The sequence below is a fragment of the Conger conger genome, chromosome 17 (assembly GCF_963514075.1).
Source record: "Conger conger chromosome 17, fConCon1.1, whole genome shotgun sequence".
NCBI lineage: Eukaryota > Metazoa > Chordata > Actinopteri > Anguilliformes > Congridae > Conger > Conger conger.
In genome coordinates, this window is record NC_083776.1 from 24,352,595 (window position 1) to 24,496,773 (window position 144,179).

General features: G+C 43.2%; 4 protein-coding genes across 13 annotated transcripts; 2 read left to right on the top strand and 2 right to left on the bottom strand.

Annotated features, from left to right (window-relative positions):
- Positions 1-55,752: 55,752 nt before the first annotated feature.
- LOC133116809 (uncharacterized) lies at positions 55,753-63,508 on the bottom strand. The gene is made up of 6 exons (XM_061226779.1): positions 63,440-63,508; positions 63,044-63,159; positions 62,312-62,367; positions 58,723-59,028; positions 58,467-58,603; positions 55,753-57,873 (listed from the first exon to the last, which is right to left on the bottom strand). Exons 2-6 carry the CDS (start codon positions 63,154-63,156, stop codon positions 57,811-57,813), a joined length of 675 nt encoding a protein of 224 aa, XP_061082763.1. The 5' UTR covers positions 63,157-63,159; positions 63,440-63,508; the 3' UTR covers positions 55,753-57,810.
- A 13,118-nt stretch (positions 63,509-76,626) lies between these two features.
- LOC133116917 (uncharacterized) lies at positions 76,627-80,956 on the top strand. Of its 3 annotated transcripts, none has more exons than XM_061226932.1 (5): positions 76,627-76,832; positions 77,197-77,467; positions 77,780-78,046; positions 79,566-79,718; positions 80,397-80,956. In XM_061226932.1, the coding sequence occupies exons 2-5, from the start codon at positions 77,221-77,223 to the stop codon at positions 80,564-80,566; spliced, it is 837 nt and encodes a 278-aa protein (XP_061082916.1). In that variant the 5' UTR covers positions 76,627-76,832; positions 77,197-77,220; the 3' UTR covers positions 80,567-80,956. The 3 variants fall into 3 exon arrangements, with proteins under 3 accessions (XP_061082916.1, XP_061082914.1, XP_061082915.1); XM_061226930.1 differs by having other exon boundaries at positions 76,628-76,820; XM_061226931.1 differs by having other exon boundaries at positions 76,806-76,907.
- Positions 80,957-81,114: 158 nt separating this feature from the next.
- Positions 81,115-98,913, top strand: gart (phosphoribosylglycinamide formyltransferase). Of its 4 annotated transcripts, XM_061225981.1 has the most exons (23): positions 81,115-81,457; positions 82,649-82,739; positions 83,164-83,313; positions 83,629-83,724; positions 84,127-84,301; positions 84,696-84,807; positions 85,118-85,186; positions 86,096-86,221; positions 86,782-86,869; positions 87,592-87,677; positions 88,436-88,604; positions 88,986-89,217; positions 90,046-90,140; positions 91,338-91,447; positions 92,395-92,593; positions 93,979-94,230; positions 94,668-94,820; positions 95,383-95,586; positions 95,681-95,833; positions 96,150-96,280; positions 97,021-97,162; positions 97,461-97,576; positions 97,949-98,913. In XM_061225981.1, the coding sequence occupies exons 3-23, from the start codon at positions 83,169-83,171 to the stop codon at positions 98,144-98,146; spliced, it is 3,051 nt and encodes a 1,016-aa protein (XP_061081965.1). In that variant the 5' UTR covers positions 81,115-81,457; positions 82,649-82,739; positions 83,164-83,168; the 3' UTR covers positions 98,147-98,913. The 4 variants fall into 4 exon arrangements, with proteins under 4 accessions (XP_061081965.1, XP_061081964.1, XP_061081966.1 ...); XM_061225980.1 differs by lacking the exon at positions 82,649-82,739; XM_061225982.1 differs by lacking the exons at positions 82,649-82,739; positions 92,395-92,593; positions 93,979-94,230; ... (5 more) ...; positions 97,461-97,576; positions 97,949-98,913 and adding an exon at positions 91,086-91,254 and having other exon boundaries at positions 91,338-91,441.
- Positions 98,914-99,033: 120 nt separating this feature from the next.
- Positions 99,034-103,897, bottom strand: n6amt1 (N-6 adenine-specific DNA methyltransferase 1). Of its 5 annotated transcripts, none has more exons than XM_061225985.1 (8): positions 103,828-103,893; positions 102,868-102,912; positions 102,551-102,761; positions 102,154-102,240; positions 101,768-101,858; positions 100,254-100,337; positions 99,818-99,959; positions 99,034-99,721 (listed from the first exon to the last, which is right to left on the bottom strand). In XM_061225985.1, exons 3-8 carry the CDS (start codon positions 102,676-102,678, stop codon positions 99,615-99,617), a joined length of 639 nt encoding a protein of 212 aa, XP_061081969.1. In that variant the 5' UTR covers positions 102,679-102,761; positions 102,868-102,912; positions 103,828-103,893; the 3' UTR covers positions 99,034-99,614. The 5 variants fall into 5 exon arrangements, with proteins under 5 accessions (XP_061081969.1, XP_061081972.1, XP_061081971.1 ...); XM_061225988.1 differs by having other exon boundaries at positions 103,776-103,861; XM_061225987.1 differs by lacking the exon at positions 102,868-102,912 and having other exon boundaries at positions 103,828-103,897.
- Between the last annotated feature and the right edge of the window lie 40,282 nt (positions 103,898-144,179).

Below are 144,179 nucleotides of genomic sequence, written 5' to 3' on the forward strand. Positions count from 1 at the left end.
TCAAAATCTATTCATCATTAAATGCATTCAACCAGTTTCCTGGTAATGTTCACAGAAAGGATATGTGCAATTTTGACGTCATTGCACGTTCCAGTAAGAAGAACATCCTAGGTATTTATACCTAGGATTGGAACCAGTCAACCCTCCTTTGCTAAATGTTTGCGTCTTCAAAATGAGCTGTTGATGATTCATTTATTGGAGGGAAGAGAATAAAGTAACTTCAAAATAAAACGGCAGGGAACAATTCTGTTAGAGGAAAGAAATGCCATCAGAGTTACCCATTAAAATCTGTCTTGTCATACATCATATCTGTGGAATGCCCAGCTTTATAAAGTGATATGGGTCTAATAACACCGCCTATCTAATATTCATGACAGTCTACCTTCATAAGCCTACATCAGCTGAATCCCTAAGCACCCTGCCCACTATAGTGAATCTGTTGCAGTACCTGCTCAAACATTCAGTGACACTTTGAATTGAACTGAATCCCTGAATTCCCAGCCAAAAGCACAGTTGATTGACAGCTATCTGTCAACAGTGGCATGGGCTGTTATGCTTTCCATCCCTATGCATACATTATAGATTTATAACTGCATGAATATACAATCCATGTCCACCTAACCTAAGAAGTATAGCCTGTCTACCAACCTATAAATCAAAATTTAGCTTGCTGGTCAGACAGTTGGTCCATATCACTGTTCCAATCATCACCAAAGTGTGTTACTTTGCCAGACAGGCATGAAATGTACTGTATTCAGTTATTGTGTGCCATCCGTGAGTGACTGAAAATTGCTCACAGTTATTAACCCAAGAATAAAAAAAGAAAATACATTTTACTAAATACATACTTTTCTCCCAAGACTTCAGCCTTTGTGGCTCTGCAGCACATTTCTCTGTGTTGAATTGTGGAATTCAACACAGGGAAAGACCCCCTAGACTAAGCAAAGTCCTTGCCAATTTCTAGAAACTTACAATATAAATTATGTACCTGTATATAAAATATATAAATCTCTTTGACAGAAAAAGAGATACATAAGTAATTTTTGCTTTGCAAATAAATCATTTAGGACTAACACAACAGAGCAGCCAGTTAGGTGCTGAACGGAACATTCTTTTTAATTGTGTTTCAGAGAAAATCTGACTAAGCACCATTGTTTTCTGAATTTTGCTCCGGAAGGATGAAAAACACAGGTCCCATTACAACCCTCAGATGGTCAAACTCTGTTTATGTGAGCACTTTCAATCTCAAAATAAAACTAAAGCTAAAAATATAACATGAAGTCCAATGTGTTTAATTCCTTTAGGGGGCCCTGAAGGCCAAAAAAAAAACTGAATACAAATGTTTTTTTTCTATTTTAAATGCTATTGCAAGACTACCTTCCAAGTTTCGACATTTGATGATTTGAGAGTGGAGTTCTAGAACGCTAACTATACTTACTTTTTATGATTAAATACACAAATGTCTCTGTAAAATTAAATCTTTTAGAAAATGAATATTTGGAAATCTCAAATGTTCTTTTATACTAACACACAAAAAAAAAACATGTACAGTACTGTGCAGAAGTCTTAGGCACCCTAGACTTTACTCTATATATAGATACTGTATGTTTATTTTTGTGTGTGTGTTAGTATAAAATAATACATTTGAGATTTCCAAATATTAATTTTCCAAAAGATTTAATTTTACAGAGACATTTGTGTATTTAATTTTAAAAAGTAACATGTTACTGTAAGCAATTGACTACTTTTTACATAAAAACTTGATCAAAGCAAGGAGCTAACCAAAGTCTGCAGAAGAACTGTGGCAAGTTCTCCAAAATGCTTGGAACAACCTCCCTGCTGATTGTCTTATAGAACTGCAGGACAGCGTTGGCTATCTCAGAGAAGTGATGCAATTTTAACGCCGAAGGGTGGTCACAAAAAATATTGATTTGATTCAGTTTTTAATTATTCAGCCAAATTATTAAAATGTAGAGTACAATGTAAAGTACATTTATTTATGACCTTTCATTGAATTATTTTTGAATAAGTACAGAATGTTATACAGGTGCCTAAGACTTTTGCACAGTACTGTATATCCTCGTATATTTTCAGGCTTTGCTCGGGTCTTGTTATCATATCTGCATGTGAAACTAAACTATGTTCATCCTCTCTTAGTTTCATTCATTTTCATTGTGAAAATTAGCTTTAATGGTGCGCAAAACAAAAAACATCCAGTGAGTAGCAGTTCTGCAGGCAGAAACTCATTGTTACTTAGAGAGGTCAGAGGAGAAAGGCCAGATGAGTCAAAGCTGACAGGACTGTGACACAAATAACCACATATTACGAGCATTTCTGAACAAACAACACGTCAAACCTCTAAGTGGATAGGCTACAGCAGCAGAAGACTTAAGTCTAAAAAATAAGTATAATAATAAGTATAATAAAGTATAATAAATACCTAATAAAGTGCTCACTGAATCTATATCCTCTCCTGTAATAACACAAGGAAGATGAACTGCGGATATGTCACTGGACAAACAAACTGAATTATTCTGTAATGCCAATTGGGGCAGCAGAATTGCATATTGCTTAGGGAACAGGGGAGGTTGTAGGGTTGTGTCCACATTGGTGCTCTTGTACCTTTGAGTGAAGTGAAGCACATTGACAAATGTATCTGCATACAGTATGTGGTTCGCATAAAAGAGTCTGTTAGGTGCCTAAAAATTAAAATGTTAAATTCTCTCTGAGTGACCGTGGTTTCCAGTTATAGGCTGTTAAAATCAACACCTCAGCATTACTGTGTTTAGCTTCCCATGGTAACTGCTGGGAGCAACAGCTTTTCTGGCTGAAAGGGAGAAGTAAGCAACACGGGCATTGTGGTGGATGTCTGAAGAATGGATGGATTATCTCTCTCTATCTGCTCTCTCTATACCTCTCTCTTTCTACCTTGTTCTCTCTCTCTACCTCTCTCTCATCCAGAGGGAGGCCTGCTAAACACATTAGTGACAATGTTAGATTTCTGAGAGCCTCGGGGATAAATATGCACCAAACATTCACAAGCCAATTTAAATGTCAACAGGCTCTTTCACATAATATTATATAAATATATAAATATGAAATAATGCAGCACAGTGCTGCCATCAGTTTATGAGTACATAACATTGTTGCCAAGCTCTCAACACCTTGAAAGATTTAGCTGTTAAAATATTGATGTGTAAAACTATTACCACAAGGGGAAATCGTGCCTCGAGAAGAGACGTTAAGAACGAGTAACAATATTTGCTTCGCAATGCTGTTGTAGTTTGATTAACTAATGAGGGAGGAACATAATTTTCGGTGTATTTTCCAAGAAACCAAAATGTTTTGGCAGGGGCCCTTGTAAGCTTGCTTTACAAATGTGATCAACACAATTAAAGGCTGCTTCTCTCTGTTCCTACTGGTTTATTTTCAGCTTCATTACCTGGAGCATTTGGAAACGTACTAAGTGTCCCTCACTTCCAATAAAGACATCTCTTGTACTGAATACGGGTCAGTTCTGTAGATCCCTTCCATTACTTAACGAATATCAGTACTGTAGTTACCCATATCCACATTACTCTCCCAGTTGAATTAGTCCTTCCTCTAGTTTAATGTGTAGGTCTGTTGGATGATAGGAGCATGCAGTGCTGCCATGCCTGCATGTAAACAATCTGGTTTGTTCTTCTGTGCCGTTTTGGTGTACTGACAATCCAGGATCACAATGTTCTGTAGATAGGCTTCCATAACATACTATTGTACTCCAGGGCTTTTCCATATTCCACTTAGCACTCTACAGGCGCAATGTTGAACAGTATAATTATCAGGTTCCTGACCTATTTGTATTTCTGTTATTTTCCCTGGGGGAACCTGCGCCTCTTCTCCACCCTGAGTTCACAGACCGATCCCTTGGACCCTCTCTGGTTCAATCCCACACCATAACACAACCTGCCGACCTAGATGCATCACCTTGGCCCTCTTGACCCACATTAATATGCATACATTTGCCTGGACATTTTATTTTACCAGCTAGATTTATACCTCCTATATACAATCCATTGAAGTACTCTGTCTATTGTGTTATCCAAATCCCAAATCCAAATTGAGGAATCTACATAGAACTCGGGTCCAGTGAGGAAATGGTGTCAAAAACAAACAAATGAGTCTGCAAACAGAAAGGCACACACATTAAGTTTAAAATGAGATATGGCAAACAATAGCTGACCGTGTGATAAATCACGGGCTCTTGATGAGAGAACCTGGACAGAGGACACAACCTAATATTATCAGATCCACAGAGACATCAATCACTTGAATCTTCGAGAATGGGAATGGCTAAGTGACCATATATCTAACTTCTGCACTCTATTGCAGTATTTCTGCAAACACACTTTTCAGTCTTATCTGAATGTACGGAAAACAGGGCCCCCATCACCGCTTCCCTCTGGCTGTGGAAGACAAATCTTTACTGCTCAACAGGGGGATTGGGATTCGTAGTGCGTATTGGTGGTTGCCACATATATTGTATGATTCAGAGATCAATCATGTAAGGCAATGGAATATTTCAGAGAGTAAACAATGTTAGTCTAGAAATAACTGACTCCATTGATGCAAAACCAGTTGAGGCACGGTCGACACGGTCGGTGTGTAAATTATGAACAAAATAATGAATGATTAAATGCCTTGTGTCTTCACAAGTGTATAAGTTATTTAAAGTGTGTGTGGGCTGTGTGTGTGGGCTGTGTGTATGTATTTGCTGTACTCTCTCCTGTTAGCTTTCCTTTCTCTCATACACACACACACACAGACACAATTTAACTTTGCTTTATTTTTACAGCAGGGTACCTCATTACATTTATTATTGTCCTAATGCACTGTTTCTCACATGTTGAAAAATACCAATTCCAACTTTTGATTTGAAAGATGTGCATTCGACATAGACATGAGATTTTTCGGGGAGCGTGAAAATACTAGTGAAATATTTTTTCATTTCATTTAATAGATGAATGGAATTTTACTTATAACAGTACATTAATGGTGTTTGGCACTACATACTAACGGTGGGTTTCCTCCCACAGTCCAAAGACATGCAGGTTAGGCTGATTGGAGAGTCTAAATTGCCTGTAGGTATGAGTGTGTGAGTGAATGGTGTGTGTGCCCTGCGATGGACTGGCGACCTGTCCAGGGTGTATTCCTGCCTTTCGCTCAATGCATGCTGGGATAGGCTCCAGCCCCCCTGCGACCCTGTTCAGGTTAAGCGGGTTAAGATAACGGATGGATGGATGGATACTAACGGTATAACAACTTTGTAGTTGAACTGTGTTCTCTCCTCTCACTGCAGGTTTAAGCCCAGTGTTTATCAAAGCTCCCCTTCTCGAGGACAGACGAGAAGAGCCACAGCTGATTGGTATTCTTCCCTCTCCCTCCCTGTTGTTCATATCCCGTTTCTATGATCAAGTGCAGGGGCAGGAGTCTCCCACACAAAGGCTGATTGATACCCCCTTTCCACTATTGTTTTTCCATGTAGAATATAAATAGGAATATGAATAGAATGATTAAATATTTCTATTCAACTTCCATGCTGTTTATATGGTTTGAGAAGTCAGGTGAGAAATTTGGGAGTTTTACAAGAGACATGAGTAATCCTGGGCATGAGACAGGATGGCGTGAGCACTGCAGTATGAGAGGAATATTTCAGCGTTATATGTGGGGAGTACAGCGGCAGTTTAACATAAGCGCGGCATGCCGTAAAAACCTCCATTAGCCGTCCAGTTTCTAACAAGTGGCAGCCCCTGCGAATAGGATAAAATCATAGGTAAACATGCAAGTGAAAGCTGGTCTCTGGTAATAGATGGTTGCAAAAGCGCATTACCCTCGTAACAGGGGAGCTGTTTGTCAATGTCCTACTGGACTGCAGTTAACATGCGGCAGCAAGTTTACAGAGGTTACCATTGTATTACCGGAAACAATTTAATATAAAATTTTAAGTAGTTTCCATCAGAATAACATATTATTTGGTAAATTAGAATGAAGTGTGGCACTTTGGAAGAAGCCCTGATGCAAGAGGGTGAATAGAAAAGGGGAAAAAAGACAAATGCTATTATGCATCGCAAACAAAAACATGTTTGTGCAAGTGAAAAGCTGCTTCACAATTATGCCACCAGTGCCTGTCCGTGAATACGCTACCCAAAGGCTGGCAGTGTAATGTGATAAATCCATTTGTAGGTCTCCCAGTCTTTCATCATGTCAATCATCAAATGTAAATGGTTGTCTTGCAAAACTGTGAAAACATGCTGGTATCCTTTTTAGAATGAGGTGCAGCCTGCTTGTATACAGATGGAACATCAATACACCAGACCTGGGTTCAAATAATATTTGTTTTGGATTTAAATACTTTTCTGTGCTCGACTGATGTTGCCTGATGCATTTGAATCTGCTATGAGGAGCAGATAAGCAGGGGCCGCATTCCAATTCCTTATTATTATTATTTTTTCTTTTTTAAATTCTTTTCGACTTTTCTTCCCCGGAGCTCCACCTATGGGATGAGGCCAGGAAAAGATGAAAGATAAGGTAAAGATGGGAAACATCTAATGGAATTAGACTAATGGAATGTTCTTGCTCTGCCAAACGTCAGTTCGAAGCCTTGTCAGTTACAGACGTCGCAGATGGGGAGAGGTGGACCCACAGGTCAATCGTTTATATGTCACGCTTTCCGGAAAAATATTTCTTCAAAGGGTACACTGATGTTTTCTTGCTCAGAGGAAAGACTGGGAGATAATAACTTCTACTTCTAGCTCCAAGTAGGAACATTTAACAGGTTGGAATGTTCTTAAAGATTGTGGACCACGGTTCAGGAGCAAGGAAGAAAAATAAGCGATTGGAATGAGCCCAGGGTAAACACTTGTAGGATGATTTGATTTGTTCCAAGACACCAGGAAGGCTTGGTCCAGGTCTGCTATACACACCCGTCTCAACCAGCAGCCAGTCTCCAACTGACATGGGGGCTTAATAATTAACTTAATGTTGATTAGACCAAGCTGGGGACAGTCCCCCCTGGAGCAATGCAGGGTTAAAGGCCTTGCATAATTGCCCAACAGCTGTGTCGATCTTATTCCGGCTATTCCAAGGCTTGAACCACCAACCTTCCAGATGCCAGTCATCTATCTTAGCTACTAGGCTACAGGCCTGCTTAGGTTACTGTATAAACAATTAAATGCCCAAGCTATTAAGCTTTAGTGTTTAATGAGAAGGAGAGTTTCGCACAATTAAGCCACGCATGTTTAAAGAGTATGTGAATTTTACATTAAGTTAATGTCAGTGATGAGCGTCGGAGAACTTGTAAATCACACCTGTGAATTATTCCTACCAGATTCTTAATGGGTTTCCTGGAGTCATATTTCCCAGGAAAACATCAGGTTCTTCAGTGATATCAGGTTCATTGACTGGGACACACACAAAGTGCCTAACCCCCACCCGACTCTAATCCTCCATGTAGTTCCCGGCTCTTTCAGTGAGTAGTTTAAATGTGTAAATGTGAGAATAGCACCAGGCTTCCCCCTCTTGCTCAGGTAGAAAGCAGAGCCGGTTATCACTGAACGGTGCAGCTCATTATGCCATCATCCTTGAGCGTCTGACCGGGGTCACCGAGGGTGCGCCACGCAATCAATCCCCATCATGCCGTTATCCTTGAGACCCACCTTGTCCTGATCCTGTGTAAAATAATAATAATAATATAATGCACTGAAAAAAAAAAGAACAAGACAGGCATGTTATCAAAGAGCTAGACAGTCCGTCATATAATTTCCTATAGATGTCATAATAGTGTATATGGCATTGTGTGTGTGTGTGTGTGTGTGTGTGTGTGTGTGTGCGTGTGCGTGTGCCTGTGGGCGTGTGTATGTGTGTCCACGTGCATTACCTTTTGTTATGTCCAGGAATTGAAACCAACAGAAACACTGCGGAAATTAATATATGAGGAAACAAGAAACACCTGGCGTAGTACTCCGCAACAAACACACCAAACACGACAGCCGCCATGTAGAGAAAGTGTCTTCCTTAGGTCTGGGTGCAGTGTTCCTGAGCAAGACACCTAACCCCCAATCGCACCCGACAACCTGATTGGTACCTTGCATGGCAGCCAATCACTGTCGGCGGAATGGGAGAATGAGAGGCATGAGTTGTAAAGTGCTTTGGATAAAAGCACTGTATAAATGGAGTCCATTTACCATTTGCCAAGGCCTTTTTTGAAACCCAATAATTGAGCGATGGTCAGCAGCGGTGATGATTACAGTGGGCTGACACCCTACCCTGTCTGTAAAAGACAGCTCTGTCTGTGAAGGACAGTGCTGTCTGTGCTGTCCAGCTAGCCGGGATAGCTTCTGTGCTGAAGGGCTCAGTGCACCCTGCTCACACGTGCATTCACACATGCATGAGAGAGAGAGAGAGAGAGAGAGAGAGAGACACACACACACACACACACAAAATGAAAGCCCAAACCTAGTGGTTCCCAACCCTGTTCCTGCAGATCTACCCTCCTGCAAGTTTTCATTTCAACCATAATTTGGCACACCTGATTCTACCAATAAGCAGCTCAATGCCATCTCTAGCTGTTGAATGAGGTGTGCTTTGTTTGTGAGAGAAAAGCTACAGGACAGTAGATCTCCAGGAGTAGGGTTGGGAACCACACCCAGATTGTCAACGTCTGAGAGAGGAGAACGTGATAGATTTAGAGACTAGAGAATTCAAAACGTTCCTGTGATGCTGAAGAACTACTGTGTGAAATATTCCCCATCTTCTCCAATCACGGGTACCTCTTGTATTTGGAACGAGTCCAAAAACAGCATTCAGTGATTTATTCGCTCACCGCCAGAGAATGTTCTGGTTTGAATCATCACCACCAACCGGAGACAGTGGTGATTCATCTGAAGTAACCAGCTCATATCAGAAAAGCACATGCCAAGTAAGAAAATGAGGAATACAGCAAATGCACATGAAGAGAATTTCTAATATTTTTATCATATTGTGTGTAAGGACAGGTCATGCAGAGCTGGATGTTTAAAGAGTAATTATTTGAGTTGAAATGCAAAGCAATATAATCAGGGTCAAGAGGCGCAGACTGCTGGGATAGCTTAGAGGGATGTGTCAAGGGCTGTGCCAGAGTGGTACTCTTCCTTATGTAACTAAGAGTTCTATTTTGAATTGTCTTGCCATTTGATGGCATTCTGAATGGGAGCCAATGCTGTGAGTTTAAATAAGAGATGCTCCCATCAGTGCAGGGAGTCAGTACAGGGCACTTCAACATTTTTCCTCAAAGCTTTCTGCTCACTCTGGATTGCTGTTGTACTCAGTTCAGGCCACCCACTGTAAGCAAGCTGAGATAAGCTAGAATTCTGTGTGGTTTAGTTTATAAATTAGACATGTTTATTATTGTTCAGTGCTGTTTCGTATTGCTTCACCAAGTGTGTGTGTGGGGGGGTTCCATGCATCCATCTATTCCCTCTCCTGCTTATTCCTGGGCCTGGAACCTATCCCAGCATGCATCAGCCAATGGGCAGGAACACACCCTGGACAGGCTGCCAATCCTCTGTAGGACACACACATCACCTGGGGCAAATTTAGACTCTGCAATTAACCAACCAAAGCACCCAGAGGAAACCCACGTCGACACGAGGACAGCATGTAAACTCCACACAGAAAGGCCCCGGCCAGGATTCAGGCCCAGTGAGGCTACAGTGCTCCTTTTTTAATAAGGAACAGCAGATTGTGTTTGACCAATTACATGAACCATTCTGTTACGGTGTCTGCACAGACACCTCCAAGCAGCAACGAAAAACATGAAGAAATAAAAGCTTATAAAAACGTTCCTTTCCAGATCCTGAACATTGATCTTTCACATTTCTCCATAAATACAATTTCCACATAATTTGTTTGTGAAATCATGCTTAGCATGCCATATTCCATTAGAGTCTGAAATAGTTTATTTGGCACAGAAGCTAAGACACTAGATTCAGCTTTACTGAGCCTTTTTACAGTTTTCCTACATCTAAGTAACTCAAGAGGCCTTTAAACCACTTATAAAGATGTATCTTGGGATAAATAATCCAATAGCAAAAGCATAAAGCTTAATAGTACAGAAACATTTTGGTCAAAAAAGCTACAGGAACAATGTAAGTCAAAGAAAATACTTTCAAACTCTTTATACACTATTGACAAAATAGCTATAGCTGAAAACATATCTATGCTGAACTGTGACAGGAAAGTTATCACCAGCTTGCAATACCATAACAAAGTATTTTTTTCATACTACTTAATTTACAGTCTGTGCCATACAACTCTGAGCAGATCCAACCGGGCATCTTTCCTCAAAGCTCTCTGACCAATGAATGTGCAGCTGTGTGTTTTTGTCTCTTGACTGCCCTGAGAAAGTGAAACATGTCAAACAGAGCCATGGATTGCTAGACTCTGAATTCATGAATGCTAAATATTAAAGAAAGCTAATCAGCATTTGCAAAAATGTATGAATATGCTTGTGTGTGTGTGTGTGTGTGTGTGTGTGTGTGTGTGTGTGTGAGAGCGAGAGAGAGAGAGAGAGAGAGAGAGAGCAAGACAAAGTAAGGTGGGACCATGCAGATTTACTTTATTATTAGTCATTACATAGTGTAGGGTGGAAGCTTATATTGTGTAATTGACCGTGCAAGTGAAGGATTAAAAAGTAAAATCTGAATATATGCATTTATCTGTCTTTAAGCAAAGGGAAATAGCTTTTATGAAATGAGTCATGGTTTAATTGTTCCATTTGACACCATCTGAAGAAAATACCTGTCTTTGTTTCATTGACACGTCTTTGTGGAAATGTTTCATTTTTTTAGGCTGCATAAGGACTCAATTAGGTATGCTTTCATCATGCAGCTTACTTTTTGTGTGTGTGTGGGGGGGGGGGGGGGGGGGGGGGTGAAATCACTAATGAGTTTGAACAGTAACCTCCCCCCAAGTGTCTTACATTTACCAGATACAATAATGACAGTGAGCACTTGGGCTATCATTAGGAGGGGGTGGGTGCTGCACGAGAACCCAGTAGAAAGCGCCGGAAGGACAAAGTCAACTGCCAATCTGCAGATCCTTAGCAGAATGAGGTGACACATAAACAAGGCTGTCGTGAATAAGCCTGGGCCAGGCTACTGAGCCAACTGAAATGATGAGGAAAGGCAAAAATGAATGGGAATCAATGAGCACGCAGATACTGAATTAATGCTAATATTATCTACAGTATGTATAATCACACCTTCTCAAAAAGAGACTTGCTACCAATACCACACCGCCAAGTTCTGTTTATCATCTTTCAGACACATATTGTTTTGCATCTTTCAGCCAAACCGTGTACACAAACCTCTGAAACTGAATCAAAACTAAGGGTTTTTTTGTTTTTTGTTTGAAATCAACTGGTAATTTTGACACATGAGTTTTAAATTGTCTGTGGCACATCGACGGGGCATACACATTTTCAGACCATTTGACCCCCAACACAGTAGAGAAAAAAGTATTTGTATATTTGAATCTACAAACAATGTGCAACTCACTGTACTGTATTTTCCTTGTAGCTCCCACTTTTCAAATATCACTTTAGCACATTTTTAGAATGAGCATATGTTAGTCTCTCAGGAGTTCTCGTTCTCTGGGCTGTGAATAAAAATGTTGCCGGCTCCACTCTCGGTGTGCGTGGTGCGTTTGGAGTAGAAAACTGAGGTAAACGGCCATGGCAGCTCAGGTACAGAGTTCATAATGAGCAGTAATGAGTCGCCATCTGTTTCTGCCATTGTCTCCGATTATCCCTTGGATCTCCAAACTCCTGGATTATGAGAATTACAAAAAAAAAAAAAAAAAGTTTCCTGAAAAAATAAAAAAATAATCGTAAAGGTCAATTTTTGCATTTTAAATGCAATTAGAAATTTTAATGTAAAAGTTTGTAAGCATGGGGGTAAGATTTTTTTAGTGTTTAATTTATTTGTATTCATATCTTTGTGTGCACATTTCAGCGTGCTTTTGTATCGACTGTAACTTTTACAGATGAGTCTGAAAGTCTCTGAGGCACAGAAAGGGCATATGCATTTCAACCCATCTCACCTCTGCACCACCAAGAAAACTTACTTTCATCTACAAACAATATTCAACTCGCAGCACAGCTACACGAATACATTATCCTTGTAACCCCCACCTGACAAATGGCACTTTCGAGCATATGCTTTTGTCTCTCAGGAGAAAATACTTTGGAAATAGTTTTGACTTTGGCTCTGTTTGCTAACGACTCTTACAAATGAGATTCTATAATGGACTCTGGCACTGGGATCGAGAGAAGGTGTTGTTGTGGACACATTACTGGGGGCATCACGCACTTGCTTGCTAATAGTAGTCACATACTGTGAGGTCCATAAATATTTGGATAGCGACACTATTTTAAAGGGCTGTAATTCTGATACGGTCACTCCGTATTGGTGCAAATACCCTTACATTAAAGTGTGGACAGTCAGCTTCATGTTGTGTGTAGTCTATTCACATCCATATGGAGGGAACAGTGGAGGGATTATAGCCCTTTACCATATACGTACCTCACTGCACAGTGTGTGAGGGTCACAAGCTTGAAGTGGCAGAGAAATAGCCGGCCATTAATCTGCAGATTTCCTCATGGACCTGAGGGGTGGTAATATTACAAATGTTCACATGAGCAGAATGTGCAGAGGTTACATGCAACAAAGTACAAATAAACATTGTGTAATACAATAACAACAGTACAATCAAACAAAGTGCTACTCAGAACCCTTAAGACGGATGATTATAGTTCCAATCTACAGCAAATGTACGTCCTCTCATTCATCATCCACGCTGCCCTGATCCAGTAGTGTACCACAAGATGGATGACTCCACTTTAAACACCCCCCCCCCAACATCCAACATCCAAGTTGAAAGAATGGATAACTCCGCTTTAACTGGCCTATCCCACACCCCTCGGAGTGGATTCTTCACTGAGATGTATTGTAAACACAAACATACTTATACTTAGGCATCTAACTAATTAATTTTAATGGTGTCTGCGTTTGTGTGTGTGTGTGTGTGTGTGTGTGTGTGCAAATGGTGTCATGGTGGCAGGTGTCAATGTGTCTGCTAATACTCCAGATGTTGTTGTTGTTGATGAGGAAAGCAGAGGTATCCAAAATGGTGTCCATTTTGATTTCAGCCTAGAAGAGGCCTTCCTTTCTAAGGCACTGAAGTACCAACCCTTGGTGTCCGCCTTGGAACAGCCTGGCTACAGAGGCAAACTTTTAGCATTTATATTTAGTAGCCTTGTTAATGTCCACAGACTAGTGGTAAAAGGTCTGCAACTAGCACGAATGCCAAAATTGGAGCAAAGCAGATATTGCTCCATGTTAGCAATAATAGGTAGCCACCATATTTGGAGGCTGTGCTACTACCCCTAATGTACCCCTAATGAGTTGTTGTTTTAGCAATTGCTTTATATAAAAAGTAATTATATATTTGGGAATTATACTTTATGTATAAAATGACTGTAATTCCTACATGGTTCACCCAATATGGATGTAAATATCCTAAGGATTAAAGCTGATGGTATGCACAATCCAATGTGCTGGAGTACAGCACCAAAACAACAAAGCTGTGTCTGTTAAAACCCTTATAGACTGCGTTGAATATGCAGTAAAGTATATGCAGAACAGGAATAGAAATGAGCCATTGGGTATGCAGTGGCCTGTTTTATACTGCTTGTCCTCAGGTGACCATTTGCCATTTCGTTTCGCCATGTTGTTTCAAAGCTGAGTTTACCAGACAGTCAAAGAAATTCTGCCATGTGCAAGCATAAATTTCATGCCATGTTGCTGTCAACTTGTGCTGACAGTGTGTGTAGACGTGCATGGGCATGAGTGATCGAGTGTGTGAGCAAGATATCTTTAGAAATCAGACAAAAGCACGAGTTAGTGTTTACCGAACGCTGGAAATAAATTGCATCTAAAATTGATTGATTGGGACTGCATGACTCTCGTGGGCTGTCACTAAGAATCGAGGTTCTGTTTGATTTTAGTGTCAGTTCTTGCTGTGAGACAGCAGAGCGAATCTTGTCCTGCAAAGTTTTATTTTGTTAAATAAGTTTGATATGCATTTCCATAGCTGATATTATTCCGTGTACATCGCTGCGTTCCCTGCCTCTTACTTCATTCCACCTATGCCGTTTGAGCATGCTGACATGTCCAATTAGCGTTCAGGCAGATGTGCAAATGATATTAATGCTAACTAATTTATTCATGAGCTGAGTATTCTTCTCCTCCAGGGCAGGCTCTGCAGACATCTCTCTCTCTCCCTCTCCCTCTCTCTCTCTCTCTCTCTCTCTCTCCCCCCCTCTCTCTCTCGCAGCATAGCAGAGGGAGCCACACACTTCACCTCCAATAGCATGGAGACCCGCAGAGATCCACGCTAACACCAGCAGGCAGGCAGAATGGAGGAATCCCCCCATCACCCACCCACCTCTCCCCCAGTCTGAGATCTGAGGAGTCTCGATACGCTTCATTTGCTGGGGTGAACGCATGTAGAAATTGGAAATCGAGTCACGCCAGCATGGTTTGAATTAGAAGAATTAGATTAATTAATTAAGTAAATAACTATTTTGCATGGGCAAATAAATAGCCGGCTATCCCACCATATTCAATATCTCACCAGATACACCAGAACTGACATGAATTATGCACCTTTATTCCACACTGCTGACAATATGTACACATTATGTACATCAAATACAGTATGTATCCATATATTACATGAGGTACAAAAATAAAAACTCTAAGACTTTGCTTGTACCAAGGCACTGTACCCCCCCCCCCCCCCCACCCCCCACCCCTCTGGAGCAATGGGCACTGAAAAAAAATACAATAAAAATACGGATTCTGGCTTGTACACAAAACAGGCAACTAGTTATTTCCTACTACTGCCTGAGTCGAGCACGCATGACTGCTCAAAGAAATGTGTTAATATGGTTTCCAAAAACTGTAAAACTGCCTATACTAAGCCACTGCATCTACTTTTCCCCCACGCACAGCAAACACTCACGTGGTGTGAATTCACCCTTAGTTCAATAATTACAGTATCAACACCTACACAGAATCTACACACACTTCACAACTACGACACTTAGCAACTGTTTCAGCATTTATTTTGCAATATCAGTCTTAATCTTGCCGCACCGCCTATGGCAGTGCTAGAACTCTAGAAGTAATTCTACATGCATAAGAGGCATTAAAAATGTGATGACATCATAGCTTAAAGGGATTTCCTCACATTAAATGTTTACTACAATCAATTAAGATACATCCGTTTTTTTAACTGACAATCTTACTTTACTGCATTTCTCCCTCCATTTTTAAACGGTGAAACGGCACATACAATTAACATTTTACAGTGCGGGGTTAAGGGCCTTGCTCAAGGGCCCAACAGCTGCACTGGCCTAAATGTGGGCTTGAGCCACCATAGCCACAATATGTACAAACACATTTCACTCTTTCTTTACCTCTGATTTGCTTTATTTGCACAATAAGGTTCAGAAATTGTTTACACAACAGTGTTTTGTTCCTTTTCAAAGAGCACCGTGCCCTCTCTAGCTGTGCTGAATAGAACATTCACCTTCTTCTGTCTTCTACAGTCTTGATTAAATTGAATTTAAAAATCACCTTCTACTTTCCTGATTAAATCACATATAAAAATTGCTTTCCCCCTTGGATGTATTAAAGTGCAAATATAATTCACCTTCAACAAAAATTGTCTATAAAAAAATGACCTTGACATTTCTTATTATGTAGTTATTAAGCGACTATTAAGTTAACTATTCAAAAACCTAACATCACCCTATATCTTGATAAGAGATATATTATATCTCGATAAAACCATATATCATGATCACGCTGAAGTGGACAGGAACTGTGACTTTGTGTATTGAGTCTTGAATGCTGGCTGACCTTGAAGACTCAGAGGTATGTCTGATCAAACTGCAGGCTTGCCCACCCATATCTGTAGCATAACGCAATAATGCAGAACAATATTTTCTTTCAACAGAAAAGAGAACATATGTAAATTCAGACCTTCAAGGCTAAACGTGGCTCGCATCCGACCGAACGGTGTGGTTCCGGTCGCTTTGACGCTGATGGGATTTGCAGGGAGTGTCAATTACAGGGGAGGTGTGCATCTCCGTTTCCCAGCTCCATGCAGGTGATACAAACACATTTCATCAAACTGTCAATTTACAAGCAATAAAAACTCAAATCCACAGGTAAAACTTCATTCATTTCGCAATGTCATGAATAAAACTCCAAAATGAATGCTATTCAGGCATAAATGATGACGGGCTTTTGAAATATGTATCTGATTGCCCTGGGACAGGGCAAAGTCATTCATGCCTGGCTGTACTGCCAAACGCTCACAGTCCCACATGTACATTTTATTGGGAGGCTACATGTGTATGATAGGGCTGCTAAGAAAATGATTTGTCCCTGGGTGTACAGGTAGGGCCAGCAGTGTGGAAATAGAGTAGCGGATTTGTGTGTGTGTGTGCGTGCATGCACATACAGATCTTTCCGTGTCTGCATGTGTACTCAGTGCCCTCCATAAAGTTATATGCTTTTAAATCAGGATAAATGCTTTTATTTTATTTTTTTGGCTCTGTACTCTGTACTCTGTAATTTTAGATTTGCATTCAAACAATTCATATATGGTTGACATGCATATTACCTTTTATTAAAGGGTATTTTTACAAATTTAGCTTTCTCCATGTACAAATGACAACAAATCCTTGGTGCAGTTATGCAAGCCTTCAGTAATTAGTTTTGATTTTAAGCTTGATTCTAAGAGTCCAAGGGCCTGGGAGGCCAAGGAAGACCTCTGATGACCAAATAATTTTTTAGATCAAGCTTTTTATCCACAGCGACTAACATTTGATTCAACTAAGCAGGGATAATCCTTCCTGGAGCATATTGCTCAAGGGCCCAACGGCCTCATGGATCTTATCCTGGCTACACCAGGACTTGAATCACCAACCTTCCGGGTCCCACTCGGCTACATGCTGCCTCACCCATTCGTACCATAATGAAGAAAATGCACCCAAACACCCATCCAACATATCAGAAACACGCTTCAGGGGCAGGCGGATGTGCCAGCAATGACTGTCTGCATTGTTTGATGAATTGTTCCCAAATTACGCACTGTACGTGTCAGTACCGTATGTGTGTGGGTGTGTGTGTACTAGCGTCTGCATTTCCCAAGATGCACAGAGAAATCACTGTGATTATTACATGTAGGGTTAAAGCAGCGCTGTGCCCTATTCAGATAAACATCAGATGGTATTTATTTCCCATTACAATAAAAAGATCTCATCATTTTATCATTTTCAAAATGGCCTCTTGCAGGCTATTCAGAGGTGGACAGGGAATAGAGGAAAGGCTTGAAGCTGCCCTGTAGAGAGCGGAATGAAATTGTCTTCATCCCAGTATGAGGGGAGAGTCCTTTGGCACGGCAATGTCACGCAGGCTATTGTAGATGGAGATACGTTAAAAGGTTGACATATTGAATTATTTCCTGACAGCCGGCTGACCTTTGATCATCCTGGGCTTTTTTGGAGAAGTGACAGAGACAAATTCAGCCATTCAGCCGCGGTCCTGTCGGAGCCCCAGGTTGGATTAAAGAGAAAAAGAGCCGTCGTGTCGCTGGAGAGGGATGAGTCGCGCTGACGCAGCCAGCGCTACGCACTGCCAAAGACCGTTCTGACCACCTCTGACCAACACTGTTCAACCACAGAGTTACACACTGCCAAAGACCGTTCTGACCACCTCTGACCAACACTGTTCAACCACAGAGTTACACACTGCCAAAGACCGTTCTGACCACCTCTGACCAACACTGTTCAACCACAGAGTTACACACTGCCAAAGACCGTTCTGACCACCTCTGACCAACACTGTTCAACCACAGAGTTACACACTGCCAAAGACCGTTCTGACCACCTCTGACCAACACTGTTCAACCACAGAGTTACACACTGCCAAAGACTGTTCTGACCACCTCTGACCAACACTGTTCAACCACAGAGTTACACACTGCCAAAGACCGTTCTGACCACCTCTGACCAACACTGTTCAACCACAGAGTTACACACTGCCAAAGACTGTTCTGACCACCTCTGACCAACACTGTTCAACCACAGAGTTACACACTGCCAAAGACCGTTCTGACCACCTCTGACCAACACTGCAAGCTCAAGAACACCCTTGAACAGCCTTGAAAAGTGCCTTTTTAGCTATCTCAGAATGTAAGGCCATTTCATAAATTACTGGCATTCATAATAAATAGAAAAGGCTGTTCTCTGTCAGTAACATAGTAGAATTCTTCATACCTATATTTGATATTTACGTGATGCTGAAGAGAAATTTTAATAAAATGTGGACATTATTATTATTAATATTATTATTATTATTATTATTATTATTAAATACATATACATCAAAAACTATACTGTAGGTACAGTATATGCATCATATTTATAGTACAGTTGTAATTAACTGACCACCAGGGGGCATATCTTAAAGTTGCCATACAAAATGATGCTGGTATTGCTGTAGGTTATTGATTTGACAAAAACCTTAGAGAATGTGCACGCAAGCACACATGCACACACTCTGAGATTGTAGCTGCCTTTCTTTTCCTGCAGGGAAGCATTAAAGCACTGTTCAGTCTCACACATTGAAAAATATCAATTGTGGCTTTTGCTTTGCAATATGTACATTCATAGATATGAGATTGTGCTGGCAGGGTAAAAGACAGATGTAAAAAAGTTTTATTTTGCTCAATATATTAGTGCTTTACCCATAACAGTAAATACTAACAGCGGGTTATTAAAAAGAGGAGTTACAGCAAATATTGTCAGTACAGCTGCTGAAATCTTTTCACAATTCTTGGGAGCATATTCAGCCAAGAACAAATACAAGTTTTCAAAAATATATATATTAAAAATGAATAAACAAAGAAATAAAGAAATACATTTCAAAGCCATTAAAACAAAACAAAAAAAAGGTTTCCAGCTACTTCGGGAAATCCCGGTATTTACCTCTCTAGGCCTCTAGAGGGCGTGCCGGACATGTTCAGCAGGAGAAATTATCTCCCGCATGTGGAATGCGGGTGTAATCATGGCCGATTGCAGTCAGCTGCATGGAGAGCTATTTAAGTCTCTTCCTGGCACTGCTCTGAGCTTTGGTGTTTCAGTTTGACATGTGCACAGAGCCGGTATAGCGGTATAGCAGTATAGCGGTATAGCGGTATAGCGGTATAGCGGTATAGCGGTATAGCGGTGTAGAGGTGTAGAGGTGTAGAGGTGTAGTGGTGTAGAGGTGTAGAGGTGTAGAGGTATAGAGGTGTAGAGGTGTGTTAAAGTTTAGCCCGTTCGAGCCCTGCTGGTAAAAAATCTTGTTTTGTTTTTCCTGACCATTATAGCTCAGGTCAGATTTTCGGTTGGCATATCGCCGGGGAGTTTGGTTCCCTTTTTCCGTTCTTTTCTAACAAAAACTCGCCCACTTCTTTAGAGATTTCTTGCTTGTTTGCACTTTCACGGTTTTGTTTCAGTAGGTAGTTCGCCAGGGAGTCTCATTTTCTGTTATTCCTCGCCTATTTTAGTGGTTATCCAACTTATCGTTGGTAACTTTGTGATCCCTTCCCGGTCGCTCTTGGTCTCCCACCCCTGCTCCCTTACACTAGAGTGGTTATGGGACATTATGGGACATTGTTTACATTGTTCTTATAACTCACCTGCATGGGAAATCTGATCCAACACTATTACTGATTCCATTGATTTGGGTGCCATCAATGTGCAGGCCTGGTGTTGTTTTCAGTGTAGTTCTCCCTGCACTGCTGCCTAGCTCACTAAATGCCTGTGAGTGCCTTTGGTGGGCTGTCTAGAAATGTTCAGAAATATTTTACTTCATACGAAGTACATTTCCCCTTTTATTCATTTTCTCTATTGCTGTAATGAGTACTTTAAAAGTTAAAAAAAAAAAGAAAAAAAGATTGCAGAATGTCTTTAATACCACTAAGCTAAAAGAAAAGGCAAATTGTAATCTTCCACATCCACAGCTAAATATCTAAAATGCTGAAAAACCTAAACCGTGAAAGTGCAATTTTGCACAGGTTATAATTTTTCTTCTCAAAAAAATTCTTCCCAGCCCAGGCCTTTATTTTGGTAAGACTTCTAGGCCATCTTCCCCCATCAGGCCACTACAATGCCATTCACCAGAAAAGTGAGGCTTAAACATGCACTTGGATCCAAAACTCCAAATGTAAATGAGTGGAAATGGACAACAGAAATGCACAGGAAGTGAAAAGATCAGATTAAATTAGTCTTAACTGTTCTGACATTTCCCAGCAAAGGCTTTTTTTCAATACACAAATTGGGCTTTTTCACAGCTACCTTGCCTAGCCTTTAAATATAAGCTGAAGAATAGCCCATCTGTGAACATGCAGTCTATCACAAGTAAACATTTGTCTGCTCAGCTGTGGGGTTCACCTCTGCGACAAGGCTACTTGATCACTTCAGTGGAACTTGTGATGGAAGGCAGAGAGAGAAAGTGTGTGTGTGTGTTCCCTTGTGAGTGGAAATCATAACCCAACAGGCTGTGATGAAGGCTAGTCAGCGAGTCTTCAGTTACCCTCAGTGTCAGTGCACAGATGAGAGGCTTTAGCGTTTTCTGACAGGTCTTGCAGACTGCTGGTCTTTAAAAAAATCATCCAGGCAGACTCTGTATTACAACTGTTACAACTTGAGACCTTAAAATGAGACTTGTGTTAGCTCATATTTTCAGGACAGGTTGTCCACCACTATTTTATTTTATATAAATATTGCATGTTTTCTGTTCTCTTAATGTGCAATAAGTTTGACTTGATTAATTGAAATGAAATGATAAGTGGAGCTCAATGCTGCACCTGATTATTTTGGCTATCATATTTCCTTATGTTTTTTTCTTTATGGTCCAGCATCAGCAATGTTTAGGTGTGTCAGTATATTATTAAGTACAGAGAGTATGCAATCTTCATTGTATGTGGTATTTTTCCCTTACCTGTTTTGAGATACTATTTGAAGTATTCTTCGTGTTAACCTTATTGTTAGATTTTGTACAGCCAACCAAAATCTCTGTTCAGCTGAAATGGGAGGGTGTGGAGTGTCATAAAACAGTTCTCAATTACAGAACATTAGGCAGAAAACATCAATATTGGAGGGTTATTGGTTTAGTATATTTAGTATCAGAGGAGAAAATGTTTATGTAATACAAATCAATGTGGTTCTCCATTATTTAAGGTTCGGCCCAGCTCCCTGTTGTTTTGGTATGCACCTTCTGTATGTGATATTTCACCATCCTCAGTTTCCTCTTTCTGATAAACAACACCTCCTTCCTCAGAAGTGATATCACTGTAGATCTGTGATTGGCAACGGGTGGTCTCCGAGGGCCGAACACTGCTGTGGTTTCCCACCCTACCTTCACCTGGGAGCCGGGTGTGTTGACAGTCTGGCGAATGAGAAGCACTTATTACACGGGAAAAAATAAAACCTGGGCTGGACTTGGATTTCAGGACCAGAGTCAATGATCCCTGCAGTAGTGTATGAGCAGGTAGCATGCAGGCAGAACTGGTTAACCACACATTGGCTGTGTTGGCATGGCATACACATTCTGCATCAGGCTGAGCAGGGCAGCAGTTTATTCCTCAGCAGGGGGTCTGGCCGGCCCTGGCTGTGTGGGCATGGGATTAATCGTACCCATTCCCCATTTTGGGTGCATGTGCTTCCGTTATACTTTCCAGTGGTTTTTCCTGTCTGTTTTCTCGTGTATCGACCCGTTTTGTTTTCGACTTTCCTGGATCACCCTTCTGTTCCTCATCGACTCGCTGTGTTTGATTTACCGGTTTGTGTTTTCGGATTTAGATTCTGTTTATCTGACAGTTTGGACTGTCTTATTGTTTTAAACTCTCTGCCTGTGACCTCAACGATTCTTTGGATTTTCTTTGTTGTATCTGTTTGCTTGGCTACCAGACACATACAGTATACACCTACACAGTGGGACTAGAAGACAATTATACATTCCACCCAGGTCTGACCCTGATAACAAATGAGTGCATTTTTGTTTATGTTCTACTTTAAGTTTCAAAGTTTTTCCATTAAAAAAATATACTACTGGCTTTCCCCAGATTTGTAAATGGTAAATGGTTGGCATTTATATAGCGCCTTTATCCAAAACGCTGTACAATTGATGCTTCTCATTCACCCATTCATACACACACTCACGATTGGCTGCCATGCAAGGTGCCGACCAGCTCGTCAGGAGCATTTGGGGGTTAGGTGTCTTGCTCAGGGGCAGGGGATCGAACCAGCAACCCTGCCAGACAACTGCCAGACGACTGCTCTTACTGCCTAAGCCATGTCGCCCCTTATGTATAGTCAGACATGACACACGCTCTAATTTCCTTTCCGCAATCCTAATCATATATGTGCAGTGAAAGCACTTCCAGGGATACAGATCCAATGAGATTTGGTTTCACTAGCAACTCCAGTACCTGATAGAGTTTGCAGCTACTTTGCGAACCAATTAATTTAATCTCTATATACAGGAAAATAAGATTGCCACTTTGATCTAATTCTGGTAAGTAATGCAAGTAATTTTGCAAGTGTCTACGACCTTTTCCTGCTAATTATAAAAAAAACGTTACGGGTTGATTTAGTGTTGTTTTAAAGTGGAGCTGCAGCTTGCTTTAATTTGACCCTCACAACTCATAGGGCAATTAACATTCAAGGAGTACAGCAGTCTCAGACACCATCCCAGGAACCTGGTATCATTGCACGGGGTATGTAACAATTTAATCAAAGGCTTGTGTGCAATGTTGGGGAACCGCATTTAAACTAGTGTAATGTTGCGTTTGCACATGACCCTGAAAGGTCCCGTATTTTAATATTCTGTAGTCCTCGGTGGAAAGATTCACTTCCTCTTCCGGAAAAATTATTATGGCTTCTAAGAAATTCTCAGTATCTAGTATAGTTTCTTCCGTCTTCATTGGGACTTTATGGGGAGTATTGGTTGTATGTTATTGAATATTATTTCAATGAATCAAATATTAGCCCTCTAGGTCACTCATTTAAATTGATCCATTTTAATGAGGTCCAGAGGCACTCTGTACACCTGTGGCCCAAATGCATAAGTAATTATTTTATTTCTTACTTCTAATAATTTTGCATTTTACATAATGCCCCATGGGTGAATTTACAAATTAAAATCAATGGGCTTTTTGAAGGTGACTTTCCTCTTCTATTTTCTGTGAAGTTGTTTTCATTACCTGTTGTTCCATCATTGAGATTATAATCAAATATAATTTCAATTAAACTCAAAAAGATACAGATCCTTCAGTTACTTTTAAGTGAGAAAATAAAGTGTATATGAATGTCTGCACCTGTAATGTTCGTGTTGAATCCATAACAGAATAATTTCTGAATGTAAGAAGTGAATTTCTCTCACGCTGTAAATTGGCTAATGCATAATCCTTCAAGATTTGTGTAGATAGTCAAATCTTGGCATAGCTCCTCTATTTTTTTTTAAATCCTGAAGTAGCACTTTATGTACCACCATCTTAGAATGTGGCTGTTATTGATAAAAGCTGTACCATGTTATTTTCTTGATTGATTGTCTGGGCTGACACAGAACAGAACTTTATTCTGGCGCATGTATAATCATCAATTGTTCCTACAGAGCTGTTTTTGGCTGTTTCACCCCTCTTAGCCCAGTTCTGCTGTCTGTTGTATTGAAGGATTCTGCAGCTGAATCAGACGCACAGTCTTGTTTTCAGCACAGCACGCTCCTCACATTCAGCTTCTCTCCAGGCTTATGTTTTGCCTTGCTGTTGTGTCCTGTCATTATTTTATCTTTTTTCCCCTCCTAACTTCTTCCAAACAATGGCTGCTGGCACACTACAGTGCCAAATGATCGTGGTTCGGCAGGACGGAGCTTGTACCTGCCTGTGACGAGACCAGCATGCTCTGATGTTATGTGATTTCACTACGCGTGTTCCCAATTCCTGCAGTTCACAGCAAACCTACGATGTGCGTATTATCTGGACGAAAAATGTAACATTAGCCTACTGCATGTCCCCAGTGTTAGATTGGCAGGTTAAGGTGATATTTATACTCCATTATACTGGCCTCAACAGTCCTGATGCTCAGCCATTCCACACAGCCCAATATGTGAACAAAATGGAGGGACAGGAGCTCAAGGGTCGTCTGCAGGATGGACTGTCCTCTCCAGGGGTCAATAAACTATTCTCTCAGTGATGTTGGATAATGTATGCAAGACTGGTAAACTGTGACATGTCGCTCTGCGTAGTGAGAGAGTCACCTTCAGTTTTTAAACCACTATTAACTGAATATCTCCACAGAACTAACTGACTTTACTCGGAATGCATTTGCACCCCTGGTTACATACGATATTTAAGCACAGCTGTTGCTGGCATCTCTAGGTGTATCCCGATACCCCAAAAAAAATGTGTCATCCTTTCCTCCACTCATCTTCTCCCCCTGACCCTCAGTATGGGCTAGGAAGGGATGTGTTAGCATTGGGACGAGCACTCTTCCTCCACTACCAGTTCCTCCCTCCTCCACCCCTGGTGGGAAACTCACCCACTCACACCTGCTCCACCAGCCCAACACCTCTCCAGCAGAGCTGTGGTTCTCCCTCCTCACCACTCACCCATGCTTGTTGAAGCAAGTGAAGAAGCAAGTGAAACTCTGTTCCTCCCCGATGAGCTGGTTGATCAGTGGAAAGCCTGCTTCCTACTGGAAAACAAGGCCAAGTGTCCAATTTCATATACAGGAGGACAGAGGGGGATTGATTTAGTCCACAATTGCTGTCAGGGCTGATCAGGCTCTAGCAGGCTGAGACAGCCACAATTGTTGCCAGGACACCGAGGCGTCTGTTCTGTGTGAGGCCGTAGTGAAAAAGCAGTTATACTGTATAAACTCAGAGATCCCCCTAGATTTAACATTTAACTTTAGGTATTACAGTTCAGTACGCACGCTGTTTTAAATAACATGCAAAATTGAGTGAGAAACACTTCATTTTAAGCCAAAAGGATATACACATATTAATGCATTCCAATAGTATGTGCAATAGCAGGTTAATGTAAAAATATATATATTATATATATACATATATATATTATATATAATTATATTGAAATGTCCATATAACTTTAATGCTGCAGTCATAGTTCATATTCAATTTGCAACTTATTGAGCAGGACTGCATTACCAATAAAACTGTCCTCCAATTGGACTATGGTCTGCTGTCAGAAGCTAAATTGGTTTAACTGCCGCAACGGTCAATGACCATGGAGTGTTTGGCTTGGAAGTTTCTCTGGCTGACCCTTCCCCCAGAGGACCAATCTTGCCAAAAAAAAAGCGTTTTGTAAGCATTGTGTCTTTCAGATGTCTCATAGCCTTATGTTATGCATTTTCATGAACATAAGGTGAAGAATGAACATTATGATATTGTTTAGTCCCTCTAGAGTAACACAAAATCTCAATATAATTTATTTTTGGCTGTTGTTCTCAGATTGATGATTGATGTTCTCTGGGTTCCATGCACTCACCTTTATGGAAAGCATATACTGTCCCAAAACATCAGCCATTACCTTCCCTTCTGCAAGCCATTTTCTTAAGACCACCCTGCAAACTCCCCCTCCCATTTAAATGAATGCATTTAACACATTTGGACATTGAAAAACAAAAGGGTACAAAACCCATCAACCATGTTTGACAAGGCTAATTACTCAAGTGCATTTGTGTTGATGTGGCTAAAAGGGCTTTTTCAAAGGCCGCACACTGCAGTGGAACACAGCATGAGGACTCCCGCAGGACTTCGCCTTTGTGCGTGAGCTCCTGGTACTTTTACACCTCTCCCATCATTATGGGGGGGGGAGGGGGAGCTTTGAGAGGCCATCACAGGAGAAGTAATTACTCATCTCTTTGAGAGGGGTGAAGTTCAGCCATTTTGATCATCAAACAGCCACAAAAAATATATATATGCGGCACACTACTGCGCACTGCTCTTCTTTTAAATGTCAGGCGCTCAAACGAGGAGCTGTATTGAAAAAGGGATGTAATGAAAAAGGGATGTAATGGACCAGAGGATGGCTGTGAAAGCACTGATGTATCTGCACGGCTGCTCCCAACAATTTGTAAAACTATCACGCTGTGAAAACACGATCCTCTGGGATTCTTTAGCAGTAAACAGCTTTGATGTTCACAGCGGGGTCCTGCAGGCTCCGGAGAAGGTAAACGATAGGTTTCCACCTGCACTGTGTGATGTCCCCTTTCATCCCGCTCGCTCTCACCTGCCTTCCCCAAATTTACCTGAGGGCCAGGGGAACCGCTTGTCCTGCGTAATAGCTTTAAGTGCCATCTAAGCGCTCGCAAATATCATGATATTAATAACGAGGTGTGTTTGTTTGTTCTTGTCAGGGAACGTAGGATTTCATAAGACTTTGAAAAGCATGTGACTTCAAGGGAATACGTCATATTACGAAACTATAAGATAACCAGTTTGAATACTATAGCTAACATATCGTATGGGGCAGGCTTAAACACAGATTTTGATATACTCCAGTGGTAGCAGACTAATTTCTGGTTAAAAATGAAATCATATTGAAGTCATCTCATATAGTAAAACGTACAAGAAATTAGGAAATTCGCTGCAAAAACCATACTAATAAATTATTCCAAATGAAAATTGGTTACAAAACTAAATTTGACAAGGCAAAGAAATGTACAAAAACTTTAAAAAGTTGTTCATTAAATCAGTGAAACAAAGAAGACATAATGAAACAATGTATTCTTTTAATAGAACTATTGTCTGGTGTCTGAGACATGTGAATAAGCACACCTCAAATATACATTTCTGTAGCCTAAAGCACAAGCTGTAGGGTTCGTGTAAGTGCTCTAATTAAATACAGACTGGCAGTGATCTTCAGATATCTGCAATTTAACAACTAGTGAAGCGTATAATTAAATGAAACACTTTTATAATAATTATCACTGCATTCCACTAAAATAGCATACTTCACTGAAACATAGCGGTGTAACCACTGTACGCAGTCGATCTCCTGCAGCTACGGTAATGAGAGACGCCATTAACTACATATAATGGGAGCAGCAAATAAACTGCTGTTGATTTTTGGCTACGTACATCACAAGGAGCGGAAATTGCCATGGCAACTTCTCTGTGCATCTCCCTCAAAACCCACAGGTACTGCGAAATAAGAAGTAATGCGTTGAAATCAATGCAGATCCCATACTGTATGTTAGGGTTGCCACCTCAGTCCTGTAAAAATCCTGGACACATACGAAGCTGGCAAACTGAGTAAGCCAGACTGTCAATCGCTCTCAAAGGTGCGTGAACCTGAAGGAATGTGGTGGGCAACTACATTACATTTACATTTACATTTTAGTCATTTGGCAGACGCTTTTAATCCAAAGCGACTTACAAGTGCATAGGTTCTTCCACAAGTTTTTTTTTTTTGGGGTTAGACAAGAGGGATAGGGATATCAGAAAGGGGGGCGGGGGAAATCAGGAGGGAGGATTAAGAAGACTAAGAGGACTAACTACCTTGTGCTTGGTGCCAATTCCTCTTTCATTACAAAAATAAAGACTGTAATTCGTGAAGGTTAACAACATCTCTATCATTTGTTACATTACATTTAGGAACGAACACTGGATACGCTGTCTACATTTCATTAAGCAATACTAATGTATGCAACACTTGAAAGTACTTGGATTCCGGGACATTTCGTTTCATTATTTGTTCCAGGACAGACAACAAAAATCCGGGACAGTCCCAGAGAATCCAGGACGGGTGGCAATCCTACTGTATGGTGGGGTTCAAATTGCAATGTCATAATATGACTGAAACCAACTTTTAATTAAAACACGGTACATAACCATGGAGCTACACTGCCCCAACCAATTATGAACTTTTTAAGGAGTGAGATCACTTATCTGAACCTTGTCAAGCAGATCTAACAATCACTAATGGTAATGGGAAGTTCTAGAACACTGACTAGAAGGGTTAAAAACAGGAAAGATTCTGTCAAATATGTTCATCTCTAAACAATGGTCAAGTAAGTTACATTATATTATCTGCGCCTTTGAAGACTTGGCTAATTAAAAGTGCCTGGGCTTCTGGCTTAGCCATGCTACTAGCGACATTGGGAAGGGTTTATTTGTGACTGCCCCCCAGAGCAGACAATAAGAATGTAGCTTCAGCCATGACTTGTTTATAGGCACAATTATTTCTTGGTTACCATTTCTGGCACTGATGAGCAGATAACATGTAATTGTGTACAAGCTGCCTGTCTAATTTAGAAGTGAATATTTTGGCTTGAGGAAGGACTGAAAAAGAAACTGAAGAACAGAAAATGGAGGCTGGTCCACTTCTCTGTGCCCACCCCCGCCCCAGGAGTGTGATTGACAGTCACAGACTCTGAAAAGCAATACGTTCAAATTTACATCTCAATACGTGAAGCAAAATGCAATACACAATCATCAAAAAGCAATATTCTCAAAGCAAAAAGCAATACACAAAGAGAAATGCTATACAGCTGACTAGCAGCAAGAGGGAAATCAGGTTAGTGGTATATTAATTTCCACATGTGCATTATATTTCATGCGTGTGCAGGCTCTGCGTAATAGATTTTCCATCGTGTGTACGTGCACGTGCATCCACATTTGCATGTTTTACAGCACAATCCTCATCCTGCGTTACAGAGGGGGGCAGCACCATACCTTGCTATAGCTTTTGTTTCACTTTTTGAACAAAGTACCATATCTAACCTTATTGACATATTATACTGCCACATTAAAAATATACGGTACATAGTCCAATAGAAATATAATGGAGAAAAAAATGCTCAAAGCAAGATTTTCATCCTGCCACGAGTCAGACTCTTTTTCCCAGTGAAAGGACAAATGAATTGGCATGCGGCAGTGGCTGTACCTATTGATTGCGAGGTCTAGACTTTCTGACTTTAGCCTTTTCCTTGTTGGTGTTAGGGAAACTGGGACACAGGCCACAGAGAAAAATACCTCACGTAAAAAACCCACACAAGGCTCAATGACCGTCGATCCCCTGACTGCCCCAATCCTACCTGCCAAGGTTTCTGTCAGACAGATCCCCACCCAGCCTCCACCTCTGCCCTGCCTTGCCCGTGTGTGCTGGGGGAAATTGGCAAAAAAATAACACTCTTTCAGTCAAAGCATCAAGGTCACACTGGTTGCTCACAAAAGTGTGTGCTCTAAAAACAGATGAAAGAGTTAACATCCCCCGAGTTAACATCCCACTGACAATTAAACCTTTTTGTATCGACCCTTATTGATTATATATATATGTAGTTATCAGAAATATGGTCTATCCACACAAGCTCATTTGGTTTAAAATGGTACTCTGAGCTATTGATCTTTAGGAAAAACCTACATCTGAAATATGTCTCCAATGTCTTTGTGTTTGTAATCAATATTCCATTCTGCAAATTTACAAGCATTGATAAAGAGTGATAATATTTCAAGTGTCCCAGGTTTTCAGAGCAACACCAAGTGTGGGCAAAAACATTGAGATTTTAGATGTGTATGCAATGGGGTAAATTGCATGGTTTTGTGTCCAGGTAAGTAGGGATTTTTCAACGTATACCTCTAATAAGGAGACAAAGAATTCCAGTTAGAATGCTTTCAAACATTTTGCTGCAGTCTTGTGGTAAAATCATTTTTATTGATTTTTGCATTTTTGCCCAGAACCTCACACACCACCGTTTCTTTGTAAATCCAACATACTTGCACCTCTCAAAATTCCATTTGTCAATCATTAAATGATGCTTCATACTTTAATGATTGCAAAGGAGGTGTCTGACTCCCAAAGTGTTTCCAATTTCTACCCATATTTTTGAGCTTTACAGCGGAGTTTTGGACAGTTAGGAGAAATAATCATAATGCCTATCAGAAGATATAGGACGCATCCCTACATAGAACACACGCAAAAATCATTAAAGGTTTACACCTTTTATATCATTGTTTTGCAAAAACGATTTCGCAGAATAATTGGAAGTAAACTTATCCTCCAAATCTAATACCTTATCGGATACCACTTGGACATTGAGTGGAGTATGGAAAAGAATGTTACGTTCCTGTGTTCTGTGTGTTAGTTTATCATTGTTTATTATCTTTAGTCTTGTAATTAATTATTTTTCATATTCATGTCTGGTGTTTTGTTTATATTCATTAGTCTTTGCATTCGTCTTCCCCTGTGATGTCTGAGTCTGAATGTTTACTAGTCCAGTCACTCCCTTGTCTGCGTGCCCCACTATTCGGGTGTTTATGGTAGTTCCGGGTTCAATCTTCCTTCCAATCTTGCATTCCTTACTTCCTGCTTTCTCTCCATTTCATGTTTGTACATAGCACTAATATACTAATCCCAACTAACATAGAATTTGTACAGTACTAATTATACTAACACACTAATATGTTTGTCAAACTAACATTCACTAGTTTTGGGTATTTGTAATTTAAATCACTTAACTAACTTATTAACGCATCTCCAGTTTCAATTCTGTTCTGTAACTCTCCCTCCCTATTCTATCACTGATTACTTGCTTAGTTTCAGCGAAGTATTCGCACCTGTCTCTCTGTATCTCTGCATCTCCTGATTCTCTGCAATTGTCTACTCTCCAGAGTCCAGAGCCGTTTGTATTACATGTGTGTCTTTGTGAATCCTGTCCGCGTTTTCGTTTCCCCCTCGTTATTGTCCTATTACCCTTTCATGTGTCTCACCTGATGTTTATTTGTTAGACCGCCCTCACTCCCATGCCCCGCCTAGTTTGTCTCATTCCCCTGTGTATTTATACCTGTCTTTTTCAGTTGCACGCTGCTAGTTTGTCTTGTCCTGTTTTCTTGTCCTGAGCCCTAGATTCCTTCCCCTAGTTCTAGCCTCCTTGTTTCCTTGCCCTTGCCCTTGCCCTTGCCCATGCCCTTGCCCTTGCCCTTGAGTCCTTGCCCTTGCCCTTGCCCTTGCCCTTGTTTATCTGGTTTTCTGGTTTTGACCCCTGCCTGCTTCCCTGGACTCTTCTTTGCTTTTTGGATATTTCAACCTCTGCCTTTTTGGATTGACCCCCTGGCCTTGGCTTGTTTTTTGACTCCGCTCTGTCTGCCCCTGCTTTTGCATTAAACCTGCTATTTTTTCCACACCCCTGTGTCTGCTTCTGGTTCCTCTGTCCTCCCCGCCGTGACAAAGAAAGGTAATAATGAAATTATGAAGATCAATTTTAAATTGCATAAGGAAAACTAATATTAGCTCTTTCAGAATGAATTAATGAAGAGTGATAAATCAAGAGAACCCATTTAAAAAAATAATTATCCTATGTTTCAGATACCTATACTGTCATGAAGTTTTATTACTGTGTACTGAGAACGTCATAGTTGAAATGTTCACTTTATGAGCACTTTATTAGGAACAACTACTTATTCATGCAATTATCTTATCTAATCATGAGGCAGCAGTGCAATGCATAAAACCATGGGTCAGGAGCTTCAGTTAAAGTTCACATCAACCATCAGAATGGAGAAAAAATGTGATCTAAGTGACTTTGACAGTGGAATGATTGTGGGTACCCGGGATTATCACGCACACAACAGTCTCTAGAGTTTGCAGAGAATGGTGCAAAAAATGAAAACCATCCAGTGAGCCGCAGTTCTACGGGAAGAAACGACTTGTTAATGAGAGAGGTCAGAGGAGAACGGCCAGATATGACTGTTCAATATCTTGCATATATTACGCATATTACCTCACCATGAAGAAAACACCCTGTTCCTTCCTTCACTATTGCAAATTTTTATTGGTAAATGGTTGGCATTTATATAGCACCTTTATCGAAAGCGCTGTACAATTGATGCATCTCATTCACCCATTCACACACACACACACACTCACACACAGTTTGGTGTTTTGCTCAGGGACACTTTGACACACCCAGGGCGGGATCAAAGGGGTAACCCTCCGGCTGCCAGATGACTGCTCTTACTGCCTCAGCCAGTGATGCCCCAGTATTAGTTACCTGTGTAAAAACTGACATTGCAAGGTATTCATGTGTTGTTATTGTCTGATCAGGAACATGCATGCCCTACAAGAAGGGAATGACATTAATCTCTGCTTGAGTGAGAGAATGTCTGCTCCAGTCAACTCCATTGCACTTTTCACCGAACAAGTACAACATATTACCCATAATCCTTTACAGGCACTTTACAGACATTACCCTTGTCTGTACTAGACAATGTAGTTATCCGTTCCTTTATGGGTGTTTCCCGCCGGCCCCCGCCCCCCCCCCCCCCCCCCCCCCCCAAAGTAAATATATCAAGGATTCAATTCGGCAATAAAACTCATTTTTGCTTAGCATCTGTTGTTGCCAGTACGATGAGCTGGCAGTATTTTACAGAGATAAAATTAAAGCACAGGTAGCCACATAAACAGACGAAGGGGCTGTTGTAAATACACGTATAAATAAATACAGGTCTCGTTGTAGCAAGCGGTCACATGGGACGCTGTTTTATGGTCATCACTCAGACTACATAAACTGACCGGGGCCCTGTTCCCAAGCAAACCACCGCTGCCTGAATATGATCTGTCACCTGGGCACTCCAGGGAAAGTTCTGTCATTGTGTGGCACGGTTATGTGCAGCACTCCTGAATATTTAAATACGCTAGCTTTCTCATGCTTTTGAATTAAGCTTTAATCTGTGCTACATATTGCCTGGCATGATTTATGCAATGAAACCGTGATATAACGGTTCAGTTTAACGGCCCAATTCTACACAATTTAACATTTCTATTTGTACCATTTGCTTATTAATTATATAGCTAATATGCGCCCCACATTACGCATATGCTCTTATTTCTAACTGTCTTTTGCATTTGATAGCATTTCTAATAAAGATTATTCCCTCCTGGTTCCATCCATGGATATCTCATTCCCTTTTATCTGATGTGATATGAGTCATTGGGTGTTAGATCTACTGTGTGTATGTTCTGAATTAATAAGTAGTTACATAGGAATGTCTATGATCTTCTGCCCTACATGAAGAATGACATTTCTGGGGTTTTCATCAATGCGACATGCACCAAAAAATATTTTTAAACAGTCTCTTATCAAAATAAAGAATGATTTTATATAAATTATATATTTGCAGTCATGAAGTTCCAGTTTTTTTTATACAAATTAACATACACCAAATATATTTTTTCTTTTTTCTTTTTAGAGGGAATATTACTTCTGTTATAATGGAATTGCTTCTCTGTGTAAATATATTCCTTTTTATTAACCGGACATACTTTGTCAAATTATATTAAATAGCAGCCTTATCCGATATACTTTAAGTGAAAGGGAAAATAAGCTCTGTTCTTTCACTGCAGTTTTCTGTTAACCAAGTTGAGACAGCACACGGCATTAATGTGGAATATAGCTTATTACGTGCAGGATGAGAAGAAATGAAAAGAAATTGAGCCAGAATTAAAGTGTTCAGCAAGGTATCTGAATTACGGTTATCATTGGTTATATTATTTTTTGCCCATTTGTGGGGCATTAACGAGGAAAGGGAGAAGTAATTTGTCATTGGAGGGAATTCTGTGATGAATATGTAATTCACAACACACTGGCAAAGCATTGGCTAGAATGTCCACTTTTATATTCCTTTACCAAGAGGTCAGCCTCCACCTGAATCTTTCTAAGGCCATGGAGACTACATTCTCTCCTTTAAGGAGAGGAAACCCGTACAACAGATATATTATGTGTACAGCAAACAGCTTCAGACCATAAACATCAGTGGAAGCTTGGATCCTTTACCTTAGTATATATTGTTACCTAAAAAATAAGCATCTGGATATATTACAGGGACAGTGAGGTAGTATCCATCCTCTTGATCAATATACGTAACAAATCAGCACACACAGATCTGTTAACAGATTTTGATGGAGCTCTTTTTTGATGAGGGTTGTGAAAGATGAACTCTCTTGGGAAAACAGGTAACATTTTTCATTTTCATTGTCAGCTGCTAGCAGAACACAGTCTTACTGAGTGAGCACCTGAAATGCTTAAAATGCTGTTCAGATGTTTGGGCTTTTTGTGGTATATATAAAAAAGATTTTTTTCTGAAGAACTGCATGTCCTTTTGAAAAGAAGAATCATCTTCTGGGAATTTAAAAATAACCAAAGGAATACCAATTTTTATATATTTTATTTATTATTACTATCTTTATTATTATCATCATTACCATTATGATTATTATAAATGGTTGGCATTTATATAGCACCTTTATCCAAAGCGCTGTACAATTGATGCTTCTCATTCGCCCATTCATACACACACCGACGGCGATTGGCTGCCATGCAAGGCGCCGACCAGCTCGTCAGGAGCATTTGGGGGTTAGGTGTCTAGCTCAGGGACACTTCGACACAGCCCGGGCGGGGGATCGAACCAGCAACCCTCCGACTGCCAGACAACTGCTCTTACTGCCTGAGCCATGTCGCCCCCATATATAACATGCTACTGTGAAACAGGATACTTAAAACTCAGTCCGGGCAAAAAAGGGCACATGAATAGCATACAGTATATATACAATTAGCTATTCTCTAGCAGAAATACTTCTGACAATTTAACACTGTACAAAGGGCATGATGGCAATTAATTCAGGAGAACTCACCGGACAGGGTGAATGGCTATGATATATGTAAGGATATTGTACATGAGGAAATTCAATTAAATGAAGAAATTGTGGGGAAAAAAATTGGGAAAATACAGATGTGACATGCAACCGGCAATTTTAAAAGGTAATGTGAAACGCATCCTGATTGGCTAGTACATGGACACATCTTCAACACCTTAGCTCATTACACTCCTACCACATACATTTGGATTGTTAAAAGACACACTTTTTTGCTGCATTCTCAGGACATGAGCAGCATGGCTGTGTGCAATGCGGAGGCAAAAGGACACAGTGAGGGCTTCAGTTAGTGAAGTGACTGCAGAATGGGAGGACTGGGAGTGCATAGGACCTCCGTCCTCTCCCTTCCAAAGTCAGTTAGGAAAAGCAAGCTACTGTGAGTCAACTATTGCCGTTTTTGTCCTCAAGATCGTAGCTACATGAATAGGGTTCCGAATACAAGTAATATTGAAGAAATTCAAAAGGAACAAGTATGCGTATAAAACATATTAGTTGTACTTTGCCGAACATCGCATTCGGATTTGGGAACATCCCTAGTGCAGAGAGAAGTTCTTCCTCTTTCACAGTCAATTATTGCATTTAAACACATTGCCAAGTTCAGCTTTGAAACATATTGCCAAATTCAGCATTTAAACATATTGCCAAGTTGTAGTAACATCTTTGGGTCAGAGAGGTTTCTGCTCTCTGCCTCAAATAAACCCTTCCTATTCCTCCATTGGGATTGCCAATATCTATACATACCATTAAACATTCCAAGCCTGCAACATTAGGTTCCTAAAACAGCAATTTTACAATAAACTGCCACATACCTCCAGCCATAGAAACAATGATAGAGATAAATCTGAAATCCTGCCATAATCCAGGCTCTATCCCCTAGCACAGGACTGGATGGTTTTTAATTTTCTGTGGCCACCCAGAGGAGTGCAACCATGAGGTCTTCATTTAGTGCCAATCTATATTCTCTGTTGCTTAAAAGCACAAAACAGCCCCTACTGAGCCACCAGAAACATCTGTGAAAGAGGATAGAAATTATTTATATCCTTCGAGGCTCGAACCTAATTAAAAGTGTGACCTCATCTCAAAGAAAATGATACGCCGACTTCCTTTTATTTTTTTTTCCCCTTAAAACATCTTGAGATGGAAATGCTGAAACAGAAATGGATTCCCAATTCAGGAAAAGGGATTAAAGTCACGCCTCTCATATCAGCCGCCAACATTTGAGCGGACTCTGAACCGAGATCTCGGTAGCAAAAAGATCATTGTGTTTCTCTTCTTTTGGAGTCACCCTACAGGGTTTCCTGTCAATCAGATGGCGGTGCACCAAGACCCAACAAAATATCTAGAGCAGGGGTTCCCAAATTGTGGCCCGTGATCCCATGTGTGGTCACCTGTTTTGAAGATGGAGTTCCCTGAACATTTTTTGGGAAAAAAAGGACATTTGTCTCTTTATGTGAATGGTCAACTGCACATCAAACATCAACAACACAACTATAATGAAGCAATTAGGAGGCAAGAGAGGTCTGGTTATATCAGCAATATAATAATGGCTAAACTGTGTTGTAAAGAGCGTGTTTTTTGTGGGGTGTTGGGGTCGTGGAAATTTAGGGTCTCATCATAAAGTTTAGGAACCCCTGATCTAGATAACCACTCTGCAGTTGGGTGGACACCGAATTAATGTTTCTGCTGCTGCAGACGAAGCACAGTGCAATGCGAAATTCTTATTAACAGAGTATAGAAAGATATTTCCCTGTAGAACTATTAGATATATTGAATAACAGAGGACAAGTAAACTGGTGGTTAAAAGAATATTGGGCCTTAGGGGATTCAAAATGAAATTGGTTACAGCCATGGACAGCACTCGTGATGGGAATGTGACAGAGGTAACTTGGTTGGTGTCCTACCACATAATATCAACCCTCTTGTGTCAGTTGCCCATGCACAATGTTTATCAGCACAAACTGCACAGGAAGTGGTCCTATGACTCTGTGACCTTAAACTGGAAAAAAAGCCTAATTCTTTAATTAAAAAAACACCTTGAGATTTTGTGCTTAGAAGAAGAGGCTATGCTTTTCTACGCTCTCCCAAATTGATGAAAGGTTTCAGCAGGGTATACAAACATAATCCAACCTGGGGGGGTCATATGACTAGCATTCACTGCACACAGGAAGGAGCAATTTCATTTCCATATTCAGTCCATCCATCCATCCATTATATAACCTGATCAGGGCCGCGGGGGGGTGCTGGAGTCTTTCCCAGCATGCACTGGGCCCGGAAAAGGCTGCCAATCCATCACAGGCAACACAAACTCACATGCATACATGTGACACATTTAGACTCTACACCTAGCCTAGCCTAACCTCCACACAGAAAGGCTCAGGCCGGGATTTGAACCCTGGACCATCTTGCTACCCACTGCACCACCATGCCACCCAGTGCTCCTTATCATAAGCTTTAAATATATGTATATATTTTTTTTAAGTTAATCTGGACCTTACATTAAATTGCTGTTTGGTAATGCACCTCATTTCAAATGAGTCCTAAAGGCATTCTAGCTGGCATTCTAGTACTGAAGTCAGGGGAACATTTCATGCATGGTATTTCAGTAACTTGTTCCAGTACTATGCAGCAGTTGAACAATTACTCACTGCATGCACTAATGAAAATAGAGACAAGAAAACAGAACTATGGCAGGTTAATAACCGGTTACTGACCTTCTTCCAAAAGCAATTACTTCAAATCCGAGTCTGACACAAAATTAGTCATTTTTCAATGAGGCCACGGGAGAGATAATATGGTCCCCTTCACCCCCATGTTATATACCGGTACATTCTCCACTCAAGGTGATCTGTAATATATCACATAAAGGGCAGCTGGCTGGTTTTGTTACCTGATGAAGGATGACATGCGGCTCAATTCTGCCCACGTTTTACAGTCCAGCTGAGCCAAATGCCTGGCAGGCTGACAGCTTTTTGGACTGAGCGCTGTTTTTGTCTCGGTTGGGCGTGGAAACTTTCCAAGACCTTTTGTGGTTGAAACTTTTGAGGACGACACTGACAAAAAACATCCCCGTTAGGAGGGACAATGCCACGATCCCAAGAAGGTCAGCATTCAGCAATTCTTCGGCGAATTACATTGCTGTCTGCGCAGCGCCCGAAACGGCCATCTTTGCGGTGGGGGAAAGACGGGAATGTACGCACACACACACGCAGCGCCTGTTAGAGCAGCCTGTGAGCAGAACCTGACACATCCTCTCTTGACGAACGTGTGAACCCAGCAGAGGTCACGTGGGTGGGAGCGGAGCCAGGGCTGGTGGAAACCGTGTCAGGGCAGCCGGGAACCCGTGGAGGATGAGGAGGACGGCTAGACGGCTGTCTGCAGCGCGCAGACATTATTATTCATCCAGCACGGACGCCTGAGTGACACCATCATCCGTTTCAATAATGGAACTTCTGAGGGCTTTTGCTGTTACTCTGTGCACGTCGGCCGCTCAAAGAAAGCATTGAGACGGTCGTGCAATCAATCCAGGTAGCGTTTAGAATGTTCCTGACGCGTCGAATTTTTGAAAAAGCCTGACAGAAACTGAAATTAAAACTATTTACCACATTTACTTGTCAGATATGAGTAATAAATAAATAAATAAACAAACAAACGAACAAAGCTAGATTCATTTTTAAGCGATTTACGTTTCTGTGTCAAACCATCCCATATCACCTGAACACTAAGTGACATTCAGAGAAACGCACACTATGCTGCTCATAGAACATTCTGGAGGCAGTGTGTGCCAGTCTCTGGAACAATTTTGCAAGAACGAAGAACAATTCATTTAGCAGTGAGATCATTAAGTGATTCCGGTGTGGGAGTGGGATTAGGCAGTGATCTGTATGGGACTGAAATTATGCCTTTTTTTAGAATGGTGGTGAGTTATATTTTATTGGGATGAGATTATGCAGCGATGTGAGTCCAGATATAGGATTAAAGAAATGTATACAGTGAGTAAGAGAACTACGGTAATTTGGCAGTGGGGTATGGTGACTTCACAACAATATGATAACAGAAGTAGAATATAAAATGATACACAACACATATAAAATGGAGGTATTCACTAACCAAAGGGAAGATACAGCCTGAGCTCTAGTTTTGCATAGCTTTGTTCATCTATCATATGAAATCCATTTCCTGGAAATGGATTGCTGTGAAGATTGACAAGTGATAAATGTTGATCTCTGCCTTTCAGAAAATACCCATAGAGAAAGGAGAAGTCATTAATCAATAAAAGAAGGCCAGTTTAATTAAGGCCAAACACTACAGGGTGTAGCAAAAGGAGTAGGTAGGAATCCAAAATTGAGTAAAATCAGCTTGTTAACATGGTTGTCTGTCCCGGGGAAACCACAGGTATACGCTGAATCTCTCCAGGATGGCAGCAATCATCTCATACTTTTAAATATGGTACACAACCTGTGCAATAAGGACCAAGAACCATCTCAGAATAATAGCGAAATGCAGGCCCAATATATTAGGAACAGTTTTATATAATTTTCTTCTCCATGTGTACACCTTGTGAATATTTGTAACTTTATACTGGATGGTAAAGTGTGTGTATGTATGCATGTGTGTTTGTGTGTGTGCGTGTGTGTGGCAGCTCTATTCTCATTAGCTATTTAATGAAATGCAAAATATATCTATTCTCACTAAATTATTAATTATGTGAGATTTCCCATTCTTATTGAATGATAAATCCCATGTTTATAATATCTGTTCTCATTGGATGATGAATCATGCATGGATCCAGAATGCATACTCTCTTCCTCGACACTGACTTCACTTTGGCATCATGAGTGTTGGACAGCCCAAACATTTTCAAGGCATCCCACAAAACACAACGTATATGGACAACAAACCAGCAAACAAAGGCATTATCATGATCATTGTTTTTATTAATCTGTCTGTTTTCTAACCAACGTCTGTAGCCTATACCAGCATGCATTAGGAAAGAGGCAGAAACATACTGTATCCTGGACAGGATGGCAATCCATCACAGGGCTATTATTGCCATCATCGTTATTACCCAAGTATTTCTGGGTAGAGTTATCACAAAATAAATAAATAAATGCACCTTTACTGTGGGCTATGACCCCCTGCCCCCACCCCTCTACAACCACACAAAAGGCTTGTACACTGACATACCTTCAGCATCTCTGAGCACAGACACCATGTAATTATTCACACTAAAACAAGAATGATCCTGTTATAAACCACAATTGATCCGACACGGTCAATTCTACTACCCCACAGTTAAAGGAGGTGTAGGTGAATCAAGGTTGTGGAAAATGCACTAAATGTCAGACGCAGACGTCTAAATTGGCACAGAGGCCTCCGCCAGGGCAGGAAATGAAGCGAAGAAAATGACATTTGAGCCAAATTGAAAGGCAGTCATCTGTGCTGACAGCCCTGCCATTAAGGATCCTGAGCGGAAGGCTTCCAACGCAGGTGAAGATACACAGCGAAGCCCCTTCCACACACGATAGCCTGCCCATTCGCTGCCATACGGACCTGATATACCCACCAACTCTCCATCACTACTTCCTGCTATAGGAACCTGATATACCCACCAACTCTCCATCACTACTTCCTGCTATAGGGACCTGATATACCCACCAACTCTCCATCACTACTTCCTGCTATAGGGACCTGATATACCCACCAACTCCCCATCACTACTTCCTGCTAAGTGGACCTGGTATACCCACCAACTCCCCATCACTACTTCCTGCTATATGGACCTGGTATACCCACCAACTCCCCATCACTACTTCCTGCTAAGTGGACCTGGTATACCCACAAACTGCCCATCACTACACTCATCAGCCCATCAGCCCATGTGAAAACAACAATGAGAGGTTTAATATGCACCCGTTTCTAACAGTGACGTTAAAGTAGAGGATGTTTTATTTGTTCACAGCATGTAATGGTGCTATTGCATCACTCACTGTTGTACTACTATTACCAACAGCCATACCAATGGGCAGGTTTGGGCTTGGCTAGTACTTGGATGGGAGATCTCCTGGGTAAAACAAAGTTGCTGCTGGAAGTGGTGTTGGTGGGCTTGTAGGAGGCAATCTTCCCTCTGGTCAAATAAACCCAAAAACCCCAGTGCAGTGATGGGAACACTACGCTTTAGAAGACGCTGTCTTTCGGATGAGATGTTAAACCAAGGTCCTGACTCATTAAAGATCCCATGGCACTCTTTGCAAAGAGTAGCGGGTTCCCCGATGTCCTGGCTCGTTCAAACTGCCACCTAATCATCCTCTGAATGAATTGCCTAAAAACAGTTCTCTCCCTCTCCACTGCAGCTGGTGTGTAAATATAGAGTAATGTAATGTGTGGTGAGCATTCTGGCGTAACATGGCTGCCGTCACATCCCCTAGGTGGGTGCTGCACAGTGGTTATGGTTGAGGCGACTTCCCCCTCATCGCTGTAAAGCTGCTGGTTTTCTCAAGGGGGTATTTTAATTGCAGGAAACATGACTATTTTCAGATCATAAACAATGTGTATGTACACTCACTGAGAACTCACTGCACACCTACCTATTCATCTAATCAGCCAATCTTGTGGCAGCAATGCAATGCATAAAATCTCTACGGGCACCTGGCGGTCGAGCTGCACGTTCACGCCTGTTTTCCGTTCTGGTTCCTCAGTGGTGGAATGACTTGCCTACCGCTGTCATATATGCTATATGTTTAGAACAGCAGTCCAGGTGTATTTTCCTAGTTCTGGATGTGATGCTTTGACTTGTGGTAGAACCTATGCACTTGTAAGTCGCTTTGGATTAAAAGCGTCTGCCAAATGACTAAAATGTAAATGAAATGTAAATGTAAATAAAATCATGCAGATACCGGTCAGGAGCTTCAGTTAATGTTGACAGTGATTTCGACCGAGGCATGATTGTTGGTGCCAGATGGGCTGGTTTGAGCATTTCTGTGACTGCTGACCTGGAATCTTCATGTACATCGTCTCTAGAGTTTACTCAGAACGGTGTGGAAAGAAAACGAAACATCCAGTGAGAGGCAGTTCAGTGGTTGTTGATGAGAGGTCAACAGAGAAGGGCCAGTCTGGTCAAAACTGACAGGACGATGACAGTAAGCAAATAACCACACATTACAACAGTGGTATGCAGAATGGATGGGCTACAGCAGCAGAAGACCAATAAGTCTAAAAAATAAAGTGCTCTGTGAGTGTATGTGTAGTCTCTGTGTGTACAGGGCAAGGCCATGCTGTGCTGTTCACTGACATTTTCAATACCATGTTAGGTAATGTCATAGGACATCAATCAGAGCATCCTGCCATCCTTTGCTCTGTGTCCCAGCGGACTGGACAGTCTGATGAAGCGGCAGACAGCCCTCTCCTCTCCTCTCCACTCCTCTCCACTCCTCTCTCCATCAGCACCTCTCTATCGCTCTCTGTGACACTGATCACAAGCCTGGGACGGACACATCATCCATCTCTGGGGCTCTGGGACAGAGAAAGATTAAAGAAAGACCCCTCTCAGGTAAATCCTTCCCCTTCTCAGCATCACATCCCCAAACAGCGCTGCTTTAGCCCTGTATGCCCTGTAACACCCTCTCCCCCCTCTCGCTCCTCTCCCTTCTCCTCTCTCCTCTCCCATCTCCCCTCTCTCCCTTCTCCTCTCTCCTCTCCCCTCCCTCCTCTCCCATCCCCTCTCTCCTCTCTCCTCTCCCCTCCCCTCTCTCCTCTCTCCCATCTCCTCTCCTCTCTAGGGGGTAATCCAAGCCTAAAGGACATATTAACACATAAATTGTGTCCATTGGCTCAAAATGTATTCCCCCTGCCATGCCTGTACATTGCTGCTCATAAACTTATCTGAATTATATTTCTGAATTTACAGTAGACAATTAGCAGCACACATGCTATAGGGCTTCAGCTCTGTTTGTACATGTTGAAATGTGTACATTTTTATCATCTTTAAAATGGCAGTCGTGTAGCCTAAATGTACATTCATCCAAATATGATTCAGTCAGCACAACTCACGTGTTTAGATTACATATTTAATGAATATTGAAGTATTTTATTTTTAGGTTTGGTGATGACTATCGTGAGGGTACTATAGTGCACACCCCTCATTCAAAACAAAGAGCACAACACATCTCCCCAAATAAACAGGAAGAATACCCCTACCCATCCTCTAGTGCCTAGCAGATCCAAACAGCAGTTGGTAGCTGGCTTGGTGGAAGATGAACAGCAGTACTGAAGTAGCAGGCATAGCATGCAGAAACAGCCAGGCCATGAGTAGCCCAGAGGATGTCTGCCTTGATTTAAGAAGGTGCTCCAATCGTGTGCCTGTGATTTGATGGCTAGGAGAAAAATGCTGTGTGTGTATATGATTGATTGATTATGGAAACATGTTCGTACAGTATGTGATTGCCCTTAGGCTGACCACTGGTCAGTTGCAGTAGACTTCCCTGACCAGAAGTTCCTCTGCGCACTGCATTCATTTTTCGAGCACATTCCCCATTTTCACGAGCCATTCTACGTAGTAAGCAGTGTATAATAATAATCGTTTTATATTCTCGCTCTCTGGGATAATTACGAACTGTGAAGTATATTTTTGTGATTGTGACACAGATCAAATTGACACCCATGTAGAACTTCTCACCCAAACCTTTCAAGGTTTCAGGGCTTTTCCCCTCAGTCTGTTTATGCTCACCGCGCATTGCAGCTTCTCACTTTATTTTCACACACCTGGACTATAAACAACACAAATATACTGTGTGTGTGTGTGTGTGTGTGTGTGTGTATGAGTGTGTGTGTTTGTGTGTGTGTGTGTGTGTGTGTGTGTTGTTCATAGCTTCAAGCTCCAAAGGGAACACAGAGGAGCTGTTTGTTTTCCCAGCAAATTTACATCTGTAAATCAGTGTGTGATAAAACATGGAATATTGCCTATGGAAACAAATGACACTAAATGGGCCACAGACTCATTGAACACTTTCAGTCATTAAATTAAGTACACTCGTCTAACAAACTGATGATTGTTCATGCCATGTAATATTTGCCTTGGCAGTGAAAAGCACTACTATATATCCCACTGACCGCTTGTAAACACAATGATTCTTTCCTTCCTCTGCTTCACATTAACTCTCCTTACTGGTCAATAGCTACTTCAACCAAAAGCACTACAATTCACCAAATAATCACAACATCTGTTCATAGCAACCAACTGCAGCAGATATACTGTAGGTTATATCACTGCCAATTAACTAGTACGTGGTAATGTCATGCCATTTCAGCCAATTAGACAGGTTCATGGAAAATAAAAAACACACTATTCAGCTAGCCAGTTTCCTGGTCCATTTCCACGCTTGAAATTAACTGAAATGACATCGGCCTTTCGGATTGTGCATTGGATAACTTATTTTAAGACGCTTATTCCACATTTTTAGGACGCCAAGGGTGGAATTTAATCTAGTCAGGCATTGCTAAATGCGCAAATTCACCACACATCCATTTAGGATTTAGTTAATCTTCAACCAAATGATTGAAATATTTCAGTTGCTTTGCATACACTGTATATGCTTAGCAAGCAGAGGAAGTCTCGTTCAGGCGACCCCTGGACCTTCATTCACCATCACTTTCACACTCCAGGTCCTCATGAATGATGTGTCAATCTAGCTTGGGCTGTTGCACCAAAAGCCTGTTTAGCAGCAGAGTCTATGAAATGTCAAATTTCCATTTTAAAAACCTCAGCTGGAGCCCAGCCAGCTCTGTGGATTAAATATTCCTAAATATTTGATACAGAGGAGATAACGAGGAACAGGCGGAGAGGAGGTTGTGGAGACGGGTCCCAACCTGATTTCAGTTAGTCCTTGAATCAACTGAGTCAAAATTACAGACTGAATCAAAGTGAGGAACATCAGGGTCCAGTGCTTTGATCACCTCTCCATACCATTATACTCAATCTTCAACTACAGAGCCAAATCATTGAAACCAGGAACAGGGAATTGGAGCCACAGTCAATCTAGAGTACCTTCCTGAGGTATATTGTACTTCTATATACATTGGCGAGCAATGATTTGGCAAGGCTTCAACTTGGGTCTCCCACGTGAGAGGCGACTGCACTAACCACAGGGCTAAACATGAATGTACCTCTAGCAAAGCAGTCAGGCAGCCACAATAGCAGATAGCTACAATGCTAATCACATTTATTCTTATGACAATTCATTGCAAAACACAATGACCTGCATTCAATCAATATTTTTCTTTAACGTTCACCTACAATTAAACAAACGTGTTCTCTATTTCCCCCCAGTACATTCATCATTTCGGCTGCCAAAATTAGTTTGCCAAAACCAGTTGTGCTTTGACTTATTTAATAAAAGTGACAGTTATGGACAAATGTTGGGCGACCGGCACTCGTTCCAGTAGGAAGAAGGAAATAAAGAGAGGACTGTTACAGTGCGTTTGTTGTCACTGAGCTCACCATTGAGACGGTATTATTTAATCCAACCTTTTTCCTGGAAAGCTGATAACAGACGGTTTACAGGGATTATAGATTTTTGTTCTCTGTTGCTCATAATGGCTGCCCATCTAGCTTACTGGGGGTTTAGTTTTACACCTCAAGAATTAAGTAATGATAACTACGGTAATGTTACTACAGACGGACACCTGTTCCACACTTTCAGATACTCTACTTTATCATTACTGACAGACTCACTGAAACAACCTCATTAACCAAAACAGTTGGCCATCAATAAATTGTATTATATTATTTGATCCACATGGAAATGTACAAACAATAGAAAAGATATTAGTCTGCAGACAGAGTGATTACGCCATGACAGTCTGACAGAGTATTCTCAGACAGACTGACTGATAGGTTGATTATTCTGCATCCAAATAGACTGGGGATAGATTATTCTGCACACAGTCTGACTGAGAGATGGATTATTCTCTGATGCAAACTGAAGGTTGAATAACAGAGTGATTGTCTTTTTAGTGACATTTTCTGTCTTCAATCAGGCAAGGCTTTCTTTTATGCTTTAGTTTGTTTTTGTCTTGGAAAAAAAAAAAAACTTTCACAAAGGCAAGGGATCTACAGTACCCCCTGAATTTAGTCTCTGCAGGACTGCCTGAATTTAGTCACTGCAGGACTGCCTGATTTTAGTCACTGCAGGACTGCCTGAATCCAGTCTGTGGTCCATTGGGAAGTAATCCCAAGGCTTACTATTAACTGTGCATCAGTCTACAGGGTTCTCCTTAACCACAGCCCTGTAGAGAATGCAAATCACAAGACAGTTCAGCTCTTTGAAATCTGTTGCAAATAATGTTTTGCACTTGTATGTACAGTCATATCAATTTTAATTATACATCACACCAGCCTTGAGTCTATTGTGCAAAAATGATTAACCAACAAAACCCAAGAAATTGATTTGATAAGATTTTACATCTTACATAAATTCTGCACAATGCTGTTATATAAACTGTATACTCTTTTACAGATGTTTCCACAGCACTGTTTGACCTCTGTCTTTGCTGTAATGTGTAAGTACAGTACTAACTGAATCTTGTCTCTCTTGCATTGTCTTTATTCTTCTTCAGTATCCCAGTACTATACTGCTGTACCATCTTAATCCTAATTGTCCACTAAAATGTAACAGCCTGCTCATTCCAGCATGCACAGATGCTTTACAAGACCAGCATGTACATTTCATTGTCACCCTTAAGGTTTATGTGAATACTCCTCATAGGGCAAACCCACAGTAGCCCATCAGCAAAAGGGATCAGATTTATCAAGTCATTCTCTGATGTTAGGGTGACATCTAGAGGTTGATTTTAATGCTGATGTAACATCCATTATGTGGTGCTTCATGCCCCTTAGTGTTTATGAAACATGAAATTACGCACAGGAGTAACATCCTACTAAATTCTTTGGTCATGATGCTGTATCACTAATATCAATAAGTGCCTTTCCAGATGCCAAGGTCATTTTACACATCAAAGGTCAAAGAGCAAACAGCATTAATGCAAACTCATGCAGGAAGGATGTCAGAGAGTACTCAACACAAGTATGTCAACACAAAATAAGATCATTAGACAAATGAGTAAGCAAGCATAATGTAGCATTTTCCAACTAGCATGCCGCCGCAATCTGGTGTGGCATCAGGCGAGGTCAGGTATGCGATGCCAAAAATCTTTTAAAAAAAGGTAAAAGTTAAATGATCTTAAATTTATTTATCCCATTCACAAAAGCCAAAATTCTAATCGCATAACTAAAGCCCAGAACGAACATTCAGACCTGTGTTTTGCACATCACATCAACGTCAATATGTCATTAGGTGCCAAAGAGATTCTGTGAATGTAAAAAGTGTTGCAGAAGAAAAAAGGTTGGGAAAGACTGACATAGTATATTAATGTAGAGTAAACCAGTAAATCAAGTGCTTAAGTAGTCATTGTACAGCTGTTACATGTTTCTTTATTAGCAGTTACACCTAACACAGTTAATGTCATAGGGGACCAGGATATAATTCAATATCAAATTAAACGGCTACAGTCTAGTTTAAAAAGATGTGCCTTTAGCCTCGGTTTGTAAACTCAGTCATTATGTAGGCTTCTCATGTATGAGCACAAGGGAGTAATTTATGCACTTTCACCTGAATACCTAGATAGCGTTTAAGTAGGTGGGACTCTGGCTCATGATACACTATGAACATAGAATTATAGGAGTGTCAGCTAAAACTTTCACTCTTCAAAGAAATGCAGCTGGGTTTTCTTATGAGTGCCTACATGACTGTTCACCACAAAAATGTTCACTGGAACGTGGGAAATACTTTGCTCATACTGTAATTTTTTGATTTGGCTGGGAGTTCCTACCAAGTGCATTACTGAGATGGACAAATACACAATGAAAATGTGCAGGGATTTTTATTCTTTTAGTAGATTCATTTCTAGGATTAAGATCTGAATGCACATAAAATAACAAAAACTTGCAATGAAACTTGTTTTCCTGCCTTTAATGTTGACAGATTTATTTATATCAAGACGAATATTTGAAACAAAATAGCAGGACTTTCACATAATGCTTGGGAGTATAAAATGCAGGGTGGCATGGCAGCTGGTAGGCTACTATTGTCAGATCATCAGTATCAAAGACCGTAGTACTAATATGGCAGTACTAAATGTGCCTAATCTGTAGCATGTACCTATACCTAGATCTAAGACATAAGTCACAGCCCAGTCTATGGCATATTGATCATTTCTGGGCTTTCACATGCAATTTGCACATGATGGTAAATGGTAAATGTTTGGCATTTATATAGCGCTTTTATCCAAAGCACTGTACAATTGATGCTTCTCATTCACCCATTCATACACACACTCACACACCAACAGCGATTGGCTGCCATGCAAGGCGCCAACCAGCTCATCAGAAGCATTTGGGGGTTAGGTGTCTTGCTCAGGGACACTTCGACACAGCCCGGGCGGGGGATTGAACCGGCAACCCTCTGACAGCCAAACGACTGCTCTTACTGCCTGAGCCACAAACTACCCTAAAGATCAACCTACTCAGAAGCCCATTATCTATCAGTCGTATGCTGTTCTGTTTCATATAAATCCCGCAAGCTGGAAAAATGCAGGATACATTGTTAGGTAGTCTAAAAAGAAAGTTAAAACATGTGGGCCATACAAAACCAAGGAGAAAGTCACAACGTGAGTGCGGTACGTTGCCTCGGTTTGCTCCCCGTTTTAAACCCGTCCCAGCCCCAATAAACCTGCGACAAACAGATTTTTTTTATTGGTTTCTTGGTTCCGCTTCTGTTTTGAGGAGCGAGTGGCCAGATTTTCAGTTGGCGTATCGGCGGGGAGTTTGGTTCCCTTTTTCAGTTCTTTTCTCACTTCTTTAGCGATTTCGTGCTAGTTTGCACTTTTTGGTTTTGTTTCAGTGGGTAGTTCGCTAGGGAGTCTCTCCCGTTTTCTGTTATATTCCTCGCCTATTTTAGTGGTTATCCAACTTATCGTTGGTAACTTTGTGATCCCTTCGCTCTTGGTCTCCCGCCCCTGCTCCCTTACACATCGACGAAAAAAGAATTGAGAAAGTGAGAAATGAAGTTAGAGCTAGCTAGTTGGCTAGCCTTCGATAACTGTATATAGCAAGCCATATTCGATCAAGTAACGTTAAAATTCAATTTTGTATTAATGTTCGAAGCCCAAATGATCGGCAACAATTCTCCGGCGCTGTTGAAGCCAAACTACTGCAAGTTACATTGTTTGATAGCAGGTGGACCGCCCCCCGCCGATTTATCAGAGTCCACGAAAACGGTCAAAGACATTCTTGGGTAGGACTCGCCGGTTCTGGCTGGTATCAGGCGGTTTATAGAGTGGACTGTTCCTATGCATTTGAACACACCACTTCACACCACACCACACCAAGTCAGGTTGCAACATTAAGAAAGTAAGCCAGAGCAAAATATTTTTTCTTCACTGCTTTGAAACATTGTAGCAAAAAACCGCAGTTGTAATATACATGGTAAGGCATGGTTCTGTTGAGTTGGGTAATCGAGTTCGCCTTCCAGGTCGTTAGCGATCTCGTAAATAGATCAACGTGCAAATCTATATTCAAGAATGAACTTTCTCTGTCATATAGTCTAGAGGATTTTCCCTTTCTCTGAGGAAAAAAAAAGACAGACAGAGGGCCATTTTCCTCCTCCAATGTCTCAAAAAACTTAGCCATTTATTGTTTACTGAGACTTGTGGTAATGTGTAGCTAATCTTAAATTCTACTTAGGGAAGTTGGCATTAAGGTGTTTTATGCAATTACTGAAGGGAAAAAGTAATGCTTAAGGGAGTTTTGGGGGTTTCTGGCATTTCACTTAAGGGTTTGTTCTGCAGCACTCTTAAATGTAAGGGAAACTTAAGGGAGACCTTAAGGGGAAATTACACTGAAGGGGTGTTATGCAACTTAAGATCGCATGTTGCATATGCTGCCTATCTGGATGACATTATTATCCACGGTAACGACTGGCAGAGGCATATGCAGCATTTGCTAGCTGTCCTGAAGACCCTACGGAGGGCAGGGCTTACTGCAAACCCAGGGAAGTGTGCTGTTGGACAGAGGGAAGGGTTCCTCTTGGGGTGGGAGCGAGTCAGTCCTTTGGTTGGATAAAATCACAGCCATTTCAGCCTGTCCCCAACCCAAGTGCAAAAGCAAGTTAGGCTAGCAAATTGCTATCCAGGATTTTTCTAGTCTCGCTGGTCCCTTGACCGACCTCACTCGAAAGGGAGCCTCAGATCCGGTCTAGTGGACAGAGAAGCTCAGCCTCAGGGAGAGTCGGTACAGTACCATCGAGAAGGAATAAAATAGTCTGACTCATCGCTACCATCTCCTGGGGAAACACCTCCTCTATTCGGATCATGCTCGCTCCAGTGGCTCCACTGGATGAAGGACACCAACGCCAGGATTACCTGGTGGCAATGATCCCAGACATACACCAGTGCTGTCCTTTCTTCTTAAAGAGGCTTCAAACTGTTTGTTTTGGTAAGCCTATTGTTGGCCCTTTGTCTCTGTTACCATGAGGATCAGAACTGTGCTGTGAGAAAAAGGTCAAAGGCAATAACACTCTAAAGGCAATCAAAAGCCTGGAATCAAGACTAGATACTTTATGATACCTGCACTAAGGAAGTGAATGAATACACCAGTCAGAAAGAGGAATGACTTTGTCTAAAAATGGATGTGAATCCTACATGGGTTGCACAATATGGACATAAATAGATTCAAATTAAAGGTGACAGTCTGCACTTTTAACACATGTTCATTGTAAATCCAATGGGCTGGAGTATAGAGCCAGAAAAACTGTACCACTGTCCGAATACTTATGGACTGCACTGCATGACTCTTGTTCATGTTCAATTTGATTTGTTATTTTGAACAAAATGAAGTTTGGTTTAAGGAAAACAAATGACTTTACCTTTTTTCTTAACATAGATCTTTTACACCATGTCTTAAAAAGTTTTAAAAATATTTTTACAGGAGTGGTATATTGGAATCTAAATGGTTTTGGGACCATAAAATAAGTGATTGTAAATAACAATAAGTGATTGTATGGTTATGAATGGATAATAAGTATGGGATATATGGGGTAAAAAAAAAGCACTGTGATAGCACACAGCTAAAGCGTTGGACCCTTTGAATTTCATGCGTGATGCTCATGGAATATGGAGATGACCAAATAGACAATTACCTGTAGGGTGATACAGGGGAAGAGCAAAGCAGGGTGGCAATTCTTGCTAAGAGCTTAAAGAGTGCCTCAAACCATCAATAATAAATTAAACTAGTGCCTGTATCGCTAATGATTAATTAAAAGCAATGGAATGAAAAGCAAATCCTCATATCACAATGATTGCTCCACAGAAAGATTTAATCCCCCGAGACAGGAAGATGAGCACAAGTTTGTAGACGGCACTGTGATGAAATCATTTGAGGGCCTGTGAGGGCCTGTGTCCAAATGTCAAACAAAACTGGTAAAATATAGGGGTTAGTCGGGAACCAGAACAGACAATAATACAGTAACAGTGTAGCCTGAATTTCAAATGGGAGTGACTGTGGACAAACATTTTGCATTCAAGCATTCTCTTATGCAAGCAATCCTTATGCAAAATAACATTGATGGCTTATTTGTTTACATACGGTATAATCCATTCCTACATCTGGATTTATTATACTATATTATACTCCAAAGGGTGCCATAAAGATCATGTGGCCCAAGAAGCTGGCAGCCTGTTGAGTTTCTTTTAGCTGTAAGATGATATGATATTGATGAGACATTTTCTCACTGTCAGGCGAGAGGTGTTGGTAGGCACACCATGTCCATATCACAGAGATTAATATGATTGCACAATGCAGGACGGGACTAGACAGTTGTAGTGGTTTTGATGTTGCACAACCTTTGTTTTAATAGCATGCATGTACAACGATACAGGAGAAACAACCTTTGGGTCTACAATCTGATCTCTGATATCCAAACGGCATGAAACTCCCATGTGGTTATTGATACACCTCCCTTGGAACAGAAATAATTTAGTTTATTCATTCATTCATTCATTCATTATCCTAACCCGCTTATCCTGAACAGGGTCGAGGGGGGCTGGAGCCTATCCCAGCATACATTGGGAGAAAGGCAGGAATACACCCTGGACAGGTTGCCAGTCCATCGCAGGGCACACACACCATTCACTCACACATTCATACCTACGGGCAATTTAGACTCTCCAATCAGCCTAACCTGCATGTCTTTGGACTGTGGGAGGAAACCGGAGTCCCCGGAGGAAACCCACGCAAACACGGGGAGAACATGCAAACTCCACACAGAGAGGCCCCGGCCGACCGAGATTCAAACCCAGGACCTCCTTGCTGTAAGGCGGCAGTGCTACCCACTGCACCATCCATGCCACCCCCAATTTAGTTTATGATGCTTTTAAAAGTAAAAATAAATAAAAGGTACCATTTTAGGAGTGGAGCCTTTCAACTGAAAAAAAGTAAGATTCTAAAATAAACTGAGGTGTTTGTTGATGTAGAGATTGGAGCAAACCTATATATAAAAAAAAACTTTAAACTTATTTTTTTCAACTTAAATATCTTGTAAGAGCTTGGTATATCTCCATCCATCCATCCATCCATCATCACCCGCTTATCCGGAGTCGGGTCGCAGTGGCAGTAGGCAAAGCCGGGTATTCAAGGCGTCCCTCTCCCCAGCAACACATTCTAGCTCCTCCTGGGGGATCCCGAGGCGTTCCCAGATATAGAATCTCTCCAGTGGGCTCTGGGTCTCCCTCGGGGTCTCCGCCCAGTTGGACGAGCCCGGAAAACCTCCAAAGGGAGGCGCCCGGGAGGCATCCTGATCAGATGCCTGAACCACTTCAATTGGGTCCTTTCGACGCGAAGGGTGCAGCGGCTCTACTCCGAGCTCCCTCCGGATGTCCAAACTCCTCACCCTATCTCTAAGGCTGAGCCCGGCCACCCTACGGAGGAAGCTCATTTCAGCCGCTTGTATACGCAATCTCGCTCTTTCGGTCACTACCCAAAGCTCGTGACCATAGGTGAGGGTTGGGACGTAGATCGACCAGTAAATCGAGAGCTTCGCCTTCCGGCTCAGCTCCCTCTTCACCACGACGGTCCGGTGCAACGCCCGCATTACTGCTGATGCTGCACCGATCCGCCTGTCGATCTCACGCTCCCTTCTACCCTCACTCGTGAACAAGACCCCGAGATACTTGAACTCCTTCACTTGGGGCAAAGACTCGTTCCCAACCCGGAGGGAGCAATCCACCGTTTTCCGGCAGAGAACCATGGCCTCGGACTGGTGCTGACTCATCCCGGCCGCTTCACACTCGGCTGCAAACCGAAGGTCACGGTCCGATGAAGCCAGCAGAACCACATCATCCGCAAAAAGCAGAGATGCGATTCTGAGGTCACCAAACCGGACACTCTCCTCACCTCGGCTGCGCCTTGAGATCCTGTCCATGAATACCACAAACAGGACCGGTGACAAGGGGCAACCTTGGCGGAGTCCAACACCCACAGGAAACGTGCTTGACTTTGTGCCGATAATGCAGACACAGCTCTCACTTTGGTTATACAGGGACCGGATGGCTCATAACAACGGCCCCGGTACCCCGTACTCCCGCAGTACACCCCACAGGGTTCCCCCGGGTCAACAAGTCCACAAAGCACATAAATATCTTGTAAGAGCTTGGTATATCTGTTCAATTTAAACTTAGACTTCACAAATTTTCCTTTAATCACATTTTATATATATTTTTTAATTATTATTTTGTTTGCCAAGTTACCAAATTACCCGGCAGAGTGTATGGCAAAGCTCTCACGTGCAACTCTCAGCCAGGCTTTTTAAGGCCTGTGGCTGATCACCCACAGGTGAGCCAAATCAAGCTAGTTTCGCCCAATCAGCTTCCACCAGTAAGTAACTGGTTCCTTCCACCAGCCTCCACCAGTCTACAGGAAAAACAGTCACCTATTTTGAAAACGACAGTCAGATTCTGGGTAGTCACAGTCACCTGTGGCATAATGAACAGACTTTTTCCCACTCCCATTTGTATAGCACATTTCATGCAGAATGTCATTCAAAGTGCTGAACATCAGGCGTTAGAATAAATGATCAGGGAAACCATAATGAAAGCATAATAAAATGGCTTAATAATAAGAAAAACATTTTTAAAAAAAAGATTAACGCAGCTTTGGTGACAAGAAACTTGGATGAGGCCTGCCACCTCTCATTCACAGAGAGATCTCACAGACACAAAAAAGTACTTATCAGTGACTGTACCAATGTTATGCAATACTTGTAATGCTTGTATGACTTGTGATATATTTGTGTGTATTTGGTTCGGACATTGAACATAGGTGTTAATGATGGTCATGGTTGTACATTTCTGTTTGAAAAAGTCAGCTCAAGATTTTTATTTATAAATTTTTCCAATAGGCAAGGGGGAAAAGGTGATAAAGAAGAGTAGGCATGTCTTGACATGTCAGCGACCCAGTTCAGTGTTTTCCCCTGCATAGCTGTGGTAGGCAGTAATGGAAAACCACTTGGCAACAACCATCTGCATGAATAGCTACCACAAGGAAAATGTGCCCATGTACCTATCACCCCACCCCTCCTGTCACCTACTTTGTATTAGTTACTTGGGTCAATATCAACATTCCTTTCCTTATCTTGCAGGTCTTTGACAGTGTACATTGACTTTTGCACTTACATACATATATGGTTGTAATTTCACTTATCTCAGTGGTTCTCTCTCTCCCTCCCTCTCTCCCTCTCTTCCTCCCTCCATAGAGTCAAACTGTATCCTGCTCATGGCATCCATTAATGACTGTAGGTTCTAATACAAGTCTCTTATTCTTGCACACACTGAAACACAGTGCTGCAGGCACACCCAACATCATGCTGGGACACAGACAGCTGCAGGCTCTGGTCTTTTCGGTTCCCACGCAGCACTGCTGTTGAGTAAAACCAACACGCTGAGGCACAGCGTGGGAGGAAGAACAAAAACCTCAACCATGCAGATACCCAGTACACTACACTCCAATCAAAAATCAGCTCTTTATCTTCATCGTTAGGGAAATGCATATCAGTAGCCAGGGACAGAAGCATGGGGGTGAAAAATTCAAAGTCATAGTTAGTAGTTTCTCTTTAAGAAAGAGAATTTCCGTAGGACATCCAGTTGTTCAAAATCCCCCTGTCTCACCAGCCAAATTCCACAGACATGACTTCCTCATTGCCGCTGCAACTTTTCCAACAATCCACGGTGATAGCAGAACATGTAAACAATGTTGAACAAGCCACGGGCTATGCTGCAACTCATTACTCTTCAGTCACTAATGGTCTAAGGATAAAATAAAAATATAAGCTCAGTGGTCACTTTATTAGGTACACCTATATAGTACTGGGTAGGACCCCCTATATAGGTGTACAGAACAAGTCTGCCCATTCTCCTCGGAGCTCTCACAAGAACAAGTGTTGAAACCGCTGCTGACAGGCTGTTTCTGAGATGTTGGGACAACCACATCTGGCACCAACAGTCATACCATGGTCAAAGTGATTCACATCATGCATCTCTGTCCATTTTAATGTTTGTTTGAACAACTAAACCTCTTCACTATGTCGAGTTTCAACAACATGACGCTTTTTGGAGGAGCAGGCTATTTGCGAAATATGTCTTAAAGTGAAATGTCTTTATGAATTTATGTAATTTTGTATTTATTTTTACAATATTTGTTACATTCCAGTTTAGATGCCTATGTCACTCATTGCAAACCTAAAGCACGGCTAATATTGACAATTCAATGTCCACATTCGCTTCAAGTTTAATAATAATGATAATAATCTTTAATAAATGGAGTGTAAAGAATATCAAAATAATACATATCCGAAATGGCATCTACAAATGTTTTACTTGCACAAAATAACCAGTCATCGATGTTCAATTTCAGGTCACAGTGAACACAGATGGACTTTGTAATCACATTCCAATCACATTTCAAGTTCCTGGCCCAGATGATACGATGACTTAACATAATAAAAAGTACAGCCCTAAAAAGAGAAACAGAGGGTGGGGAGGCACACACACTCATGCACGTTGCCTGTCCGGGACACGTCCCCAACACAAAACCTTGCCACACCCTCTGATTCAATGTCCTTGAGTGAACCAGGAAAGAGTCTAGAGTAGGCCAGACAGTCATCACCATTAAGCCATAAATAGATCAGGAGTAACAACCTGACCTATTTACTTCCGTGTCATGGCAGATACTTAGAGCATGGGGCCTCTTCTCCATTTGTAGAACCGACAGCAGTACTATGCCTTCCAAGTATACTATGCCTTAAAAGCATGTTTTTATTGCCGTTTCTTTCCAACATTTTCATCTGAAGCAACACATTGAAGATCAAGTTAAATACATGAAGTTGCATTGGTGCAGCTCACTTAAAGAAATACTGCAATGGTATTTGTGCGTGCATGCCCACACACACACACACACACAAGTACGCATTACAGTTAATGTATTTAGCGTGGGCAAAAGGTTGGAAAAGAAAACTAGCCGTGTGTGAGAGATTTGTGGAAATTCTGAGGTCTTGCAAACAACCAACATTTTACAGGCTGTTTGACTCAGTCATTTAAGCCGTTTCCTCTCCTGCAATATCACACAGATCAGCCTTTTACTTTCGGCCTTGTAGACATGGGCCGTTACTGTTTGAGCCACTTAATCTTTAGCTGTCGTGAGAAGAACAATCTTTGCATTGCATCGGGCTCCCAAGGACTGACCCTCAACAAGACCAAAAATCTCTTTAAAAAGACTGTCCATTTTAAGTTATAGACAGAATAATCCCACCCTAAGATCTGCAGCCCCACAGATGGAGCTTGTGCTGGCCACACGCCTGTCCACTCTGACGTAGGATTGCAGCGTCAAAACTGTGAATACAAATGCATACTGAGCTCACTTGCTCAGTACACATGTCTGTCAAATGGAAAGAGAACTACTTCAAGACAAAAGACATAGGAACACATTGGAAGATTTAAATGGGACCATAAAGGTACACCAACATATTCACAGTGAAATTCATTAAAAAAATAAAAAAATAAACATACAATATATTTGAAAATGTTCACATTTTTATACAGACCAAGTTGGTCTACCTTTCCCAAGTTTTTCTGGGTGAAAAGGGGTACGAAATGTCCCATGGGGACAATTATAAGAAAATATAATTACTGTTGGCCATGTGTGTGTTTTCCAATAATAGTTTTCTCACAGGATGATGAATACTGGTTAAGGGAAAGGTGTTCAATATGGCTAATAGTGTGACAATATTTGACCAATGAGTTCTTTCTTAGTCAGAGAGGTGGTTGCGAAATAACATGCTTGGACATGTTTACAAATTCACTTACAAGCCAGTCCCAAAAAATAAACATCAACCACAGGACAGTCCAAACTTGAGCTCTAAGACTTCATGAACTAAACAGCATTTGAAAGCATATTAAGTAAATATGAAGATTAGAAAAGTATTTGTATGATTTCCATTGCAGTTCCACCATTTGCTGAAGGGGACATTTGTTCACTGAAAATGTAATCTTGAACCAACTCCAGCGCCTCAAAAATCCTCATAGTGCGCAGATAGTTGGAAGTGTTTGGACGGATCCGCCAAGTTCAAGAGTTCCGCCAAGTCAAGCACAGATTACACACACAGGACGTGATGTCATGGATGCTGATTGCATGGTCCTCACAAATGCAGTAAATGCAACGTGTTGGTTCTCACAACGAGACCCTTCTCAGGCATTCAGCCATTACAGCTCAGTCAGGGTCCCTCCACTCCATGGACACACCGCGCTTGAGCCGTACTCAGTTACAGAGACAGCACTCCCGCATCACACGTATTCAGGTGACAAGGGATCCATTTGTTCAGCCTCTTGAGGGCCAGGCACATTTACCTATAAAGACAATCACAAATTAGATTAAAGCCACGGTACTAACCGAGAAAACAGCAAGCACACAAAAGGCAACTATCTGTAGAACGCCTGGCTGGATAAAACAAAATCGCAAGCAATTGTAACATGCATGATGGTGTGCATTGGCATGCAACCTGCGTATATAAAAACCCTGGGTTGCATAGGTTACGTGTGTGAGGGTTGGAGAATAATGGTGGACAACTTGTGAGGTGGTGGTGGACAGCTTGCTTTGGATAAAAGCATCAGCTAAATAACATGTAATGTAATGTGTGGCTCATAGCTACCAAGCTCCCATTAAGGTACCTATTGTCAAGCTGCCCCTAGTTTGTGGCCATCTCCGTTTATGTATACAAGACGGGGTAGTTATCCCGCAACTCCTTCTCACACCACCCCGATGGTCAAGCTCAGTGGAGCCCCTCCCACACTCCCAGCCCACGCTGTCACACAACGTCTACACGTCCCGGACTCAAATTTAACAGTAGGCCTCTCACACTCCACCCCGGATACCCAGCCCCGCTGCCGGCCCACACACAATGTCTACACGTCCCGGACTCAAATTTAACAGGAGGCCTCACCTGTGACCTCCGGCACTTTTCTCGATATCTGACCGCCAGGACGAGGGTTAAGAGCAGGACAGTGATAAGCACCCCGGCGATAGCAGGTGCTGTCTTGGATTGTGGGTCCTGTTCAGACCCCCCAGACTCAGAAAACTCTACAAAAACACTCAAATCAGAACTCCGTAGGATGCACATGCACATAAATTGAAAGTACTGAAGGGGAGAGCTAGAAAGGAGTAAATAAAATAAAAGAAAAATAGTCAGGATTACTCACCGACCACTTTCAGAATAACATGAACTCTGATGAGTTCTCTATTCTTGTAGTAACAGGTATATGTCTCCTCATCTTCTTTAGTCACATTTATGAGTTGCAAGGAGCAGTTTCCACTGTCTGTCCTCAAATGTGTCCTGCCTTGGAACTGGTGATCTATTGTCTCTGGTATTCTTTCTCCATTGACATTGTAATCCACAACACGTTCACCGATTTGCCAAACAATGTAGATCTCTTTACTCTGGCGACAGCTGCAGGGCAAGAGCACATCCTTCCCAGCAACGGAATTCACTGTGATATTTTCACACTCTGTGTCAAAGAAATATAAAATATATATATAATATATGCTTGGTTAGAAATCTGAATGGGATTCTGGGAAATGTGTTAATCCAATTTACATTTTATGTTTTGTCCCATGTGATCATTTCCTGATCTTCAACCATTACATTACATTGATGCCATTTGGCAGACACCCTTATCCACCCTTGATTAGACTGGAGCAATGCAGGGTTAAGGCCCTTGCTCAAGGGCCCAACTGAGACGGGTGTGTGGGGGTTGGACCCAAAATGCACAACTCAGACAAAAGAGATGTGTAATGTTTCTGTATTTGTTCTGTATGTTTTCATGTTTATTCTTGTTTATTATTAATTTTACACAGTTACCTGGTTTATGTTTTCCATTACAGTTCTCTATTGTCCTCCCCTGTTATGTCTGCGTCTGAATGTTTACCAGTCTAGTCACTCCCCTGTCTGCGTGTTCCACTCTTTGGGTGGTTACGGTAGTTTTCGGGTTTTCAACATTTTTTCTAAAACTCGATTCTTACCTCCTGCTTTTTCTTGGTAGTTAACTACTACTAATCTAGGTTTTGTACAGTACTAATCCGATTAATACACTTACTGTCTGTCTAACTAACTAATTAACAATCACTTTTATTGGGTAGTTTAGAAATATTCACATAACTAACTCACTCTCTTAGTATTTCTGCACTGTTCTATAACTCCGCCTTGTTTCAGCGAAGTGTTCGCACCTGGCTCTTAACTATCACTACGTCTTCAAACTATGCAAATGTCTACTCCCTAATCCCGAGCCGTATGTTTTACATGTTTTGTTTCGCACATCCAGTCCGCGTTTTCGTCTCCCTCCCGTTATTATGTTATTACCCTATTATGTTTCCCCACCTGTTGTCTATTTGTTTAGCCCACCTTTTTCTCTGCCCCGCCTAGATTGTCACCTTCCCTCTTGTATTTAAACCCCATCTCAGTATGCTTCTTTGTCAGAACGTTGATTGTAGTAAGTGCCGATTTTGTATAAGCCTTATTATTGAGATTCTTTGCCTTGACTTCTGTACCTGCTTTGCCCTCTTGTTTTGTTTGCTCATCTGATCTTCTGGTTTTTTCGACATGTTGTTTTGTATTTTTGACTACGAGTTTGTTTTTGCCCTTTTGTACCTTCGCCCTGTGATTTCCTGGATTTTGACCTCTCGCTTGTTTTTTCGACTATTCTTTTGCTTTTCGTTCTTGGCTTTGTACTGGATCTCTTGGCTTTTGACCACCGAACATTAAACTACGATTTTTGGATTATCGTGTGGTCTGCGTCTGGGTTCTCTGCACCGTACATAACAAGATGTGATAAAGTCCCGCCAGGGCTATATTAAGGGAATGTCCAATGAGCGTAGTTGAAAACAAGCAAGGTTCATACACGTGTAATCCAGCCAAAACCAAAGTCCAGTACCGAGGGAGAAAGTCGATAAACAGGCTTGGATCTTAATGGGTAGACAATAGCTTGACAAAACACTCAAAAGTGCACTGACGAACAGGAAGCAACAAATTCGCAAAAACATGACATGGAAACTAAGCTAATATGCAGGTATAGGCAGGTCAGACAATTAGCTTGAGAGCAGCATGCGAATGGAAATCAGGTGTGGAGGATTGACAAGTTAACAAGATAATTTGGAATCGTTAGTAATAAATCTATCCTGACCTAGGATAAGTAAATGATGTGCACGAGAAACGTAAGGTAAACATGAACACATGGTTAGAATGTTAATATTGCACAATCCTGATCTAACGTTAGTAGATTAGTAAGTAGACATGGGAAAATGAAACAATTAGGGAAGTGTGAGCGACAGCAAGGGAGAGAGAGAAAACACGAACGCAAGGTTTGCGGAAAGACACGAAAAAGTGTATGCTAATCAATAAACAGAACAACATAACATGAAACAAACATAAATTGTGTCATAAGTTTGCGAACTGTGACATGAATAAACTATATAACATGACATGACAAGACTAGAAAATACATCGTAACAAGAATTAAACATGAAACATAATATGACATGACAATGAAATGTAACAAGAAGTAAAACATAAAAACGTGGCGAGACTAGACTAACATAATACATGACATGACAATAAAATAACTAAGACAATAACTAAACATGGAACATGAAACGTGACACCAACAGCTGTGCGGATCTTATTATGGCTACACCGGGGATCAAACCACCGACCTTACAGGTCCCAGTCATATACCTTGACCACTACCCTCTTGTATTGTACTTTTTAATAGAGACTGGACTGTCAATAAATCACCTATTAACTTTCAGGGACACTACTCCTTTTTTGTTTTTGAGTTAGTGTTGCAGCATATCAACCCTGGATATGTTGGCAATTGCGCTTGTTGTTTCATGTTGTGTCTTCCTTGAAGAAAGGATGCATATCTACATGAATATGTTTTACACAGTAACTTCAGCTCAAATTGTTATAAATAGCACAAACCATTCCACATGCCTATTTTATAATATAAAAAAGAACTGCAGGGCTGATGGGTAGATTCAACCATGACATGCTGTGCTTTACTGTAATGCAGTACCTTCTGCTAAATGACTGCATATAACTGGCTGGGTAGAAGCAAAGGCAGCCCAATAACAGATTTGTCTTATCTATTAATATTTACCTGGAAAGACCAGGTAAGTAATAACAAACCCAATGCCAAATGCTGCCCTTTCATGACTCCCACACATGGGGTACCCACAGGGAAACAGAGTGGCAGAAGTGAAAATGTCTTTCTGGTTTCAGTTCCACGTGTGGCTTTACGCACATCAGACTATAGGAAATATCTGCATGTGCCTGCATAGTCGGACTGTGACTCTTCACATTCCCATAGAATGCTATCTGGACCGTTGAGCTGTCTCTGCGTTCAATTAATCTAACTTTACGCAGTTAAAACTGGAGCGGGCCTTATGCATTACTCAGAATCTGTTTAGAATGGGGTCGGTTAAACGAGTAAACAAAGGCAGCGCAGATTTATTTCACATTTCATGACTCTCTTTGTGTGGGACAAGGTCTATTCAATAGTTTTCCTTAACTTTGACTTGAAAATAATTCAACTGTTGCTCCCTCCTTAACAGTTTGTCGACGGGTGTTGAAGATAAATACTAAAACTTTGATTCGTCAACTGCATTGAGAAGCTGTGAGAACGCTTTCCTTTCCTTAAAGGCAAATCCACATCATTGAAGAAAATCTCCTCCGTGATATACTAACATCTGTAACAGTGACCTATTTGGAAAAAGTGTCTAAAGATCTGGACTTACCACCAAAAAGTGCAGAGGCCAACAATATCAGTACTGTCCGCATATTGACAACAAACCTGTTGGAGAACAAAAAAGAAAAATACTGCAATTATTGAGGACAGCTGAATTAAAATGTAAATCATATATTTTATATTATATGTTTTCCAATAACAAAATAGTGTAAACGTGTTTTTTTTTTTGTTTTTTTTATTATTCTGACTGATTTTCGTCACCTCGTATAATTATTCAGTTTCTGTTGTCCAACGTTTTCCAAAACTGTGTAAGACTACACTTTGTACCACCTTGATAAAATAATAAACTTATTGAGTGTTGCTTATATTGTGAACACGATGTATGCATTTAAAACATAATAAATGACCTAGCTCACGTCAGGTGTTTACAAGCTATACGACAGCGAGTGGCAGGGAATTTCCCCAAGTCAGTACAGAAAAACATTTTATTTCTGTCACCTCTTTGATGTCACCTAATAATTTTGACATTCGCTCTGTTGCAATAGGCTATAAAAAATATCATCCCTTTTGTTTGTTTCGATATTAAATGTGCTCAGCACCATTTGATACAGTAATCTGCACGTAAACAGCACGGATAATTTATATAATGCCCTCACTTGTTCTGTAGAGTCTGTAGGTATTAATAAGAAACTATGAAATAAAAGTACGCGAAGAGTACTACGCGTCCGTCTACAGCAATCAACAATTACATGTATCCAGAATATTTAAAATGCGCACATACCCGAGAGTTTTGGTGTTCATCGCTTCGAATGCACTGGATTCAAAATGGGAAGTACCGTAGCTCCCACGCTGGAACATAACTTGATGTGTGTGGGAGTTTGCGTCCGGCATCATTTCCTGATAATAATTTATGCGTATTAACTCGTAGTTTGCATACAGTTATTGATGCGAATTTGATATGCAAATCACAAAAAACAAGCTTATGATCTTTATTATCTACTTTATCAAAAAAATAGACTACTGTATTTCAAACGCAGCCAGCAGGATATAATAGCATGATGCCTTTTGATGTTATTGCATTACGATTATTTGAACAGACCGGATTACAGGCAAGGTTAACCATAGCATACAGGTGCATCTCAAAAGATTAGAATATCGTGGAAAAGTTCATTTTTACCGTAATTGCATTCTTGGATTCTGTGCCTCTCCACTCTTCAGACTCTGAGACCTTGATTTCCAAATGAAATGCAACATTTACTTTCATCTGAAAAGTGGACTTTGGACCATTGAGCAATGGTCCGGTTCTTTTTCTCCTTAGCTCAGGTAAAACGCTTCTGACGTTATCTCTGGTTCAGGAGTGGCTTGACACTAGGTGACACTTGTAGCCCATTTCCTGGACACGTCTGTGCATGGTGGCTCTTGATGCACTGACTCGAGCCTCAGTCCACTCCTTGTGAAGCTCCCCCAAGTTCTTGAATTGATTTTGCTTGACAATCTTCTCAAGGCTGCAGTCATCCCTGTTGCTTGTGCACTTTTTCCTACCACACTTTTCCTTATAGAGGGTGTCAATGAGGGTGTCAATGAGTGCCTTCAGTCTTCCCCATTTTACATTACATTACATTACTTGTCATTCGGCTGACGCTTTTATCCAAAGCGACTTACAGTTGTCTAAGTCCAGTCGCTAGGTTTAGCAGGAGACAATCCTCCCCTGGAGCAATGCAGGGTTAAGGGCCTTGCTCAAGGGCCCAACGGCTGTGTGGATCTTATTGTGGCTACACCGGGGATCGAACCACCAACCTTGTGGGTCCGAGTCATATACCTTAACCACTAAGCCCTATGATTCCCCATGATAGCCTGACCAAGTATTGAGTACATAAATGATCATACTTTTCAGAAGGTTGACATTTCTGTATTATAAATCATTTTTTTGATTGGTCTTACATAATATTCTAATATTTTGAGATACTGGATCATCCGTAATCCGTAAACCGTAATCATCCATATTAAAACAAAAAAAAAGGCTTGAAATATTTCACTTCATGTCTAATGAATCTAGAATATATGAAAGTTTCACTTTTGAATTAAATTACGGAAAAAAAAAAACTTTTCCACGATATTCCAATTTATTGAGATGCACCTGTATGCTGTAAATGAGATTCGTATTCACCATATATGCGAAGGCATTTATTTGTACATCAGCTACGTATGACCTGGTATAGACTTATTGAGGTCCCTTATGATTCAACTGCATTTTTGTAAATATATGCAACTTATTTCATAAATGCCATTCATCGGGATATTGTTATGTTCACGTGACATTAACAGCTATTTCCCACTCCTACAATGTAATATTTCAACAGGCTTCTTCCATAAGGCACAGAATTCAGTCATTGCGATGTGTTTTCTGCACAATGTCAAGGTAAAATACCGGTACTTTCCCACTGTACTTTGGTGCTGTGGCTAAGTCCCCTGAGCTGCCATTGACATTTGAGATTGTGACGGCTGAAAGGGGACGTTTGGTGACAGCAGTAGATGCTTAGTTCCGTACAGCAAATAGGAAAAATATGAGATTGCAATTATGCCATGTGTATAGTGGGGGAGAGCGGGGCATAGTGTCACTTTCCCGCTCTTACATTTATTGGGCATACATTCTTACACTGTACATCACAATGGAATAACTGTCATAACCAAATGAAAGAATGTCCCAGGAGCATATATTGTATTCATTAACCTACATCATTGTAAGGCGGAAATTATTAACATCTGGCATTATCACTCAGGGCTGGTCAGCTTGCTGGCTTCCTCTGGTATTGTGGAATATGTGGCTGTAAAGTAATTTAACCCAGGAGCATGCACCATTAACCCCCACTATCTCCGCACCCATACGGGCAGGAGCCTGTGGGGGAAGACTCAGGCCTCCAGCCGTGAAACTCATTACGACGGGGCAACATTCTTTACGGCACGGAGAGGTTGGGAGGAAATACTTCCTGCTAGGCCCAGACCTTCTCCTGAACCCCCCTTTATTGCTCTCTCCCTCTTTACTCAGTCACTAAATGATGTGTACAGCATTGGATGTTTCATGACAAAGTCAGTTTAGATAATATTCATGTTTGGTATTATTCTGATTGTTTCAGTGCGACTGGTGCAATGGTTTTATTTCTGCAACAGCAAACCCTGGACATCATAACCAACCAGGAACCAGAGAGAAACTGTGTGGAGCTCTGCCCCAGTGAAAGCCATGTGCCTCAACCCCCCTGCGTTTCCTGGGGAGGCGTGGCTCCAAATTGCAGATGGGTGACCCATTTTTAGGGTTAACATCAAAGGCCAGATTTTGGATTTAAGGACAGTAAACTAAGCAATCTGGGAGAATGCAATCAGCCTCCTGTGCACACTGTGCACATAATTTCTACGTACAGGGTGTCTGTAGCCAGACTCCCGTATGTAGCTTTTATTGCCAGTTATGACTTTTAAGACTCCGTAATTTGGTTTCCATTGTAATGCTTTTTTGATTTGGAACTAGTGTGTAATTACGTACATAACCTGCCTGGTAAAATAAATTATTAAAACTTGATCTGTGTGGTTTCGCTTACTGACACTCAAAGTTATACAGGGAATGCTTGGTTTACCCCCTCGAACTGGTCGAGGGAGGATGAATATTTACACTTTATGTATCACGGCGTATAGCACCCGTAGACCTATGATGGTAAATCCCTCACCTCCGCGTGGTAGTTCATTCATGTCGAGCACAGCCGTAGCTAGATTGGTCTGCTTGGGTCCCTAGGCTGTAAACAGATATACCCAAGAGTAGCTATTCCTGCGACCTCTGTGATGACTACAGATAGCTAGTCGGTTCGTGAGACGTGCACATAACGCGCGATGTGACATGCGGCGGTACCAGCAGAGGACTGTTCGGAGAGTAAATCTCAGTACAGGATTCCTATAGTGATCAAGTCAAAATTATCAATGAGAAATCTACCTAATGTGGATAACTAATCTAAATTACTAAAAACTAAAATGGAGTCAGATAAACGAAGGTGAATGTATTGGCCCTATTGTAGAGATTCTTGGTCAGCCCGGACCAGTAAAGAGCGGAAGGCAGAGTGGTACTACTGCCTTTGTATCGTGGTTTATTTATTGGCTGATCTAGAATCTCCGCATAGGGGCCACTCATTTTTAACCCTATTAGTATTCTTTCAGCAACACCAGAAGGACGAACATGCTGATACCTTCAGCCCTCGCTAAAGTCCGTCGTTGGGTTAACATGGGGTTTTACATCATCAATACAGAGTTACAGACAGTTAGGTAGAGGGGGCGTAAAGTTGTAAAAGCTGTCACACGTGAGCAATGTCATTGAAAAGTCATTAAAAGGTGCCATTTATTTTACTTTTGAAGGTGAACAATAAGAAAACTCTCTGCACCTCAGATTCCTGTGATTTTGACCACATTTAAACAGGCAGTTGACCTCAGAACACAAAGTTACACAAAATGGCTATTAGATTTTGAGGTAGTGCCTATTGTTTTGGAGAAATGTAGTAGTAATAGTAGCAACTATAACAGTAAAGGTATTCATTAGATAATCTATTGGGCATAGGCAGTCTTATTTATCATGGTAAAATGCAATAAATGTGCATACTTTGGGGTACGGCAGCTAAAGCTATAACACGGCAGGTATCAACCTGTTAATATAGACAGTCATGGCATGTCATCGAAACATAGACTAAGTCATCGGAATTTAGTATGACTAGTATGCTAGTATGTGGTTTTGACGCAGCCTACAGCCTGTGGGCTCAGTAAATGCCATTATTCATTTGAACTTGATTGATTCATTTGAACCCTTTAAAGTGTGAGATCACAAATATGTGATTAGAATGTTCTTAGCTGAACATTCTAATGCTGATGTAACAATCACAATACAGTTCTAGAACACAAAAAAATAACATTCCTAAAACCGAAGTCTAAATATTGTTCTGAAGATAACAATATTTTCCAAACCTAAAAAAAGCAGCGACCCAATGGACTTTGACACCGTCAGTGTACTGCACCTGTGAATACCAACTCACACCTTTTCCGGCAATAAAAGCTAGCTGCCGTGGAAAAAAAATCTTTTCAAATTGTACCTCTTCATTAGCTCTTATTTCCAACTGCTATTGTGAAGCAAGTTTGAATGTGGCTGACTGCTTTAAAAAATACTCAGCAAGTTGGTCTTCAAAATATTTCAACTTCCTCTTTCCAAACATTTATAATAGCAGGACAGGACACGTGAATGTCAGCAAAGTGGGCTTCCCCATGGGCCATTCCGATTCCTATAAGAATGTCAATCAGAGCAATAATAATATACTTACATCCTATCTTTCACAGTAGTACACATGCTATTCCATACCAGTTAATCAGGGTATTATCTAGCTTGACAGTAGTTAACATAAATACACCGCAATATTTGCTTAGACTACACCATAAGCTTTTACCTTCTTAAATGAGTCATGGATTCACTTTTACAGCTAAAATTACATGTAGCACATAGTAGGAGCTGTAAGGAATATGATCCCCGGAGTGAAAGAGAAACAAGCCTGCTTTGAAAGCAAAGCCCCCACACAACAATGCATTACTTTTTCCTGTTGTGGGGTAAGAGTTCTAATGTGTGGTAACATCAAGATGAGGCAAGATGACAACCATTGTTTCCATTCAGGGACTTCCCTATTCATTAATGGGAAGCTTTTTTCTTCAACGGTTGAAGTGGAGTGTTGCGTCATGTGGAAATATGATAGTTATGTGTGTCAGTTCCCTGTACCATTGGAGGTAAAAATGCAAATGAAGCTAATTAAATTGTCCAGTCAAATAGTTTCTGTACATTCTGAAACTACAAAAGCAGACAGTTGGTTTCCTCTTTTTTCCCCTTTGGGTTTGGGTGATTCAGTAAGTTTGACAGAAGGCAATAATTCACTACTGTGGTCAGGAGTGTTCACTGAAGATTTCAGCACTTAATATTTCATGTACGAAGCTTTGAATTCAGCATCTTGCCCTAGTCAGCATACACAGTTCTGTCAACTTCATAGTGGACTTCCAAACACTGAAATAACCTTCAACATGTTTTGTCCGGTATAAATTGCGTAAAGCCTAGTCATACAACCTTCACATTTTCCAGGAAGCTTACAATCCTTCAAATTAAATGTTCACTTCAACTTAGCATCTCAAGGCCAGTCAATGCATTAAATGCCCATTCAGGGACTTTCCGTTTAGGAAGTGTTGTTTATTCAGAGTGTGCACAGGGAAAGTTTCACTCCAGGGAAAGTTTCACTCAGGAATGTCAACAGACTGGTTGAATGGAATCTGTGAAAGTACAGGGATATTGTTCTAACAGCCAAGGGCATGTTTCATGCAAAGATGAGACTGGCAGGTTAGCTTGGTTATGTAAGGTAGGAAACAATTCTCTTGATTATATTCAAATTATTTAATACACTTAATTTGTTGTGACATTTTGAATGTGGGTTAACTGTGCTCAGCGAAGCAGCCCCCCCCCCACCACCACCCCCAACATGAAACTGCTTTATTCTCAGATGACTTGCAGTGATACCATATTCTTCAACATGTGACTGATTTCCTGTTATCAGATGTGGCATAGACACTCAGTGAGCACTTTATTAGGTATTTATCAGACTTATTGGTCTTCTGCTACTGTAGCCTATCCACTTAGAGGTTTGATGCATTGTGTGTTCAGAGTTGCTCTTCTGCATAACACTGTTGTAATGCAGTTATTTGCATTACTGTCACCTTCCTGTCAGCTTCCAACCAGCCTGGCCCTTCTCCTCTGAATTCTCTCATTAACAATGCATTTTTGCCCGCAGAATCGCTGCTCACTGGATGTTTTTTGTTTTTTACACCATTCTCTGCACAATCTAGAGACTGTTGCGCATGAAAATCATAGGAGATCAGCAGTTTCTGAGATACTCATTCCACCCTGTCTGGCAGCAACAATCATTCCACGCTCAAAGGGACTTAGATCACATTTTCCCCATTCTGACATTAGGCCTGAAAAACAGCTGCTGCTGACCATGACTGCATGCCTTTATGCATTTAGTTGCTGACACATGATAGGCTGATTATATATTTGCATTAAAAAGCTGGTGTACATCCATCCGGTCGGGTCGCGGTGGCAGTAGGCAAAGCCAGGTATTGCAGGCGTCCCTCTCCCCAGCAAAGCATTCTAGCTCCTCCTGGGGGATCCCGAGGCATTCCCAGGCCAGGAGAGATATATAATCTCTCCAGCAGGCTCTGGGTCTCCCTCGGGGTCTCCGCCCAGTTCGACGAGCCCGGAAAACCTCCAAAGGGAGGCGCCCGGGAGGCATCCTGATCAGATGCCCAAACCAATTGGCTCCTTTCGACGCAAAGGAACAGCGGCTTTACTCCGAGCTCCCTCCGGATCTCCGAGCTCCTCACCCGATCTCTGCCAGCAACCCTGCCAAGGTAAAGAGCTGGTCCACTGTTCCACGACCAGGACGGAAGCCACATTGCTCCTCCTGAATCCGAGGTTCGCTGGTGTACAGCTTTACCTAATAAATTGCCCACTGAGTGCATATTTAAATATTCTGTCAAAGCCCAGTCATAGGTGACATAGCCGATTCTCTACTGACAAGTTCACAAAGAGTCATACAGTACAGGGACAGGTTTCGGAATAACTGTGCTTAAAGGGTGACCGTGCTTTTTTGCCTGAGGCTGGCGAATACCTGGAGGAACAGCATTCCATATTCGTCAGCCAGATATATTCTCCGTTTTGAAATAGAAAACTCACCTCTATGGCCTAGTATTTTTAAATGTATAGACGTTTATTGTTTGTCCTGTGTCATATTTTGTATTTTTATGTTTCTATATTTTCACATGTATATGTTCGGTACAGACCTTTGGTACAACTATTGTTGTTTCAAACATGTGTAGGATCCTAGGGCACCAAATTACTGTAGGATCCTCGCACGGGCCGCCAAATAACATATGGATTTTACTCTCAACGAAACCAGGGCACCAATTAATGTTATGTAGCAGTATAACTGCAAAAAGTAATCAGTCTCATAAAATTACTGTTATTATCAAATATCAAATTTATCGACCGATTTACTGGTCGATCTACTGGTTGTCCCAACCCTCACCTATGGTCACAAGCTTTGGGTAGTGACCGAAAGAACGAGATTGTGTATACAAGCGGCCGAAATGAACTTCCTCCATAGGGTGGCCGGGCTCAGCCTTAGAGATAGGGTGAGGAGCTCGGACATCCGGAGGGAGCTCGGAGTAGAGCCGCTGCTCCTTCGCGTCGAAAGGAGCCAATTGAGGTGGTTCGGGCATCTGATCAGGATGCCTCCCAGGCGCCTCCCTTTGGAGGTTTTCCGGGCTCGTCCAACTGGGCGGAGACCCCGAGGGCGACCCAGAGCCCGCTGGAGAGATTATATATCTCTCCTGGCCTGGGAACGCCTCGGGATCCCCCAGGAGGAGCTAGAATGCGTTGCTGGGGAGAGGGACGCCTGGAATACCCGGCTTTGCCTACTGCCACCGCAACCCGACTCCGGATAAGCGGGTGATGATGGATGGATGGATGGATGGAGAAATATCTAACCACAAATGTAGTATTGTAATTAATAATTAAAATAACCAATATTAGTGATTAAACATACCGATAACCTGAAGGTTGGAAGTCCTTCGAAAGACTGCTTTAACTTGGCTCACATGTCTATGTGACGCCAAAACAGACACCGGGTTTAATAAAATATATTTATTAAACAAACGTACAAACACAGAACAGATAACTAACGGGAGGTTAGTAACAGCAACAGCACTGCGATCTGAGTAGACTGACGAGTCTCCATCAGAGCACGCTGTGGAACCGGGATCTGACAAACCTGAATCAATTTGTGACCCCCCTTCCCCCACCTCGTGGCATAAGGAGGAAGCGGGAGAAGCTGGAGTTGGGCAAGTCTGAGAAAGCAGGTTCACAGAAGAGAGTGGATGTGGTAGCTTGTGGGTTCCATATCTCAAGCCAAATAAAGCTAAAAGCTAAATCAGTAACTTAAGAGGGTACTCTTGAAGTCAACTATTTCATAAGGGCCGTGAGCTCCTAACAGTTGGCAATGAATTGTTTCCCAATATCACAATCCTACATACAAGTTGTGATGAAGGATAAAGAATTTAAAATGCTCTTTGAATATTCTCTAACTATAGTACAAGGTAGCTATAGCATCACACAGGGACTCGGGCAGCACTAGCGGTACTGCAATGCAACAACAGCAAAATGACCGAACATATGGCGGATATTCAGACCGTAAAATAGGAACTGTGATGCTGATCACATTAATCCTAAATACCAGAATGTGACAGGTTGAAATTACAATTAAATTTGGATTTAAAGGTAAAATTCAATTAATTATTAAAATTACTTAAAGTAATTAAAATTAATAATACAGTACGGCTAATAATACTATTATTGATAATAAGTATTATACCAGAAGGTAAATGCAAATCAACAGACTACCGTGTAAGATTACGAATGTAATGCCACAATGTTACACGAGGGGGCAGTGTATTGAGAAAGCTGCTCATGCAGGCTCAGGCAGAGCTCCAAATAATGAAGGGGAATTCGTTATGAAGTCACAAGACATGAAATTTGACTACCCAAAGCTAGTCTTCCTCACACGGGGCACCAAATTACTGTAGGGTCCTTCGCACAGGGCACCAAATTACTGTAGGGTCCTCGCACAGGCTGCCAAATAACGTAGGGATTTTACTCTCTACGAAACCGGGGCGCCAATTAATGTTATGTAGCAGCATAACTGCAAAAAGTAATCAGTCTCATAAAATTACTGTTATCAGAAATATCTAACCACGAATGTAGTATTTTAATTAATAATTAAAATAACCAATTTTAATGATTAAACATACCGATAACCTGAAGGTTGGAAGTTCGCGTGCGCGCGTGTCATTTGAACAAAGGAAAGTAAAGTGGGTGTGTTAGTTATTATTAGCTGTGAGAAGACTACTTGTGTAGTTTACTCTATATATGCGCAAAAGACGCCGAATCAATTCATGTACATACATATAGAGCTAACAAAATACATTCCAATGATAAGACGGCAAATATGGAAACACAGATTCACAAAAACAGTTAAGACTAAACTAAACACTGGCTATGCCTGAATGTTTGTTGTCTTACTGAGTCCATACCCATTGCTGGATCCAAAAGACGTGCAGTCCTTGTGGAGAAGCGGCGATGGCAATGTGAATGTACTGGAGAGATGCGCAGGGTGGGGTGTTCCCGTCTTAGCTGCGCGTTGTTGCTGGAACGATGTTCGCTGGTCCTTTTTCCGGGTGGAAAAATTATTTGCTGTTGTTCGTTGGTGAGCTTTGCAGGGGTAAACTGATGTAGCGTTCCGCGTACACCAGTTTCCACTCGCTATAGGCCCCTAAGTTACCGCAAGATAACTGGGTGTGTCCGTAGGCCTGGTAGTGCGCTGTGCAGCATTCAGCCTCTGTCCGAGTCTCGGAGCAGATGAGCTGAAGCGAATGGCCAAAAAGGGTGCGTCGAGAAGAAGGGAGAAGAAGAGATGGAAGAGAGGGATCCCGAGAACATGTCTTGCTCTTATACGGGAAAGTTTATTGCTCCCGCCATTATGAGATTGGCTGAACCAAGCTAGACGTCATGCGGGGTGGACGGCATGGAATTGTCCTGTGGGATTGTGGGAGTTGTACTTCCTACAGATGCTTTATGAATAACATGTCGTTCCTTACTTATGTGTGGATGTGGTGATTATTTACTGGGCAGGAGGTAACACAAACTCATTTTAAAATAGAAGGGGGGTCAGAAAAAGTGAGGAATATCTGAACTACACGGAAGGTGTTTTACCAGCAGATCAACTGCTGTGTCAACCTGGGACGTAAATCAACCTGACTAATGTTAAAGAAATCTCTGGCTGATGGAAGACTGGTCTTGGAGAATACACAACACCCATCTGCTATCAATCTTTAGCATTCCTTCATTCAATCATTATCTGAGTGTTGGTAACTTTTATTATTCCCAACAAATAAAAACCTTTGGGCAGTTTGCCTAATGCGTCAATTTAAAAAAATAAAATGACCACGGTACAACTACAGTGCCATGTCTCACTGAGGAATGTACCACTTTAACATTTGTAATCCTTGTTCCTTCTGGAGTTACACACCTCTGCCCCTAGTGGCACTTCACTGTTCAACAGCTTCTGCATCTATCTATGCAACTTCCTCAAGTAAAGGTTAGGACTTCCTTATAGAGGTCATTGCGTGCTGGGCTAAAGGTCAACTGAGACAAATGAAGAGATCCCACTGTAAAACTATGTTTTTGTTTGCTTATGGAATCATAAACATTGTTTCTCGATACTGCTTTCGGTTATGGCAGAATATCAAATAGCAAGGTCAATAGAATGTGGTTTTGCTTCCCGAATAATACATTACAAAGTAACCTAATACAAACAACCTGTTGTTTTTGAAAATTATTCATACACATTGTACTCAAGGATTCTGCCTTTTCTGTACATCATGCCAAACTGTACGTCATGTTATGGATTAATAACACTCTTCCTCCAAAAATGATTGTGTTATATTTATGAAGTAAATTCTCTCAAAGTACTGTACTTTTGCATACAACCAAATTCCAATTATCTGTCCTTTGAAATGTGTAGACAAAGATGCATCCTTAAAGTGTAAACCCTCTTCTGCTTCTAATGTAGCCTAGGTGAAACTGAAGAAAGCTCAACCTGAACCCACAATCTTGAATATATTTTTCTTGGGCCTAAATTTGGCCTAACATTCGTGAAACTGTCAAAAGTCACAACTCAAGACACATAATTTGCTATGATAATGAGCTGTATAAATGAACAGTAATTTGTATATCAGAGTAAAAGAGTGTCTGTTCAGCATACAGAGCTGTGGAAAGGTTTTAGGCAGGTGTGAAAAAATGCTGTAAAGTAAGAATACTTTGGAAAAATAGAAATATGAATTGTTTATTTTTATCAATTAACAAAATGCAAAGTGACTGAACAGAAGATAAATCTAAATCAAATCAATATTTGGTGTGGCCACCCTTTGCCTTCAAAACAGGTATACTTGCACAAAGTAAGGGATTTTGTAGGCATATAGTCAGGTGTGTGATTAACCAACTATACCAAACAGGAGCCAATGATCATCAATTTAATATGTAGGTTGAAACACAATCATTAACTGAAACAGAAACAGCTGTGTAGGAGGGTTAAAACTGGGTGAGACACAGCCAAACTCTGCTTCCAAGGTCAGGTTGCTGAAGACAGTTTAGTGTCAGAAGTCATACACCATGGCAAGACTGAGCACAGCAACAAGACACAAGATAGTTATACTGCATCAGCAACGTCTCTCCCACGCAGAAATTTCAAGGCAGACAGGGGTTTCCAGATGTGCTGTCCAAGCTCTATTGAAGAAGCACAATGAAACGGGCAACGTTGTGGATCACAGACACAGTGGTCAGCCAAGGAAACTTAGGGCAGCAGATGAGACTCATTGTGCTTACTTCCCTTCGCAATCGGAAGATGTCCAGCAGTGCCATCAGCTCAGCATTGGCAGAAACCAGTGGGACCCAGGTACACCCATCTACTGTGCGGAGAAGTCTGGTCAGAAGCGGTCTTCATGGAACAATTGCGGCCAAAAAGCCATACCTACGATGTGGAAACAAAGCGACTCAACTATGCACGAAAACACAAAAACTGGGGTGCAGAAAAATGGCAGCTGGTTCTCTGGACTCCCATCCATCATCTTAACCCGCTTATCCTGAACAGGGTCGCAGGGGGGCTGGAGCCTATCCCAGCATACATTGGGCGAAAGGCAGGAATACACCCTGGACAGGTCGCCAGTCCATCGCAGGGCACACACACCATTCACTCACACACTCATACCTACGGGCAATTTAGACTCTCCAATCAGCCTAACCTGCATGTCTTTGGACTGTGGGAGGAAACCGGAGTACCCGGAGGAAACCCACGCAGACACGGGGAGAACATGCAAACTCCGCACAGAGAGGTCCCGGCCGATGGCGATTCGAACCCAGGACGTCCTTGCTGTGAGGCGGCAGTGCTACCCACTGCACCATCCATGCCGCCTGGTTCTCTGGACTGATGAGTCAAAATGTGAAAAATTTGGCAGGAGCAGAAGGCAGTTTGTTCGCTGAAGGGCTGGAGAGCGGTACAAGAATGAGTGTCTGCAGGCAACAGTGAAGCATGGTGGAGGTTCCTTGCAAGTTTGGGACTGCATTTCTGCAAATGGAGTTGGGGATTTGGTCAGAATGAATGGTCTTCTCAATGCTGAGAAGTACAGTCAGATACTTATCCATCATGCAATACCATCAGGGAGGCATCTGATTGGCCCCAAATTTATTATACAGCAGGACAACAACCCCAAACATACAGCCATTGAGAACTATCTTCAGCGTAAAGAAGAACAAGGAATCCTGGAAGTGATGGTATGGCCCCCACAAAGCCCTGCTCTCAACATCATTGAGTCTTTCTGGGATTATATGAAGAGACCGAAGCATTTGAGGCTGCCTAAATCCAGAACTGTGGCTAGTTCTCCAAGATGTTTGGAACAACCTACCCGCCGAGTTCCTTCAAAAACTGTGTGCAAGTATACCTAGAAGAATTGATGCTGTTTTTAAGGCAAAGGGTGGTCACACCAAATATTGATTTGATTTAGATTTTTCTTCTGTTCATTCACTTATTCTGTTCATGCATTTTGTTAATTGATAAATAAACTATTAACATTTCTATTTTTGAAAGCATTCTTATTTTACAGCATTTTTTCCACACCTGCCTAAAACTTTTGCACAGTACTGTATAGTTCAGTAAGAGCTGATCAGGACCATAATATTAAGTTTAATCATTACTGTTTAATTGCATAGTGAGAGCTGTTTGAGAGTCCTGTATTTCATTCCACAAATGTCTAAAACTCGGCTTTTCAGACAACAACTTCACATTAATTACAGAAATAAAAACAGGCATCATTCACTTCGATTGCCGCACACATGATTGTAATCGCTCTATTGCCGTAAAATCGCTTTGGCTAAAGAGTCTTACAAATGGTTAAATTGCAGGCTATGTGGTGGGAATAAACAATCAGTGAAAGTCGTTTAACAAAACTGCATTCTTAGACTTGTTCTATGAGGGCTCTTGCGAAATCGAACCACCCAGTGCTTCTGGCGAGACATAAACGCAAGGAACCACGTCAGCTGGCTTTACAAGGCACTGCCTACTTTATGCAAATACCATGCTTTCCGTTACAGATTGTTTGTGACTGCCACGTTTGTGTCCAATCACAAGATGTTATGTCCAATGGGTTTCTGACCAAAACGATTCTGTACATACAGGAAGCAAGCACAAGTTCAAAAATAGTCTGGACACTAATTCACATTTCTGGCTCTTCAATAAGTCATACTAGAATAAATATCGTTAGATGCGGTGGCATGTTGGAAGGATGGTGCTGTCCAGAATTGCATCTGCGTGAACACATTTTGACACCATAACATTAAGGTAGCTAGCAAGGTTGGTTGCTGAGACACTGGTGAATAAATCGCAAGTCACGGATCGATGTTATTTACAATACGTTTTGATCGCGAGGTAGATTGGCATCTTGTTCACGCATGGAACCTCAAACTAAACGAGTCGTTCGTGGTTTATTGCAGAAAAGTATTTCGTTGAAATAAAGCATGCTTTAAAATCTAGCCACGTTTTACCGTTTTCCTGCTTAGCTGGGCAGTTCCATTGTTTCACCTTTTGTAGTTTCATAGAGAATATACGTCATTAATACTGGCAATTATAACGTTGTGTTAAAAATCGTATTAACACTGCAAGTGAAGACTATCCGAATCAAGCAAACCCACTGTCAACTCCCCCTATCGTATTTCAGACTGGCTGAAATAGGCTGAACATAATGGAAACAGCGCACCCTGTCGATGAGAAGAGAGGTTGCAGCGCCATGTTGTGGTCGGTCGAGGAAGCCGTGGAGAGACAGACTCTTCAGATCGGGGTATCTGCTTGCGGAGCAACTGCGGTTGTGGACGTCTTGCAGGCCCTGGGAATCGCTGTAACGCCTGAAACCGCCGACTTCTGTGTGCGGACTCGGTTAAGAAAGAATGAAGCGCCTCTCCCCGACTACCTTGTCTCTCGTAGCGAGGCAGGTACTGTATTATGCTGCAACAGGTTCTACTCCTTAGGACCTAATTACCTGCTTCATGACATCCTGGAGAGTGGGGGTGTGTGGCATCACCGGGGTTTGACATAGAGTTCAGGAAGAAATATAGAAGAGTAACTTAAACTTAATGGGGATCAGCAGCTAGTGCTTGACACAGGCACAGGCACACAGATACAGCTGATGGCACCTTTTCTTTCATGTGTGCACACGTGTGCATGTGTGTGTGTGTGTATGTGTAATGTATAATGCATTTGTATCCATGTGTCTGTTCATCACTCTCTACACCCCTACTGCCCAGGTGCCACCCACCAACAGCTCCTGGACGGAGCAGAGCAGGCCAGCGGTGGGAAAGTAGTGGGGCGGTTCTTTGCCTTCCACCCTCCCCGGCAGGTGAAGCTGGTCCCCTGGCTCGCCCACTGGATCCAGAGGGGGGCTGTACCAGTAGCCACCATGAACATGCAGCTGGCTGTCCCTGAGGGAGAGGAGGTGCCTGACGCCTGGCATCACCAGCTGATATTTGGGGTGGGGCCTAACGCTGTCTTCATGACAAACCCTCTGGATGTGGGTGAGTAGAACAGCCCATGGCTGTATTCATATGGGGAAGCCTGCAGTAGGCCTATAGACCTGCAACTAAGATGCTTGACTGGGACCTGGGAGGTTGAAGTTCAGTCGTTTGGCCCTCGAGCTAGGCTCTTAACCCCACATGGTTCCAGGGGGAATTGGCTTTGCTTTGTCCAATCAATGGTAATGTAATATAATGTCTGGTCATCTGTGAAGAGACTGGAAACTATGGGTCACACAAGTCCAATGATCAGCCTTGAATAATATTTACACCTTAACTGTAGTGTTTTCAGTTTCCATAGTGTGCTTTTTGTGTATCAGTGTAGGCTTACTATATTCAGTGCGTCTTTAAAAAAAAAAAAAAAAACAACAATTCTCATGTGCATGAGAACTTTTTTTGAGGCGGCACGGATGGTGCAGTGGGTAGCACAGGCGCCTCACAGCAAGGAGGTCCTGGGTTCGAATCCCCGTCGGCCGGGGCCTCTCTGTGCGGAGTTTGCATGTTCTCCCTGTGTCTGCGTGGGTTTCCTCCGGGTACTCCGGTTTCCTCCCACAGTCCAAAGACATGCAGGTTAAGCTGATTGGAGAGTCTAAATTGCCTGTAGGTATGAGTGTGCGAGTGAATGGTGTGTGTGTGCCCTGCGATGGACTGGCGACCTGTCCAGGGTGTATTCCTGCCTTTCGCCCAATGTATGCTGGGATAGGCTCCAGCCCCCCTGCGACCCTGATCAGGATAAGCGGGTTCAGATAATGGATGGATGGATGAGAACTTTTTTTTGTTTGTGAATATGATCATTACAGTTTCAATGCAAATTAATAATGACTAACCTAAAGACTCTGCAAATATAATACTGCTAGCTAATTTGCTTGTAAGCTTTTTTGTAAGTTTGAAGCAAACTATACTGAATAAATTGTGTATGTAGGATTTTAAATAGTATGTGTTTGTTTTTTATTTGAATTTTATGTGCATACAGTACTGTGCAAAAGTCTTAGGCACCTGTATAACATTCTGTGTAGATAAGATTATTTTAAAAATAATTGAATGAAAGGTCCTAAATAAATGTACATTACATTTCAGTAATTTGGAAGAATAGTTAAAAACTGAATCAAATCAATATTTTTTGTGACCACCCTTCAGCGTTAAAACTGCATCACTTCTCTGAGATGGCCAAAGCTGTCCTGCAGTTCTAGAAGACAATCAGCAGGGAGGTTGTTCCAAGCATGTTGGAGAACTTGCCACAGTTCTTCTACAGACTTTGGTTGGCTCCTTGCTTCTGATCTCAGACAGCCTTGATCAAGTTTTTATGTAAAAAGTAGTCAAATGCTTACAGTAATATGTTACTTTTTAAAATTAAATACAAAAATTAAATCTTTTGGAAAATGAATATTTGGAAATCTCTGTGTTATTTTATACTAAGACACACAAAAAAATAAACATATATAATAAAGTCTAGGGTGCCTAAGACTTCTGCACAGTACTGTACATTCAGACACAGTTCTCAGTGAAGGTTATGTGTTCACAGTGAGTGAAGGGGTGGTGCTCCAGCGTCTGAGCAGCGAGTCTGTGCTTCTGATTCGTCGAGAGGATGTGTTGCAAAGACTGATAGGTGACACCCAGCTGTCAATGCAGGCACAGGGTAAATCTGACCCCCGCTGGATCATCTTCGATGTGGAAGGTCAGTAAAGTGGTCTCCTTATATATTGATCACGTTTCTGCTATCAGCAAAAAATCACTTCCATCTATTATCTTACACCCTCATTCCTGGTCAGGGTCAGAGTAGATAGCACTGTCGCCTCACGGCAAGAAGGGCCTGGGTTTGAATCCCGACTGGGTCCTTTCTGTGTGGAGTTTGCATGCCCTCTCCGTGCCTGTCTGAGTTTCCTCCGGGTACTCTGTTTTAAGCTAGATCTGAATTTAGTTCATTTTGATTGAAATACTTTTGCCATACATTGAAATAATTCATTTACAGAGCCAACGGACTTCAAATAGGAGAGAAAACTGCTTATTTTGCTTCTTAGCTTCATTGAATTTGTACGAGCATTTTCATGAAAAGATGCTACCGTTGAGTGAAAATAACAGTCATACGCTTGCAAAGGTTTGCCTAAAAACAAAGCACAGTTACTGCAGTTGCATCACTAAGTGATGTTACATCATCAGTATCTGTATGTAATCAGCTGTGTATTAAATTGTTAGTATCCATTTTCAGTAGGTGTATTACGTGAACGTTACACCACCAGAATATGTGCAGATTTACACTGGCAAAACTGCATATGTAAAGTATTATGCATTTTCACAGTATGGCTGATCTGTGAATATTCCATAAAGTACCTGTCTGTTTCTGCACCTCTTATAGGCCAGGTGAGGCAGGTGTGCTGTGAGGAAGAGTGTGGTAACGAAGAGCTGCCGAAGATGAGCCACATCGTGATTCCAGCAGCATACCAGTCGGGTGTTTCTCTCTTTGCACTTAGAGACTCTGGCCTTGGGCAAATGCTCCTCCAAGCCCCTGATCTACCCCTGCTGTAATGTGACTTAAATGTTAATTACTCCATCTGTCTACTGATTATGGCCCTTGCCTACATGTACTGTGGCAGGATTGTACCTGCTGGTGCTTGGACTGGTCATGCTCACGTGACCTGAATGTATTTTGAGAGGGCAGTCGCATTTGGTGTTGTGGATGAGCTTCTGATTCCAGCTGAAGATACTCTGGCACTCTTCACAAACATGGGAATTGATATCTATGTTGAACCCACAACCACATCTCACTGTTACAATATCCAGAAATAGTGTGCATTTGTGAAATACCTCAAAATGAATGTTTTTCCTTAGTCTTAGACTAAATTCCTCCACTTGTCCCTATTCTGTCTAATTTCCATAATGTAAACAAACTTGCTAAATAAACATTCAAGACGATGACTTTGTGAACTACATTTCCCATCATGCTATCAAACTGTTTTAGAGAGACATCCTGCTCAGGAACCTGCAGATTCCCTGATTTATACATCATGTGATCGGCAAATTCAATTCATTGCGCCAACTTAAGTCGATCTGTACTATATAACTATCAGTGAATACGCACCGATTTCTGTGCCGCATGACGCAACTTAATACCTTATGAAAAGTTTTACCGTATTAAAAATATCTACTTTTTAAAAACAGACACCGCATTTCTCGGAGTGCATATTGGCAATCATTGCAATAGATCCACGAACTCCACTTAATTTGCATTAACCTTGTAACGATTGTTTAAGCGCGTGAAAGAAGACCCACGTGGTGAACAACCCGTTCTTCCTTAGCCTCTCGTGCATCGTACTTTACGGTGCACTTACCAGCTGCTGGTGGAGGTAGCACATCTGCACGTAAAGCTCCATTCGCTAAGCCCCCACGGATCAACTCGGGTCATTCAGCTCAACAAAGGTAAGAAGAATGTATGATGTCCGTATCAAACTTCTATATCAGATAAAAACGAGTTTATTTTGATGGATTTATTGTTTGTTCGTAAATGACTCATTGAAGTTGTATACTGGTCTGCACATGCAAGCCGACTAAATGCAGCTATGGGGCGAGAAGTGCTTTAGAAACTTGCACTAACACACTAACTCTAAAACATATTAGTTGTAAGCTAGTTGGTTAGTTTTCTTGCCAACCATTGTTTTGTTAATCTGCATAATTATTTTTTATTGTATAAATACTTCTAGAAGCTTAGCAATGCAATATTAGGAAAATGTGTATAGACAGTAGGTTACCAATCCAACCACCTACAATCGGAGCATTCGGGAAATGCATGATGTACGAATTCTGCGACCCTGAAAGTGTCAGATTCTTAGAGCAATAGTTAGTCTCTGGACGTCAGATGTGTCCTTGCGTGTGCAAAGTCGCTACTCCTAGCAAGTTGACTACTTGTACTTCGTCAGTCTATAGCTACTTAGAATCACGTTCAGTACCTTGTATAACCTCGAATCACATGTGCGAGATAATTGAGAACCGTACGCATCTTGCTACAAATGAGTTTTTCTGCAATGCGCGCTGTCTGTTTCGCATAACGATTGGTCTGATTATCTGCAAGCCAGTGTTAAGATGACCCTGGAGGACAGACATATTTCGCAACTACTGATTTACATCTGGGTGAATCCGTAAGAAATCTATATAGTTAATGGGCGAAAGGTCACGTGAATCCGTCTCGAAGTTAATTTGCTTTATGGGATAATTAGAGTGTAGGGGATTGCTAATGTTTGAATTTGCTGACCTCAACATTTTACTTAAGTAAAATGTAATTACAAAGTTTTTTTAAAGCAAACATTAGAAGATGTGTATGCTGAATGAATACTATCCAACTACTCTGTCGTCTTGGGACTAAACCAAGCAAACCATGAGTGAAAGGAGTTAATAATGGAGGTAGTGTCACCATTCATAGCCATAGCAAAATGTTCTTATGAGTGATCACTTGAGTTCATGCTGCATGAACCATTAGTGTAGGTGCATAGTTACATCAGGGAAAGCATAGTGAGTTGAGCATGGCCTTTGTGCAGATGTGACAGCTAATTGGGAAAGGGTGCTTTGTTTGTGGGTGCAGAGGTCCTGAAGTAAAGTGACACATTTATTGTCCAGGGATGTGAGCGCACGTCTTCATCAAAGGTCAAGTCTTATTCACTGCTGCAACTGTAATGGATCTTCAATCTCCATGCACTCCTATCCATAGGTCAGTGTTGCATGTAATTAAACAAGTTGTCTGAGAGAGATTAATGAAGAGAGCGTGACGAGTCAGTGTTTGTCACTCAGGCTGTTCATTAATGAAAACCCACATTCTTTGAGGTTTGATGGCGGTGCCCTAAGAGCGTGTTCATCTGTTTGATGATGCAGCTGTAGCTCAGCTAGTTAATTAGTGACAGTGAGGTGCTGTAAAGTGAGGGCCTCGTAGCAGGTTACCCTGACAACTTGCAACCGTCAAAAATGCATTAAAATTAATTCCTAAAATAAAGTTGTTGTCCTTAGCTAGGGGCGATTTTGAGTGAGCTGACTGGTAATGCGTTTGCCTATGGAATCTTTGGACGAGCGAGAGGCTGAGGTTCAAACCCAGCCTCTCTCAGTGCATTGGCTCTGTGTTTGGTATGCTCCTCCCTCAGTTGCCATGGCAGAGCGTGTGCTGGTCATTGGCTCCGGCGGACGGGAGCATGCCCTGGCCTGGAAGCTCGCCCAGTCCCCTCTCATACAGCAGGTCCTAGTCGCCCCAGGGAATGCTGGGACTGCTGACTGTGGAAAAATCTCTAACTCAGGTAAGCCGAGTCCCCGGGGTGGGGGCTGCACATGTGAGAGACATACCGATAGTCCGTATGCATCTGTTCATGTGACACAATTGACTCTGTGACGGTCATAGAGTGCGTCCCAGTACTCAAAAACATGTATCCTCCTTTCCTGAATGCATTTTTTGTGCACTGGGATAAATTTCCCTTGGGATGAATAAAGTATCTATCTGTCTACCCAGGATGTATTTGTTTTATGTCGAGAGTAGATGGGTGCTTCTGACTGTGGTGTATTTTACAGACCAGTACTTGATATCACTGCTGTGTCTCTCTCCCACCTCTTTGCAGGGGTGTCTGTGAGCAATCACTCCATCTTGGCTCAATACTGCAAGGATCACAATGTGGGGCTGGTCGTTGTGGGGCCTGAGGTCCCCCTGGCTGCAGGTGAGACCTGTACCCATACCCTGTGACATCCTTTTAATAATCCTGCTATTGGCGCTGGTACTATGGAAAGCCATTGATGCCAAAATCTCTTGACTTTTTATTTATATTTTTTTATATATTATATATATTATATTTATATTTATTATTTAACTTGCTTAAAAGAACTTCAGCCAATGGTAAGCTCTCTGTGTGTAGATCACCATATTGCATCAAAGCATGTGTCACCATAACAACGTTTTCTCTTGATGGTTTTCTGTGTCAATTGGCGAAAAATAACCATGATGTGACAGCCCTAAGAGGTATTGGCATTGGCTTTCCGTATAGTGCTGAAAATCTGAGGGGACCCTTCTCCTGTCCTCTTCCCCCTCTTCCCCTCTCTCCCTCCGTCTTTCTCCGCCCCAGGGATGGTGGACGACCTGACTGCTGCAGGGGTGCCCTGTTTCGGGCCTTCAGCTCAGGCCGCCCAGCTGGAGGCCAGCAAGAGCTTCTCCAAAAGCTTCATGGACCGCCACGGCATCCCCACAGCCCGCTGGAGGTCCTTCACCGACCCCCAAGAGGCCTGCTGCTTCATCCAAGGGTCAGTCAGGCGAGAGGGATGGGTTATCTAGGGGACCTCGGATGGGTTGCTCAGAGCACAAGAGTTTTCTGTTAGAAAAACGGTTAAGGCCCTGTTCCTGAGACCATGGTTCTCAAGGGGTAGAGTTGCTACCCTCCCTGTAGGAGTCACGTATAAAGACTGTCAGGCCAACTGGTAGCACTAATTGCTTAGTTTACCTGGACGGAAAGGAAACCAGGGCCAGATTTGGAATCAATAGCCAGATTTGAGTCTCCCTGGGTTATGGGGGCAGGGTTCACTCATTCACTCATTCAGTCAGAGAATTTGGTGCGGGGAGGGGTGGAGGTTTTTGTCGAAGGGCTCAGTCAGGGCACTACTTGTCACTGTAACCTTTGGCCCCTCTGTGCTTGTCCAGGGCGGATTTCCCTGCACTGGTGGTGAAGGCCAGTGGCCTGGCCGCAGGAAAGGGGGTCATCGTAGCGCGAGATAAGGACGAGGCCTGCCAAGCTGTGCAGGACATCATGAAGGTCAGCCTGCCTCAGACTGAAACTGTCCTCTGTTTCAGCTCCTAATCCTCTTACACTTTAGAGTTTTTGCTCATTCTGTTCCCTTACAGAAGCATCAGTTGTACAGCACTTTGGATAAAGGCGCTATATAAATGCCAACTATTTCTGAAAGCAAACCGAATTTGCATCATTCTTCATTCAGGAGGTAGGACTAATGAATGAAATCAGCTGGCTGAGTTCATGGGTGGAAGAAAGACACAGCAGGACTTTTAGGTTCTGATCCCTGGACCTTCCACCTCCAGGGAGCTGAGGTCTCTATTCTCTCTCTTAGGACAAGGCGTTTGGCTCTGCAGGCGAGACGGTCGTGGTGGAGGAGCTTCTGGAAGGAGAGGAAGTATCTGTGAGTTTTTTTTATTTAATTTTTTTATTTATTATTTTCTCATGATTTATTAATTTAGTAATTGCTTCTTTTCAGTTATCTACAAGCGAGACAGAATGCTTGGGGCTGTTGAGTAGATAATAACATATTATAATATTTATTTGTATTGCACCTTATCATGCAGAAGGCAGCCTGAAGTGCTTCACATTTAAATTAAAAAAGCAAACAGGAATAACAATTGCAAAAAGAATTAATTAAAGAAATAAAGAAATGTAAAAAATAAGACTAATTAGCAGTAATTCAGCCCAGGGCTTGGATGAAATCATGGATACAGTAATTCCCTGCCTAATGGACCAGTAGAGGCATGCCTGGTTGATTGGGCATCTGCAGATTTGACCCTGATTATTATTTATTGTCAGCTATCATAGACGCTCCCACAACTCAGTGTTTTGTCTCATCTCAGTGTCTCTGCTAGTGAATGATCTGTGTGTCTCTCTGTTAATGACTGATCTCAGTGTCTCTCTCTGTTAATGAATGATCTCAGTGCATCTCTCTCTGTTAATGTCTGATCTCAGTGTGTCTCTGTTAGTATCTGATCTCAGTGTGTCTATTAGTATCTGATCTCAGTGTGTCTCTGTTAGTGTCTGATCTCAGTGTGTCACTGTTAGTGTCTGATCTCAGTGTGTCTCTGTTAGTGTCTGATCTCAGTGTCTCTGTTAGTGTCTGATCTCAGTGTCTCTGTTAATGTCTGATCTCAGTGTGTCTCTGTTAGTATCTGATCTCAGTGTCTCTGTTAGTGTCTGATCTCAGTGTCTCTGTTAGTGTCTGATCTCAGTGTGTCTCTGTTAGTGTCTGATCTCAGTGTGTCTCTGTTAGTGTCTGATCTCAGTGTGTCTCTGTTAGTGTCTGATCTCAGTGTGTCTCTGTTAGTGTCTGTGCTTCAGCGATGGCTGCACTGTTGCCCCGATGCCCCCAGCGCAGGATCACAAGAGGCTGCTGGACGGCGACCAGGGGCCCAACACGGGAGGCATGGGGGCCTACTGCCCCACCCCACAGGTATACTTTCACTTTTTTATTATTAAATCATATTATAAAAGGAGAACGACATTACACAGAGAAACCGATCACCCCCCACCCTTTACACAATACACTGGTCCAGTTGCTTCCAAGGACCGCAGCCAGAATAACCGAAGGTGGTCATGAGAGCAGCCCCAATTCCAGACCAGTAGCACTGCTACACCTGGGAACACCAGTAGTATTTACAGTAGCACCTTTATGCTTTCAGTAGCATTAACTAGAAGGTTTACATTATTTTGTTTTGTGCCATGCAGTGGACTGTTCCATGTGAAGAATGTCCTAAAAGGTGAGTGACCACTGATGCTTCTGCCAATGAGAAGCAAGCGATAATCTTTTTGCTCCTGTTGGGCCAGCCAGCCAGGTGGATGTAGTTTAAGAAAAAAATACTATAACACCAATGGAGAGCAAGTTCCAAATCATTTCAAAATTCTGGGACTACCGCCCCACACGTACAGGTACACCGGCCCAGCCCAGTACGCATGGAATGCTGGGAATGAATCGTCGTCTGTTCGTCTCTCTCTCTCTCTCTCTCCGTCCAGGTGTCAGAGGACATGCTCCAGCAGATCAAAGAGAGCGTGCTGCAGAAGACTGTGGATGGGATGAGGGAGGAGGGCGCCCCCTATGTGGGTGAGTGAGGGTTGCGCAGCTGCTGACATGGGAGGAGTATAAAGTGAACTGAGGCTGAAAGGGCTTCTGGGATGTTGAGGCCATTTTATTTTGCATCACTGATTATCTTTTAAAGACCTCATGTAGCCTATTGTATTGCATTTATCAGTCATTGAATTTGATGGAACGGTAACTTTGAAACCCTTGAAAGGTTATTGTATTGGTGGCATAGGTAAGTGTATTGTTGGAGCCAAAATAGCTTTGTTATTATTTGTGAAAAACTTCCTATTTTTGAGTTGTAGTTTGGCCTATCTGAGATATAAAAAATACAAGCTTTTTATTGGCCATTGAAAGTGGGTCCCGCCCAACTTAAGGACACAAGATGGAATTTAGAGAAGGGTTTAGTTTTTTTCCTGACAGGTGTGGGCGACAGTTTTTCAACCACACACAAGGCGGCACGCGTCAAGATTGTTTTTTGATACAGACAGTAGGCCTACATATAGGATAATGATTTGACTACACAGATACCGACCATAACTTTACATTTTTAAGAGCACTTTCAGTCATTGGATATTGGATACGGATTACAGACAACAAGCAGGTGCGTTGAAATTACACCCATTAATGTGGTGGCTAATTGACTTGCATGATAGCCATCACATGTAGGAACCCTGCTCTCTCTGCCCCATACTGTCTCCTTTCCAAACAGTAAAAGACTGTGACTACTGCCTCTCCCCCTGTAGGTGTGCTGTACGCTGGGCTGATGTTGACCAAGCAGGGGCCAAAAGTGCTGGAGTTCAACTGCCGTTTCGGTGACCCTGAGTGCCAGGTGAGGGAGTGGGGCTGGGGACGCAGGCCGCCCTTCTGTTAGGCAGTGCATGATGCCCTGGAAGCGTGGCTCAGTGCCCTTCCATACTATCCAGTATGCTTGTTGAGTACACTGGATGAGAAAGTAGGCTAAAATGTCTTAATATAGTGTACTTCAAATCCCTGGAAAATTTACTTATTTTGGGGTTTTCCGAGTATGTTTGGGAGCATGCTTTTCAGGATGTAAAGAAACATTTTGGTCACATAATTATAATGTGCAGCTTCCCTTTAAAAATCAGCTGTAGCTTTGGGGACATTTTCCTTTGACAACGTCAACAAGGACACTGCCCTTATGACACTTCCACAGTACCCTTGTAGATGTTTGGAGGATACTTCTGTGCATGTCACATACTAGGCAGCATGCAGTAAACGGTACACAGTATGCTATTACACAGAACACAGGATGCAGTAGATTACATTACATTACATTACATTATTGGCATTTGGCAGACGCTCTTATCCAGAGCGATGTACAGTTGATTAGACTAAGCAGGAGACAATCCTCCCCTGGAGCAATGCAGGGTTAAGGGCCTTGCTCAAGGGCCCAGCGGCTGTGCGGATCTTATTGTGGCTACACCGGGCTTAGAACCACCGACCTTGCATGTCCCAGTCATTTACCTTAACCACTACGCTACAGGCCGCCCCTAGATGTGACTGATTGGGACACAGCCGAACGCACTGTGGGTTCTGAGTGTTTGACACAGGTCCATTACTGCTCAGGTTCTGTTGCCCCTGCTGAAGAGCGACCTTTACGAGGTCCTGCAGGACACCATGCAGGGCAAGCTGGCCTCCAGCGCCCCCACCTGGCTGGACAACAGCGCTGCGGTCACTGTGGTCATGGCCAGCGGCGGGTACCCAGGAGACTACAAGAAAGGCGTGGAAATCGCCGGTAATGATCTCGCTCCTGCCCGTTATCACTGGTGCACTCTGCACATTATACATGAAAGGACATTACCACAGAGATAAAGACGGGACCGCTTCATTTTATGAGATGCAGAATGCCAAATTGCACTGGCCACAGCCAAATTACCTCCAGTAACCATTTTGCTGTGATTCCAATTAGGAAAACTTTATAGCAGATCGTTACAAAAGTGTTTTTACACTCTTCTCATGGTAGAAAGGGGAGCTATTTTTAATTCCACTTCCCTGTCACATGGGCTAACTCCAATCAGTTCAAACGTCACTGTTTTTTGTTCTTTTGTTCGGCTGGTTGATGTGGGAGATGCAGCGCAGTGTTGCGCAGATGAAGCTGATCCTGGCTCCTGTGCAGGTCTGTCTCAGGCCCGGGAGCAGGGGCTGCTGGTCTTCCACGCCGGCACGGTGCTGAAGGAGGGGAGGGTGCTGACCAGCGGGGGCAGGGTGCTGACCGTCACGGCGGTAGGCCCGAGTCTGGAGACCGCCCTGCACTCTGCCAACCAGGGCGTGGCCGCGGTGGGCTTCACCGGGGCAGTGTTCCGCAGGGACATCGGCCACCGTGCCATCGCCTACCTCACCCGATCCAGGTGTGTGTGAGGGGCCCGGTCTGCAGGTGTTGCGGAACCAGAACAAGTTTTGCATGTTAGTAGTAGTTTTGTCATCCATTTTGTTGTATTTTTTACACTTTGTTTTTGTATTAACCTTTTAATGTGCAAGAACACATCTGTGATTAGAATGTTCTTAACTGAACATTGTAAGGCTGATCACAATCACTATTCGTACCTGAAAGTAATTACGTTCTAGAAGATTGAGAAAATAACATTCCAAAAACCTCCTCTTCAAAAGCTCCTTCCTGTTCTTTAGTGAGGGGGTCTAGCCCAGGGAGATGGTGGTGGCTCATGGATTGTGGGGTAGGCATTAGCAAAGAAAGGCTGTATTGTCCATTCCTCTGCCTGTACTTTGATCACGTGATTCATTTCTTACAAAGGAATGCTCAATAAAACACTGGCATCCATACATTCTGATTTGTTTCTTGGTTTTTATTTTTTGTAACTGGTCATCACTTTTCTCAGTAATGGAAATGTAAGAGTGAAAGTGCTGAGAGTTATTTGTATTCGGCCGTAGGGGTTTCCCTGAAAAAGTGTTTGATGCAATCGGTTTCACTGACATCAGACTTCAGACGCCACTTCCCCCATGTAATGGCTGATTTCCAGTCTTGTGCAATAGCCAGGTCACTCTCGGGCCACACCGCAGAGACTCATTGAAATGTACTTACAGTTACACTGGACTAAGCCTAAAATGTGATTGGACCGTAGTGCCCAGAGAGGCTGAGATGTGTGAAGAAGCGTGTGAGCCCAGCAGCGTGGTCTAAAGGACCTTCACCCTGACTGACCTCCCGTTTCTGCTCTGTGCAGGGGTCTGACCTATAAAGACAGCGGAGTGGACATTGCGGCAGGAAACAGGCTGGTGGATGCCATCAAACCGCTGGCCAAAGCCACTTCCCGCTCAGGTACCCCTCAGAGGATGAAGGGCCCTCAGCTCCAGTCTCAGGGGTCTGCATCACCAAGCAGGATTACAGAGCTGGGTAACTGCGCTGAGTAAACCCCGGAACAGCGCTTTACTTCAGTCCATGTTCCAGTTTTAACTCCGTCCAGTGATCCAGCTACCTCTGTAATCCTGGTTCATGAAACGGGACCCTGATCCTTGATTCTGGACAAAGACTCCAGTGAGGTTGTACAATATGGTAGTATGATGCACAAAAATGCACTCATGTATGCACTAGTGTACTAAAACACTCTGTAAAATCTGTGGTGATGCACTATAACCTCCGATACATTCCCTGCTTCAGACACAAGGTGCAAAAGATGTGATCCTACTGGATATACAGTATATAGTCATACTGTAAATGCATTTCCTCTGTTGCACTTTCACTTATTCATTTAGTATTAATCATTTGGGTTTGTTGTTATTCACCACCTCTTTATGGTGCTCCTGCATCTTACTGAACACCCTTGTTAATGTAATTTTACATTTGGAATTCATTTTCTCTAGTATGTACAAATATGGGAGTACCAGTAATAGGAAGTTTTTTTGCCGTATTGAGAATAATAGTCTTAGCCCCTCCGAAACACCTAAACTGCATATTAACCCCCTTTCATCCTTGGTCTGTTTAAAATGATTTTATTTATATTTACACGCCAGTGTCCAATTTAAACATCGATTGGGGTTACCCAAACCTAATGAACTTATCTAGTAGAGAATTAGACATAACAAAAAAATTCCATTCATTCACCACAAGCTGAAATTGCTGTCCACACTACAATTATAAGTCGTTCAAGTCATAATTTTCAACACCATTATTAAAGGCTACATTTTCTGCAGATCTGCTAATAGCCCCATTCATTTAATCATCTAAGCAGTACATGTAAACAGTACTTTTATTCATTGGCAACAGAGCAAGAAGGACATCTACAATTTCTCGACATATGTGCTCACAGCTTGAGACCATCCCCAATCGACACAGTCTACTGCGGAGTCAATGTTGACAGAATTGAGCCAACAAGGCACGCAAACCAGGAGGGCTTCGCATAGCGTGACAAAGGAAAAATGCACATCTGGCCGTGGTGAGGCAGTGGCAGCAGCGGTGGTATTAGTTAGCCGAGAGTCCTACGTGGTAATGTAAACCTGTTGTCTGTGTCTTATGCAGGATGCAGCGCCGAGCTCGGTGGATTCGCTGGGTTATTTGACCTGAAAGCAGCAGGATTCAAAGACCCCATCCTGGTCTCTGGGACCGATGGAGTTGGTACCAAGCTCAAGGTACATTCACAAAGAGCCTTCAACTCAGATGGCAGCGGGAAATTAATTGTCATAATTTGGCCATGTTACTGAACACAGATAAATTGAATCAGACTAAACGGTCCCTTAAGAAACCAATCAGTGGAGCTTCAGTGTTCCAGTGAGGCAGTGTTGCGTAGTGGTTAAGGTACGTGACTGGGACCTGAAAGTAAGTGGTTAGATCTCCGGTGTAGCCACAATAAGATCCGCACAACTCTTGGGCCTTTGAGCAAGGCCCTTAATCCTGCATTGTTCCAAGACTCCTGCATAGTCCTTACTCCTGCTTTGGATAAAAGTGTCAGCCAAATAACATGTAATTGGTTCTTCCATGGGTGGCACGGATGGTGCAGTGGGTAGCACTGCCACCTCACAGCAAGGAGGTCCTGGGTTTGAATCCCTGGGGCCTCTCTGTGCAGAGTTTGCATGTTCTCCCCGTGTCTGCGTGGGTTTCCTCCGGGTATTCCGGTTTCCTCCCACATTCCAAAGACATGCAGGTTAGGCTGATTGGAGAGTCTAAATTGCCCGTTGGTATGAGTGCGTGAATGGTGTGTGTGCCCTGCGATGGACTGGCGACCTGGGATAGGCTCCAGCCCCCCTGCGACCCTGTTCAGGATAAGCGGGTTCAGATAATGGATGGATGGATGGATGGGTTCTTCCATGACTTGGGCTGTCTACAGTCAGACCTGGGTCAAATACATAATTGTTTTGGATTTTCTGTGCATGATTCATCTTTGTGCAACTGAGCCAACTAGGACCAGAAGAGCATTTCATAGGTTCCGGTAAACCCAAAGAAGAACCAGACAAGCTCAGTAATGTGTAGAAAAATATTTGAATCCAAAACAATGATGTATTGACCCAGCTCTGTCTACAATGTTTATGCTCCACTTTCCTAAATCTGCAGGTCATTCTTGTGTGGCATGTCTCTGCAGATCGCTCAGGCGTGCGAACAGCACGGCACTCTGGGACAGGACCTGGTCGCCATGTGTGTCAATGATGTGCTAGCGCAGGGGGCGGAGCCTCTCTTCTTCCTGGACTACTTTTCTTGCGGACGATTGGATGTGGGGGTGGCATCCTCTGTGATTGGTGGAATAGCAGAAGCCTGCAGTATGGCTGGCTGTGCTTTGCTGGGTGAGAGAGGTCCTCTTCAAGTTAACTTGAAGCAGAACTGAGCAAATTCAGTGAAACACATTTCATTTCTTATATCAGTCGGCAGGAACAGAACTGAATAAAAGCCTAGTATTAGGGGTTACTGGTGAGATAGTTTCAGCTTTACTTTATATTTGGGTTTAGTTTTATTTTTGGGACCCTTTTCATAGAAAAAGTTTTTACTGAGCTGGGGTGCTTTTGTTTGGTCATGTTTACTTTTGCTTGCAATGATCTCTCCATTACTGGCTGTGGGCATCTCGCTTTTTTGTGGATATATTTATTTAAACATTTGCATTTTGATTGGATTTGCTTGTCACACAAAGCTTTATTTTTTTCATTTACCAGCACAATATTATATTTAGTCGCGTGGTATTTTGACCCAATTTATTGACATTTTATGACTTATTTGCAGTAAATGGTTCTGGATAATTTAGAAAGTGTATAAATAACTGAAATATAAGAAAAACATGGGAGGTTTGTGCATGATGATAGGTATTTACTTATTTGCATTTTGATTAGAATTGCTTGTCACACAAAGCTTTATTTTTCAATTTACCAGCACAGTATTATGGTTTAGTCAAATGGCATTTTCAACCAAATTATCTTTTTATGAGACATTTGCAGTAACCTACATGGAGCTGGGTAATTCTCAATGTGTGTAAAATAAACTGAAATGGAGAGGTGTCTGGATGACCACTGTCCACATGCTACTGTACAATAAAGCTGAAAAATCCCTAAAACATCAAAAATAAACTGGAATGGGTGGAGGGTTTGCCTCTGTCCCAGAGTGTAAAACATCTGGAAATACTGGAAATGGACTGGAGGTTTGTGTGTGTAAATCAGTGAAATTGACTGGGGGTTTGATGTGTGTAAATAAGTGAAATTGGCAGGGGGATTGATGTATGTCAATAGCTGAAATTGGCAGGGGGATTGATGTATGTCAATAGCTGAAATTGACTGGGGGTTTGTGTAAATAAGTGAAATTGACTGGGGGTTTGTGTGTGTAAATAAGTGAAATTGACTGGGGGATTGTGTGTGTAAATAAGTGAAATTGAGAGGGGGATTGATGTATGTCAATAGCTGAAATTAACTGGGGGTTTGTGTGTGTAAATAGCTGAAATTGACTGGGGGTTTGTGTGTGTAAATAGCTGAAATTGACTGGGGGTTTGTTTGTGTAAATAGCTGAAATTGACTGGGGGTTTGTGTGTGTAAATAGCTGAAATTGACTGGGGGTTTGTTTGTGTAAATAGCTGAAATTGACTGGGGGATTGTGTGTGTAAATAGCTGAAATTGACTGGGGGTTTGTGTGTATAAATAAGTGAAATTGACTGGGGGTTTGACTGAGGGTTTGACGTGTGTGCACTCAGGGGGGGAGACTGCGGAGATGCCCGGGGTCTACGGCCCTGGGGAGTACGACCTGGCGGGGTTCTGCGTGGGGGCGGTGGAGCGGGACAGGCTGCTCCCCAGGCTGGGGGACGTCGTGGAGGCAGACCTGCTCATCGGAGTGGCCTCCTCCGGGGTGCACAGCAACGGCTTCAGCCTGGTGAGGAAGGTCCTGGAGAGGGCAGGGCTGCAGTACAGCTCTCCCGCCCCCTTCGGGAAACCTGGACAGACCGTGGGTACGTCGCTCTTTAGCCAGGCCTGCACTGGAGATGGCCTCTCTCTCTGAGACGGCCCATTGGGCGAGCAGGGTGTCCCTTCAAACATCAGACATTATAGGGCCCTGGAGAGAGAGGATGTCCTATGTAACCATGCTGTAGCAACATGTTGAAATCGCCACTACCCCTCCTTATATTTTAATCATACCAAATGATCATGGTATAAACAGAATAATCCATCCCGACGTGTGCTTCATGTGAGGTGGTTCTTCACCTTGGCGTTATGCTTTAAAACCCTTTATCCTCATCTTGGATTACTCCCAAAATAACCTCTCGAAAGGACAGACCATGCAGCTCCATTTTTGCAGATTTATGTTGAAAACGATACGTTATATAATGTTGAACTTTGACCTCCCACCTCAGTCTGATCTGAGCTCATCTCCTGTTCTCTCTGACAGGCGAGGTGCTGCTCACTCCCACAAAGATCTACAGCCGGCTCCTGCAGCCAATCCTGCGCAGCGGGGCGGTGAAAGCCTACGCCCACATCACGGGCGGGGGTCTGCTGGAGAACATCCCCCGGGTCCTGCCTCCACAGCTGGCCGTCGACCTGGGTAACCCTCCGCCCTCCGTAACTTCAGTCCAGAGCCAAGGCTGTCATTCTCAACAAATCACTCAAGGAGCCTTCTGCACTTCTCTTTAGCTATACTGGAGTTTCATTCATCAGTCACGAAAGTACAGAATTTTAATTCAGCTCTTTCCTAATAATTCATTGTTGTAATAGACCTGGCTCTAGTTAGCAGTAGCAGTGAGTGATATGGTAGGTAGATGTGACCTGTATCAGGGGTTTTGAGTGAAGCGGGCTTGTCGCTGTAGTTGTATTAGTGGTTATGAGTGAATGGGCTTGTTGTGGTAGATGTGACCTGTCCCAGGGGTTATGAGTGAAGCGGGCTCGTCGCTGTAGATGTGAGTATTAGTGGTTATGAGTGAATGGGCTTGTCGCTGTAGATGTGAGTATTAGTGGTTATGAGTGAATGGGCTTGTTGTGGTAGTGTGACCTGTACCAGGGGTTCTGAGTGAAGCGGGCTTGTCGCTGTAGATGTGAGTATTAGTGGTTATGAGTGAATGGGCTTGTTGTGGTAGATGTGACCTGGCTTTTTGTCTCGGCCCTTCCAGACGCCTCTCGCTGGAGCATCCCGGCGGTGTTCTCCTGGCTGCAGCGGGAAGGGGGGCTCTCGGAGGAGGAGATGGGGCGCACGTTTAACTGCGGGCTGGGCGCGGTTCTGGTGGTGAGCCGACAGGAGGCCCAGCGGGTTCTCAGACAGGTGCTGGCCCAGGAGGAGGCCTGGATCGTGGGCTCGCTTTCACACAAACAACCAGGTGAGGAACTCTCGCCCAGCACACACAAACTATACCCGGGCTGCCAGGGGAGTAACGTAAAGAAATGTGAAGATTGACGGGTGTTTCTGTGAAGGGGCGGAGCCGGTTGTAATCCGGAACCTGCAGCACAGCCTGAGGATGGGTCCGAACACCACGCCCAACACCAGCGCCCCACGGAACGGAGCCGAGCACGGGGACCGGGCGTCCCGCAGGAAGACCAAGGTGGCCGTGCTCATCTCTGGGACAGGTAGGTACTCCTCAATCACCAGGAAGGTTTGCACTAGCTGATCTCTGATGATGCCTGAATACACCATTTACAATTCACATGTTCTTACAAACACATGTATTGTTTAACCATTTAAGGTGTGAGATCACAAATAAGTGTTTCAAATGTTCTGAAATTTCTAATGGCGATCTAGCAATCACTAATGGAGTTTTAGAAAACTTTAGAAAAGGATTCCAAAAGAATCTACTCTTCAGGCTACTCATTGATAATGCAGGCAAGGGGAGATGGGGTTACTTCACTCGCTAGATGATGTGTGTGTTCCTTGCCCATGTCCCAGGGACAAACCTGCAGGCCCTGATTGAGCAGGTGAAGAAGCCCTCCAGTTCGGCCGAGATCGTGGTGGTCATTTCCAACAGGCCTGGGGTGCTGGGGCTGAAGAGGGCCTCGCTGGCTGGCATTCAGACCCGGGTGAGTGACACTTCACCCCTGCTGCTGAGCTCTCCATCTCTGCCCCAGTCCTCCCGTCTGTCCGTCCCCACGTCTCCCTGCCCTTCCTTTACTGCCATCTACGGTGGGGTTTTGCTTTATTTAACATTAACATCAGTTTTTATGCTTTGCTTAGATCTAAAATCTGGCTTATCGAGAAGAGAAGATTCGATAAAGGGTGCTGGAAACAGATTTTTGGAATAAGTGGTGACGTGAAGAGGACCTAAGTGACATGCCTCTGCTCCAGGAAGCCCAGAAAATGGCGACTGGCACTCTTTTGATTACGCAATCTTGTTGTGTCCTCTTCAGAATATTCGCATAGCAGTAGTTTTTTGCTGACCTTTTGGAAATGAATTTCAAAATTTGGATGGAACCTCAACTATTGCCAGTGTCACTGTTGTAGCAGAGCTGATAGGACAGCAACAGCAATTCATTTATCTCTCTCTGTGTATCGAGGTCTTCAGCGTACACCATACATTCAGTGAGTTTTTATTTTGATATTATTCTGTCATTTTCACTGCTGAAATGGAAGCGCCGGGCCCAGCGGAATCAGCCGTGGGGCTAATATGGATGATATCTCCCCTCCTCCCGCATTGTTGTTTTTCTGTTGTCAGATAGCATCTGAAGCCAGCGACAGCACCGCTGTGCTCAGTGGGCTGCTGGGTAATGTTCAGCTAAATTGCCAGGCCCCTTGCTCGACGCGTGCCTTAATGTCTCCTCAGGTGGTGGACCACAAACTGTACGGCAGTCGGTCGGAGTTTGACAGCACCATCGACCGCGTGCTGGAGGAGTTCGGCGTGGAGATCGTCTGTCTCGCCGGCTTCATGAGGATCCTCACCGGCGCCTTCGTGAGGAAGTGGAACGGTACTACACCTCAGTCTAGCCACCATTAACGCCGAATCGCTAACACGGGCAGACCTGGGTCGATTACGTAATTGTTTTGGATTCAAATGGTTTTCTACACTTTAGTGCAAACCCCACCTTCTGGTCCTCTTGGTTGGCTCAATTGTGTCAGGCAAAATCAATTGACCACAGATAAGTATTTGAGTCAAAAACATGATTGCCCCAGGTCTGAACACAAGAGTAAAATGGCTTTGACATGTCGTGACGTGTTACAGGGTGAGCGGAGCCAAGATATCGACATTCTCGTTTGGTTTTTCAGGAAAGCTGGTGAACATCCACCCCTCCCTGCTGCCCTCCTTTAAGGGTGTCCACGCCCAGCGACAGGCCCTGCAGGCTGGGGCTCGCATATCCGGCTGCACCGTGCACTTTGTGGCTGTGAGTCCATCTGCACTGTGCTCTCTCTCTGGGTCCATATTCTCCATTATCACACAGCATTCAGCTTGCGTTAAATAGCAGGACAGTGTCGATTGTCTTTTTCATGATTCACAATTTGTATGCAAGTTGAAGTTCCACATAGCCGTTTAATAATTTAGAGACTCTGCTAAACCCCACAGAACCATTGGATATTCCAAGCAATCATTAACAAGACTATAAAGGCTGTTATTTCATACTGCCAATAATTCAGTACTAATGTCTACAGGGGTTTTGTTTCTGTGTAATGCTGGTGTTGATGATGTAATGATTAATCAGTTAAATGGTATGCATGCGTGGGTTTTAATTTAAGCGCATGAACTACACTCTTTACAGGAGGAAGTCGACGCCGGTGCGATCATTGCGCAGGAGGCGGTGCCAGTGCTGGTGAGTGACACAGAGGACATCCTATCAGAGCGCATAAAGGAGGCGGAGCACCGCGCCTTCCCAGCAGCCTTAGAGCTGGTGGCCAGTGGGGCCGTGAGGTTGGGAGAGGACGGGCGGAGCATCTGGAAGCTGGCAGAGCGGGAGTAACCCCCCTCCATGAGACACACACGCACTCAACCGCCACACCAGGACCACGTTTAGACTCTAGACCTGACCAAACTCAAAACCACACCTGGTTCCTATGTGACAATAGAGAAAATAATCATCTAACTTCCGGTTTTGGCTTAATGAAATTGGGTTAAGGCAGTTGTATTTCTATTTGTTTACATAAATATTTACAATATGTAAATATTTTCCTATAATAAGTCTATATGAGTCTGTCCTAACCCTTTTAACTGAAATGATAAATCCACTGAGCCTACAAATCACATTCCTCATGCAGAGCCTCACTGCTCTCAGCCCTCTCTGCACTTCTCTTATGACTACTAGCTATGGCAGTGCTACCTGGAGTCTACCTGTCTGGAGTCAAAGTAGCAGCAACAGCTATACTTTCGCATTTTTAACAATATAATTGCATCCATTTAAGACCACCTACCAAGCAGCCTTGTCCATCTAGATCAGCCTATCAAAGACATTCCAATGAAACGTTTCTGAAAGTATTCGCATTGTGCGAGATGAAGAATGTTCTGTTAGTACTTGAAATGAGTTTTATGATGAGATGTCGCTGTAGTTGTATTAGTGGTTATGAGTGAATGGGCTTGAGATGCATGAAAATACTTTACTGCAAGCGCTGAAGGGTTCAATCTAGTTGTAGTCAGAAAAATATGTATCAATTTTCCAGGGACTGTGTTTACAGCATGTAACTGGAAAAATGTCTTTTTGGCTGTGAATTGCATTAAATATGATAAATGTTAGTTTTTTTGTGAGTAATCCTTTACACACTGATATTGTCCATTTCTCTAGTCACATTAAGGATTAATTTCACTTTATTCAGTACAAAGCACAGGATCTAGCTCATGTACAAAGCAACACCATATTGTGGCTATGCATATTGTCACTGCGTAGCCCGGTCACGGCGTAGTCCGGTCACTGTGTAGTCCGGTCACTGCGTAGTCCGGTCATAGTCCAGTATGGAGAAGTGCTTTCACAGCTGGAACTCCTGTCCGTACGTCTCCTTCTCTGCACTGCAGACCCACAGACGATGGCCGCAGTAAGCAGTTGTACTGACTGTTCTACTACACATCTTTAGGCACGTGGCGTAGCGCGCTCTTCCTCAAATCACGGTCCTCAAGGGCCGATAACCGCTGCTTTTCCACCTTCCCTTTACTTGGGAGTCAGGTGTGAAGACAGTCTGGCCAATCAGTAGCACTATCTGTTGAGTTAATTGCCTTGGAATGAAGAAAGCCGTGGCCAGGATCTCTGGTGTAGCATAATGTCCTCTGCTACAGTCTCCTGTGGAACTGTGAGATGCTCAGCATCGCCCCCTACAGGTCAGACTGCATTCCACCCCTGGCCCGCAGGGTAGGTCAGTACTGTGTGGCTGAAGAGCTCCGTTTGCCCGGTGACTGGGACGGCCCTGGAGGGAGGTCGATGATACGGCGGTTTGGGTTCAGGTTCAGGTTCTGCAGAAGCGCAGTATGGACAGGCTCTCCCTCCCGGCACGTCGAGACAGACACACCGCTCCCTGTAGGCCAGACTGACCCAGCAGCCCAATGATCTCCTCTGGGGATGAGAGGCAGGAGTCACTACGCATTCAAACAAAATAATTAAAATTAAATGATTTTTAACACACAATGAATAAAGTCAAAAAAAGGTCACCTGGGTCATTCTCTGCAATGGTCACCAAATAGAATAGCCCCTGATTGGACAGCAGCTGAGTGACCAGGGGGAAAAACTTGTCCATCACCTCCCGGCCCCGCCTCCCTCCAGCCCAAGCCGCCTCGATGCCACAGCTGCCAATCTGGAGACAGAATCCACCGGAATCAAAACTCAACCCCAACAGAGCCAATCCCCAACGTTTCACACTAACACATCTCTATTTCTGTCATTAGATTTCATATCAATAGACTTGTATGAGCAGTTTTGGAGACATACTGTAAATTATGTCACGTGAGTCAGGGAGATCCTAGTGATGCTGGGAATGTTTTTACAATTCTTAAGTGAAAAATGGTGAATACTACACAGTAGCTGGAATATCACATAGTAAGTCTGGCACACCCTTTCCTTGAAGAGGGAGTGGGGGGGGGGGTGTTACCTCTTCTGATGGAGTAACTACATATGGAGGGTTGAACAGCATTACATCCACCTTTCCACACAGCCTTGGCAGGAGACCCTCCACCTGATACCAGAACAAAAGTCTCACTGAAATTACACAGGAAAAACACATTTCCCTTTTAACCAAAGGTTTTTCTAACGAGTAAAATAACAGATGAATGCAAGTCACTTCAGTCAGAACTGCAGGGGCCTGTACCACAATGCAGGATGGCTGGATAACCGCATTGAGTAAACCCGAGGAACTTGGACTGAAGGAAAAAAAAAAAAAAAAATAGTTTTTCAGGTTTTACTCAGGGCAGTTTTCCAGCCAACTCACTCGTCCCTGTGTGTAAGAGGGACTGTAGGCATCACTGCAGGAGAGAAGGAGACAGTGAGAAAGCGTATGTACTAGAGAATGTGCACATGTGAGATAAAGAGAAGTCCGTTCCTCGAGGAAGGGAGACCATGTAGGGTCGCTGTGGGGGAAGAGAACGAGGGGAAGACAATGGGTAAGGGAGATTGACGGCTCAAAGGGCAGTAGGGGTGCTTTCACGTGTCAGTCCAATTTGTGCTAGACAGACTAACGGACTGTGAAGCTCGCACTATCTGGCACGTTGAACCAGAGCGGCGTCCAGGATTGAAGAATCCTGAAGCACTTTGGACAGGGCTGCGAAGCCCAGACAGCTGGCTCCTGCAAGTTTTCCGACTGCACGCCCTGCTCTCACAAAGGACGGTGGATTCCACAGTAAACAACAACCAAACCGTCTGTACAGGTTCCAAGGCAAACAGAGACACTGGACTTGCCTCTGGTAATAATCATTTTCTCTCGCCCTACTTCCCATTACAAACAATCAATGTCAAATCTGAAACCTGGATATTCTGAGAATTACATCATCTGAACTTGCTGAACCGCATTTGGCATTATCCTTCTGTGGACGAACGTTAAGGGAAATATGTTTTATACATGTTCCAAATGCATGGAACAGAGAGAACAATGACCTTGCAGACATTTCAGCACTAAATTATCTTCATCATATGACTTGAAACCCAAAGAGGAATACAGGAAATATTTCCCTCCACAGGGACACAGAGGAGCTAGAATAAGACAGAGCCACACAATAACAAAATATGTCAATCATGTCAAAAAACAAAACCTGTGAATTAACAATATGTGGTGCCCATTCCATGAGATTTGACACAGAGCAGATGCAGCTAAAGAAGCGAATGAGGACGGCCCTCTTCAGAACTTCATTAGCTTCAGAACTGTGCCTACTGCACTACACTGCTTCAGCCTCCCGTCAGACACTTCTACATACTTCCTCTGAAAGCAGAGCATTATGGGGCTAGATCAGGGCCAAAACTTCACATAACTGAAAAAAATACACTTTGAAATTAAAAATAGATAAACCAAATCCAGGGGAGAACCAGAGTAGACAGGAAGTGATGAAAGCAGACACGGGAAGGGCCAGAGGGTGAGTGCGGGGCTCAGGGAGGGGACGGACGCCCGTTCCTCACCAGGTCTGTGACGACAGGCTGCAGGCTGGTGTTATTACAACGAGCCGTCTCCAGAGTGCACTGGGCTGCTGCAGGGTTTACATCCGTACAGCTGTGAGAGACAGAGCACACACACACTGCAACACAACCTGACAGCTCAGAGGCACCAGCACCACACCAGGCCCCAGGACTCACAGATGCACAGCAACATCCCATCAATTACAGTACCCAGACACAAGACTTCACCTCCTCCAACACAATACTAAAGCCCACAGATCCTCCATTATAATTCCACAGTAAAGGAATTATTTCAGTTCCGTTTATTACTTCATTGTTCCTACTAAGAAAACTTGTCCTGCAGATTCTCAGACACACACATATTCACCTGCTCCTATCACAATACTCACAGACACACAGCTCCAGGGCCAATTATAGAGGCCAGGAAGGCAGAGACCACACCAGAACCGCTGCCCACCTCCAGACAAACGGACGGCCTGCAGATGAAGACAGTGTGGTTTACTGCGGAGGAGAAACAGGCTGACAGCAGTCCAAGGAGGAGCGAATCAGCTGCCTCAACTTCAGGTCAACATTGACTGTAAATTCTAAAGGAAACCGGTTGTCAGATCAGTGACTGTAAGGGTCCCGTTCACACTGATATTAGGCCAAATGGTTCTCAATCTAGATCATTTAAATCAGTATGTGAACTTTAATGTGAATGTGCCCTCTGCTACAGATGCATTTGTGCGAAACCCACACTGTTGTTATGCCCACATGAAGATGACACTGAAGCATTAATCCACCCACTTCATCTGCTGCAGCCTATCAGCATCCTGCTCCAGAGCGTCAATCAGCAGGAAGGAATCCTCACTGGGCTCATAGACTTCAGAGAAGGGGCCACGGCCAGCATGCGAGTATAGAGGGGTGGGGATCATCCTGGTCTGATGTGGGGGGCAGCTAACCAGGCAGAGGACGGTCACAGGCAACAGCCCTGTGAAGGCCCGTTTCCTCTCAATTCCTAAAATGGAAGCAAGTGAGCCAAATGAAGATTGGGCATTTTAAAAAAATGTATCTGAAATTCTGGCCTAGAATAGGACATGGAGTTTACACTGAATTCTGGTTACCTTATTTGGTTCCATATTGGATATTATCGAACTAGTGCTGAGGTTCTGTTTTGGTCAAGGCCAATAATTAATAGGATGTAATCAGCACATGGTGGTCAAAAACAAAAGAAAAATGCTTAGCTTTGCATCTCGATGGAATCGAAAGATAACCTGTGCCTGTGTTTATGATCACATGAACAGATTAAGAACGGCAAAGCATCCGAAACATAAAACCAAGCAAAGCGTGGGTGGTCCCACTTCAAACAAAATTGACCACGGCTTGCTGCGGTTTTGGACCTGCTGGAGTGACCACCAGCAAACCAGTAATTTAAAATACCAACGATTACATATGTAGCCATACGAGTCTTAGCTTAACATGCACGTATTGCTTTATCGTAACCATTTCGCTTTAACTTTTTCTGCTCATAAATTATGACGCCTTTAGCGTGTTAAATTTTGTTCTGAAGAGAAATTCAATAGGCAACTGCATTCTAATGATTCTGACTGCCGTGGGACGAAAGAAATCACATAGCTCAGTCAAACTTAAAAGTTCAGCGGCTTAATGTAGACAACAAAAATAAAATAAAACATTTCGCGTACCCAGTCACTAATACATCATTAGGCACAACAGAAGCCCCACTACTAAGCTATACTGTTTGTGTTTCACAAAGTGCATATATAGATGCCTTATACAGATAGTTATGTTTTAGAAATAATCGTTGTATAAATGGTTATTGTGAACAACCTAGCTATTTACAAGAAAATCATTCATATATGATGGCAGTCATCTTATCTATAGCAAGTTGTCACTGGTGGTGTTAATTGAGCTACTTAGCTAGCAGTCTACCCAGCAAGCTTCAGTTGATGCAAGCGCATTCAATAATACATTTCTACGTATTCAGTGCTAAATTATCCTGACCTTCCCTTACCCAGTTTAGACAACAATTATTTAATTTCAAAAAGAAAAACCAAAACAAGTACCACGATTGAAAGATTTGTAGCCGAATGCACGTGAAACGCTGGGTAACTTCCGCTTCCTGTGTTGTCTAAGTGCATTATGGTAGTTGAAGTTTATGCGCTTCCATTTATGCATGGCTTGTAAAAAAAATCTAAGCGCAATCTGTTTGAGCCGATAAAAAATATGGTGCACGTGCGTCAGTTGTAAATTATGTAATAGAATGCATCTCTAAAGTTTATCCTGATGCATTGCTTTGTCAGAAGATGCTCACATATACTTTCATCTGAATATAGTTTTCCATTGTTTAAGGATAAAACACAACAGTAATCTGCCTGCTAATGCACATTGGGACATTTTGTATTTATAACAGATATAACAATGGCTATGCCTTTTCTGTGTCTGTGTGTTTGAGTCTGTGCGTGTTATTGCCTGATTATGGAATTATATGTGTGGAGTGAGAGCAGTTATACTACAGACCCGAGGGTTTTCTGTCTACAACACATGCCAGACATGATGGCACTACCCACATAGACCACTTCCAGCAGCGCCTGGATTCTGCCTTAACCCTTTCAACGGTGGCTTTTTTGAAAGTCTTTTCAAGATTAGTGTTCTAGAACTTCATTGCTTTTAACTACGAGCAGTGATTATTACATCAACAAGAAAATATGCAGTAAGAATATTATAATCACATTGTATTGTCTTGCACCTTAACTGGTTAATTTCTTCTTCATAACATAACACAAAGTGATTTCTAGTAGTATGCACCCAGAAGACACTTGTCTGAGGATAGTGAGGGCATACTAGCGTAGTTTAATTGCTTGCTCCTGTATGAGAAAATAATCCCCCCGATAGCAGATAACAACACTCACGTGCAAGGTTTTCTTCTCAGATGGATCTAGTAATAATATTCAGCATTACTCATTAAAGTACTATTCATTAACAGTCCCGTTCCTCTAGGATTATAGACACGAAAGGGACCCATAAAGACATAGCTGTAAAAAACAATTATGCTGGTTAGCCCCAAGCCATGAGGCAAACAAGCATGTTTTTAATTTAGACATTGTGTGAGTCTCAAGGAAGGCCTGGGTTTATTGGACCACACACACCCAGCTAAAACCAGGTTTGGACATGCCCGCTTGATATTGTGGTGCAATTTCTGATAGCATTCATAAATCTGTTATGTGAACTGATGAACTCTATCAGAAAACCTTCTGATGTAACTGACATCACAGACACATTCAAGTTTCTTACTATGGGTTTTGCAGTGTGAGTAATGGGTGGTGGGGTACGCCAACAACAAGGTATTTGGCGGTGAATTCACAGGGATACGGAGAGTATCTACATGCTGTTGAGAGTTCCAGTGAGGACAGTAGTCTACAAGATCTCTAACCTTCTCTGATGATAGGTGCCATGTGGCTAGAGGCACCAGGGAAGGAGAGGCTTCAGGTGATGGGTCGTTTGTGTCCCATCATGCACCAGTGACCTCCTTTGGTTCACTGGGCACCCATAGCTTTAACTACATATGAAGGGTCCTCAATATGTGAGCTTGGCTGGTAGACTGTTCTACAAGTGTTCTTAGGTAGTGTACTTAATCAAATCATATTTTGGGTTTGGATCATTTGATTGGATAGGGTTTGAAGATGGAATATAGAGCTCAGTGTTGGTTTCATAGGTCTCACAGACTAAAGTCATGGGCTAATAGTGCTGTGATAAGATCAGATGCCACAGGCTTTGTTCATGGAGCCTGCAGCCCAGTATTTGTTTGTTAAGGTTAAATCCCATAGGCTGTGATCCTGGGTTTGGTGATGAATGTTCATTTGCTAAGGTCACATACAGTCTACAATCATGGGGTTAGATACTACAAGGTATGGTTATAGGTTTAGAGCCCAGTGCTAGATTGATAAGGTCAGATCCTACAAGGTCTAGTTATGGGTTTAGAGCTCAGTGGTAGACTGCTAAGGTCAGATCCCCAGCATTCATTCACGCTCAGACAAAGAGCCATGTTGTCCCAGGCAGGCCGGTCCACTGGGAGGCAACATTATACAGCTGTTGGCCCTGGTACACACTGTAGGCCATGGCACCTCTTTAAGCACCTTGATAGCTTTACATGGGCAGCTGAAAGGCCTGTGGCAGATTCCATTATATTTTTACAGCTGAGAGGTCTTGGCGTGTTGCAATTAGGTGTGTATACTCAGTGAGGACTTTATTAGGCATTTATTAGACTTATTTTTTAGATTTAAGTTTTCCGCGGCTGTAGCTTATCCACTTAGAGTTATGATGCATTGTGCGTTCAGAGATGCTCTTCTGCATACCACTGGTATAGTGGTACAGGTATGTTGTGCGTGGAAATCCCAGGAGATCAGCAGTTTCTGAGATACTCAAACCACCCTGTCTGGCACCACCAATTATTCCACAGTCAAAGTCACTTATATCACATTTCTTCACCATTCTGACATTTGGTCTGAAAAACAGGTGAACCTTTTGACCAGTTCTGCATGCTTTTATGCATTTAGTTGCTGCCACATGATTGCTTAAATGTTTGCTTTAACAAGTTTGTGCACAGGTCTACCGAATAAAGTGATCACTGAGTGTATGTGTGTGCATTCGTGGTTGTGAGTTTGCATATGTGCACATAGTTCTGCATGTGTGTGTGTCTGTATTTATGCTTATGTGAGTGTTTTTGCATGTATGTGCATTTGTGTGTGTTTTTCCACATTTATGCATGTGTGTTTGTCTGTGCATGTGCATACATGTGAATATACAGTGTATGTAAAGCTGTATGTGTTTGTGTGTGTATCTGTATGTATGTGTGTATGTGTGCATGTGTGTGTGTGTGTGTGTTTGTGTATGGGTGTTGTTAATAGCTTCAAGAGCCAAAGGGCACACAGTGGAGCTGTTTCTTGTCCCGGCCAATTCTTACACTCTGAGCACAGAGCAGCACAGAGCAGCACAGAGCAGCACTCAGAACACTGAGCTCCCCCGTGTCACTTTGTATTATTGGGTTTGGGACTTCACTGGGCCAGAACGCACGGCAGGGGCTCACAGGCCCAGGCAGAGGAGGCCAGCCTTCTTTACGGCACAGTATTTACATACATTATCAGCTCCAGGAGACCGGCAGAAGACCCGGTGTGTTTTTCTGCTGTCAGGAACGCTGCTTTGAGAATTTACAGACAGCCTGCCTCACTGCTCTGATTTTACCATATCAGGATCCAACTTGGAGCACATTGCTGCAATCACACTTGAAGGAATTTTTTTATTGTCACTGTAACACCCAAGTCATGACCTAAAAAAACATTGAAAGGCCTCAAAGGTGTATTTGAGGTAGCGCATACTGACTCTGGCACCACACACATCAGTGATATGACCCTGCACTGTCTTCATTGGAGTCAAGCCAAGCTTTTCGGTTTAGTGTACGTGCACATTACTGTGTCTCGCAGGCATTTCAATATTTAATCTACAACTAGAAAGTCACATCTACACCTTGTGTGATTATACATAAGGCTTGTGTATACTAGATCCATGAAATAGCACTACACAATTTGTTAATACTGTAACTTTCTCTAAAATGCTACTTAATGGTGGTTCATATCAAACTTATGGCTTATGGTTTTTTTTTAATGTGCAGTTTCCTTTTTTAAACTGATACAGCAAATGCACTGCACTGCAAAAAGAAAATATATATAATTTAACAAAGCACAACACAGTTTATTGGGGGTCAGATTAGACCATTTATTTTCTGGGGATTTCTAAGGGAATCTGATTGTGGATCTAGTTTGGAGATGGTCTGTGTTTTTGTTCCATTTCTAAAAAACTAAAACTAAAAATAATTTTTCATTAGTGGAAAAAAACTAAAAAACATATTACATGAAAACGGATGAGTAATGACTGTGCATTGGGCCATTAATCAAACCCAGCCCATTGTTTCTTCCTTAACCCTTTATCATAAACATCTTCATGGAACCTAAACCAAACGGAAATACTCTGTGACCACAACCAACTTCTTTCTGACAGACACAAGAGGGCAGTATAGATCTGTGAAATGTGTGTTGACAGACCACTATAAAATTAACCAGTTGATTTGGTGCTCACATTTCTTGCTGTTATGTGTGGGCACGCACGCATGCATGTGTGAGGGTTATATATTGTCATATGTATATCAGTCATATTTTTTCACAATGCTGAAGCATAGTGAAAACTGCAAGATCATAATTTGAAAAAAAACTTAACCCAGGTTAAACTGAATGCCAAGACTGTGCGAATTAGACTCCCTTTATGGGAATCGAGCACTATGAGCAATATTTCTTTAAGTGACTTATTTATTTTTAAATTGCAGATTTTTGTTGTTCCTCACAATATAGCAGTGGACAGAAGAGAAACTTATCACCACCATGTGAGACCAGGTCATCCTGCCCCTAAAACACAGTGGAGGGCTGCATTCGCTCAACCAGCATGCTGCAAACACCAGAAGAACAAAAAAAATGTTGATACGTAGGTCATTCTGGAAAAAGATAAATATTTAGAAACGGAGAAAGGTGCAGATGGAAGTTGTCACTCTAGCAGCCATGAAGGTGAATTGCGCATGGCAAAAAATTCCCAAAGAGGAGTCATGGAGATTTATTGCAAAATTTGACCATCGTTCAGAAGGGCTCTGAAAGACTTTGAGATACTGAGGATGCTGTTGATGAAACACCAGCTTGAGTTGCTGTTAGATTTATGTCTTGCTGGACATGCCCGTTTGGTTATGGAGGAGAGGACAGATGGGTTTCTGGGCTGGAATCATCTGATAACGGGCTCGACTGCACTTCCTGTGCAGTGGCCTGCTGGGAGATGCAGTTTGTTAAACTTTTACGGTGTGAGTTCATGTTATTAGAATGTTCTTAAGTGAACATTACTCATGTAACAATCGCTACTGGTAACTGAAAGTAAATAATCAAGTTCAAGAACACTGACTTGGAAATTTGAAAAAAAAAAAAAAGAAATCCAAAAAACCTCCTCTTCAAAGTCAGTGCGGCATTATACCAAGGGGAAGATAAAAGTGGCACAGGTTGTTAAAGAGAAAAGCAGGCAGTATAGGCTGAACAGGCCCAAGGCTCATACATAAATATGAACTTTGGGATATGCTCAGCTGAGGACTAATACGTAAAGGATAATGTTCTGTGTATAATGATACAAATTAATTTATAAGTTGCTATATAGAAACTATTAGCTCCCCCCCACCCCCGCAACACATCCTTTGTTCTTGAATCAGAAATATTACAGAACTCTAACTGAAGCATTGCTCCACACACACACAAATATGTGCATGTACACAGAAATGCAAACATACAAAGGTACAAGCCACAAAAAACAGGTACTGACAGTTCAACTTGAACTTCACTCGTTTCACATAATTTGCTGCACATGTTAAAGCCCCTCTCTCCTTTCATTAAGGATATTGCGGAGTAATTGAGCCGATCTGTCACTACAGTGATAGCTTGCCGTGCGAGTAAAGCTGAGACTACGTGTATGTGCTGAGTTCATGCTCCTGCGAAGCAACAACAAAGTGGAAGGAACATTGTGTTAGCCAGAGAGGCTTATCTTGGACAAACATTCATGGACCTAATAAAAGTCGGACCTGTTTTGTCAGAAAGGCAGCAAACCCCACATAAGTTTTTACCATATTCATCACTCAACAGCTATGTACCCCTATGTACACTGGCAATGGGCCTGGCACACAACATATGAGACAAGTGTTTCTTTTATGTTTGTGTTATTTGTGCTGAAAAATAATTTTGACACGGTGGTATGCCTCGTCCATCTGCAGTGAATCACGTAACGGCATTCCTTCTCCAAAGATAATAACGAGAAGTTTGCAATTAAAAGCACAGACGAGTGTCTGCACAGGGAGAGTATTCAATAGCATGGCTGCATGCTCACATTGGGAGGATGTAAAAGGTACAGAGTGTGTATTGGAGGGCTGCAGACTGTAGGGCTGTGGACAGACTGAACATTCAGTAGTGCCGGATGGTCACACAGTGACTGGGGAGATGCACAGTGTGTGTATTTGCGAGAGTTTAAGGCTGATTACTGTCATGATGGGGAATGTTGGTACAAGCAGGGGAAAATAAATGAGTTGTGATGCTCTGGTATCAGTTGAGCTCATGCTCTTCCTCCAGTCATTATAACCTCTTAACAATGCTAAAGAACTGATTTCATGTTTCATCTTATCCCTAGTGTTTTAAGGTTTAGGGTGTAAGGGGGGAAGCTAACCTCCTGGCACCTGTGTGCAACACCAACCTGAGAACACTTGACAGAGAGAAAGCAAGAGAGTGAGAGGGAGAGAGTGAGAGGAACTGGGGGCATTCATGTGAATACAGGACAGCCTGCTCCTGAAGCAGTGGGTGTCCTGGACATATTAAATTTACTGAGGCCGAGAAAATGATGAGAAGGTGTTTTCATTGGTGGGAGAGTTAGACTATTCACACTCTGCACAGCCAGCAATGCATACTCATACAGACTGTACTAGACATGGAGTCAGCACCTATCACCCATACGGTGTTCAGTCAGGGAGTCAGCACCTATCACCCATACAGTGTTCAGTCAGGGAGTCAGCACCTATCACCCATACAGTGTTCAGTCATGGATTCAGCACCTATCACCCATACAGTGTTCAGTCAGGGAGTCAGCACCTATCACCCATACAGTGTTCAGTCATGGAGTCAGCACCTATCACCCATACGGTGTTCAGTCAGGGAGTCAGCACCTATCACCCATATGGTGTTCAGTCAGGGAGTCAGCACCTATCACCCATACGGTGTTCAGTCAGGGAGTCAGCACCTATCACCCATACGGTGTTCAGTCACAAGTCAATATGAGGAGCAGACTCAGTCAGGGAGTCAGTACTTAATTTTTTATATAAATGTTTTGCAAATGCAATGAATTTCTTTAAAAGTCATTGTTATGCAAAATATTCTAAAGGGAGCGCAACAAGATATACAGTGTTGTGCTTTCCTCCCCCATCATGTCTTGGGGTTTCTGGAGCAGAAGCATGTGACTTAGATCCCCATCACATGATCATTTTGTTGAAAGATCAGTTTCCATCACACTTTACTGCATCTTCTCTGTCATGAGTCAATTATGTGGAATGTTGCATAAATGGCAACTTGCTGTATGAAGAAGTTTATACAGCAAGTATAGGTTAGTATTTATGAACTGTTGTGATGAATTCACAAGCTAAACAAGCAGATCCAATCCCATCGTACATTTAGGGCCTGAGAGACTAAAATCTTTGGCACAAACCATGACCAATCATTCGTTATGTTATTGGTTTTGCGTGTGCTAAAGGTCTTAGTAAACCAGGGCCTTTATGTATTTCATCCTACAGCAGTGTGTGCTGTGTGCTGTTTAAGGATGGAGGCCTCTTCATGGAAATGAGCGCAATGTGGAGGAGGAAGGGCTGCAGGGCAGGAAGTGAGAACGCAGGTGCAGGGATTTCCTGCGTTCGGCAGGGCAAGAGTCAGACAAATGGTCCTGGATATCTACTGCCCTGCTGGTTTCCTCAGCACTACAGAGCACACTTCATTCTACAGCTAGAGATCTTGTGGAGCTGCTAATTAGTAGAGTCAGGAGTGCCAAATGAGGGTTGAAATAGATCTGGTAGATCTCCAAGAACAGGATTGGGAACCACTGCTTTAAATGAAGAGAAGCAAAGCTGGTCTAAACTTGATGGATTTAACGATCTTATCCAGCACTTATGCAGTCTGCCCCAAGCACTCAGTATTCTCCTATCAATTTCATGATGCCATGACATCATGAAAGGCCTAGCTTGGTGTAGCCAAAATCTGAAGTATGCACACATGTACAACATATTTAATTGTTTGAAATACTGACTAATACTGACTGTGTGATAAAAGGCATGTTGTGACATTGAACTAAATCACTGGAACGCATCATCAGACAACTAAATCAACAAACAAAGTGAATGTGAGTTATTAACAGAGTCTGTGGTTCAAAATTAAGCAGCCATGTTTTGACTGTAAAAGTCCCGGGCATGACAGAGTTGGAGTCAGTACTGTACTGGCTAGGGTACTGTAGCTAGGCGAGTGGGGTGGGAGGGGGTCAATGCTAAATAAAACTGCCCTGAGTGGCCCCACGTGCACACGGAACAGACGACAGCAGGTAGCTTTTCTCATTTTGGACTGAATGAAAGTGACTTTTCCACCCAAAAGTGTTCCGTCAGCAACGGGCAGCCCCCATGCCGGCTCTTCTGGCGAGTGTCAACTGACTGAAAGTAAACAAAAGAGTTATTTTAGTGAAAGGGAAGGAGAGGGGAAAACTTTCTGGGAGTTACACAGGTCCAGAGACCCTCTGCCCCCCCTATCCCTGCCCCACGTCACCCCCTCCCAGCCAGGACTCAGGCTGTGTAAGGAATAAAGAGCTCATTCAGGGGGTCTCGCCTCATTCTACACGTGCCCTTGTGAGGGGAAAAATCCCCTCCCCCAGCCGAGGTGCCACTCAGGTTAAAGCCGAGCATTAAAGCCTCCCACGGCCTCACATCTGGGAAACACGAATACATGCTGGATGTTGAAAAACGATTCCGCCCGTCTCTCAACATCCAGCATCCAGTGAGCATCCAAAAAGGTTTGCCGCACTTAAACCTCGATAAGCCCTTTTTCGATGCTACCAAATCGTACGAAACGCTCACGTGCGCATCATTACCGTGGCTGTGACAAATTGGAACCAGGCGCGATGTTCTGCCTACAAATGCCTCGTGTAATATATTTGCGTAATATATTATAGTTTGACATCAGTGTGAGACAGGTGAGTATCTGGGATATGTATTATCCTGCAGAACTCCAGCGGGTAGTTAGGAGCAGACACAGACAGGTGAGCACGGGTTCAGATGATGTATCATTTGTTGCTTTAGCATTTTGAAAGAATCCGTAATGTTCTGTACAAGGGGCTTCAAAGGAGTGCATTACCCGTCAACTAAATAACAATATGTCAATTTACAGAGCATAAAAAGTGCTTCAATATCTGTGTTTGTGTGTGTGCGCGCGTGTGTGTTTCAACAAAACAAAAGACACATTATTTATACCAGAAGATTTTCAGTGCAGTGCAAACACAAAGGTTCCAGACAGAGACAGTAAGGACTACCTGGATAGTGAGTGGTGATGTTGACAGGTTAAATGCATTACTGTTAGCGGTTAGCATTAGCGTTTGTTGGCTGTTGACTGTTAACATTAATGTGCTTGTGTTAAAGATGCTATATGTCTGTCTCTGTCCGTCTCTCTGTGCATCTGCCTGTGCATGCATATGTCTCTGTGTGTGTATGCGCGCGTACGTTTGGCACGTGTATCCGTGTATCAGTGTGCATGTGCTTTCAGAGTGTGTGTCCTGGCTTCTCTACGCGTCTGCAGGCTCGTAGGAAGGAGTCTTCCGCACACTGCAGTACAGGGTCACTGGGTTATGGAGGGGGGAAGTGGAATCAGCATGGGTGCATGGTGAGCAGGGCTTGGGGCTTTGGGGGGAGGTGGTGAAGGGGTTCGGATAACAACACGTCTATCCAGCTGTAATCACACAGTTGAACGAGTGCCAAGTGGGTCAGTCCCTCAAAATAGCTGTGTTTGTGAGGGGGGGGGGAGACTTTATTACTGTTAGATGGTGGGGCAGAGATGATGAGCCTGTGTAACCAGCCTATGTACTACACGTGTGGTAAAAAAGCAGCTCTGCACACTCTGAAAAAAGGTACAAACAGTGTTGGAAAAGTACAAAAGCTAGTTGCTAGGGTGGTACTTTATAGGTATTAATCCAAATGATTGGATTAATAAATTGTAGCTTTTTATGTTTGTATAAGGTTCTTATTTCTACTGAAATCAACAGCACTGTACCTTTTAGGGTACATTTGGGAAATTTCTTCTTTAAAGAACAAAAAAGTACCCCCACTGTACCCTTATTTCTGAAAGTGTGTTAGAGCGTGACTGCATTTGGGTCTGAGGAACAGTGTTATTTTGTGAGAGGGAAATGCTGTTGTGCTATTTCACAAATGTTTCTTACCCTATTGTCAGTTTCTTACCAGCAAAAAATGACAATGATACCGGAGTTCAACATACTGCAGCATTTTGAGATTTCCGCCATTCACGCCACAGACTCATTACAGGAACACCTGGTTGTTAGCTGCCTATTAACAAACATGCTAATTTTCCTAATTATCAGTACGTCTTTGCATACAAGTTAAATGCCAGGTCACGCTATTTTATTATTTTCTTGATCTTCAGAGCCGTAGACTGCTGGGATAAGTGCAGAAATCTGTGCAAAATGTTTGATCAGTCATAATTAGCTTAAATGTGTTTATCCCTCAATTAAGTTGTTGTTAGCTGCCTATTACCAAACATGCTAATTTTCCTAATTATCAATGTGTCCCTACGTACACATTGATAATACGTAGTTAAATGTTGTGATTCAAGTCCAGGTCACGCTACTCAATTCTTTTCTTCATCTTCAGAGCCACAGACTGCTGGGATGTGTGCAGACAGGATTAGCCGTGACAACCTGTTTGTGAGAGAAGCAATCCAGGAAAACAAGGATTGACTGATTGATCGATTCATTGTGTGGAATCCACCAAGAACAGCCAGGACACTTGTCAACACATGACAGCAAGTGAGTGGCGAGCACAGACCAGCAACGGAGCCAAAATGCCCTGGGATATCCTAAGCCCTCTGTGGAGATCCTGGTTGTGTGAGGAGCCTGGCTCGCATTACTGTGTGTGGTGTTGGGTGAAGGGAGGGCTCCATGCATGCTGACCAGATGCTGCTGTGTTGCTGTAATGTGGAGACAGGGCTTTGTTACTTGTGTGAGGGGGAAGCTAACGCTCGTTCTTGGTAGGAGGTAAGGAGGTGGAGATGGGGATGGAGGATGGAGGGGGTGGTGGGGCTCTTTGCTCTGTTTGTTTTTCCTGCCCTCAGGGAAAGCCTCCTGGTTTTTGGGGAAGTCTATTCATGTGTGTAAAAGCAGGGGGTCTGGGTGGGGGGTTAAAAATGGTATAAAACATGCTGATGCAGACATATTGAGGAAATTGGAAATGTGTGGCCTACGTATGTAGTATGTGTGTGTGAGATTGAATTGGGGCTGGTACTAGAAGAGATGGGGAGTAGGGAGTTAAGGAGGATTATATATGAAGTATACTGTAGCATGAAACTATGGGGAAGAGCATTCCACTGCACACCACAGCTGGGGGAGGGGGGGCAGAAAGGAGGGAGAAGAAAGAGTTGGGGTAAAAAATAATTGAGGGATGGGACAAAGGTCTGATGAATGTCTGGAGCTGGGGGCATCACGTGTGCCTCCTGCTTGTAGGCTTTTCCTCAATCTGTGCGTGACGAGGCCCTACCAGCCATCTGCAGCCAATCTGCTCCACTCTGAGGGCTGAACCGGTCCAGGTGTCACATGACTGTCTGCGGAGCTCACAAGCACTAGAGCTGAGCCGGGTCATTTCAAAGGAGCTCACGTTGGGTCTTTAACCCTTTACGGTGTAAGATCACAGATACATGATTAGAATGTTCTGTCAAATGTTCTGTCAAGAACATTCTAATGCTGATGTAAAAATCACTCATGGTAACTGGAAGCACTAGTTACTAACAGAAAAAATAATCCAAACGCTGATTTAGGGCCAGAAATATCCGTCCAGGTGAGATTACCTGGTTGGGTTTTTTCTCATTCCATGGACCGTATATAAACAAACAAATGGCCTAGTATAGTAGTACAATATGTTCATAATGCCCGCCAGCCCTACCCTGTCACCCTAGCTTTGAGCTCCTACTTGGGTTTGCATTACATCCTCAAAGTATCCAGATACTTCTTTCAAATTAAGTGTTTGTACAGGAGTATTACATGCTGGAGATAAACGCATTGCAGATTACCTGCATTGTAAGACTGTATGGTGTTCTGGCCTTCTGAATCCAGCTGTGAGACCACTGGTATCTCGTTTTTACGACAATATTCCAGCATGCCCGTTTCTATTATATGTTTTGATAAGCAGGTTCTCGTGCCAGTTTGTATAATATCACACACGATGGACCTGGAAAAAGAGCGTTCCAGGACCCCTGGAGGAACAGTTGTTCATTGAAGTGGGGTAAACTGAACTGGATGGAACAAACTCGCCTAAAAAAATGTGTTAATAAATTACAGCCATTTCACTTTTATTAGCGTGAAACAAAGCCATGCTTGTTTCTACCACTGCTTTTAATAAAATATTGCTATAATAGCACTGTACAACTACAGCTCTGCTAATCCTTTAGGAATGAGAATTTCAAGCTCAATACAAAAGGCACAGTGCATCAGCCACCTAGCGGCACTGTACCTTCAACTGAGAAATCAGACCTGTGTGTGTTATTCAGTTGATTTTGAATTATTCTATGTGTAATGCCCTAAAACGCACTGTTGTTAATTGAGATTTTCAAATAATTTTGCTTATGTCATTTTGTAATAGGCAGCCATCACATTTATAACATAGCTACTGTACCATGCTAGGCTAACTAATTAGTAAAGAACAGTAAGCTCATTAGCATTGCTGGTTGTAGATTTTAGTGAGTTCTTACAGCTGATCTATCGTTACATGACATGAATACCAAATGGTAAATGGTTGGCATTTATATAGCGCCTTTATCCAAAGCACTGTACAATTGATGCTTCACATTCACCCATTCATACACACACTCACACACCAACAGCAATTGGCTGCCATGCAAGGCACCAACCAGCGCATTTGGGGGTTAGGTGTCTTGCTCAGGGACACTTTGACACACCCAGAGCAGATTCGAACCGACGACGACTGCTCTTACCACCTGAGCCAATGTCACCCCCATCAACATGTAAGTATAAAAACTGGAGACAGTGTCTGCTTTCTGGATTCCTATGAGAGCTGTTAGAATTTAAAAGTACTGTATCATTTGGCCAGGGTAAATTCATAGTTTTGAATGGATTTTAATTAACCAAATTAGCTTTTTGGCACCAGAGGTTTACTAAGCCGTAAAACCTCCAGTTATCACTTGGTTTGCGAGCTTCAGGGGGAATGTCAATCCCTGTTCTGCGGATACCATAGCAGGATTCTAAGGGTGCAGTTTTGGTTGAAAATTTGGATTACCGCAGTGGAGTGGTGGAGTGCAGAGTTTCGGAATTGCCAGTACTTTCCTAAGAGGCCCTGGCGTTGATCCGAATGAGCTGGGCCAGCGAGTGTCCCACCTGCGGTCGGTCGGTCGCTCACATGACTGTGGTCAGGTCACAGCAAAGCCAGGCCATAAACACAGGCCTGAAGCCCACATCCACAAGACTTACCCACTCCACAGAGTGACCTCAGAAGAATCAGCTGCTAATCATCTCTTTCCCTCTCTCTTTCACTCTCTCCTGCCTCTTTCTTCTCCCTCTCCCACTCTCTGAGAAGAACTTATCCATCTCTCGTTTTCAGTCCAGGCCTAGATAAGATTAAGCTGCTGATTTATAGTTGTTTTTTTATTTGACTGCAGTCTTCCAGCATGCCATGGAACAGTGTGTTTCTGAAATCCAGATCCATTTGATTAGCCCACCATCCAAGCACAAATCACGGAGGCAGTTAATTAGTGTGTGAAGACATTGTGTTCCATTATCTATTGTTTGTACAGTATGTGCATGGAGTTGGAAGTCTGTGTGAGTGTGTGTGTGTGCAGTCTTCCCCTTGGTGTGACCTCCTGCTCTACCACAGCACATGACTTTTGAAACTGGGTTGCTTTCACCTTCACAAAACGTAATTAAACATAATAAAACTCTGACCTAGTTTTGGGAGTACAGGAGTGAAGGGGGGGGCGCTACCAGCCCAGCTCTACCCACTTCTTTGAGGATTGAAGGGGCTGTGTCCTGCTCAGGGGACGATGAGTAGTGTTTCCCTCCCAGGAGGCAGTAGGAAGCTGGGCCAGGTCACGGCTCATTTTCGTGGCTGGTTCCTTTACAGCGGGGCTGATTCCGTAGGGTGTAACGAATGGACGATCCCACGCTTATGGAAATTCCCCCTTTGCAACATTAATGTGTGAAATGATGAGAATGGAATTAAAGCCAGTTTTGAATGCCTGCTGTTGGAATGACAGTATTAAGAGTCTAGCTGTCCGTCTGGTGCAGCACTGTGCTGGGAAAGGATAGCAACGAACGGCTGCGGTTTGTAAAAATGATCCGGCATCGGATTGCAACGTTCACCTCCTCACTTTACGGCTGAAGAGTAAATGCACGTCACCCGGCCGGGTCAGATATCAGGCTCTAGCTTTCCTGACGCACTTTCCCCAGTGTGTGGGAACGAGGGGGAAAAAACAACGATGATATTCCCGTAAGATCGGTAGGGAAACTTTTTCATGTGCTCACTCTGTGGCTGTCAATCCCCCACCTCCTGAGCACTGAGCTTACTCACTCTCACCGTGTTGTGAGTACGAGGTGGCAGAGAGGAGATGTCTCCACATACGATATCTGCTGACCTACTGAATAATGTTGCACGTCAAGTGAGTCAGAGTTTTTGGTATGGAACCTGTGGTTTTCCTGGAAACTGCCTTTTGGGTCAGTTGGATGAAAGAAACCCAGCCACATCCAACTGGAGCAGGGAGTTTGTGTGTGTGTGTGTGGGTGCTCAGATCTCATCTGCATATCGCCAGAGGCGTTTGCACGGGTAACCTGGACTGCCTGTCTCCCTGGAAATCATACAGAGGCAGCTGAAGAAACAATACAGAAAGCAGAGGAGGGCTGAGAACTGGCTTTCCAAACTGACACAGTGCAGCACTCTACATACCCTGTTGAACAAAACAGGCTAGGTTTTGAAACAGCTGCTAGCTGGTTGACTAGTTCAGACCAGCTCCCAGCTAGACATGGTTTGACCAATTTTGAAACAGCCAGCTACCAGCTCAGACAAGCTACCAGCACTAGTTGATTGACCAGCTCATACCCAGCTAGACCAGCGTATGACCTGCTTTTCCAGCTTAATTTTCGAACTGCACAAGCTGGCAAAGATGGATTTTACAGCAGGGTAGCACACTGTACATAGTATCAGCAGTGTAGAGAAGCATTGGAACATAATCGTTATGTATCTTACATCTCCCAAGGTTGTGGGTTTGAGTGCCAACTGCAGCACTGCTGCCATACCACTGAGCAAGCTGCTTAACCTGAATTGCTTCAGTAAATTTCCAGCTGTTTCAATGGATTGTTTATAAAAAAAAAGCAGAAGAATGTAATTGTGTGGGCTTCTCTGGATAAGAGCATCTGCTAAATGCCTTAAATGTAAATGTAAACATGTATTGAGCGGTCCTGGCTGCTTCTACCTGATGAGGCTAGTATGCAGCCTAAGCCATAATGGGATTCTCCAGACCGTTCCAGGCTATCTGTTTGGAGGCTGAAAAGAAACATGGTCTATACCGGTTAAAGGGAAACGTAGGAGCTGGTTTAATAATCACCTCGCTGGCAGCAGACCGAGTAGTTTAAAGCTGATGGATCGTAGAGGGCAGGTTTTCCCCTGAGTCCAGAGTTAAACACTTTCTTCCAGAAGCAGTGGCATATTCACAGAAGGGGAGGGGGGGAGGGGGGGGCAGGAATGGGGAGGTAGCTGAGTTGGTCTCTCTCAACACAAAAGCAGCACACAGGTATTGCTGGGCTGTGGTATTGCAGAGACCATAAAACCCACGATGGTCATCATCACTGCAATAAATGTCATAATAATAAAAGAATCATATAAAGCTTATTATGGCTATGTAAAAAATGGTAGGTGCTTTAGTAGGACTTAATTGAATTGGAATATTGTTTAGCAATTGTCATACAATTAATTACAGACTAAGGTTCTTCATAATAACGATAAATACACTATAAATCATGAAAAGGCAATTAAAAAAAGAGGTAGGATAATGACAAGTCGCATTAACAAAAGTACTGAATCAAGAAAGGGAAGGTCAGGAGGAAAGGTCAGTAGGTAAACCCCTCAAAGGACACCTGCAGTTCCGGACACCACGCTCAGCTATGCTGATGCAGGCCTGGGACTGCCGGGAGGACCAGGATCCGGGCGGTTTAACCTTACAGGAGGTATGGGCGTGTTAGGGATCACTTGACCGGACCTCGAGTGGGAGTAAAGAGGAAGCCTTGTGTTTGCTCCTGCTCCTCAGTGTTCAGGCTTGTTTAGAGATATTACCTTGCCAAGGTGACTGCCTCTGGTGCTCAATGATGGAGCGAGGCGGGAGTGTGGGGAGCGAGGCGGGAGTGTGGGGGCTTTCCAGGAAAATAAAGCAGAATGCCAATTCCGTGTCAAAGATTTCTGATCCGGGACAGTTCACGTTGGGGGGAGATCAGCCCCCATCAGTCACAGGATGTTATTTGCAAATGAAGAACACGTTTGGAGCCGGAGCCCTGTTCCTGCAAGTTTGAATATAGCCTTGAGTGTGACCTATTCAAACCTGCCATTGAACGTAAACACAGACTCAAGACTGTGGTGATGGAGAATGCACTCACCATATGCGTTCATGTCAGACTGGGATTAGGCGGTGTATATGGTGGAGTTTGAAGGACAAACACTGGCAGGATATGAGCATTAGGGGAAAGTGGATCAATAAACGTCACGACAATCCCGTGTCTGTCGTCACATTCTCAGGTTTCATGGCCTAAGCCGTTAAGCAGGAGAATAAATCTGAACTGGACACCCGTATCCTCAGTACACGGTGCGCCCAGGACCAACTCCACGGAGTTGTCGAAGGAATGTCCCACTCCTAACTACCTGTATATCTCTCCTTTGCCTCCTTTTGTAAATATTGCAAAATCTTTGCCTGTGGTGTGGGAAGCACACAGGGGTCCATTTCTGTGAGCAGTGAGCTCCAGTGTGCAGTATGTTACATGCAGATGACATGCAGACTGGTTGGTCTACATTGCATCGGGGGGAGATTTAGCCACCATATACTATTAGAAGGAGGCCTATGCAAGTTTTCCCTACCTAGCGCCCCACTGTGTGTATGCATTGCAATACAATCTCAGTGTACAGAATCACAAGACAAACTGGTTCACCCTTATGAGAATGTATTTACTTTTTGTATTGTAATGACATAGTAATAACCATGACTGTTATGATTAATTACTAGTTCCATAAAATAACCCATTGCTGAAATGATGTGGGGCCAAGCACATCACTCAGTGACATAACATATGACATTGTTTCTTTCAACAACAAAAAAAGGTCCTTCCTAAGACTAACTCAGGAAGTTAGATCTCCAGGAACAGGGTTGTGTGTTGAATGAGGTGTGCATTGTTAGGGTTGGACTGAAAACCTACAGGAAGGTAGATCTCCAGGAACATGAGTGGGTCGCCCTGGCATAGAACATAGTAGGTCACCAGTGACAAGTAAACAAGTACGGATAGTAATTTCAACGCTGTGGCCTTGATGGGCTATGTGCCAAAAGAGCAGGGTTTTTACAGATTATTATGCATTTATGCATTATGCTTGTGACCCAAAGGTGATAGTTTTAATTAGCAGGTGGGACTATTTCCAGGTACATTACCTACCTTGGGCTACCTGAACCTGAACAGCTTCAGTATATTGTATATTCATCAGAAAAAATGGACACTATGTAAAAATGCTGAAAGTTGTGCAAGTCACTCTGGATAAGAGTCTGTGCTAAATGGCAGAAATGCAATGTAATGATGGTACGGACCATGTTATGGGTTATGATGGCCACTGGATGGAAGGTCTCTCAGATCCCAGGCATTTGAATAGGGAAGGTTGTGCTGATCTTTGTATATTGGGTTTTACTCTACAAAAGTAACGCTGTGCTTCACTGTCACGGGACTCAACAGGTTATGGTGATGATGAGTAATGCATGCGTTCACGCACCTGTATGCCATTACTGCCGTCTTAAAATGCATTTCAGATGGTTAGGCATGTCCAACCATACATCTTTAAAAGCATTCCGCAATACCAGTGCCCATCAGATAGATTTATTAAGCATTGATAGACCAGCTCAGACGCATGTGGACTTGTTTCTCTCACCGTTATGCAGCTCAGCATTTTTGACGAAAGGGTCATCATCACTAGGATCTCAATACCCCAGACCCACCGCCCCCCCTTTCTCTCCGACCATTCCCAATGGGCTTTGAGGTCTTACTAAGGCTATGGAAACCCCAACTCGATATTTGTGACAAGCATATATGTAACCCGATCCTATTCCCAATCAAAGGTCCAACCACCGGGGTTGATTATGCACTATAATCGCTCCAGGAACTGTGGTTCTACTGTGAACAATGTATACAGTGTCCAAGCAAATGGAGGGGTGGAAAGCATTTGTGTTTAGGCCAGAGGCAAGTTACCTGTAATGTAGAGCTGGCAGAATTCGCTGTTGTGTATTTAGGTGTATCGTACATAATCACCAGGTAGACGAACATGTATATGCAGCTGATTATATCATGTTTATACTGGCTTTACGGCATGTAAATATTTAACCAAAAATTATATGCTGTAACTGTGACCAACATACTGAATTGTGTATTTCGAAAGTATAGTGTATTGTGCTTCAAAAAATTCTGTATGAAATTATGGAAAAAGTTCAAAAGTTAGGAACATTGGATTCGATGCCTTGTGACTGTAAAGTGTGCCTGGGGATTCAAGAGCAGATATCATTTTGTATGAAATCATTCTTCTTTGAAAACATGATCAGAATTGCTTGGTTCAGAGCCCTTTCACTCAGGAAAGATTTTCATTTCATTAATTTTCTTTCAAGGTGTAGGCACATACCATACTGAGTGCCATTCACTTCCAATGACAGAAAAATTTGACTCATTCTCATATTTTGACTTGGCCTCAAAATATCCTGTCTTGAAGACCATACTGTACCTGCAATACCATAAATGATTGATTCTGAAATTTTGCAGTTGCAGTCAAATTTTCGATGAGAAGTCATTGCTGTTTTAGCTTGATCAGGGCACTAAAAGACCAGTGAAAAATAAAATTTGAAAAAGGCTGACGATAAATGTGAAAGGGAGCCGACTTTTGTTGACAGAAACTTATATATCATATATATGGAAGGCTAATTTCTTGGTCATTTATAAGCATCTACAATTCCACCTGCCCTATATGTCTGTAGCATCCCACAACATGGGGGCAAGTGTACTTGGGGCTGTGTCACAGCTATGTCATAGCTACAACCCTGATCGCCTTTGAGTCATGATGCAACCACTTTTCAACCTATAGTTGTTCAGCGTTTAGTACTCATTGGATTACTGACATCAAAAAAAGTCATTTTCATTTTTACCCCACTAATCAGCGTCTTGTCAACCTCCATGACCAACACTGATTAGGCACCTAACCAACGTTAAAATGTTGGGTGGGAAATCTCTCCTTCATAACTGCTGTTGGACATGTTTGTTTACACCAACTCGAGCCATTCTGAGGCCCCTTGCTCCAGTGCCTTTCTGAACTAGTGCAGAGTATCCCTTTTTTTCCCCTTAAAAAAAGCACACACGTGCATCCACAAGCTCACACACATACGCACTCCGTCAAAGAGCCTTTCTGGGCCAATGGAAACTACTGAACTGGAAGCGCTGAGTTTTATCACACACACACTGACATGAGGAACGGATTTGTGCCAGTACAGTCTGCTCCTATCTGATAGCTCAGAATAAAGCTCTCTGTCTGGAGACGAGCACGTGAGACGTTTGTAAGAGAGGAGCGGTATATGGCCATAAAGCGCAGGAAGGAACTATCCCACTCTCATCCCTCTGTCTGTTTTGATCCTGACGAGTAGGACAGGACACCGCGGAAGCATTATCTCTGTACTCAATCTCGGGTGTGGTGCGGAGGCTGAGAGCAGCTGAAGGATCGGTTATTAAGCGATACGCCAGTAGTAACATCACAAACACACAGAGGGAGAGAGAGAGAGAGGGAGACAGCAGTTGTTACGCTCCAGGGGGATGCAGGGGTGGAGGATACCGATGCCACGGCACTTCCTGTGGTGTCCTGAGCAGCGCACTGGCTTTCGGGATGATGAGGAGGAGGAGGAGGCTCAATAAAGCCGTCACACTGGAAAGCTGATGCGTCCGGCGGACGGAGGGATTGACGGAGCCAGAGAGAACCCATCTCTCATGGCTCGCTCCTGGAAAGCCAATCTCTCCCACCTCTTCCTTTTCTGCTCGTGTCATCAGGCTGCGGTCGGCCAGGCTTCCTCCCTCATGGGGGAAGACTCAGCCACCCCCAGCCCGAACCCCTCGTCCCCCCACCCCCCCCGCCCCACCGCGCTGCCCACATTAGGAGCTGCGGACAGCTCGCTGGCACACGGGAGTGAAGGGCATCCAGGGAACGCAAGTGCCCAAGTCTGTGAGCGTTTCCCCGGTTCTGAATCCTGGCGGAGGGGGGATTGCGGTGGGGGGCATTTACGATCCCTTGTCCTGCTTCCAGCCAAGTCTCACGGTGGCTGAGCCATACCCTAATGATGTTCCAAGGTTATCACAGGAAGGCTGTTTTATGGATTCCATACTGCAGTATTTCTGCGGGTTTGAGCATGGTGCAGCGATTTGTCACAACATTTTTTGCTTTTACCCCCCCCCCCCCCCCTCTGCTTGTCCTAGGGAAGAGGCCCATTTTTAAAATGTCTCCTCAAAATAAAACTGACAATTCTATAATTCCGTTTCTATGGAAATAACTAAATAACTAATATTATTGTGTAATACTGAGCAATGAGAACCATTAGTAAAGAGAGCCCCATAGAACACAGAGACCAGTGGTTGCTAAAGACACTCTCAGGACCCAAAACAAATTTGGGCATGCACTACTCAGTGGGAATTCTGCATTCCCAACCTGAAAACACCTCAGACTATTATTTCTGTCTGTCAAGAGACGAAAGGGGAGAAATTACATGTTTGCATTTAAATTTCACCCCAGAGATACTGCTACGGAACCGTTTCCATACTTAACGTTAACGTTAAGTATTAACGTTAGCACTGCAGGTGTTTGGAATGCCTCTCACCTCCTTTGGGAATTCTGGATGCTTATCAGATATTTTGCAACCAGAGGATCCTGATAAACCACACATATGACACAGATGTGAGGAATGTGCTATGGCCAAACATTTTTTTAAGATTTGAGATCATTTGAAATGTACCATAATGCTAGGACACTAGGAGAGTAGGAGCTTAGCAGGAGGGTTCAAACAGCTCATGGCAGGGTTATGGCTCTTGCAAAAGCTGCCTTGAGTTGTGGCTGACATTATTTACTGGTGAAAGAGCTTTACAGCGCATGGAAATGGCGCATCATTGCATTGTTCATAGCGACCAGACAGTATTAATGCGGCTGTCAGCTCCTCCAAACATATTATCTTAACCCCAAAAAGAACAGGACAGGACGTGTATCAACACTGTGTGCTTCACAGAGGTTGTAGGTGATGAGAGAACATTCATTGACGTTGTCTGGAAACCAGCTGCGATTTCAAACTTCTTCCCATCTGTGTCAGTTTTACTGTACCTTTCTACTGAAAGTCCTGCCAGCCTGTGTTCTCTCATGTTGTTTACTGTTGATAATTTAGGTCTGGTACAGTTTTCTTTGATTTCCCAAGCTTGTTTGCTCCCAGGCTGACTGTGAGCTGTAAAAGGCTTTTCTTTCTACCACACAGGGCAGAGAAACTCTCTCCAGTTGACAAAAAAGCCATCACTCTGGGCCTGGGGGCATCAAAGAGAAGAAAAAGACTCATGAGGAGCAGGTGTGGAACTCCATACTTCTGGATGGAACTTTTTTGCAGCAAGATGTCAGGCACAAAGGATCTTTTCCCCCCAATTCCCCCTCAAAATGCTCAAACACTGCAAAACAAATCTGTCACAAGTCTTGTAATGAGACAAATATAATATTAAATATTAAATATTAGCTTGTTTTGAGTTACTGTTTGTGAATTTCTAACCTCATTGAGAAATCTTGAAATGAGTCAAACAATCACGCCTCATTGCCAATATTTTTGGGTTTTGCAGTGAACTCGTATGTTCTAAAATTATTACAAAGCAACAGCCCAACATATAAAGCTTCTTCATCACAAACAATTGATGAAGAAAAGTGTGCTTGCCCTATAAATCTGAGCAACACTCTCAGAAAAAAAGGGTTCTTTGTTTCCATAGAGGAAACTTTATGGAACCCTCTATCTGAGGTGTGAAGTGTGAAAGCTCCAAAATAATCATATTGCCTTGAACTGGATGGGGTTCTTCAATGGAGTCAATGGGTTTCTTTTGGAACAAGAGTTATTCTGAGAGTGTATGGATACTGACCTCCAGTGTCTGACCCAGTGACCTTTCTGGCTGAGACACACACTCGGCCAGATGGTCAGAGCTTCAGTCAATGGCTCTCAAGCTCTGTGGTACAACCCGAGATTTATGTTACTTATGTCAGTTCCTGGTAGTGCTGCTTTACTTCTCATCTAATAGATTTAGAGATTTAGCCATCTTATCTTTTATCTTGCATGTTCAACCAAGGAGATGTTGTTTGATGGCGGGGAGTGTTTTGCAGCTCCCTCCCAAGGCCTATAATGGCCTTAAAATGCATTTCAGATGTTATCTGTCAGAGGCCATCAACGTTCTTGTTCCTGGCTCCTAATCATTGCTGGTATTGGCAGGGATGCCCTGAATAAGGGTGGGGGGTGGCATTTTGGAATGGTGGGAACCAGGAACTGCAGCAAGCCCTGGGATGCTTGCTGGAAGGATTATTGGGCAGGAAGGGGAATTGGGAAATCCTGATGACGCAGCCTCACACCTTGGACACATTGAGGAGTGATTGCAGATAGCGATTTTAAGTTAAAGGGATGTGGTAAATTACTGATTTCCTGTAATCTACCCCTGATGACCATCGCATGAAACCCTAAGGTGCTGCCATCATTAAAAAAGCACACTAATCATTTCTGCATGCTGGCGTATTTTCTCAGAAGTGCAATACTGCACTGAAAAAAAATAAAAAATAAATAGAGATAATAATGTGCAAAACCCCCTGATGACACGCCTACCCAAGGTTATAGTGGGGGTGGAGCAGTACTGCAGTACTTTTTCATGTGGATGCAGTCTCATGTTTCAGCATTGTACTATGCAAAAAAATATGCATTTTCACTTAGGGTCAATCTTCTTTGTTTGGTTTGAGAATGTTTTACATGTTTTTCTCCTTTCTCTCCCATCTTTCCAGAGACTGTGGGTGCAGGGTGTCAAAGACCAGATTAATTTTCATTCAGTCAGAGTACTCCACCCCCGGAATTAAGTAAACATGTTGATACATTTTAAATGTATACACAGGATCTGTATTGCTCTAATCCAATGCTAAAATGTGAGGCAACTGTTCTTCATTCGTCTTACTCATGCACTCAGTACTCATGTATGGCACTGTACTGCATTAAAATAGATAAGTTGGTGAATAGTAGCCAGCTAGCTAATTATAAAATATGTGACAATTTAGTTTGTTTGCTGCTACCACCATTTCCAACATTATGAACTATTCCTGAATTACTTATTCTATTCATCATTCATTCATCCATTATCTTAACCCGCTTATCCTGAACAGGGTTGCAGGGTGAGGCAGGAATACACCCTGGACAGGTCACCAGTCCATCACAGGGCACACATGCCATTCACTCACACACTCATACCTATGGGCAATCTAGACTCTCCAATCAGCCTAACCTGCATGTCTTTGGACTGTGGGAGGAAACCAGAGTACCTGGAGGAAACCCATGCAAACACGGGGAGAACATGCAAACTCCACACAGAGATTCGACAGGGATTCAAACCCAGGACCTCCTTGCTGTGAGGCGGCAGTGCTACCCACTGCACCATCCGTGCCACCACTACTTATTATATTGCCTGATAGAAGTAATAAATAAAAATAAAATATACCACTTGAGCCTTCAACAACGAAACCGTTTATTTTACAACTGCTCTTTCTTTGCCATTTTCCTTTTTGTGTTTAAGACTAGAAGCTGTCTGTGTATATGGGGATGTCATTGCTCTGTGGTATGTAAAACAGACATTGATATTTTTGAAAAAGCTCTTTTACATTGCAATGTGGTGTGTAATTGCTGGTCTTGCGGTGATATTTTGTCTGGTTTGCATATGTCTTCCTCTCTCTTCTGTGTTCTCAGGCCTCTGTGGTTGAAGAGCTCACATAAAACTGAATCCAGTCGTCTAACAAAGAGGACTGGGAACATTATTATGCAGCTCTAGGACCCTACTGCTACTTGAAAAGGGATTTTCAGCATTCATTCACACATTTATATTTTAACCCTTTCCACTTTACCCCCCTCTCTCCCCAAAGATTTCGATAGGAATTCAAATTCAAAATGAGTATTCCCAGAACTGCACCTCAAGTGTCCCCAAATCTCTCCAAATACGAAACATCTGCATATATTTTTTTCCAGACACATGAATCAGAAAATCAGACTGTTCTAAAACAGATTTTTTGATACAAAATGTCAAGACAATTGACACGTGTTTTATTCACTTTTTTTATTTTTTTTATTAACTTAAGATAGTATGTTTTTAGAAATCTATCCAAGGTGTTCAGAAAGCTCTTGAATAAGGATTACTCAGCGTAACTTTCTAACAAATGTGCATCACATTAAAAATGGAACTTTAAACCAGAGCCCTGTTAGCCAGTACAATGACATGTCCAAATCCTGTAATTACACACATCTGTTTATTAATTCTGCTATGCGAACGCAGCAATATTCCTAAACTGTCTGTCGCCTGAATGCAACACATTATACCTTGCTGGAAAGGGTAGGAAACCCCATACAAGAAGCGTGCCATGTTCTACTGAGACGGGTGCGTGGGGGTTGGACCCAAAATGCACGACTCAGAAACAATAGTAAAATAAAGTCCCATCAGGGCTTTATTCGGGACGAATCCCAGGAGCGTAGTCAAAACAAGCAAAGTCCATACACGTAGATCCAGCCAATAAAACAATAAATAATCAGAAAACACGGTGCCGAGGGAAGAGGCAAACTCGTAGTCGGTAGACGTGCAGGGAGGTCCAGTAGCAGGAGAGCTGTCAGCGGGGCAGAAGTACAGGCAGGCGGCAGGCAGGGTCGTAGTCGAGGGCGATGCTGAAGTCGAAACCATAAAACAAACAGCGAGGCTGTTATGTACGGTGCAGAGAACCCAGGCGCAGACCACAGGATAATCCAAAAATCAATGTTTTAATGTTCAGTGGTCAAAAGCCAAGAGATCCAGTACAAAGCCAAGAACGAAAAGCAAAAGAATAGTCGAAAAAACAAGCGAGAGGTCAAAATCCAGGAAATCACAGGGCGAAGGTACAAAAGGGCAAAAACAAACTCGTAGTCAAAAAATACAAAATAACACGTCGAAAAAACCAGAAGATCAGATGAGCAAACAAAACAAGAGGGCAAGGCAGGTACGGAAGTCAAGGCAAAGGGGTGTCTATCAAGAATCTCTATAACAAGGCTTACTGTCAGGGTTGGAGGTAGTACTGATGGTGGCCACCAGGGGGGCTTATTACTTTCACCTGGTGGTCGTTAGTGCCTACTTGATGTCTACCTCCGGAAGGTATTTAAAGCCCTCATTTCCCCTCAGTCTCCGCTTTGGTGTCCACTGTTCGCTCTGGCTCAAAGCTGGTAAAGCACACGGTAGACTCGGTAACCAAATGAGTCAGGTATCGTGCTGGTGGGGTTTCGTTTCTCTATTTAAAGAAAAAGGTAAGGAAGGCGCTCAGCTCGTTAGTGCAGTGTGCACAAGCAGACGCCTTCCTAAAGGTTCTTTGGTTCTTTGTTTCGTTTTGTTTTCGGCTCGTGTGAGTCCGTGGGTGAGGGACGTTGTCCCCGGTATTTTGTATTTTGGTTTGTGTGTTTTTTCGGAGCTGCGACTCCTGAGTCTTTATTTTCGTTAGCCCAGTCTTTTATACTGGGTTGTACTTTTATTTTGGGTTTTCCCCGGTCCGGGCTGTAGTGCTAGCCTTTACGCACTCATTTTTCGTTTGTGATTTTCGCCCTGGTTTTGGAGGGTAGTTTTTATTTCCTGAGCCGTTATTTGGGGCTCTTTCTTTTATTTGTGCGGAGTTGTCTCCGTGTACAGTGCTGTCTCCTCTACCCCCCCGGGGTCTTAGTGGCGGGCTCGTTTGTGGGTCCGCTTACAAGGGGTCACCCCCTTAGTCGCACCTGGCTCTCCGCACCTCCTCAACCTCACAGAACACCAAAGCCACCATGGAGAGGCCAGCGACTAGTGTGGGAGGGGATTCTCCTCTGGAGGCGGTTGTAGCCGCCCAGCAGGCTGCTCTGGTTAGGCAGGAGCAGGAATTATTGATGTTGCGTGCACAACAAACTGCCACTGCCGAGCAGCAAACCAGGGTATTTCAACGGCAGGATGAGATACTAACTAGGTTAGACCAACAGCAGGAGGTATTGTTCGGACTCGCCGAGACGTTCCGGCAATTAGCCAGCGAGTTTCGGTCTTCTCCAACACCCGCACCCATCTCTGACACCTCCCAATCGTCCCCTCCCCCCCAAGTAACCACTCCTACTTACCAACCCATTACACCGGTGGTTAGGGAGCCCAAGCTCCAGCTCCCTTTACGGTATGGTGGCGAGGCAGGGAAATGTAGGGGGTTCCTCTCCCAGTGCCTCATTTTTTTTAAATCTCAACCCTCACGTTTTACCACGGAGGATGCTCGGGTAGCGTTCATTCTATCGCTGTTGACGGGGACGGCTCTGGCCTGGGCAGACCCGCTGATTCGTGGTCAGGCTCCCCTCATGAATGACTCCCAGCTCCTAATGCAGGAGATGACGCGTGTCTTTGACCACGACATCACGGGTAGAGAGGCGGCATCTCGGTTAACATGGATAAAGCAGGGTGCCCGGAGTGTTGCCGAGTTTTCTGTTGAGTTTCAGGCTCTGGCAGGTGAGACGGGGTGGGCAGACGACCCGCTCATAACCTTGTTCACTAGCGCGTTATCTGACCCAGTCCGGGATGCCCTGGCCACCATGGAGCCACCGGGGAGTTTAGGCGCGCTAATATCCGCGGCTATCCGCATTGACAACCGGGTTCGTGAACGGGCGAGGGAGAGAGCGGGCAAGGGAGGTCAGTTCAACTGGCCTATTCCGTCCTCTCCAGGCAAGGCTGTCAGTACGGTGGGGGGACAAGACACACACACGGGGGAGGAACCTATGCAGGTGGACAGCGCTAATCTGGTGCGCCCTAAGAAACGTCCCTGGAAAGAGGGATTGTGTTTCTTTTGTAGGCGGCCTGGGCACCTAGTTAGAAACTGCCCCGACCTGAAGGGAAGCGCAGTCCCACTAGTGGAGCGAAAGGCACTAGTGGGACTGGTGAGAGGTATCAGCTTTCGCACGTTTCTCCCCATCAACTTGACGTGGAAGGGGGGTGGAGTTAGGGCAGACGCCTTTATTGATTCCGGGGCAGTTGACAATTTTATCGACCGACAGTGGGCGAAACACCACAGACTGCCGGTTCGGTCGTTGCCACAGCCCCAATCCATCACGGCGCTGGACGGTCGTCCGTTGGGGTCCGGGGTTGTGCGTCAGATGACTGAGCGGGTGGTAATGCGGATTCCGTTTCTGGGGCACCGGGAGCGCATTTATTTTTTTTTGGTGGAGTCTCCGGCGTACCCGATTGTACTAGGTCACGTGTGGTTAATAAAACATCAACCCCAAATAAACTGGGGAGACCGGAGCAATCCGGTGTCCCGGTGGGGCCCGCAGTGCGCTAATCACTCTGAGCAGACGCACACTCCCGCAGCTCCACCCGTAGAGACCGATATAGACTCCGAGGGGGACGAGGGGGAGGCTAGGGAGTTCCCCAGCGTTCAGGCTAGTCCTCAGGTATCGGATGAGCAGGCGGAGAGTCTGGAATGGGACTCCGTCTGTGACTGGAGTCCCCCCGTGGACGAGGGGGAGGTCAGTGACGTCACCGACTGGGACTCTGAGAGATCCGTGCAGGGCTCTGACAGTGGAGATGAGGGGCGGATGATAGGGGCGATTGCGTTTCCTCGCCCGCAGAACGTTCCCAGGGAATATAGGGAGGTAGCGGAGGTGTTTAGCAAACAGCGAGCCACTACGTTACCACCGCACCGACCCTATGACTGTGCCATTGAGCTATTCCCTGGAACATCTCCACCTAGGGGGTCGTTGTATTCGTTGTCGGCACCGGAGAGCAAAGCTATGAACGAATACATTCGCGAGGCATTAGCTAACGGGTTTATTAGACCATCTACGTCACCAGCGGGGGCCGGGTTCTTTTTTGTGAAGAAAAAGGACGGGAGCCTGAGACCCTGCATAGATTATAGAGGGTTGAATACGATAACCCGTAAAAATAGGTATCCCCTACCGCTAATGAACTCCGCGTTTGAGCGCCTGCAATCTGCATCGGTCTTTACTAAACTCGACCTCCGTAATGCGTACAATCTTGTACGCATACGCGAGGGCGATGAGTGGAAAACGGCGTTTAATACCCACACAGGGCATTACGAATATCTAGTCATGCCGTTCGGTCTCACTAACGCCCCCGCAGTATTTCAGGCGCTGGTGAATGATGTGCTCAGGGAGATGTTGGAGAAATTTGTGTTCGTCTACCTGGACGATATTTTAATATTCTCCAACAATCTCACCGAACACATTCAGCACGTGACCCAGGTCCTCACACGTCTTTTGGAGGCTCGCCTATTTGTCAAGGCGGAGAAATGCATTTTTCACGCGAATACCGTGTCTTTTCTTGGGTTCATTGTGTCTGAGGGGAGAATTGAAATGGACCCAACTAAGGTAGCGGCTGTTAAGAACTGGCCTACTCCTGCGTCAATAAAGCAGGTTCAAAGGTTTTTAGGGTTTGCAAATTTTTATCGCCGTTTTATCAGAGGTTTTAGCACGGTGGTTGCGCCCATCACTGCGCTTACCAAGAAGATGGTGCCAGCGCGCTTTGTGTGGAACTCTCGTGCGGAAGCGGCGTTCGCGGAGTTAAAAGAGAGGTTTTGCACGGAACCCATCTTAATAACCCCAGATCCTTCGCGCCCATTTATTGTGGAGGTGGATGCCTCCGAGCTGGGGGTGGGCGCCGTTCTTTCCCAACGGTCTCCCCTAGACCAAAAAGTGCATCCCTGTGCGTTTTTTTCTCGGTCCTTGTCCCAGACCGAGAGAAATTACGACGTGGGAGACAGGGAACTGCTGGCGGTCAAGTTAGCTCTGGAGGAGTGGCGTCACTGGCTGGAGGGGGCGGAACACCCGTTCACTGTATGGACTGACCACAAAAATTTAGAGTACATACAGACGGCCAAGACACGGAACTCGCGGCAGGCCCGCTGGGCCCTATTTTTTGCACGCTTTTCATTTACCCTGACCTACCGTCCCGGTTCCAAAAACACAAAACCCGACGCCCTCTCCAGGGTGTTTGATAACACTGACAGGGAGCACACTCCTCAACCTATCATCCCTGAGGAGCAAATAGCGGCGCCAGTGGTTTGGGGGGTGGAGGCGGCGGTGCGAGGAGCGTTGCGCCTCGAGCCGGATCCAGGAGGGGGTCCACCTCATTGCCTTTTCGTGCCCGCGGGGGTTCGGTCTCAGGTACTGCAGTGGGGACATGCCTCACGGCTGGCAGGGCATCCCGGGGTTCACCGCACTAAGGACTTCTTGTCAAGGCGGTTCTGGTGGCCCGGGATGGAAAAGGACGTTCGGGAGTTTGTGGCCGCGTGTCCAGTCTGTGCCCGTAGTAAGGGATCGCACCAACCTCCCTCAGGGCTATTACGTCCCTTACCGGTCCCGAGACGTCCGTGGAGTCACGTGGCCCTTGACTTTATTACGGGGTTGCCGTCATCTGATGGCAATAAGGTGATCTTGGTAGTGGTTGACCGATTTTCTAAGGCGGCTCATTTTGTGGCACTACCGAAACTACCGTCGGCGGCGGGGACCGCAAGGTTAGTAGTCGACCACGTCTTCAGACTACATGGTCTGCCCCAGGACGTGGTGTCCGACCGCGGACCCCAGTTCGCATCTAGGTTTTGGCGTGTGTTCTGCGCCTTGTTAGGGGCCTCAGTAAGTCTGTCCTCGGGCTTTCATCCTGAGACCAACGGGCAGACGGAGCGCACTAACCAGACGCTTGAGAACACACTGCGATGCTTAGCCGCGGCCAACCCCACGTCCTGGAGTCGTCAGCTCGCGTGGGCCGAGTACGCACACAACACTCTGCGCAACGCCTCCACCGGGTTCTCACCCTTCGAGGCTCAATTTGGGTACGTGCCGCCATTGTTCCCGGAACTGGAGAAGGGGGCCGAGGTGCCCTCCGCGGAGGCTTTTGTTCGGCGGTGCCGAGGCACCTGGATAAAAGTACGGGCGGCACTCCTACGGGCTACGGCTACCCAGAAGCGACTGGCCGACAGACATCGCCGGTCGGTCCCTGCCTACAGGGTAGGGCAGAGGGTGTGGCTGTCCACTCGCGATCTGCCATTGCGAGTGGAGTCGCGGAAGCTCGCCCCCCGCTACGTGGGTCCATTCCGTATTGTTAAAAGGATCAACCCAGTTACTATGAGACTCCAACTGCCCCGGTCCATGAGGATCCACCCCACCTTCCACATCTCACGCCTTAAACCGGTGCTCACCAGCGTGCTGGCCCCGGCGGAGGTTCCTCCACCGCCTCCACGGTTAGTTGACGGGGGTACGGCCTACACGGTGCGCCGCATCCTGGCTGAGCGTCGCGTGGGCAGGGGTAGACAGTACCTTGTGGACTGGGAGGGCTATGGCCCTGAGGAGCGCTGTTGGGTTCCCACTAGGAACATTCTGGATCCAGAACTCATCCAGGAGTTCCGCAGGCGGGGGGCTGAAGGAGCGTCTGGGGCCGCTCCTTAGAAGGGGGGTCCTGTCAGGGTTGGAGGTAGTACTGATGGTGGCCACCAGGGGGGCTTATTACTTTCACCTGGTGGTCGTTAGTGCCTACTTGATGTCTACCTCCGGAAGGTATTTAAAGCCCTCATTTCCCCTCAGTCTCCGCTTTGGTGTCCACTGTTCGCTCTGGCTCAAAGCTGGTAAAGCACACGGTAGACTCGGTAACCAAATGAGTCAGGTATCGTGCTGGTGGGGTTTCGTTTCTCTATTTAAAGAAAAAGGTAAGGAAGGCGCTCAGCTCGTTAGTGCAGTGTGCACAAGCAGACGCCTTCCTAAAGGTTCTTTGGTTCTTTGTTTCGTTTTGTTTTCGGCTCGTGTGAGTCCGTGGGTGAGGGACGTTGTCCCCGGTATTTTGTATTTTGGTTTGTGTGTTTTTTCGGAGCTGCGACTCCTGAGTCTTTATTTTCGTTAGCCCAGTCTTTTATACTGGGTTGTACTTTTATTTTGGGTTTTCCCCGGTCCGGGCTGTAGTGCTAGCCTTTACGCACTCATTTTTCGTTTGTGATTTTCGCCCTGGTTTTGGAGGGTAGTTTTTATTTCCTGAGCCGTTATTTGGGGCTCTTTCTTTTATTTGTGCGGAGTTGTCTCCGTGTACAGTGCTGTCTCCTCTACCCCCCCGGGGTCTTAGTGGCGGGCTCGTTTGTGGGTCCGCTTACAAGGGGTCACCCCCTTAGTCGCACCTGGCTCTCCGCACCTCCTCAACCTCACAGCTTACACACAATCGGCACTTATTAAGATCAACGTTCTGACAAAGAAACATACTGAGAATGGGGTTTAAATACGAGAGGGAAGGTGACAATCTAGGCGGGGCAGAGAAAAAGGTGGGCTAAACAAATAGACAACAGGTGGGAAAACATAATAGGGTAATAACATAATAACGGGAGGGAGACGAAAACGCGGACTGGATGCACGAAACAAAACATTTAAAACATACGGCTCCGGATTAGGGAGTAGACATTTGCACAGTTTGAAGACGTAGTGATATTTAGAGACAGGTGCGAACACTTTGCTGAAACTAAACGAGTAATCAGGGATAGCATAGGGAGGCGGAGTTACAGAACAGTGCAGAAATACTAAGAGATAGCGTTAGTGAGTTAGTTACGTGAATATTTCTAAACTACCCAATAAAAGTGATTGTTAGTTAGTTAGTTAAACAGACAGTAAGTGTATTAATCGGATTAGTACTGTACAAAACCTAGATTAGTAGTAGTTAGTAAGAATCGTGCTTTACAACATTTAACTACCAAGAAAAAGCAGGAAGTAAGAATCGCGAGTATTAGAAAAAATGTTGAAAAACCGAAACTACCGTAACCACCCGAATAGTGGGACACGCAGACAGGGGAGTGACTAGACTGGTAAACATTCAGACGCAGACATAACAGGGGAGGACAATGGAGAACTGTAATGGGAAACATAAACCAGGTAACTAAGAAAAATGAATAATAAACAAGACTAAACATGAAAACATACAGAACAAATACAGAAACATTACAGAGGCAAAGGTACAAAAACAGTAGGCGAGGACTTGGTCAAAAACAAGCGATGGTCAACGAAACAGAAATCAATAAACGGTGGTCGATAAACAGGCTTGGATCGTAACGTGAAATCAATGGTAATAATGCTCAAGAGTTGCTTTGACGGACAAGAGGCAGACAATTTTGCAAAGAACAGAAGTGCGACTGGGCTATAAATGCGGGTGTAGACAGGTGTAGACAATTAGTTAGAGAGCAGCAAGGGAATGGAAAACAGGTGCGATGGATGACAAGTTTAACAAGGTAATTAGTAATCGTTAGTAATAAACTTATCCTGCCCTAGCATGAGTAAATTAGTAAATGACATGCACGAGAAACGTAAGGAAAAATGAACACATGATGTCAGTATGTTAGTATCACCCAATCCTGATCTAGCATTAGTAGATTTTAGTAAATAGACAAACAAAACAATTAGGGTGTGAGTGACAGAAAGAGAGAGAAAGCCAGAATGCAAGGTTTGCGGAAAGACATGTAAAAGTGTATGTTTAAACCACGACCAGTAAGCGTAACAATAAACATAAATCAAAACATAACACTAAACGAACTAAGACGATAAACACTCAACATAACAAGGTAAAATAATCGTAAAATAAAATAAAACATGACAAGAAAATTAATCGTAACAAGAAATAAACTAAACAACATGACGAACCTAGACTAACATTATACATGAAAAGACAATACGTGACTAAGACAAAATGAATAAACATAAAACAAGGCAAGACAGACCTGAAACGTGACATCTACATTAGTTCAGTACTGAAATGAACTTCAATGTTAGTCAGAAAACAGTTGTTGCTTCATAACCAGGTGGGATGTTTTGTTCCATAAATATGTCTGTTTCAAATAGTTTGCAAAACAAACCGGAAATATGCCTGCCGGAAGTGGAATAAAATGAGCTTAGAAAAAGTGTCTATTCATGCAACTTCTGAATTGTATATTTTTGTTCTTACATTGGAACATGATTTTTTGACATAGAGAAATGTGACTAGGTCAGGGTTGTTAACTGTGAGCATGGCATGGGGGAGCCTGCTGTTTCATTGCCCTCCATTGTAAATAAGAGGATTTGAAGAATCGAAACTGCTGTTCTTGCTAGCGGAGAGTCTTTTTAATAATCTTGCATCACCGTTTTTGTATGATATAAATATGAATGCAACAATAATGCGAGATGTCGACTACTCAACCACAAGAGGACAGAGTGGATGGGGTTCATTAAGACATCATAGCCTTTCATGCAGCATAGGGAATTGTCTCACTATACTGCTATATATGAATGGAGGGGGCATAGTTTTATTCCTTTATGTTCCTGGGTACAGTACATAATATATTTGTGAATGGAGAGACTTTATTTTCCTGGGTACGGTACATATATTCAAATGTAAGTATATTGCTCAACATTTTTGTTGAATTTGTTTTGTTTGAAGTTCCTTAGAAATTAAAAAGAGATTCAAGCCTTTGTAACTCTTAAATAACCCAGGCCCAGGCACATGGGCACAGAATAATAGTTTAATTAGATCCATTAGAGCATACTGTCTTTCAACTAATTGAGTTTGAATTGGTAGATTCATTAGAATGAGCGGTCACACTTTACAATAAGGTTCCATGAATTTGCATTAACTAATGTAGTTGTTAATTTACTACTGAGACATTAATCTGTACAGCTCTGTTAATGTACTTGCACATCATTAATTCATATTAACAACTACATTAGTTATTGCCAATTCATATTGGAATGAAGAAGACAGTTCATGTATTTGTTAATGGTTAACTAATTATATTCTCATCCTTTGGTTAGCTAATGTATTATTAATCATATACAAATATGTTAGTGTATGGCATTTTACACAATTGTGCCTGTCTACAAACCCCCAGAAGGAAACGGACTGTGTTTACCAGGTTGACACAGGGTCAGCAAGGTTTGATGAAAAGACAGTGCCTGTCAATACAGGACTATTGCCCCTGTCATTGTGTTGCCTCTGCACAATTCCACATCAGTGGAATGCTCCCAGAACTGCTTTAAGTTGAAATAGTACTATATAGGTCATGGGTGTTCCACATACAGTGTTTGGTGTCTTTAGATAGCTAAGGGAAATAGTTTGGTGTCATTGGTGGTGTGGTACACTGGTTGCTGAATAAAGATCTTGAAATACCATTTCGAAATAAACCACAGGTAATGCAACTTGTGAGTCAGCATCCAGCTGTGCTAGAAAGGTTAACTTTGTTAACCTTGTTGTTACCACAGTCTTGTGACTCTTTATTTAACAATTTGTTGTTTTCCTGTAAACTCTGGATATATAGAGGGAAAGGTGGAATGGGTCAAGGAGACTTGCCAATACGACCTGCGCTCCATTTGCATATCTCCATTCATCTTCACTTGTGTCGTCAAAGTGTCTTAATTGTATCATTGCAGGCTATACAGGCCAGAGGTACGTCCGCGTCTACATAGATAGATAGCGATCGTATAGAGCCACACTATTGCCGGACATTTGAAGTTACTTTTGTTGAACTGTTAGAACAGAGGAGCAGTTAAACTATCTCTTGGAGTCAGATAAAGGAGAAAGCATTTAATTAACCCTGTTCCAGTAGCGCCTGGTAAGACTGTTTCTTTCGCGTCTCATATACTTCAGCTTTTTGGTGTATTTGGGGGGTTCCTACATTAGTTAGTTATTAATAAATGCATGTACTAGTGAAAAGTTCATTTTGTGCTTAATTAATGTATTTGTATTTGTATTTCCATCGTTAATTCATGTTAACAACTACATTAATTAATGCCAATTAGTGAATCTTATTGTAAGGTTCTAAGTGTGACCGAATTAGGAGCCACAGGGGACATACAAACATACCAGATTAAAACAGTGACCATCAATCTTGGTTATGTTGTCTCACTGTTCTCCCCGTTTCTTGGACTGAGTCTGCACGTCGAGCAAGAAAAATGAACATCTTGGCCAAGACACCCTGCGTTAAATTTTGTTCCAGCTGGGATAACTGACACTGGCCAAGCTTATTACACTTCCAATCTTAATCATATCCCAGCAGCTGCATAAGGAAAAGATAGATATTATCCACTGCACACAGCAAGGATTGCCGGAGCCGAAAATAATGGATTTGAAAGAGTGCATTCTGAAGATTACAGTACATTTGCTTTGCTGATACTGTGGCGCATATGAGTACAAAGACACTGAGGACACTTAATCAGAGCCAGCACTGATTATAAAACACAAAGGGACACATGTAACCAGATACTGTAGTCTCTGTAGTCTCTGATAGTAGTAGGAGTGAAGGGGTGCATGGGGGGTGGGGGCTAATATCACCTCACAGCTGGAGGGTACAGAGTTTGAATCCTCACAGAGGACCTTTCTGTGAAGAGTTTGCATTCTGTCCATGTCCATATGGGATTCTGCCAGGTATTCCAGTTACTACATGCAGTAGTATTTGTAGTAGTATTACTAATTGGACACGATGTGTGTACCCTTTGACACATTGGCGGTCTGTCCAGGGTGTATTCCTGTCTGTTGGCCACTGCATGCTGGGATACGTTTGAGCCACCCATGATCATGACTAGGAATAAGCGGCTTCAGAAAATGGCTGAATGGAAGGCATTTGGATTCTGTAGTGTGACAGGAAACTGGGTTGGGTAAACCCACAACAAGTCCCTGAAGGACCACCACCGCCGCCTTACCCAGCCTCTCCCTTATAAAATATTGAAAACAAGCTCATAAACAAAATATAAACCCCTCAAGTTTATTAGCAAATGTAACCATACTCTTAGGCCATATACGACTTGTTTTATCTGTCTAACATAAAATGATATACTAGGAGGGTACCAGTTCAAATAAACTTAGCTTGCACACCTTGGAGATATATTGGGTCAGTTCATTCTGAACCTGTTTTGTTATGTAAACCTTTTTTAAAGGCAAAAACAAGGACATTACCATGGCCATAGGTAATCTGCAGTCATATCAGCATAATCATGGGTGCTTCTGATTAAACTGTTATTAAATGGATTTCAACAATATCTCCTGAAATAAAGAAAAAGTTCTTAAACTCGTATGGGATCAAGAAAATTGTATATGGAAACAAGATAAAATAAAAGGTAAAATATGATCCAACTCATTCATCCAGATGTTACATTTTATTTTGGCAGCACAATGCACTTCTGTGGATTTGCAGTTGGAATAAGTTTTATAACAATTATGAGCATGTAATTATTTCTGCAAAATGAATGACAACCGAATCTGCACACCTGCAGTAACTCAAGAAGTTTACACGCATCTGATGGCAACTGAGATTTTCTGATTTGATTCATTTATGTGCAGTTATGTTCTTGAATAGGCACTCGGAGCCGCAACGTGGTGCAATAGTTTAGTCAGTGAATATGTATGTATTCTGTTCACAAAGTGTCTGGAAGAAAAGCATAAGGAGAAACGAAATAAACAAATGTACAGAGAATGAGAGAGCGTGCCTATGAATCAATTGTCCCTTCGAGATGGTCCAATGTGTTTTCAGTTGTACTGTTAAAAAATTTGCCTGGATCCTTTCAACATTTGTCCCAAACTTTGGCTCACAGTTAAATGCTTGTGTTTGTTGTTTCTTCACTAAGAGGTTAGAAATGGTATGCATTTATGGCATTTAGCAGATGCACTCATCAAAAGTAACTTTCAATGTAAACACAAGTACAAAGATGAGGGATCGATGCGCAGTAATTACTTGGAGGCAGGAGGTAATATACCAAGAGAGACCACAAGTGCAAACACGTCCTGAATTGGCATTATTTTGTGAAGTTATGGACACCATTATCATTAATTCATCATGTGTAGGAACATCAAGTATGCATTGGATTAGAAGGAAACTTACTCAGGGTAAGGAGTGGTAAACAGTCGCATGGAGGTCAAAGGAAATAAGGCCTCTTCGAGCAGAGCTCCATTTTCCTGAATACCATTTATGAAGCTGTCGCCAAAGGCATTGCATCACCACCGTGATATTTACACTGGTAGCTGGTGCAAAACCTTCATCCTAAAGCTAAAAGCCAGCTGACTGCAAAAGTGGGTCAGCTGGCCCCGTGCCACGTGTGGAGCCTCTAGGACACTGGTGGCGTCGGGTTCTCCCCTGTGTTTGCGCTGCATTCAGACGGGCTCACGTGCTCGTCTGCCCACTCCCCTCCGCTGGAAGGTCTGCAACACCTAAGCGCTGTCTTTGATCACGGAGCCGAGCTGGACACACGCAGAGCCTGCGACTATAAACACCCACACATCTGCACACACCCAGGAACCCAAACTGCTCACAGCTGCACTTTCAGCAGTCTCTCAGAAGCAAATCTTTATGATTTCTCTTCTTTCATAAGGCCAGCGGGTTTGGTTTTTGATTGTTGTTCGTCTCAGAGCATTGTGTACTAGCAAATCATAGCCGTCACCCGCCCCCCCCTCTCCACTGAGGCAGATGGGTTCAGTAACATACTGTACACAGAGGAATGGTCCTCTGTTATGGCCAGGCCAACGTAATTTACAGGTTCTCTCGGTGGTCTAGGTAAATCTGGTCCCCAGCGGCCCACGGGACCTGGCCCAGGGGCGATGGCGAAGCACAGGAAACGCGCCGCCCTCAGACGAGCGTCAGTCTGCTGCTCTCATCAGGGCCGCGGAGCGCGCCGGCCTCTTCTCCGAAAGGAAGGAAGTCTGCCCCGGCTCCATGCGAAGAGTCCTTACTCAGCGCTAATGCCTGGCTCCCTCAAGAGCATTTTGCCCCACCCTCCGCCTTTCCCCCCGCCCGGCGTCCATCCACGCTGCTCGCCGTCCGACCCGCCACGCCCCTGCTTCCGGTCGCCCGCACTCCAGGAAGAGAGCCATGCTGCGGGGGCCCATGATTGGTCGTGCTAATACGTCCGCATGCTGGCCATCTCTGAGGAAGGAGTAGAACTCATGAAACTCCCCGAGGGACCACACGCGTGTGCCTGTGCACGCGTGTGGGTTCGTGTGTATCTGTGTCTATGTGCAGTGGGGGCTGGTGGTCACTGCTGCTCTGTGAGAGGGAAGCGGGCTTCTCTCTGGCCTTGGGATTCCTCCAGTAGACAGGGAGGGTGGGGTGTAGGGGGTGCACGTGGTGAGAAGGTTGACAGGGGGGGTTATTTTGTGGTTCATCACATTGTAAACCCATCAGTGGGTGGATAGAAGTAACCCTCCACTGGCCCTCTACCTGTGCAAAGTTTCCACAGAATTATGATTCTAACAGAGAAATCCCCCGCCCCAACCCCCAACCACAACCAACACACTCACTACAGCTCTGACTGGACCAACCGCGGACCAGCCCCTGTCCATCTGTCCGTGCGTCAGGGAGGTCCAGAGCAGAAGGGCTTAAAGCTGGAGAGACACACAGACTCAGAGTATGGAAACAGACCAAGGGAAAGCGTGATCCCACGTCCTCCATATTTCCACTTTAATCACATTCAAACACACGGGAGGTCACAGAGGGAAAGATCAAATTTTTCCCCTAGTCCACAGGAGACATTTCTTTCTGCATCAGCATCTAGTCAACGTTTCTGTCACACAGGACGGTGAGAGAGACACAGAAAGAGGGAGAATGATTGAGAGAGATACCCAAGACAGATGACTTCATGAGCCTATAGCTTAATCACTCAAGCCTGAATGCATATAGAAAAGGAGGTAGAGAAAGAAAGAAAGAAAGAAAGAGAGAGGGAAATAGACAGCCTCTGCTCTCGCATGTGGAAAGATTCATTGCTTTGTTCTCGCCGTGCGTAGTAGGGAAACACACTTGCACAGGTTCCTTTGATCACCCGTTCCCAACAGGACGGGCGTCAGCCATGTGACCATGCTCGTTATCTGCTTAACGAGGGGCCCCAAGCTTAATCTGTCACCTCTATCAGGCTGCATAATGGAGGCTATGTAGGATATAGGCCATATGTGCCTTTTCAGCCAAGGAGTGAACACTGATCGCTGCAGTGGTAATGTTAGCACTTACCAAGACAAAAGTATCGTTTTAATGATTCGTATGTGCATGGCCTTCTATTCGGAGAAACATCTGAATAATTGGGAGATTTATACGTCTTTTTCTTTTAGTTTGGTTCAAACTAAAACCCACTGAGAGGAATGAGAAATGGGTTGAGGTCTATCTCTCTTGGGAGCAATAATACAACAGAACAATAAGTTCACAACAGAACACGACAATAACATAACTGGATGGACTGCAGCTGCAGAGTTACACACACACACACACACACACACACACTGCAGTGTAGTAATCCTTTCCCCATCCTGGAATCATTATGCTTAATTCAGTGGGGAATGAATTCCGTGAAATTCAGTCATTCTGTGTCCTTATCGCAGGTGCTTACTCAGGTAAAGTTAAACCTGCGTTTGCCGTGATGGAATATGATCCCTGCAGTCTTGAATTCCTTCTTCTCTTTGACATTGAGGTTTCATGCATTTAGCTGCACAATCACTTTCAGATGTAGGGAGAAATATAACATGCTTTAGACACACTCATAAGTTATTGATTAACATTAAGCTGAGCAGGATGCGGGATTGGTTATTCACACCACCTTTAAAGTGATTTTGCCTGAAATGAGTTGGCCTGTAATGGGTGGCTAGTTGGGCAGTCACAGGGCTCACTAATATAATTTATTCACCAAACACTATGCTCTGGTTGGAACCTATCTTCAACAATATTGTGTTGCCCACATAACTGATATGAGCTGATAATGTGATATATGTTATATATGCAATTGAGGAACTATTTTGTCCTTCAGTCAAGTGAAAATGCCCAAGACAGTGCCTCTCAACATCAACTCTGCACAAGCCCCACAGGACTAAATTCCATTTGACTGAATTGAGGCTTTAGGACTGAACAGTATTCACACGTATTTGGTGATATAAAGTCCTTGGTTCCATATGCAATCCACTAGATATCAATAAGATGACCTACTATTTAGCCAATGTTATCAAAAGGTTAAATGTGTCTTCATTACTCAATTCATTCACC

Excerpts from the sequence above, each read along its gene's own strand:
- LOC133116809 (XM_061226779.1), bottom strand. The coding sequence starts at position 63,156 with ATGATGCCGGACGCAAACTCCCACACACATCAAGTTATGTTCCAGCGT. Across the intron at positions 58,604-58,722 it reads TGTTATTCTGAAAGTGGTCG|AGTTTTCTGAGTCTGGGGGG; the intron begins GTGAGTAATCCT and ends GTGTTTTTGTAG. Across the intron at positions 57,874-58,466 it reads AAAAGTGCCGGAGGTCACAG|GTAAATGTGCCTGGCCCTCA; the intron begins GTGAGGCCTCCT and ends TTGTCTTTATAG.
- LOC133116917 (XM_061226932.1), top strand. The coding sequence starts at position 77,221 with ATGGAAACAGCGCACCCTGTCGATGAGAAGAGAGGTTGCAGCGCCATG. Across the intron at positions 77,468-77,779 it reads TGTCTCTCGTAGCGAGGCAG|GTGCCACCCACCAACAGCTC; the intron begins GTACTGTATTAT and ends CCTACTGCCCAG. Across the intron at positions 78,047-79,565 it reads GACAAACCCTCTGGATGTGG|TGAGTGAAGGGGTGGTGCTC; the intron begins GTGAGTAGAACA and ends ATGTGTTCACAG.
- gart (XM_061225981.1), top strand. The coding sequence starts at position 83,169 with ATGGCAGAGCGTGTGCTGGTCATTGGCTCCGGCGGACGGGAGCATGCC. Across the intron at positions 92,594-93,978 it reads GGCTGGCTGTGCTTTGCTGG|GGGGGGAGACTGCGGAGATG; the intron begins GTGAGAGAGGTC and ends GTGTGCACTCAG. Across the intron at positions 94,821-95,382 it reads ACAGCTGGCCGTCGACCTGG|ACGCCTCTCGCTGGAGCATC; the intron begins GTAACCCTCCGC and ends CGGCCCTTCCAG.
- n6amt1 (XM_061225987.1), bottom strand. The coding sequence starts at position 102,678 with ATGATCCCCACCCCTCTATACTCGCATGCTGGCCGTGGCCCCTTCTCT. Across the intron at positions 102,241-102,550 it reads GATAGGCTGCAGCAGATGAA|GCCGTCCGTTTGTCTGGAGG; the intron begins GTGGGTGGATTA and ends CTTCATCTGCAG. Across the intron at positions 99,960-100,253 it reads TAGTTACTCCATCAGAAGAG|ATTGGCAGCTGTGGCATCGA; the intron begins GTAACACCCCCC and ends TTCTGTCTCCAG.